The 111,154-nt window shown below is 44.6% G+C and overlaps 1 protein-coding gene and 2 long non-coding RNA genes across 6 annotated transcripts; 1 reads left to right on the forward strand and 2 right to left on the reverse strand.

The window, feature by feature from the left end:
• Positions 1–9,051: 9,051 nt before the first annotated feature.
• Positions 9,052–14,417, reverse strand: LOC308571497. The gene is made up of 2 exons (XR_014001492.1): positions 10,370–14,417; positions 9,052–9,214 (listed from the first exon to the last, which is right to left on the reverse strand). It is a non-coding gene; the product is annotated as an uncharacterized lncRNA (long non-coding RNA).
• A 425-nt stretch (positions 14,418–14,842) lies between these two features.
• On the forward strand, positions 14,843–106,774 carry GRB10 (growth factor receptor bound protein 10). 4 transcript variants are annotated; one of them, XM_081166434.1, is made up of 17 exons: positions 14,843–14,976; positions 41,476–41,574; positions 59,581–59,677; positions 64,931–65,132; positions 65,643–65,781; positions 77,427–77,583; positions 83,090–83,205; positions 85,673–85,747; positions 87,319–87,456; positions 88,710–88,820; positions 90,723–90,821; positions 92,717–92,794; positions 94,625–94,741; positions 96,969–97,035; positions 97,472–97,559; positions 98,709–98,802; positions 102,369–106,774. In XM_081166434.1, exons 2-17 carry the CDS (start codon positions 41,524–41,526, stop codon positions 102,513–102,515), a joined length of 1,776 nt encoding a protein of 591 aa, XP_081022560.1. In that variant the 5' UTR covers positions 14,843–14,976; positions 41,476–41,523; the 3' UTR covers positions 102,516–106,774. The 4 variants fall into 4 exon arrangements, with proteins under 4 accessions (XP_081022560.1, XP_081022563.1, XP_081022562.1 ...); XM_081166437.1 differs by lacking the exon at positions 14,843–14,976 and adding an exon at positions 15,125–15,233; XM_081166436.1 differs by lacking the exon at positions 14,843–14,976 and adding an exon at positions 15,777–15,925.
• Positions 75,211–81,320, reverse strand: LOC308571420. Its single transcript, XR_014001410.1, has 2 exons — positions 78,452–81,320; positions 75,211–76,270 (listed from the first exon to the last, which is right to left on the reverse strand). It is a non-coding gene; the product is annotated as an uncharacterized lncRNA (long non-coding RNA).
• Positions 106,775–111,154: the final 4,380 nt, after the last annotated feature.

The raw sequence follows: 111,154 nt of genomic DNA on the forward strand, positions 1-111,154 counted from the left end.
TTGAAATAAAGCTATATCAAGTACAATACATGAAAATGATGAATCAGGAGATAGAATGGAAAATTAAACAAATGAGACAAAAGACATTTGAGTCGGCTAATAAATGTGGGAAATTGTTGGCCTGGCAAATGAAAAAAAGACAAAAACTAAATACTATTATAAATTTAGAAGTGGAAGGAAAGAACATACAGAACCCAGTCGAGATTAGAAATTGTTTCCAGAGGTTACTTTAAACAACTATATACACAAGGGCCACAGAAAGAAATTGACCTTGACCAATTTTTGAAAATAAATGGATTACAAAAAATCTCTCAAGAAAATAAATTAATGCTGAACTATAAAATAACTGAACAGGAAGTAGAAGGTGCCATTCAGAATATGCAATTAGGTAAATCTCCAGGACCGGATGGACTGACTTCTAGATATTACAGATCCTTAAGAGAATGGTTAGTACAACCTTTAAAGGAAGTCTGTAATGAAATAATGGATGGGAAAAGGGCACCAGAGTCGTGGAAGGAAGCGTATATCACACTTATACCGAAAACAGAGACTGAAAAGACGCAGCTTAAGAACTACCACCCCATATCACTGCTTAATGTGGATTATAAAATTTTTGCAGACATTTTGGCTAAAAGACTAAAAAAAAGTGTTCGTGGAAGAGATTCATAAAGATCAAGCAGGCTTTCTCCCGGGTAGACACTTGTCTGACAATATGAGAAACATAATCAATATTTTAGAAAAATTACAAGTGAATATTAATACCAAGGCAGTTTTGATATTTGTGGACGCGGAGAAAGCTTTTGACAATATTTCTTGGAGTTTTATGAAGAAGAATTTACAGGGGATGGGGGTAGGTCAAGGCTTTGGAAATGGTATAAGTGCAATTTATTCAGAACAAAATGCTAAATTAATTGTGAATAACGTGGTGACGGAGGAATTTAAGATAGAAAAAGGGACATGACAAGGTTGCCCAATCTCCCCACTGCTTTTTATATCGGTCCTGGAGGTCCTGTTGAATATGATTAGAAGGGACCAATTGGTTAAAGGTATACAAGTCGGAGCTAAACAGTACAAATTGAGAGCATTTGCAGATGACTTAGTATTGACGTTACAGGAGCCAGAATCTAGTACCAAAAGAGTTTTGGAACTGATTCAAGAATTTGGTCAGGTTGCAGGATTTAAACTAAATAAGTTAAAAACAAAGGTCTTAGAGAAAAATTTAACAGAGATTGAGAGAGAGAGGTTTCAGAATGAGACAGGTTTAACAGTGGTTAAGAAAGTGAAATACCTGGGGATTAATATGACAGCTAAAAATGGGAATTTATTTAAAGACAATTATGAAAAATGCTGGAATGAAGTGAAAAAAGATCTAGAAATCTGGTCAAATTTGAAGCTCTCACTGCTAGGCCGTATTGCTGCGATAAAAATGAATGTATTGCCTAGAATGTTATTTCTGTTTCAAACATTGCAAATTTTGGACAAAATGGATTGCTTCAAGAAGTGACAGAGAGATATTTCTAGATTTGTCTGGCAGGGCAAGAAGCCTAGAATAAAATTTAAAATACTAACAGATGCAAAGGAAAAGAGGTGGATTTGCCCTGCCAGACCTTAAACTTTATTATGAATCAGCAGCTTTTTGCTGGCTGAAAGAATCGCTGCTTCTTGAAAACACAGACATTTTGGATTTAGAAGGCTTTAATAATGTATTTGGATGGCATGCATATTTATGGTATGATAAGGTCAAAGCACATAAAGCATTTAAAAATCATATTGTCAGGAAAGCATTGTTTAATGTCTGGATAAGATACAAGGACCTACTTGAAAATAAAACCCCAAGGTGGTTGTCACCGATGGAAGCGAAGTCACAGAAAAAGCTCAACATGGAGGCCAAATGGCCGAAATATTGGGAAATTTTGGAACAAGAGGGAGACAGATTGAAATTGCAGAGTTTTGCAAAACTAAAAAAATAAAGTGCGAGATTGGCTTCATTATTATCAGATAATGGAGGCATATAATTTGGACAAGAAAATTGGCTTCCAGGTGGAAAAATCAAAATTGGAAACAGAACTGTTAGAACCCAAAACCAAGATTCTGTCAAAGATGTATAACTTGCTGTTGAAATGGAATACTCAGGATGAAACGGTGAAATCTGCTATAATTGGGCACAAGATGTTGGACATAACATAATGATGGCTGACTGGGAACAGTTATGGACCACAGGTATGAAGTTTACGTCATGTAATGCCTTAAGAGAGAATATTATGAAAATGATATACAGGTGGTACATGACCCCAGTCAAGCTTGCAAAAATCTATCATTTGCCCAATAATAAATGTTGGAAATGTAAAGAAAACGAAGGTTCATTCTTTCACCTTTGGTGGACGTGCCCAAAGATTAAGGCTTTCTGGGAAATGATATATAATGAACTGAAAAAGGTATTTAAATATACTTTCCCGAAGAAACCAGAGGCCTTCCTCCTGGGCATAGTGGACCAATTGGTGCTAAAGAAGGATAGAACTTTCTTTATGTATGCAACAACAGCAGCAAGAATACTTATCGCAAAGTATTGGAAGGCACAAGATCTACCCACTCTGGAAGAATGGCAGATGAAGGTGATGGACTACATGGAATTGGCGGAAATGACTGGCAGAATCCGAGACCAGGGAGAAGAGTCGGTGGAAGAAGACTGGAAGAAATTTAAAGACTATTTACAGAAATACTGCAAAATTAATGAATGTTAGAATGATGTCGGAATGAAGTTAAGTGGTTTTAGCAGCAATGTTACAAAGGTGTATGTAAAAATGGATTATTAACAGGTGAGAATCCAAAGTTATAACATATAAAATTAAAGGATTAAGATAAAAACAAAGAGGGAAAGGATTTGCTGAATTAACTCATTGAACTGGAATACAAAAAAGGGAGGTGTGAGGAGGTCAGGGAAACAAGTAAATGAAAGAAAAGACATGGAAAGATTGATTTGTTTTTAAGTGTTTTTATTTTTCTGTATTTTGTATTTTTTTCCTTTCTTTCCTTTCTCTTATTTTTGTAACCTTTTTTTAAACTTTAATAAATATCATTTAAAAAAGAAGAAGAAATTGAGCTGAGGCCATTCAAATGCAGTGGCTCTGAGGAGTTTTCTCAGCAGCCTTCTGCCTGGTTTTCCAGCCAAGGGCAGGGTAACGTTCTTGGCCCGGGGGAACATTGCAAAGTCATTTGTGCTCGGGTTCAACAGTATCCACCTCCTGAAATTGGACTATGTACTATATAATCAAACCAACATTTTCATTGTTCAGGCCAATGCGTTACATCATCACAAAACCCCACTCAAATGCCTGAACAAAAACAAAGTAGCATTGCTGCTCATTACTTTTAAAAATATTAATATTATTAGCATTAGTCTTGTGTCTTTACTTTCGTTTAACAAAATTCCCATGAAAAGGTGGTGGTAGGGACACGGGAGACATCTTAGCCCCACTTTGAGCCTCTTGGATGGACAAGCTAGACCTCTTAATAATAAAATAATAATAATAATAATAATAATAATAATAATAATAATAATAATAATAATAAATTTTATTTATATCCCGCCCTCCCCAGCCGAAGCCGGGCTCAGGGCGGCTAACAACAATCAAAATAGTCCAACATTCTAAAACATTCATTATAAAATTAATTAAATCAAATTAAAATCAAATTAATGGCAACCATTAATAAATAGTTTTTAAAATTACCTTAATATTGTTACCCTAAGTGAGGCAATGGGGAAACTGCTCCACTCATAAATCTTTCTATTTCTTTGCCATAGTTCAATAGGAAAATGTACAGTTAAAGCCTATTCATGTTTACTCAGAATTAAAGCCTGCAGTGTCATGTTATAAACATCCATTCTCTCCATGCCATGCATAATTTTGTAAATATCTATCACATCACCTCTTATTTGCTTTCTTTCTAACTTAAAAAGTCCCAAAGGCCTTTCCTCATAGGCAGCTATCTTGGGTGCAGACCTCAGAGGGACACAGAACTGACCTCTGAGGGGAAGCTTGATTCAGATTAGTTTTTCTAATAACTTAAAAATTGCTGGTAAGATTTTACTTTAATTTTATGTTTTGTCAAATTTTATCATTTTTAAGTAATTCATATATTCAGCAATATTTTTATAGAAAAAGAGGTACAACGCTTCCTTGTTCTCATATAACGGCAATGGCACCAACGTGAAAGGTGCCGAAACTGAGTTCTTGCAAGTTCCAGCTGAAAAAAGCCCTTCATCTATTAGAATTAGGATTTATATATATATATGAAGTAGAGAAGACCATAGAATTGGTTGGAGGCTATTATTATTAATTTTTATTATTATTTATTAAAATTGTATAACACTGTCCATCTGTAGATATCAGGGTGGTTCACAGCATAAAAATACAAGATAAAAACACAAATAATAGAAACAAGAACAGAAACAAAACAAAACAATAAACCTCCTCCCACAAACACATTTAAAAGGGTATAGGATGTTAATCAGCCCAAGGCCTGGTTGAAGAGGAACGTTTTCGCCTGGCACCTAAAGGTGTGTAATGAAGGCGCCAGGCAAACTTCCCCAGGGAGAGAGCATTCACCAAATGAGGGGCCACTGCAGAAAAGGCCCCGTTCTCGTGTTGCCACCCTCTGGACCTCTTGTGGAGGAGGCACACGAAGAAGGGCCTCAGAAGATGTTCTCAGGGTTCAGGTCGGTTCACATGGAGAGAGGCGGTCCTTGAGGTATGGTGGTCCTGAGCCATTTAAGGCTTTATAGGTCAAAACAAGCACATTGAATTAGGCCTGGAAGTTAATTGGCAGCCAGTGCAGTCAGACCAGAATCAGGTTAGTATGCTCAAACCATCTTGTCCTGCTGAGCAACCTGGCCACTGAATTCTGGACTAGAGTCCTCGCTCCTACCTTTGTCCATTGTCATCCTCCGTAGCATCAGGAGACACTGTGCCAGCTGTCGGGAGATGCCACAGGTACCAGCCTCTGTCTCCTCCTTCGCTGTCGCAGGCATACTTCCAGAAGTGCTGTGATGGAAGGAGAAAGAAGAGTGGCGACACACAGGGTTTCCCTTCCATTTTTTGGTCCCACACTCCGGTTTGAGCCAACTGACTTGTGCCGCAGCACAGAACCAAAAAGCGCCCGTCTTTTGGTCCTCTGCTCTGGTGCAGAGAGAGCACGGGACTCAAAATGGGACATCCAGAATTGGGATCAGAAGGCGTCTGTCAATCCAGGATGTCCAGCTTAAAATGGGGCACCTGACATTGCTACCTCTGTCCCCCTCAGTAGGGAGTCACCACCTCATGTCTCCTCCTCCTCTGGGGAGTTGTAGAAATCATTTTGTACACTGTACCTTCCACAGCCAGCTCGGTGTGTTCTGCAACTGCTTTACTTGCTCCTCTGGCCCAGAATAAGAAAACAGATTGCCAGCAGGGTAGGAGGTTTGCACCTCTGACCCCGGCATATTTTCCCTCAGTCCCTGCATTTGGGCCAATATATGGAATCTTCCCCTCATGTCTCTTGGAGCATATCTGGATATTATTAAGCTAGGTTACAAAGCAAGAGTCTTATGGCTCAAGAACTTCCTACTCCTTCCTCTCAACTTGCCTTCTCTAGACTGCAATTCCCTTTCTCCGATATCATTTGCTTTGAAGGTAGTAAGTGGGTTATCAGCAGACGCGTCAACTATCAGTAGTCTTGGATCTGACGGGTATATGACAAGAATGGAAAACGACTGCTCCAAGCCCATCTCCTGTGTTTATTTGTTTTTGCTGCAAGTTGTTCAGCTAAAAAATGTTTAACCAGCCCTAGAAGAAACAGGTTCAAAAGACTGAAAGAAGCATCGCCACTTGACCTGAAGGAACTGGTGATAAACTTTGCAAAGCAAAAGGCACACAAAGAGAAGTTATGATGTGCCTGAAATTGAAACTTTTATGAGACTTAAATTTTAACATCACAATTCACAATATTATTCAGAGTTATTTGTGTGCTAAAACACTTTAATTTGTATTTGATAAAGATAACCAAAGATTGCTGTATTACCTAGTCTTGCAATTTGAGATAAATTTAGCAGTTTCAGGTTTTGTGCATTTTTTCTACAAGAAATCCATTTTTTAAAAAAATTGAAGTTAGCCATTTTGAGGGGTGGCGGGTGCAAGTAGTTAGCCTTGCCTAAGGTGCAAAATAGCCTGGCACCAGCACAACTCCTGGGGAAGTTGCTTCATCATGTCAATGAGGGAAAGTAAATCCTTTATAAAAATAAATGGTGCAATATATTACATCCATCTCTGCATGCTGGGTTACAGGTTGCTCTTAACAGATCAAATGCCAAGAGCAGCAGACCTTTCATGCTCTAAAGCTGCGTAACGCATGCCTCCAAACCCACAATACTGTCCAAAGGCAGCTCGGGAGCCATGATGCCAACAATTAAGAGTACATCCCCCATAATGGTCTATATTTTTAATTAATTTTTTGCTTTTTACTTGTTTTTACAATGTTATTGTTTGGTTTTATATTGCTGTAAATCACTGTGATGTATTTTTTCTGAAAAGGTATATCAGGTGCCCCATGATATTCTTGTAAAGAAGCTGGTAGTTTAGATGTATTCAAGTCTCCAGGGCCAGATCTACTGCATCCAAGAGTATTAAAAGAACTGGCAGATGTGATCTCAGAACCACTGGCAGTCATCTTTGAGAATTCCTGGAGAACAGGCGAAGTCCCGGCAGACTGGAGGAGGGCAAATGTTGTCCCTATTTTCAAAATGGGGAAAAGAGAGGACCCAAATAATTACCGCCCAGTCAGTCTGACATCAATACCAGGGAAGATTCTGGAGCAGATCATTAAGCAAACAGTCTGTGAGCACCTAGAAAGGAATGCGGTGATCACCAATAGTCAGCATGGATTTCTGAAAAATAAGTCATGTCAGACTAACCTGATCTCGTTTTTTGATAGAATTACAAGCCTGGTAGATGAAGGGAACGCAGTGGATGTAGCCTACCTTGATTTCAGCAAGGCATTCGACAAGGTGCCCCATGATATTCTTGTAAAGAAGCTGGTAAAATGCGGCCTTGACTATGCTACCACTCAGTGGATTTGTAACTGGCTGACTGATCGAACCCAAAGGGTGCTCATCAATGGTTCCTCTTCATCCTGGAGAAGAGTGACTAGTGGGGTGCCACAGGGTTCTGTCTTGGGCCCGGTCTTATTCAACATCTTTATCAACGACTTGGATGATGGACTCAAGGGCATCCTGATCAAATTTGCAGATGACACCAAACTGGGAGGGGTGGCTAACACCCCAGAGGACAGGATCACACTTCAAAACGACCTTGACAGATTAGAGAACTGGGCCAAAACAAACAAGATGAATTTTAACAGGGAGAAATGTAAAGTATTGCACTTGGGCAAAAAAAAATGAGAGGCACAAATACAAGATGGGGGACACCTGGCTTGAGAGCAGTACATGTGAAAAGGATCTAGGAATTTTGGTTGACCACAAACTTGACATGAGCCAACAGTGTGACGCGGCAGCTAAAAAAGCCAATGCAATTCTGGGCTGCATCAATAGGAGTATAGCATCTAGGTCAAGAGAAGTAATAGTGCCACTGTATTCTGCTCTGGTCAGACCTCACCTGGAGTACTGTGTCCAGTTCTGGGCACCACAGTTCAAGAAGGACACTGACAAACTGGAACGGGTCCAGAGGAGGGCAACCAAAATGGTCAAAGGCCTGGAAACGATGCCTTATGAGGAACGGCTAAGGGAGCTGGGCATGTTTAGCCTGGAGAAGAGGAGGTTAAGGGGTGATATGATAGCCATGTTCAAATATATAAAAGGATGTCACATAGAGGAGGGAGAAAGGTTGTTTTCTGCTGCTCCAGAGAAGTGAACACGGAGCAGTGGATCCAAACTACAAGAAAGAAGATTCCACCTAAACATTAGGAAGAACTTCCTGACAGTAAGAGCTGTTCGACAGTGGAATTTGCTGCCAAGGAGTGTGGTGGAGTCTCCTACTTTGGAGGTCTTTAAGCAGAGGCTTGACAACCATATGTCAGGAGTGCTCTGATGGTGTTTCCTGCTTGGCAGGGGGTTGGACTCCATGGCCCTTGTGGTCTCTTCCAACTCTATGGTTCTATATAAACTTAAAAAACAACAACTAACAATGTCAAAGCATATGATATGATGAGAGGAACCTTTCCTTCCATAGTTACTTTCTGGTTCAGGAACCCTGTCAAATTTGATTATTAGATGTTCCACCTGTTTTTGGTATATGTCATAGTGGAAACCCACAACATTAATCCTTTTCCAACACATAGATTTCTCCCGAGTACAACACAAGCATTTACACACACTTCCAACAGTTCTAAAAACGTGTTCCAGTTCACATATCTTGTTCAGTTTCCCCAAACATATACTGTGGAATATTATCTGCAGCCCTTGTTGCTGTTTCAGTTATGTTTTCCTTTTCTCATATTAACATTTGAACTGGCAAGCTTCTTTCTAAGTTGCCATACAAAGAAAAAATATTCATTTATTAATGAGACAAATATGTCTCCTGCTTTAGTCATATGTTGGCTGACTACAGAAAACCAGTATCTTCTCCAATGTTATTTAAGGGTTGCTATATTTTGAAGAGCAAAAAAGAGGACACATTTGCCGACTTCTGCTTTTAACTATGGCTCTCTCTGGCCACTCTCATCATAAGAAGGAGGACCTGTCCTGGAAAAAGAGGACATGTGGCAACCCTTGTTATTTTCTCTTCTGCAGTTGGTTTACCTACCTTCAAGTTATTTAGCAACTTGGCATACCCTTTATCTTCACTGACATTTGTGGTTAATTCTTCATACTTGAAACAAAGCTGCAGATTTAAGTGCGCGATACTGCCCATTATGCTTTTGTGTCTCTGCTTGTTAATATTTGAAAGACAAAATTGGCCTTTTACATGAGTCAGGTTGCATCTGGTCTCCAAGTGCCACATCGTTCCATCATTCCATCTTTACCATTTTTTAAAAACATCATGGATAAAAGGAAGCATGATGCTGGATATCATAGTAATCTAATCTATGACTGGAAGTAAAGGTTTAATAAGTTTGCACAGAAGCAGAGCAGGTTCTTCACTCAGGTTTCAATACTCCCGTCTTCTACCTATGCCCCACTAGGAGCACAAGTAACCAGGGGGTGGTCAGACCTCCCATATTTATCCTGTAGGAACAACAATGCAACAAGACTCAGCACAACCTGTTCTATTGAACACAAAAGCTCTAATTGCATGGATCAGGAGGTCTTTACCTGTGCTTTCACATCCATCCAACCAACAAGCAAGAGTCACTGTTGAGCATTACTGCGCGTGACCAGTTATTTCTGCTTGATCACAGCACTAAGGATTTGATACACAGATTTCTTTTCAGGATTGATTTAATAAAGCATCCTCATTTGGCCTTTGTTCCGCTTGGACTTGCAGAGCACTAGTGAGCAATTGCAAACCACCCGGCGCAGCTGGCTACAGCAGGGCAGCCCAACCTCTCAGACCGTGTGGGCCGCAAGAGCACTTCCCCACAGAAACAGCGAGCCAGCCACACACCAAAATAAATCCCTGTATCATGAATTAAAGTGTTCACAATGCAGTCAATACCATTTCATGTACAGAACTGAATATATATGATTAAACATATACAATTAGGAGGTAAAAATAAAAATATTTGAGGCTTCTAGTCAAAATGATTCGAGACTCTTGTGAAGCCAGTAAATAAACACAGAAGACAAGTGTACAGTGGGGGTGGGGGAGGTGGCTAATGGCCACTTCGGCCTCCTCACCACCTCTATCCCCCCCCCATACACAAGGGCCCCTTAGGGCTGGTCATTAACTAAGAGCAGGGAGAGATCTGTGGAGTTGGAAGGGGCAGTGGCGTAGCGTGGGGGGTGCAGGGGGGGCCGGCCGCACCGGGCGCAACATCTGAGGGTTAGGGGGCGCAAATCCACGGGTTAGGGGGCGCAAATTACTTGCCTTGCCCCGGGTGCTGACAACCCATGCTACGCCACTGGGAAGGGGACCCAATAGGGTAATCTAGCCCAACCCACTGCACTCACTGACAGGTAGCTGCCACCCCCAAGTCCACCTACTGGGGGTGCCAACTTAAATAAAATATTGGAGGGGGGCAGGTAAGACCCACCACATATAATTGATCACATGATGCGGTGCATGCACACCATTTGAATGGCAATGCCCATCAACTTTGAGGGGGCCTGGTCCCTCAAATGTTTTATGGGGGGTCAAAGACCCCTCAGGCCCTAGGAGTTGGCTCCCATGCCATCTGCTGAACAGGGCAGCCCACCAAGTCCCTCCCCCCGCCTGCCTACCATGTACCATGTCTCTGCTGGGGGCCAGCCTGCACTTGCGAGAACTGATGGCCTTCCCACTGCTCTCTAAGGCTTCTCCTCTCTAGGGCGTTTCCCAGTCGCCAACTGCTTCTGTGCACAACCATTCTCTGCTCTGCTCTTTTCATTTCTCTCTGTGTCCTGGGAAACCAGGGGAGAAGGGAACTGGTTGCAGTACAAGGGGGAGACCCCCTGGCTTCTTCACCAGCCTCTGGTTCCACCCCTCCTCTCCAACTTTTGCTTCAGCCCTGGAGTCTGAACTGCTCTCTGCCACAGCTTCTTCCTGCTCACTAAACCTTACCTCTTCTTCTTCCGACACCTCCTCCTCCCAGTCTGTTCCCTCTCATGAGCACCTTTTAATGTGCTTAATGAGAGCTTCTTCTTTTTCCAGAATCTCCTAGTGCTTCGTGAAAATAGAACCGTCAATTGTTTCCTCACTTGCTTTGTAACTCTCTTTGTAAAATTTATGACGTCCAGCAGATCTCTCTTATCTCTCCAGGGCTGAAACAGCAAGAGTGAAGGGGGATGGGGAACAGTTCTTTCTTATCACTGGTTTTAAATCTTAAACAAGGATGATTTATCAGGGAAGCTTTTTGTCTCTTCATTGAGCACCCTGGCATGCCATGTACATAATCTTCTTGAACCCAAGAGTGTCTGTCGGTCATGCCACCAAGCAACCTCATACAGCTACAAATTATCCAAAAGAGAAGTGTGTTTGGGACACGCTCGGTTTGAGAATATCAGTCCTCTCTGGGTCCATTAGTGCCAGAGCATCATATTATTTTGTCTCCCTGCCCCACCCAGTTCTCCCTCAAAATAGTTTCTTTTGCAGGGAGGGGGAGGGATTTCAAAGCTATCCAGCCCAATGCTGCCAGACCTATTTATCTGGACTTTAGCAGGCTTTGTCCACACAGAAGGGCTGCAATGCCTCACAATTTCATCCACTTCTGTAAAGGGATGGGTAAGTTATAAGTATTGAAAATAATCCCATAACAGTGAATGGGGAAGCACAAAGTTTCAGTTTTTTTAACTGGGATTTAGATTCAGACCTCGAGTTGAATCAGATAGCCTTTAACTTGGTTCAGAATGAATCAAACTCTTTTTTGAAGCGGCAAATCAGAATCCGAACCAAATATTGTATTCAGTTTTTGTCTCTCTCTCTCATGACACTCAATCTTGTGGACATCCAATGAAGCTGAAGATTACGGACAGACAAAAGAATGTACATCATATATTTCAGGACTCTCTTTTTCTTTCTTCTTTTGTTTATTATTAAGAACACTTATTGTTTTAGTTCTCCTGGCTGTTAGTATGATAAATGTATTATTTTACTGTATGTGCTTTGATTTTATGTATGCTGCTTTAGGACTGTTCTTACAATGAAGAGTGAATAATAAATATTTTAAGTTAAATAATTAAAAAATACAGATGGAAATTAATTGCTTCCTTTCCTTACCACACTGTACTTAAAACTTCAACAAGGCTGCTGGGTTCTAGAGCAGTCGCCTTGAATGGCAGCCCAGATGAATAGGCAGCCCCCTTCTGCATCACCAAAAAAGATCAACCCCTTGAACTGGGTTTCATCTATATCAATATATGTCTCTCTCTTTATACATGACAGTGGCAATCTTCCTTCCAATACGCTGCAGCTTATTTTCCAATTAAGTGTTGTTTTCCTGAAGTATTCTGCCCTTATTCACTCAGACACTGGTAAGATCTTCGTAGGCTGCTGGTACAAGGCTCCTTTGCTACGGCTATATATAACCAGTTTTGCGGTGAACCTTCTAAGTTTTTAAAATCACGGAACAGTTTTGTGTCAAACAATGCAGCTGTTGCACACAAAAACTAAATAGATCTACAGGCCCAGTTCAGGGTGCCCAAGAAATATCCCTCATACACTTTTTATCAATGGCTGAATCACACAAAGCATTTGTACTCCCAAATATTAGTGTATCCTTTCAGAACAGGCTTTTAAAATTACAAGGAAATGTACACACAGACACCTTTAACAGTTGTTCAGATAGAGCCTGTTTTTCATTGTTACAAGCAACTGTCCAAAAATCCACCAGCTATCCCGATTCCAGTTCAAGTGATTTTATTTTCTATAAAATGTATGCCATTAACTGTACACAATTTAGCCTGCAATCCCAATCCCATTTACCTGGGAGTAAGTCCTATTGACTCATGAATATTGGCAAACAGGCATCTCTTTAGACTTTAATAACCTGAAAGCCAATTTTAGATGCCAGTGCAAGGTCAGCTGTTTTCCAGGAATGGAATGGAGATACTTACCCTTGGAAATGAGCCACAGTGGAGCTCAAGTCTGATGAGTCAAGGAAGACCCCAGCTTCTTGTTGCTCAATTGCTTTTAATTCTCCAGTGGCAGTGTCAAAAAGCTTTTTTGAACTACAGGGAATAAAGATCTACATTTGGATCTGCTACCCTGTGGATCCTGCCACCTGAGGCAGTTGCCTCACTTTGCCTCATGGGGGCCGGCCCTGGCCTTAACATTTTCATCCTCAAAAAGAGAGGCTGATCACTTTTACCACATCTTGATTCCAGAGGGGTGGGGCAACAAGTTCCATAGAAGACCCACGCTGCCTGCGGTGTCTTTCTGCACGTCAGATATTTAAAATTGAAATTCATTTCCAGGGTCCCTTTGAGGAATGCGCTGGGGTCTCTCTCTCCCACCCCCATATGGAGCACAAAACCCCAGCAAAGACCCCTTTAGCTGTGGCCCTTCTGCTCATGCCAAAAGCCTTGTGACTCTGGCAAGGCCCGAACTTTCAAGGCTCCCTGGAGAGGAGGAGCATGGGCACCTCAACAAGTTCCAAGTGGAAACACACCTTGGCCCATGCCCCAGCCGGCCCTCACCCCACCCCTGGGGGCAGAGTCCAAATATACTTTCCCCATGCAGCTTGTAGAGAAACGCTGTGCAGCAGAACAAATGCTTCTTTTATTCCATGCGCCCAGGCTGCAATCCTGCAAAAGTACCTGGTACTTGTGTTTGGCAGAAGTGCCAACGGCCGTAGGGGAGTGCCTGGTCTCGGTTGGCAGAGAACTTGCCTGCAAGTGTCTCCAGGGTGTCTGGGACATCGCTCTGTGCTGCTGAGGGTGGGGGGAAGGGCGCCAGAGCACTGCACTTTAGACATGGTCTTCACGTACGACAAAAGGTGGTGTTGGGCAACATACAGAATCACAGGTTGCCCACGCCTGGGTCAAAACAGTGTTGTGTGGTCTTAATAAAAACTGTGATCCACTAGACCACTCCCTCTCTCTCTACACACACCACGAAAAGATTCAGGGGCAGCACTTTCATGGGGGTTTGGCTTCTTTTGAAGGGAATGGTCATTGGAGACATTTGGTGGCTTTGCAACGTTTAGGTTGATTTATAGTCCTACAAATTTGAGCACAGATGGACACAAACAGCAGAGCACTCCTGTAAGCCACAACTTTGTTGCCTTGCACCAGATCTCTCAAGACACCCCCAGGATCCTTTCAGTTCACTCCCTCCCCCCCTTTCTCTTCTCCATTTCTGTTCCAAATCTGGCCTTCCCCCTTTGCTGCTTTTCCCCGCACGACCTCAGTACCTGCCCTGTGCTGTGCGGCAGGAGATGGGGGTAGGGATGGAGGAATGCCTTATCGGAAATGGTCCTTCCAGCCCAGGGGCTTCTCCAGCTATTCCAAAGCCTTTGGGGACCCTTTACCTTTACCTGTCATTTCCCCTTTTTTAAAAAAGGGATCTGAGCGACATGTTTGGCCTTACGTTGCCTCTCAAATACTATAATCTAATAATAAAATGCTGTCACAATTCAGAAGCAACTATCACGGTAGGTCAAATCCAGCGACCATCTATGGAGAGCAACCGGCGGAGAGGCGACCTGAAGCTGTGCAGAGAGGGCTCGGGAGCAGACCTGTTTCCCCCCTCTCTCTCCTGTTATCCTGGGGTTTCGGGGCCCGGCCCTCCCGGGCAGATGCCGGCGCAGGGAGCGGGCCTGCCCTCGCCTCGCCTCGCCGGCCGCCAGGCGTCCGCTGCGCCCCGGAGCGAGGGCCCTTCGCCGCGCGCAGCCCGGCCGCCCAGAACATGGCTGCCCGGAGGGGGAAGGGGCTGGCGTCGCCTTGCGGAGCGGCCCCTCGGCGCCCACCACCCAGGCGCCAACGCCCCGCCAAGAAAGTCCGCCAAGAAAGTCCGGCCCGCGCCGGGTCCCCGAGGCGGAAGGCTCGCCCCGCCAGCTAGCCGCGCCTGGACCGGGAGCCCCATCGGCGGCGACCCGGGCCCTCCCCGCGCGCCTCCTGCCCGCTCGGCCGCCGGCTTGCCCGGTGCCTGCTCCCCGCGCGCCCAGGGCGCCGTCGGATGCGGCTGCGCGCAACAAGCGGCGGGAGGGGACGGCGGCGGCGGCGGCGGGGGAGGGTTTAAAGCCCGGCGGAGGCGGAGGCGATGCCTGGGAGCGGGGAAGGCGAGTCAGCTGAGGAGCGAGGCGAGCGCGGGCAGCAGCGGCAGCAGCAGCAGGAGAAGGCGGCGGCGGCGCGCAGCCCGGAGTTGCCGGAGGACGGACGCCTGGAGGGCAGCTCGCCGGCCTCGGCCGCAGGTTGGCTGCCCTTCTCCCGCCCCGGGGGGGGGGCGCTTAATTCCAGGGCGGCGTTGCCCCCACCCGCTTTCCGTGCATCCCCCTCCCCTTCCTCCCGGAGGAAGAGCTGCCCCTTCCCGTCTCGGCGGGTCCCTCCCTCTCCCTCTTGCCCGGCCGGTCCGAAACTTGCTCGGAGAGCCGCGCCAGGAAGGCGAGCGGGAGCCACGCGGGCGCGCCGAGGGCTGCCGGGGACAGAGCCCGGACCCGGGTCCTTGCTGGTGAGCGGGCGGGCGGCGGGCGGCGGGCACAGCCGCGGAAGGGGCCGCGCGGTGGCGGTGGCGGCGGCGGCGGAGAGGCGGGCGCGCAGCGGCCCCTCTGCCTAAGAAAGGCGAGGAAGTTTCTGCCCGTCCCGGGAGCGGAGAAGTCCTCCTCGCCCCTCCGCCGCCGCAGCAGCTGCCGATCCGGGCCGCGCGGGCTCGGAAGGAGGCGCTGCCGACTTTCCGGCGAGTTGGCGAAGCGCGCGCAGGATGGCTCGCCAGCCGCGTCCCTCCGGGCAACTTTGCGCGCGCGGCCCCGCCGCCCGAGGGGGACCTGCGCGCGGGGGGAGAAGCGGCGCCCCAAGCGCGCGGCCGGGGGATGCGGCGCCCGGGTTTTCGGGTCGCTTTCGCCTTCTTTTCCCCTTTCTTTCTTTCTTTTCTCCTTTCAAGGCGGGCGAGACTTCTCCGGAGCCTCGGTGCCCTTTCCACATTGCATCATAAAACCAGGGTGGAGCCAGCCCGCCTCCTCCTCCTCCTCCGCCGCCGCCTCCCGAGCGGAGGGGCTTGCCCGGCTCTCCCAATCGCCGCCGCCGCTCCGGCGCGCGCTGCCCTTGGTGCGGGACGGGGGCCGCGCTTGTCCCGGGAAAGTGCCCGAGGGGAGGCTGCTTTGGCCCGAGGCGGAGGCGGAAGAGAGCTCGGGCTCTCCTCGTCCGGTAAGAAACGAGGCTCCCGGCTGAGCTGGGAAGGCGCCGGCTTCGGGGCTGCGCCGGCGGAGTTTGCCAGCCACGTTGTGGCCGCTGTGTTGCGACGACTGTCTGTTGGCGACGATGGCGCGTGTGGCACGGGATATTTTGGGCAAAAAGGATTCCCCAAACTTTTTGTTTCCCTTCGCCGCCTTTTCCGAAGGGTGGATAACCAGAGCAGTGGTGGAGGTCGCAGAATTATGGTGCATCTTTTTAGAAAAAGCCTTCCCCCCCCTCCCACCCCCAGGGAGCTTCTTGGCATGAATGCAAGGGTGAAAAGTGCTTGGTTTCCTTGCACAATGCAGGGCCACCAACTGGCCTTAAATTATGTAAGGCACTTCTGAAGGTTACTGCTGCTTATTACTGTTTTGTAGGCACTGCTTGCAGAAAGATATCCCAGTCCTTTGGCAGCTGTTGCTTCCCTCTTCATCTGTTTTGATGATGGTATCCATGGGGGTGTACTCGGAGCATCATCTTACAAATCTCCCCCCCCCCCACTTGTCTATTTGTTGAACATTACCTGCTTTGGCAGAGGGAAAACGTTGCTTCTTTTTGCGCCCTTGCATTGGTGTGTTGGTAAAGTTGGTACAGCAACTGTTTTACATTAGCACAGTTTCCAAACTCATTTTATGAACCCCTTTCTTGGCATCTTATTGGACTACTTAAACTTCTCATTCTACTAATCAAAAGTACCTTTGCAACTCATTATATTAATTGTGATCTTGTTGTCCGGTGTGGTGGGTGCAAATGTTTTCTGAGCGAACGTCAGGCGTAATCTTTGTAAGCTTTAGCCTTGGGTTGGGTTCAGCAGTCATCTTATTTTTGTATTTGGATTTGAGGGTGGCAAGTGATGAAAATCCCATCTTGTAGAGGGATGTGAAAAGCAAAGCATTCTTTCCCATTGCCATCAAAACCAGCGCTGAATTATGAGAACCATGGAGCCTGGCCTAGGGGCTTGTTAACCTTTGGATAATTTAGTCCTCCATTATCACGCTGAGGAAAATAAGTGCAGCCTTTGCACAGGCCACAGTTTAGAAACCTCTGCCATAGTTGATGCCATTTCTATTTCCATTGTATGTGTTTCTCTTTCTTGCATACTGGGGCAAGTGACTTGCTGTAAGAGCAAGCTGCAGTAAAGAAGTGCAGTTGAGATCATAGGATCGTAGCATTGTAGTGTTCGAAGGGACCCCGAGGGTCATCCAGTCCAACCCCCGGCAATGCATGAATCACAGCTAAGGCATCCCTGACAGATCCATCCAGCCTCTGCTTAAATACCTCCAAGGTAGCATCTAGCCAAAGTGAAGGTGGCAAATCTACATATTAAACTTGTGTAGATCATTTAGAAGCAGTTGTTTCTGAATAAACTATTAGGTTAAATGGAGCTTTCTCCACGAATGTGTACATAGCCTTAGGTGACTTCTTACTAATTTCAGCAGAGCTTAACAAATCATAGAATCATAGAGTTGGAAGAGACCACAAGGGCTATCGAGTCCAACCCCCCATGCTTAACTCCTTTCCCTCCTTTCTTGCACAAAATCATTAGGACTTGAAAATATTTTTCTGTGGTTGGATTGTCCTCTTGCCTGTCTTTCTGATGTTGAATCATTGGCGGATTTGGAGCTTTACATGATGTTTTAAGGCATAATAATATCAGAATGCTGATGCAGCAGTTGGAAGTGCTTGCCCATCCAACTTCAGGATGGTCTGTTTCTTGATTGCTTAGGTTGGGAAATGTCAGTTGGTGTCTAACTGCAGCAGTGAGTAAAGACTGGTAGTACCAGTTTCCAAACTTTCTAACTTCAAAGAAGGTTTTCTGGTCTGCTATGGAATCCCCGGGTGTTGCAGAGGATTCTGGGAAGTAATCTAGGGATATCCTATTCATGGAGATGATCCGGTAGACATTGTTTAAACATTTGATGCCACACTAGATGTTGTACAAACACCCCACAGATTCCCAATTCCCTTAATTTCTTACGGTTGGAGTGCCACTGAGAAGGAAGAAGGAACTCTGCATAATTAAGAAAGTCTCTGAGGCTCCCTTGCGCTGTGCATCAGTGGTCCCAGTCCTGAAAAATGGGAAAATAGGGATCTGTGTACATATTTAAAGCAGTTGGAGAAAAACATGTACTCCCAAAACTAGAGAGTTTCTTTCCAAAAGTGACAGGATTCCAAATTTTAGTTTTCCAAATTGCCACAAACAGTTATTGAGAAACTCAATTGACTGTAGTCTCCTTTTGGAAGATTCTTTTTTCAGCTTTTGGATGCTTGGAATTATGAGTGTTTATAAGATGTTCTAAAGGAAGAAGACAAAACAATTTAAACACAAAAGGAACCTCTGCCTTCATGGACTACATTCAAATGCATATCCCATTATAGCAAAGTACTGGCCGTCATCTTCAATAGGATCCATGAATCTGGACTTGAGAATAGATGCCGTTTGCGTTCTGCTCCAGAACTTCTACTGAAGCAGAAAACCTCCATACACATATCTGAAAGGAATATTTTGTTAGTCTTTAGACAAGCAGAAAGAACGCTGTTCAAATAGCTGCCTAGCCTACCTGCCTTCTAAAGGGAAACGGTTTGGACCAACTATCATCATGACAGCAAGTATTCTAATGAAAGTGGCCTCAGATCAGGATGGTGTAACTTAGCAGTGCGCTGGAGATTACTACTAAGTCCTTTGCTGACAGCAGACTGTGAGTGAACTGGAAAATCTAATAACAAAAAGCAACTTCATTGTTGTACCATGGGGCAGAGGAAGTGATGGAAAAACTGGCCTTCCAGACATTAGACTACAGCTCCCATTGTCCCTGACCATTCGCCATGGGAGCTGGAGCTGTGACAACCTCTGAGGGGCTGCAGATTCCTTAGGCCTCGTTCATGTACAATATATATTGGTTTTTTCTGCTACACCCTTATTACACAGTGGTCTGTCTGATTCCTGCAGGACAGAAACCACTGTCCCTGACCTTAACTTATCATGGTTCAGAGTGAAGCAAACCACAATTCCTGGTTCGTGTGCAATGCTAAACCAGGGTTTGTGGCTTCTTAGCTCCCAAATGGAGTGAGCAGGAGTGAAGCAAGTGTGACTGATTTGTGCACATTAATCCATGTTGCATGGCATAACCTGGCATGTGAATGAGACCACTCTAATGGGGAGCTGGATTTGCCACTTGCTCATGTTTATACCTTGATAAACAGATTTCTTGACGCAGATGGTGGCAACTGAATGAGAGTGTCTTATAAGAGAGGATATGGTTGCACTTCAAAGACAATGAGATATGGCTTATCTCCACATTTACATAAACAGCATAAAAACTGAGGATATGCGAATGACAGTAGTTTTGGTTTGGAAAAAGATGAATTTATTAGTTGCTTTTTGGAGTGACTTACAAAAAAATGAACATTGAAAGCAATGATAAAACAACGTAAAATACACAAGTAATATTTAGAATAAGGTTACCAGATTTTTTTCAATGAATCCGGGGACACTTTTCAACTTCAATTGATTTTGTATGGGGACTGATTTGTAAATCTGGGGACCGTCCCCGGGAAACGGGGATGTCTGGTAACCTTAATTTAAAAATGTGGGTGGCGCTGTGGTCTAAACCACAGAGCCTAGGGCTTGCTGATCGGAAGGTCGGCGGTTCGATTCCCCATGACGGGGTAAGCTCCTGTTGCTCACTCCCAGCTCCTGCCCACCTAGCAGTTCGAAAGCACGTCAAAGTGCAAGTAGATAAATAGGTACCACTCCAGCGGGAAGGTAAACGACGTTTCCGTGCGCTGCTCTGGTTTCGCCAGAAGCGGCTTAGTCATGCTGGCCACATGACCCGGAAGCTGGACGCCGGCTCCCTCGGCCAGTAAAGCGAGATGAGCGCCACAACCCCAGAGTTGTTTGTGACTGGACTTAATTGCCAGGGGTCCTTTACCTTTACCAACTGTGCCCACCCTGTGAAAAGATTATTTTTTAAAATGTAATAAGCAAAAAGATATTATTTATTGGCTGTGATTTTTAAAATGTATTTTTTCTCAAAGGGGAATCCCGAAGCTATCAGAATTGCTTCAGATTGAATAAATAGAGCAGTGCTTAATAAATGCCCTCCTTTCCTCCCAACTGCTTACTTTGGTTCATATCTCGATCTCTATCTGTAGCTCAGAGCTTAACTGTGCAAGTGGCAAAACCATAGTTCTATTCAGGAGAGAGTTCTAGGTTGAGTATTGAGGTCTTAAATGACAATGAGGTGTCTAGCAGAGGCAAGGAGCCTCTGGAACGCGGGCCTGGTGAGGTGCGCCTGCCCCACCCAATAGGCCCACAAGGTCAAGCCAGCCCCACCTGGCTTCCACCTGATGTCCTATAGAGGATGTCAGCTGTGGGGCAGGTAAAGGCGGAGCTTGGGCAAAAGGACTCTGGAGGCACTGCCAATCCTGCCCTGCTCCCAAGTTGGGAACTGGGCCGGATTTAGGTTTGATGAGCTACTGAAGGTGATGGGGCCCTTTATATAACAGGCGGGGGCCATTACTTACATCATAGGAGCCTACACAACACAAAACACTGTTGTTGTTGTATGTAGATTTTGTTTTTGTTTTTTATCTTAAATTTTCAAAATGTACATCCAGTTTTTTCCCTTTTAAATTTTTTGGGGGCCCCCAAGAGAGTGGGGCCCTAAGCTATAGCTTGTTTAGCTTATAAATCAGGCACTGGTTGGGAAGCAGCCTCAAAGGCTTCCTTGTTTCTGATGGCTGCCCTCCAACTTAGACTGGGAGATAGGGGTTGGAGTGCCCCATCTTGTATTTTACATTTCCTGGTTTCTAGGACACTTCAATAGGACTAATATGTTCCACCTAATATCAGCGGAATTGGGAAAGGCTGTCAAAAAGCTCTGCCCCTTGGAGCCCATCAGCCTTTTTCAGAAGCCTATTCTAGAGTCTTGTATTGAAAATGAAAGGAATCATTGCTGTGGCTCAGGGAAAGTATTTTGTGGCATTTCCCCCCCTTCTCCGCACCCCCCCGGTAGGCTCTTCATCAACCTGTATGGGCGGTCCATCCTTTCTTTTACCCTCCCTCCCATATTTATGTTGTTATTTTAAGGGCAGAACTAAAAACAATATCTGAAAGCCCAAGACATCCGGTCAAGATGTCTTGCATGTGTACTTGTTTTTAATATTGAATTTTTCCTCCTGGAATGAGAAAGTGACATATGTCAGCCTTTTGCTGCACAGGCTGTAGTTGAGATACTTAAGTACCTTGCTAAAAATAGTGCATCTATTTTAGACAAGTGCCCAGTTAGGAGAGGATAACTTGTGGCTCGCCAGCCTGTAATCTGAAGGCACAGGCTGGTATTAAACAGAATGGAAACAAACATTTTATTGTAATTATGCCTCTGCCGGTTTTAACAATTAGCTCTGATATAAATCAGCTCGCATCTCTTAGAAGTTGCTTTAGCGATCCAGGATTCCTATGCTGCCTCTTTTTAAAAGGGAGTCTTTTTGTATCAGTGCTTCAGTCCATACTTGCTTGCTTTCAGTTTTTAAAAGAAATTAATTTATAGTTTTGCAATCTGTTCCCCAACCAATAACAAAAGAGGAATTAAAACAGAGCAAAACAGGGGTCCAGAAACAGTTCATGTAGAGGCAGGAAGCTCATAATGAAGATAAATCAATAGAGCAGAGCCTTGCCTCAGAGATATCTCTACAAGTCCCTCTACAGGTGAGCATATGTTTGAGGTGATCCTCTTACCTTTTTGGTTCTGTTGGAGGCCAAGCAATGGGGAACCCAGTTCAGTAATGTGGAACTAAAAAACCTGCTTTTTTTTAAAAAAAAAAGGTTCTCCATCAATTAATAAGAAAATAAATTGCATTCAAAAGTTATCAAAGGGCAGAGAGAATTTTGATGAAATTCTTATGGGTGGTTGAGCTTTTTCTTCCTCCTCCTCCTCCTCTTCTTCTTCTTCTTCTTCTTCTTCTTCTTCTTCTTGCACTAACCTTATTTTTAAGGTGACCAAGGGAGGCGTGATGGTGAATTTCCTTACTTTAATTCTGCAGATCATCTGACCAGTGGCCTGAACACTGCAGCCTTCCTGAGTCCTTGTGTTTCAATTTGAAGCCATGTGGAAAGTATCATGAGCTCCCCTCATGGGGCTTTTTCAGATTGGGAAATATGGGCAGCCCAGAAAAGGCTGCACAGAGCTGGCGTAAAGTTTATCTGAAAGAAAAACTCTGCAATGTTCAGGAAAGCTCAAGCCCCACACTCATCAAATTCTACTGAAATTCTTAAGCGCACTGAGAATGAGGGAGAAAAACCAGAAGCCTCTTTCACAAGGGAATAAAACATTTGAGAAATTGGGAGCACGCATTTTGACAGGGCACAAATGTTCAGTAGCATTATAGTTTCTGATTTGTTCAGCAGCAGTTGACAAAGTTGGTGCCAGGTGTGTTTTCTGGCACCTGCAGGCCCCGCCTCCCAAAATTAGAGTTGAGATAAGCCAATAGAATTGTAGCAAATAGACTCGATTGTGGTGTGTTTTTGCGGTGCCCACAACAGTTTCTGTAGTTCACAAATGTGCCCACGGGCCCAAAAAGGTTGGCAACCGCTGCACAACCATTTGATTGTTCTCTCTGGAATAAGTTCTGACTAGCTCAGAGTTGGCGGGAGTTCTGATGCTTGGCTCAAAGAGGAATAAAGAGATCTACTTATTTCTTAATGTTTGTGGTACCTGGTGGACTAATCTCATTCTCTCCTTGAATTAGGCGAGGAATGCTAGTGCCCAGCTGTAGCCAGTGGCGTAGCGTGGGGGGTGCAGGGGGGGGCGGCCGCACCGGGTGCAACATCTGGGGGTTAGGGTTAGGGGGCGCAAATCCACGGGTTAGGGGGCGCAAATTACTTGCCTTGCCCCGGGTGCTGACAACCCACGCTACGCCACTGGCTGTAGCATCTTCAGTGTTCTATACTGAATACAAAACTTGTTATGTTCTGTTTATGGTGAAAGGCAAATTTGAACATTAATTTGCCCTGCTTTGGGATGCCATAGATTTGCCCCCAGGAACATGATTTATGTGAACCTGAACCAATTTAATATGGGAATAAGTTGAAGTGTCAGTTGGTTCCAGATTTGGTGGCATGAACAAAATCTGTGTAGAAATGCCAGGTGTGTGTGCATTTGTGATATGTACTCTCTCTATCCAAGTGATCTACCCTGCAGCTCGTGTGATTGGAGAGATTGGAGATCAGGCTTGACATTTGATTTGTCAAATGGTACTCAAATTATCTGAAGCACTCATTTTTATTAGAACACAGTACCTATATTAATTACAAAATCTACTCAGAAGCAATGATTCCTGTTCATCCCAGAAGCTCCATGCCAAATCACACGAAGACTCTTAATTTTTCTTCCCACAGTAAATTATCTCGGGAGCTCAGTCCTGATTTCCTAGTCAGTTGTGATCTGTATTCTGCCTCTTCATAACAAACGTTCTGGGACCTTCAGGGCTGAGAACCAACCCTGAGCACGTGCAGAATACAGCTGGGCAATATATCGATATATCATCCAAAACCAGTTTGAAGTCTATACCGTGATATCAGCTTCATAATTTTTGACCTGGGAATATATTGTGAATATATATATCTGTGTGTGTGTGTCTATGTGCGTGCGGTATGCAAAAATCACAATGTGAGAAAAACTGAAGCCAGCCAATTCTTCTATATTGCTTCATCCTTATTTCAGACATAGTGATCTATCAGTAAGGTGGTACCTCGGGTTACATACGCTTCAGGTTACATACGCTTCAGGTTACAGACTCCGCTAACCCAGAAATAGTGCTTCATGATGAGAACAGAAATTGTGCTCCGGTGGCGCGGCAGCAGCAGGAGGCCCCATTAGTTAAAGTGGTGCTTCAGGTTAAGAACAGTTTCAGGTTAAGTACAGACCTCTAGAATGAATTAAGTACTTAACCTGAGGTACTGCTGTATATTGCAGTGTTTAGCTGGTGATATATCACAATGCTGAAAACCAGCTATCTCTCAGTCCCAGTGCAGAATGTTCCCTTTGAAGCAAGTGACTGCATTTTCTGTGCCTTGCCCTCCCCTTGGCCTCGGTCTGTCTGTCTGTCTGTCTGTCTGTCTGTCTGTCTATCTATCTATCTATCTATCTATCTATCTATCTATCTATTTAAGGTGTAAGTGCCCTGCACAGGTTTTCCTGCTGGGCCGATAAGTTAAGAGCTTGCAGGCTGAATGAGAGATGTGTGGATTTCATTTGAAGCTTGTTGCCACATCAGCATGTCTGCAGGAAATCAACGCACATGCCTCACAAGTTCTGCATCCTGCAAAATGATGCCACCATCCTACATGTTTTTTGTATATATATCGTGCAGCTATATGGAGTAGCACTGTTTGCATTCTCAGCAGAAAGATTTTCCATCCCGCACCTGTGTTGCATGACTAAGTCTCCCACCACTTCCTTAGGCTTAGGGTGACCTTGTGTGCATGTTAACACCAAACCCAGCTCTGTTGGAACATTTATTTCTTTGACTTGGTTCCCTAATTCTGACAACTGGCCCAAGAGGAAAGGTTTGTATCCAGGGCATTTCTTACTCAGAGTAGACCCATGATGGTTGATGGACTTGGCTAACTTAGGTTCATTGATTTCTACTTGGGATAGAACAACGCAATATTGTGACTGGTTGGCAACTCCAGCTAACTGTGATAAATACTTTGTGTGTTTCTTCCAGAGGCGTGTCCTCTTAAGATTTTCCTTCAGAAATGGATGTAGTTACCGTCCATATATGTTTTAAATTATGGTTGCAAACCCTCTAGTTATAATTTCATTGTTTTACCTTTTTTCGTAAACCACTTTGAAGTATTTTCCTGCAATCCAGTGGTGCACGAAATTTATGAAATAAAAAAGGGCCAGTTAGGGAGAGTTTAGGGCACCTGGCCTACCCGGCAGCGAAGCCGGGAGCTTTCTTGGCAGAGCGTAGCAGGGATGCCTCCTTCTGACCCTGCAGGGCTGTGGAGCAGAGGGACCTTACTCCTCCCCTTGCCGCAAGAGAGCACCGTGATTCGTTGTAAAGATGGGTCGCCCCTTGAGGGTGCTCCAGTTCCTTTCTGGCCAGATGGGCAGCCATCTTGGCAGGCGCCCCAGTGATGGCAGGGAGTGAAGATGGAGGTGGCCTAAGCTTAACTTTTTAAAACGAAGGGCGAAACATTTCACGTGTAGGCGGTTGTCAGAATGCATCGGGCTCCAGGCAGGGTTGCAGAGCCACGTGAAAGTGTTCCCTTGCCAGGAGCTGCCAGGGCTGGGGGCAGAAGCCCACAGGCCTGTATCCTGCTTCCATGTGGACGAACCTGTGAGGCTATGCTAGTCAGCGTGTTCCCTGAGGTTTTGCCAGGCTCTGGAGAGATGCCACCACTTAGATTTGCTGGGGCTGATGGGCATTTGTTACAGGGAGCAGACGGTTTCCCTTGCTAGAACATCTCCTCTGACTGACTGTTTCCAGGGGAAATTCAGGCACTGGTTGTGACCCACAAAGCTCTACAAGGCTTAGGTCCAAGCTCTCTGGAGGACTGCGTTCCTCTGTAGGCACCTGCTCAGCTTTTGAGATCTTCAGGGGAGGTCCGTCTCTCGGTCCCCGTCCCCCCATCCACACTTGGTGGGGATGCAGGACAGGGCCTTCTCGGAGGCTGCTCCCAGACTCCCTCTCTAGAGAAGCCAGACTGGCTCCTTCCTTGTTGTCCTTGTTCCAACAGGCTTTGGGGAACTGACTGCTTCGAATGGGGGGCTGGTACCATGCTGTTTTTATTGTATTTATGTTTTTAATATATCTTTTATATTTATAGAGAGAGAATCATAGAATAGTATATTTGGAAGGGATTGTACAATACAATAGGTTATTGTACTTTAGTGTTCTGTTGGCTGGGGAAACCCAGCCAGATAGGCAGGGTATAAACAATAAATTATTATTATTATCCATGAGGGTCATCTTGTCCCAACTACCTGCAATGCAGGAAATAATAATAATAATAATAATAATAATAATAATAATAATAATAATGTATTATTTATACCCTGTCCATCTGGCTGCATCTCCCCAGCCACTCTGGGTGGCTTCCAACAAAGTATTAAAATACAGTGGTCTGTTAAACCTTAAAAGCTTCCCTAAACAGGGCTGCCTTCACATCTTCTAAAAGTCTTTTGCCCAATGTGGGGCTCGAATGCACGGCCCTAAGATTAAGACTCTCACGCTTTACCAAGGGAGCTACATGCAGTTTAATCCTATTAATATTTACTTGTTTTACAGTTATTGTCGTCCCCCCCCAATGTTTTTAACAGTTCCTGTTTTATCTGTGAACCATCTTAAGTATTTTTCGCTCTATAACACGCACCCGACCATAACACGCACATAGTTTTTAGAGGAAAAGAAGAAGAAAAAAATATTCTAAACGAAACAGTGGATGTATGATTTTTGTGGTTCATGCTGTGGCCACAGACATGTGATCTGACAGTGAGTTTGGGGTAGCCCAATGCAAAAATCCTGAGGATCCATGTGGATCCATGCTTTGTAACCACGTTTTTGCACCACTGCGGCCCAGGCAACAGTGGGTGCATGATTTTTTTGGTGCAAGCTGTAGCCATGGACATGCTATGTGATCTGATGGTGAATTTGGGGTGACCCAGTGCAAAAATCCTGAGGATCTATGTGGATCTGTGCTTTGTAACCAGGCTCTCTGTCCCTCTCTTCTCCCCACTCAGTGGCTCTTCTCCCGCTTTGCTGTTTCAAAGCGAGCAAAGCGAGCCACGGAGGAGGGAAGGAAGGGGAACCATGGATCCTCTGCTCACGACTGCAGCAGATCCCCCCTGCCACCTGTAGGCATTCCCTCCATAACACGCACAGACATTTCCCCTTACTTTCTAGGAGGAAAAAAGTGAGTGTTATGGAGCAAAAAATACGGTAGATAGATATATAGAGGCACTGATTTTTCCCATTGCATCTGTTACCCTGCTTACAGAAAGTAGGCAGAGACCGTGGAACTCTTTGTGCACAACCATTCAGTAGCTGTTCTGAGAAGGTGTGGGCAACACTGTTAGCTGCAGTCCCCTCTAGTGCTCCCCTTGGCTGTATCTTGGACCCAGTGGGTGCTGCGCCTAGTTCTGCCGTGCTGGTGAAACGAATAATAATAATAATAATAATAATAATAATAATAATAATAATAATAATAATTTATTATTATTTGTACCCCACCCATCAAAACATAATTCAAAATCCTTTTGAATTATGGTGCTGGAGGAGACTCTTGAGAGTCCCATGGACTGCAAGAAGATCAAACGCATCCATTCTGAAGGAAATCAGCCCTGCGTGCTCACTGGAAGGACAGATCGTGATGCTGAGGCTCCAAGACTTTGGCCACCTCATGAGAAGAGAAGACTCCCTGGAAAAGACCCTGATGTTGGGAAAGATGGAGGGCACAAGGAGAAAGGGATGACAGAGGATGAGATGGTTGGACAGTGTTCTTGAAGCTACCAACATGAGTTTGACCAAACTGCGGGAGGCAGTGGAAGACAGGAGTGCCTGGCGTGCTCTGGTCCAGGGGGTCACAAAGAGTCGGACACGACTAAACAACAACAACCCCGCCCATCTGGCTGGGTTTCCCCAGCCACTCTGGGTGGCTTCCAACAAAGATTAAAAATACATTAAAATGTCACACATTGAAAACTTCCCAGAACAGGGCTGCCTTCAGGTGTCTTCTGAATGTCAGGTAGTTGTTTATCTCTTTGACATCTGGTGGGAGGGCGTTCCACAGGACGGGCGCCACTACCGAGAAGGCCCTCTGCCTGGTTCCCTGTAGCTTTGCTTCTCGCAATGAGGGAACTGCCAGAAGGAACTCGGCGCTGGACCTCAGTGTCCGGGTAGAACGATGGGGGTGGAGACGCTCCTTCAGGTATACTGGGCCGAGGCCGTTTAGGGCTTTAAAGGTCAGCACCAACACTTTGAATTGAGCTCGGAAATGTACTGGGAGCCAGTGTAGGTCTTTCAAGACCGGTGTTATGTAGTCTTGGTGACGAGTCTAGCTGCCGCATTCTGGATTAGTTGTAGTTTCCAGGTCACCTTCAAAGGTAGCCCCACGTAGAGCGCATTGCAGTGGTCCAAGCGGGAGATAACTAGAGCATGCACCACGAAGGAGTTGTGGGCCTGATTGGCGTTTTGGCAGTGGGAGATGGGGAAGGTTGAGTTCCGCTGCATCAAAGGCCCGGCAACCAGTGGCTAACCAGATGCCCACGGGAAGCCCACGCAGCCCTCCTGCTATTGTTCCCTAGCACCTGGCTTTCAGAAGTCTGCCTCCTCTGATGCTGGAGGTTGCCTGCAGTTGTCATAACTGCAAGCAAGCCACGATGGTCCCCTATCATCCATTGATATATCTAGGTCTCTTGGAAAGCAGTCCATTTTGGTGACCATCTCTGCATCTTTGTGAGAATGAATTCCATAGCTCTGTGTATATTCCACCATTTGCTTTCAGTGCATGACTCCAGGTCCTGGTATTAAAAGACATCTGAAGGGAAGTTTTTAATATTTAATGCTGTACTGTTTTTAACATTTGATTGGGAGCCGCCCAGAGTGGCTGGGGAGACTCAGCCAGATGGGCGGGGTATAAATAATAAATTATTATTATTATTTATTATTACGAAAGAGGAAAAAACTTATCTGTATGCACTTTCTCCACAACATGCATTATTGTATACACTTCTCACCGGTGCTAGAAACGGGGGCTGGATACTAGACACATCAAAGAAGCGTTTCAGTTTAAAGCAATGTAAGTTTAAATAGGGAAAACAGTTAGAGAAAAATGGGACTCCACTTCGCAATCTGGTGGCACAGTGTTGTATCGCACATACGGTGCATATAAATCGCTTTTTTTTTACCAGTCTAGCTGAGTCCCAAGATAGAAAAGCTAGGAACCAAATGGCTCCTGGGACCTGGGTTGTGGGCGCTAAAACAATTGTCTAGTCGCCATTGGGGTGTGTGCAGGCTCGGCAACACTTTTTATATATTATTTTGATAAGCATGAAGTAATACAAAATTCTCATAAGTGACACGTTGTTAATATCACATTTTTAACAGAAATTGTTAATACAGTGGTACCTTGGGTTACAGACGCTTCAGGTTACAGACTCCGCTAACCCAGAAATAGTACCTCAGGTTAAGAACTTTGCATCAGGATGAGAACAGAAATCGTGCGGTGGCGGCGGGAGGCCCCATTAGCTAAAGTGGTGCTTCAGGTTAAGAACAGTTTTAGGTTAAGAACAGACCTCCAGAACAAATTAAGTTCTTAACCCGAGGTACCACTGTACATGTTTAATTTGGTGTTTATAATAAAAATATTGGTACCATACTTCAGTTTTCAAAACACTCTACAGTGGTGCCTCTCAAGACGAAATTAATCCGTTCCGCGAGTCTCTTCGTCTTGCGGTTTTTTCGTTTTGCGAAGCACGACTATTAGCGGCTATTAGCGGCTTAGCAGCTATTAACGGCTTAGCGGCTTTAAGAAAAAGGAAACAAACCTGCAAGAACTCGCAAGACATTTCGTCTTGCGAAGCAAGCCCATAGGGAAATTCGTCTTGCGGAACGACTCAAAAAACGGAAAACTCTTTCGTCTTGCGCGTTTTTCGTCTTGCGAGGTACCACTGTACTCTTTATTGTTAAACTCCTTAACATATTGTCTCTCTTTTTCAGCCGGGGGCCAGTCCACTGTCCCTCAGACCTTGTGGGGGACCGGACTATATTTTGAAGAAAAAAATGAACGAATTCCTATGCCCCACAAATAACTCAGAGATGCATTTTAAATAAAAGGACACTTTCTACTCATGTAAAAACACGCTGATTCCCAGACCATTGGCGGGCTGAATCTAGTCCCCGGGCCTTAGTTTGCCTACCCATGCCTTAGCATATACTTTGAGTCTTCAAAGCACATACATTTCAGTTAATCCTTGAATATCAGCCAAGCACAAAAAATGACACCCAGACTTTTTGAGGTGCTCGCAAGTGGAAAACCTTTAGGCTCAAAATGCCCCTGGCGCCCTGCTAATTTTGAACCCTGCCCCTCACCATAGCTAATGATGAACCCTAGCAGGGACCACAGCGTTACTTCTTTCTTTCTTTCTTTAGTTCTTACGCCATTAAATTACATGGAGCAGTAATCACCGTATTTTTCGCTCTATAAGACGCACCAGACCACAAGACGCACCTAGTTTTTGGAGGAGGAAAACAAGAAAAAAAATATTCTGAATCTCAGAAGCCAGAACAGCAAGAGGGATCGCTGCGCAGTGAAAGCAGCAATCCCTCTTGCTGTTCTGGCTTCTGGGATAGCTGCGCAGCCTGCATTCGCTCCATAAGGCGCACACACATTTCCCCTTACTTTTTAGGAGGGTAATTTCTTTTGAGCAGTAAGGTTTAGACAAGTAGCGTAGCTGTTGCAGTAAAGTGATTTTTCCGGGGGGAGGGTGCCAGTGGGACGCATGGGACCCTAAATATTCCTCTGTCTGTGTTGCATGCCTGCTCTCCTTCCAGCAGAACTCTTGGCCCTGGATCTGCGGATTTGCCTTGCCCTGAGTTGAGAGCATTGGTGGAACAGCCAAGTACGGCCTCCTTTGGCAGCAACAACACTCCAGAGTCTTTGAGCACAGGCTGTTCTGCAACGTGAGATCTTTAACAGGAAACGTCAGGGATTGAACCTGGGATTTTCTGTTGACAAAACTTGTGCTTTATCGTTGCGCCATGGGCCTTTCCCTCAACCACGCGTGGCAAATGGCCTTGCCTTCTCCACAGTCACTGGGAAATATCGGCTACTTTCTCCCCCTTTTGGCCAGTGACATGGGGTGGTTTATCTGCAGCCCTAAATAGATCTGATCCAGCATGTTGGACATAATGACTCGTAAAAGTTTTGTTTAATAAACACGAACCATTACTTGCTGTATAAATATCTCAGAAGTTTTCTGGTAGCCCAAAGTAGGAGGAATGAAACATTTGGTAAAGGGGAAACACTCAAAATGTACTTAGCAGGGTTTAAATGTTTAGATTCAAATTCAAAGCTGTACTTGGAAATTATTTTGATTGGCTTACCTGTATTGACATACAGTATAAGTCTACAATAGTTGCGCATATGCAATAACAGACAGATCTCTGCTCCTAGGAATTTTTGATCTGTAGTTGTCAGTCAGGGAAGTGTAGTGAAGGAGGGAAAGGCATGCCTAGCAAAGGGCATGAATAAGAGCAAAGGGTCTTAAATTTGGTTATCGTTGGAAATGGGAATTAAGCATCGAAAAAGGAGTGGAGAGACTTGAATTGCATTCACATGCTCAGTAGCATATACCGTATTTTTCGCTCTATAAGACGCACCAGACCACAAGACGCACCTAGTTTTTGGAGGAGGAAGACAAGAAAAAATATATTCTGAATCTCAGAAGCCAGAACAGCAAGAGGGATCACTGCGCAGTGAAAGCAACAATCCCTCTTGCTGCTCTGGCTTCTGGGATAGCTGCGCAGCCTGCATTCGCTCCATAAGACGCACACACATTTCCCCTTACTTTTTAGGAGGGAAAAAGTGAGTCTTATAGAGCAAAAAATACGGTAATTCCTTTACACTTAAGGGTGGGTAATGAAGGTTTTGCAAATGTGTAGCATGCTACTTTTAGTACACCTGAAGAGCAGTGTACATAAAAAATTATATGTGCTTCCAAGTCACCAGAAAACTTAATAACCACGTTGCATTCTTTAGTATTCATCCTCGTAGTACAATCTGAGTACTATTGTGTTTTGATTTGCATGAAAACAATCTATTTCTGAATTTTCTCAGAAAAATAATAATAGTGGAAAGATTTCCAGCACACATTGCTTTGTGTTGGACGGGCGAAGGCGTTAGAAGAGCAGTATTATCTGACGTTTGACCATACCTCTTGGTCAGCGTTCGAAATTCACCCATCGCCATTGGCTCTCTGCGACTCGGGAGCGCCCCCTGGTGACCAAGTCAGGATTTCCAGTCATGTGGTTTGCGACCAAAATCTCCTTTCCCTGGGCAGAGGGAACATTTTTCATTGTTGTACAATTTGCATAAGTAAGCAAACTCTGAAGAAGGGGTAGGGGGCACTGGGCAGAAAGGGAGATCTGGCAGATTTTCATCCCTCCCCTTAAATCTCACACTTTGCAGATAGAAACACATTGCGGTTTGCAAACCAATAGATTGCTTCTCTCTTGCAGGGTGGGGACGGGGAGCAAGAAGAGATCTTGCAGATTTTCACCCCTCCAGTTTTTCTGTGAGACACGTTGAAGTTTGCAAACAAACACAAGCTCCAAACTGTTAAATCAGTTTATTGCTTGTGGGGCTTCTTCTCAAAAGCGAAATGGCTCTGGCAGTAAAGAAGTCCCACTTTTTTTGCTTTCCCTCTCATTTCTTCTCATAATAATATGTTTGCTGGCTTGCTTGGAAGAATAAAGGTTTGTCCCCTTTATTTGAATTTTGCTGTATCGTTTTTTCTAGGAATGGAGGTTGTGTGAGTGAGATGTACTGGGTGTGTGTGGTCTGTTTTTTTAACCCAGTCTGCAGCACGAGACACGGCATCTTTCTAGACCTTTTTGGAGATGAGTTAGCAAAGTCTGCTGATGACACCAAATTGTTCAGGGTAGTTTTTAACTAAAAGAGGCTGTGATCTCTCCAAACCAAAAGGATCTCTCCAAACTGAGTGAATGAGCCGGACAAACGCCAGCTCCCTCGGCTTGAAAGCCAGATGAGCTCTGTACCCGATAGTCACCTTTTACTGGACCTAACCTTTGCCTTAGTGGTTGGAGTGTCTGTAGGACTAGAACCTGGGAGACCTGGGTTCAAATCCCCTCTCAGCCATGAAGTTCATTGGCTGTTATTGTCCTATACATATCTAAATTCAAGTCCCATTGTGCTCTCTGTATGACGTGTTTTGTTATGGCTGGCTCAAACTCTCCAAATTGCAAAAAAAATATAAAAAATAACCAAATAAGTTTTCTACGCAAAGTTGTTCACAAATTTATAAAGATACAGGTTTTGGCAAACTACCCCTCTAATTGGGTACAAGAGGTTTTTTAGTTTTGCTAGAATGAAACTGCAGTCACATCTCTTATAGACTGCTTTTCCACTTGATTGCTTCTGTATTTTAAAAGAGCTTTTGTTTTGCGCACAGCATTTATTCCATCTTCAGCTAGAACCCCCACCTTGTCTTCATTTGCTTTGTAATCTTGTTTTTAAAAACTGCGCCTAGACATATAGTTGTGGCCACCATAATTTAGGTTTAAGGTGCCATTTGGCTCCTTGCTTTTATATCTCTGTTTCTAAGGCTGCTCTTTTGTGTTGGCCTTGAGACGGGGAGAGCAGGATGTCCTCATTGCCTGGCTCAGGGCACCAAGCAGTAGTAATCATATTGTGGCAGTGACGTAATGAGAGAAGCTTGCCAAGTCTAAACAATTTCAAGAATCCCCAAATGTAAATACTGTGCCGTCAAAGATAGTTCAACAGAAATTCCAAGCAAATCGTACTTTGGCACGTCTGGAACCCTAAAGAATATTTTTGCAAGGCGAAGAATTCACTGGGGCTGTTTCGCTAAAAGGCTTTTGATCCTATAGATAGGCAAAGTGAACCAACACCTTTAGTTGTATGCAGGCATCTTGGGTGTGGTTTTGGCTCTGAATTTAGGGGTGCAAAGTTAATGAACTTAATTAAGTCTGTGTGCTTTAATCAGCAGATTAATTGGCTAAAGTATTAGTTGGAGGGGAATGAGTGTTGGTGGGGCTGGGGTTTAAGGTCCCTTGAGATTATTTTAGTCTTTGCCCCCTTACTTCAATGGGAAAGGAAAAAGGAAAATGTTAAAGACCATTGCAGAGTCTGCGAGGGTTTGATGAACTAGGATTTTTAACATCCTTCCAAATAGTGCAAACCTGTTGTGTTGCAGGCCTTGGTGAATAAATTCCTGCTCACCTGTCCCTGAACTTCAGCAGGACAATGCTATAGCGCAGTTGCCTTCTTGTCCCGAATGTTGTGGGTTAGGGCCAGGTATTCAGGAAGGTATTCATCTGGCACCAAATTTGAATGGTACAATGCAAGGAAGGGAAGGAAGGCAATATACATTCAGGTTGAGGCCACCAATATATTGGTAAATTGTCTGAAACTGTGTTGAAATTGTGTTGGGGTTCAGATGGCAATGCCGGTTTCAGACAATTTGAGCTGGTGATACGTCATGCCAGGCATGCAGATGGCAAAGCTGCAGGCAGGAAGATGGAGTCTGAGAAGGTTCTGGCACCTTCTCAGGCTCCTTCTGCCTGCCTGCACCTTTGAGGAATTCCCCATACCTCCTGCTCACATGAGCCAGAGCGATATGGGGGCTCATTCAGCTGAGGTGCAGGAGTCTTCTCTTAAACAATTCTCTCCCCCCCCCCACATTTCCTCTGGAAGAAGTGCCCTCTGTTTTTGGCTCCTGGGGGCAGTGAGCACGCTAAGTCCTTGTCAGGCTCTCTTGGGTTGTCTTTCTCTTTATTAGTTTGTGAAATTAAGACTTTTGCATACCTGGGGAGTTCCTATCTGTGGTTGGCTATGCTGTGGGAAATTGATCAGGTTCAATATTAGAATAAGTGGGGACCTGTAACAAAACGCTCATGGGTGTCTACAGACAATATGTCTGCAGAAACTATTAGTCAGTCTGCCCCATGCAGACCAATGTAAGTCAACAGCATGAGAGGAGAAGAGAAGGAGACAACTCTCGCTCTGTTTACAGAATCTTCCCTGAAGATTTACTTGGAGGCAACTCCTACACAAGGTTGGCAAATGGCTATTTAAAAGTCTGGATTGGGCAACTTAAACAAGAGTTCTAGCAACTGCCTTTATAATCACTATATAGTAATCACTATGTTATAATCACTATACAGAGGTCACTTTCAGACATTGAGAATTACAGTTGCGGTGTGTGTGTGTGTGTTTGCATGTCACCTTGCACAGTTACGGCTCAAGAAGAAAATGGCAGGATGGTTGTGTTGCACTCACAGGCCACCCCAAACTAGCATAGGCTTAGGGTTACATATGGGTGCTGCTCCCATGGTGCTAAGAAAGCTCGGCCACTTGTTTTCATGTCCGCTCATCATACGCCTGCCTGATGGGTTTGTTACTGAAGCTACAGAAGATGTATCTTGGTCACAGTCGGAGGTCCTTGGCTTGTGCTGTAGACATAAGCCATGGTGGGTCTCCCCAGGCTTAAGTCCCTTGAGCAAACTCTGGGGCCTGTTTTGCCCACAACCTTTCTGCTTTATTGTGTACTCGTTATTTGGGTTGGTAGAGGTTTTGCTCAAAGGAAGGTGAGGCAAGCCCCCCCCCCCCCAAGTTCATTGTGGGTTGTCTGTTGCATCATATTGTGCATCATATTTAATCTGCAGGAACCATGAATGACGTGCAAATTAGATACCCAGAGCCTTTGCATAGGCCACTGTGAGTGCTATTTAAAGGAACAGCCTCTACTTGCTAAGTGCCTTCAATTGTAAAAGAAAATCTGCAGCAATTGGTGATTTATGGCTGGCTTATTGTTTTCAAAACTTATTCACCCTTAGAAACTGCCTTGACTAAATTTTCATTCTGCTGCTTGGTCATGATTTCCATTTGAAGAGTTCAGTGCCTCTTTTTTTTTTTTAAGGAAAAGCACAACCCTGATTAATGGAATTGTCACCTTTCAATCTTGGGGTACAAAAATTGACGACAGTCCTGCGTTGTGGATTACTCAATAGTGACATTTGAGCTCTTTCTTGGCAATATTCTGTCAGTGTGGTAACTGAGAACTGTTGCTGCAACCGGGTCCCTCATTATTTCCTAACTATTATGCCTCCCCTGCCAAATCCTTTCCACAGTTCTCATAGATGCCCTACATCCCCTCACCTTCGGCAATACAGTGGTGTCTTTTTGGCCACATGTCTCCTTTTGAGTGTCAGGGATGCGGGTGGCGCTGTGGGTTAAACCACAGAGCCTAGGGCTTGCTGATCAGAAGGTCGGCGGTTCAAATTCCCGCAATGGGGTGAGCTCCCGTTGCTCTGTCCCAGCTCCTGCCAATCTAGCAGTTCAAAAGCACACCAGAGCAAGTAGATAAATGGGTACCACTCCGGCAGGAAGGTAAACGGCATTTCCATGCGCTGCTCTGGTTTGCCAGAAGTGGCTTAGTCATGCTGGCCACATGACCTGGAAACTGTCTGCGGACAAACGCTGGCTCCCTCGGCCCATAGAGCAAGATGAGCGCTGCAACCCCAGAGTCGTCCACAACTGGACCTAACGGTCAGGGGTACCTTTACCTCCTTTTGAGTAGTCCTGATGGAGGCACATTAGGCAATTTCAACTTGGAATCCGATTGTGTCTCTCCCACGCTGCTCTCCTCCTTGCCAGATCCATGCTACGTAACTGGAGTGCAAGACCTAGATGATGCTTCCTTTAGTAAATCTGCCTCTAGGACTAGCCATTGCCCCTTGGCTTTTTTGTCTGAAGGACAACCATATTTTTAGTCTTAACACATTCATGCAGAAAAGCCCTTATCTTGTGGGGGGAGACCCTCACTTTAGCATAGAGGTGGGAATTCTGTCATCTTTCCCACGGAAATGATCACAGTTTATTTTTGTGCCTGTCCGATTCAGGACACTTGGCTAGGAAAGGTCAGGGGGCAGATTCACGGGACAAACATCCCTGTTTTTTGTTTTTGTTTTACAGTGGCATAACTGTCACGGCTTTCTTCAAAGCATTCTGGGAATCGTAGTTGCTGATAATTCACTTTAATCCCCAGAACCTTTTCATTCTGCAGTGTAAATAGGCCCAGTTCATCTCTCTCTCTCTCTTTTTTGAAAGATTAGTAAAGTACCTTTGGGGAATTTCCATTGTGTTTTATCTTTTTTGAGATAATTTAAGTGTAGTAATGCTGAAGGACATGATGTGTTATCTTCAACATAACAGCAGTAAATAAGGCCACGCAACACAGATGCCAAATTAGGGGTGTGAGTCTCTGGCCATGTTGTTTGAGAAGGATAGAAGTTGCAAACAGTAATAGCACATATGAATGGTCATATTCATTTTCTCATATCCAAGGCAAAATGATGGTAGGCAGGTACCTGTCTTAGATTTTTAGGAATACCCAAGGCCAGATTTGGAGATGAAACTAAATAAAGCGATCTGTATGAAAGCAGCCACAACTGGCATTGGGAACCTTAAATACAGTGGTGCCTCGCAAGACGAAATTAATCCGTTCCGCGAGTCTCTTCGTCTTGCGGTTTTTCCGTCTTGCGAAGCACGGCTATTAGCGGTTTAGCGGCTATTAACGGCTTAGCGGCTTAGGGGCTTTAAGAAAAAGGAAACAAACTCGCAAGAACTCGCAAGACGTTTCGTCTTGCGAAGCAAGCCCATAGGGAAATTCGTCTTGCGGAACGACTCAAAAAACGGAAAACTCTTTCGTCTTGCGAGGCATTCGTCTTGCGAGGCATTCGTCTTGCGAGGTACCACTGTATGGGAAAGGGCCACCATAGCTTGGGAGCGGAAAGTCACAGGTTCAATCCTTGGTGGCCACTCCAGGCAGGCCTGGGAGAGTCACGTGCCTGGAACCCTGGAGAACCTTTACCTGCCTGAGCAGACAGTACTGAGCTGGGTGGACCAATGGCCTGACTCTGTGAGGCTGCTCCCTGTCTTGCTAATTTCCTGACACTTCCTCTCAGAAGGTTGCCCTATGACAATAAACGCTTGCAATTGCACAATGTGGGCATAGCATCGTGTTCTATTGGAATGTACTCGCATTATCTTTTGGTGTGCATTTTTATTTCTTTATTATGTCTATCTCCCGGCTTTTCCTTGGAGGAGCTCAGTGTGATCTCATAGGTTAGTCATTTCCATTTCGTTTCAAGAAATGGAAGAGTCCCGAGCTGCAAGAGGTTGGGCAGAAAGGGAGCATGGGCGGACGCGCCTTGACTTTCCCGTGGTCATTGCGAACCGGAGGTTAGAGCCAAGGCCTCGCCTTGTGACCGAATGGTGGACTTGGACCAGGAAGCGTGTGATATAACAATGAAATGGGTTACTGAAGGAATAGGCTAGGTTCTGTTTGAACTTGGGTTAATCGTTGCCTGATTTCTGTAATTTTAGAAAGCTGTATGAGGCGTTAATGTTCATTTCCTCATGCATATTCCCCTCTGGAAGCTGAAGCGTTCATCCACCAGATCTGTAGCCTCTGCCAGAGAAAGTGGTCTCTGACTGACGATGTCAGTGGCTTCCAGCTCCTGTCCCTGGATCTGACTTGGAACCAAGGGGCACTGATGGATCCGTGTCAGGAGGGTCTTGCTGGTGACACTACCTTGGGTCAAGCAACCCTGAACCTTGCAGGCCCCTGTTCAGTTGTGTCTTCAAATAGATAGATGTTTGGAGTGTAGATGGTTGTCACATGGCACAGCTGCTTCCCAAGGATTCCTCCTGCCAGATCCTTTCCGAAGGGACCAGTTGTTCTGAGCACTTTTGCACCAGAGGACCCTGTCCAACTGTGATCCTGCACAGCTCACCTTGGAAGAAGAAGAGAATTGTCAGCAGCAGTCTGTCCTGTGCATGCATTGTAGAAAGGCCTGGCATGATGCGCTTAAGTCATGTGCTCTCCTGTCTCTTCCTGACATTTTACTACCGCTTATTTTGATCTTTCCCATGTTTTTCAAATGTATTTATTTATTTTTCAGTTGCCTGCATAAGGTCGTGTAAGAAAACATGAGCGTAACTTGTGGGCTTAATGCAGGCACAGGCAAACTTGGCCCTCCAGATGTTTTGGGACTACAACTCCCATGATCCCTAGCTAGCAGGACCAGTGGTCAGGGATGATGGGAATTGACTGGCAGAGGTTCTCCGGGGTTTCAGTCAGGCACCTCCTGCTAGTCCTGCCTGGAGATCCTGGGGCTTTAGCCTTTGCCCTTCTGCATGCAAAAAGCAGATAGCCTACCACTGAGCTGCTACCACTGGCCATTTTCTGCAGCCCCGTTGCCTAAGATCCCTTGACTGGAGATGCGAAAGAATTGTAGCTGGCACATTCTGAATGCAAATCCTGTGCGGTGCCACTGAGTTATGGCTCTGTCTCCTTTGACTGTTCCTTGCTTCATCTGAGTTTGTGAGGAGATGGGTGCTTAGGAACAGTCTGTGCTGGAGGAGAGGTCCCCTGAAAACGGTAGTTCTCTCAGTTATTTGTTGTCAGAGGCTACAGGCCTCTTGTCTAGACCTTGAGATGAAGGCATCGGCTCCCCTTTTAACTGTGTCAGCTTAACCAGAAGAATGGGTTGCAAGTACAGTACTTCAGAGGCACATGCTGCCTTCTAGAACATTTTGTTCTGAAACTGCGCATTCAGGTGGCCTAGGAAAGGGCCTTCTTCGCATACAGTGGTGCCTCGCAAGACGAAATTAATCCGTTCCGCGAGTCTCTTCGTCTAGCGGTTTTTTGTCTTGCGAAGCAACCCTATTAGCGGCTTAGCGGATTAGCGCTATTAGCGGCTATTAGCGGTTTAGCGGCTATTAAAGGCTTAGTGGATTAGCGGCTAAAAGGCTATTAGTGGCTTAGCAGCTTAGAAAAAGGGGGGGGGGAGCGGAAAAAAAACCGGAACACTTGCAAGACGTTTTCGTCTTGCAAAGCAAGCCCATAGGGAAATTCGTCTTGCGAAGCAGCTCAAAAACGGAAAACCCTTTCGTCTAGCGGGCTTTCCATCTTGTGAGGCATTCGTCTTGCGGGGCACCACTGTACTCTTATTGTTTTGGTGGGAATACTCATATGTGACCCAGTGGGGCTGGCACTGAAGATGGCAGTTCGTCTCTTCCTCTAATGTTTTGGCACTCTTACCATTGCATGACACCCTTGCACGAATGGGGATACTTTCAGAAATAGTCCTCATTGCATGTACAGTGGTACCTCGGGTTACATACGCTTCAGGTTACAGACTCTGCTAACCCAGAAATAGTGCTTCAGGTTAAGAACTTTGCTTCAGGATGAGAACAGAAATCGTGCTCCGGCGGCGTGGCAGCAGCAGGAGTCCCCATTAGCTAAAGTGGTGCTTCAGGTTAAGAACAGTTTCAGGTTAAGTACGGACCTCCGGAACGAATTAAGTACTTAACCCGAGGTACCACTGTAATGTGTAGTTGCTCACTGATATTTTTTAAGGGTGGGAAGGTGCCTGTCCCCTCCTTTTTTTACTAGGCAATCAACCCTATGCATGCTTGCTTCTGTCCCCACTGCATTTAGTGGAGCTTATGCCAAGGTTAGGATGCGGGTGGCGCTGTGGTCTAAACCACAGAGCCTAGGGCTTGCTGATCGGAAGGTCGGCGGTTCGATTCCCTGTGACGGGGTAAGCTCCTGTTGCTCAGTCCCAGCTCCTGCCAACCTAGCAGTTCGAAAGCATGCCAAAAAGTGCAAGGAGATAAATAGGTACCGCTCCGGTGAGAAGGTAAGCGGCGTCTCCATGTGCTGCTCTGGTTTTGCCAGAAATGTGTTAGTCATGCAGGCCACATGACCTGGAAGCTGTACGCCGGCTCCCTCGGCCAGTAAAGCGAGATGAGCTTTACCGCAACTCCAGAGTCATTCGTGACTGGACTTAACTGTCAGGGGTCCTTTACTTTTACCTCCTTTGTATGCCAAGGTTAGGATGTGTAGGATTGCAGACAAAATCTGCTTATAATTATAAGAAATGTGAGAATAATTGCATTCATAAGCCTTTTTCTGCATGACTTTATAGAAGTTTCTTTCCTAGCAGAATTGTGAAAAGCAGTTGACCAAGAAGTGTACTCCTAAATGGAGCTCTTTCGAGGTGATTGTCAGCTAAACAGAGAAGCTGTGTGTTTAGTTATTGAATCCAGGCATCCAGCAGACTAGGTGATGTGCTTTATATTGCGCATATGCCTGCGTTTACTGTGAACGATATCAGTGCAAAAGCTTTGCTGCCTATTGCTTCTAAGCGGATTACACTGTTGCACATGCAGATCATAGGAATTTGTAGGCAAAGAGCACCTCTACCTACAGTGGTAGGACTCAGTAGTTTAAAAATAAAATAAATTTCTACCTTTCGAATGTTTCGTAGGTTTATAAGTAGTCGTTTGTCAGATCTCTTGTGGTAAGTCAGAAGACTCTCCAAGTGATTAGGCAGGGAATCCTTGTTGTAATTTTTTTTTTTTGGGGGGGGTTCTTTTGTATGCAGAATTTGTTGTGCTCTGCATGACTTACAGAAGTATGTAGGTGTTTGGGCAAGTCAGGTATGCTAGTAAAATTTTATGTGGGCTAGCAGCTGTTATGGGCTTTATTCCAGTCCTTCTGTTATGCAATAAAATAACCTGACTGCTGGGCTCCCAATATTACTTCCATACTGTGATTGGCAGAAAGGCGCAGGCCTTTCTCTTCGCCTCTCTGTCCCTCCATCTCCAAGTTGTTTGCCATATTAACAATTTGTCAACACCTCCAGCACAGTTTTCTCACCATCTTGTTTTTATACTGCAGGTGCCGCAAAGCAGTAGATGTAATTTTGAAGATATTCTGAAGGCACAAATGGCTTTAGCTGGCTGCCCAGACTCCTTTTTGCACCATCCTTACCGAATAGTAAGTTATAACTTAAATATATTTAAAATGCATGGAATCCAGCTGTAGTGGTGGAGTAAAGCCTGTTTACTGAGCTGAGTAACTCACTAGTTAGCCTTAATTACGTCAGTGGCCTGGATCAGATTTAAAGGGAACCCAGGCTTTCCTGCTATATCAGCGATTCATTGTGAGCCTTGGGCTCATGCGCTCATGCGCTCTTACTCTCAGCCTCATTTGCATGCCAGAGGAGATTGGAAGATTTCCCTTCCAATTTTAAGCAGACTGCAAACCAGGATCCAAAACCAGCTGCCAAACTAGAGCTTAAACAAACCATACTTCTCTGCGTTTGGACCTTGACACGGAACTGCAATTTGTTTAAAATGGGGAGCGAGATCCTCTAAACTCATTCTCCTGGCATTCAGAGGAGGAGAGATGGTAGCATTGGAACCCGAGGTGTGCACTGACTCATGTACAGATTGGGAAACCATAGTTTCGCACTATGGTAGACCCACAACTTACGCAGGATTTATTTACGTGATTGCAGCTTTGCATGGGTGGTGGGCGAATAAATAAATAGATGGAGAGCCGGGGGATGGGACAATCAGAAGGGGCTGTCCAAGATCTCAAGAGGGGCATGGCGGATGGCTCTTTCTGTGCCGGGTTTTCTTGACACTGAAAGTTTTTAAGCCCTCCATCTTTCTTACCGGGCTCTGGTAAGGTTACACAAGGCCTCTGGAAGGCTGTGGATTTACTATTCGCCAGCTAATATTTTTACTGGGCAAAGTGTATTATGTTTCAGACCTGCACAAGTTGTGACCCATTGAGCTGTGCATTGTGGCTCCGCTAGGCAGCAGAAGAATATCTTTGGTTTCCCCGGTCGGCCACCATGCGTGGCAGGAGGACTGTGCCTGGCTTTATGGGCTAACTTTAGCTGCTTTTTGTGCCCTGATGGCTAACCTGTACTACTAGGCCACTAAGTATTCAAAGACTGCTTTGGAAAATGAGTGGCTGGTCTTGGTGTTTTAAAAGCAAGCAGCCATTCCAGATCCGTTGTACATAGGATGACTCAGAAAGCGAGGGTGACTGAAGCCCTCAAAATTTACTTTGAAGGTCCTTCTCAAGGTGCTTTATTATGACATATTATGGTTTAGGCTATTTTCAGGGGAAATCATCACAGCTCTGTAAATAGTGAACCAATTTTGGGACACCCAGATCAGAGGCAAAGAGCAGTGCTACCAAAGGGGTATTCCTGCAACAGCAATATGGGTTGGTGGCTCCTGCTAGCTGTATCAAAACCAACAAAGGACTACCATGTAGGAGAGGCTACTTCAATCTTCACGGAAGCCATGAGGAGGCTGGCGCAAGACCGATGTTTCATGCTGGGGAGGAAGTTGAAAAAAGGTTATGGAGAAATGATAGTAATCTCAACCAGATACAAATGTTATGCTTCTGCTGGTGCTCTTGCTAACCACGAAAGCAACTGAAACATAGCCTGTAAAGCAGTGATGAGGAACTTGCAGGTCTGTTTAGGCCCAGTCTATGAGGCAGCTCCCTGCCAACCACACCTGATGTAATATGTGATTTGTAGTTTGTGGTAGCCAGGGACATGGCTGCAAAGGAACAAGCAGGGACTTAAAAGTTGCCACTTGTTTCTGTGCAAGCAGGGCTTCCCATCAGTGCTGGTAAGCAGGGGTCAGGAACTCCCTAGTCCTGCTTTCTGTTTTGAAAGATGGATAAAATTCAAACCATTTCCTCAAAATGGACTTTGAGGAGTCCATTTTGTAACCATGTAAACAAAATGGAAGGTGCACTCCCAGTGCCTATCAGCTGATTGGCACTGAAAGCGCATCTTCAGACAAGGTTGCTCTAACCACTAGTCAGCTGATCAGTAGTTATAGCAGCTTCCTTTAGACGTGGGACACGTATTAGGCATCCTTCAATTTGCAGCACTCGTGTCACCTTTCAGGGGTGAGATGAATGTTACTCAGATGCTGAGAGATTTGAGTGGCCCTATGTGTGGTATCTTAGGTACCAAAACGCTAATCATGCAAGGCTACGTGTGTTTACCAAAGACAAGAAGGATCTGCCCATCAAAAAGTGCTTTTGAGTTCTGTGTTGCACATGCTAATTAATCTCCAGGCTACAACTGGAACATATAAACACTGTTCTCTTGAACATACTTCCGCCTGGAAAGAGAAGTCTTTCTTACCAGTAATCTGGACAAGGTTGGTTGGTTGGTTGGCATCCGTCTGCCTTGGGAGACAATGGAAGACGGCTCCCAACCCCCCTGTAAATCGTGCCACACTCTGAAGTGAAGTTCCATGGCAGAGTAATAAACAAACACAATCAGACTTAATGAGACCTCTGAACACTTCTGAATTTGCCGAATCTTCTGTTTTCTCAGGATCACAATACAGTCGTATCTTGGATCCCGAATGCCCTGGAACTCAGACGTTTTGGTTCCTGAACGCTGCAAACCCGGAAATGATTGTTCCAGTCTGCAGACGTTCTTTTGGAACCTGAATGTCCCATGAGCTTCCTGCAGCCAATCAGAAGCCGTGATTTGGTTTTCGAACGTTTTAGAAGTTGAACAGACTTCTGGAATGGATTCTGTTCATCTTCCAAGGTACGACTGTACACTCAGTCAGTGATCTTCAAAAATATGTACCTGTTCTTTACTTCCTGGATGTGCTTGGTAGGAACTTGAGGCTCTGAGTTGGTTCATTGTTGATAGCTGATAGCAGCAGTTCTTGTGAGTCCTGGATGTCTCGTGCACCTGTCTTGGTGAGATGCTTCAGGTCCCCGATTCAGCAAGCATGGGAAACAGAACAATGTGTCTTTTGTAGAGCACCCACATAGCCATGTCTTCCTTGCTGGTTCTTGCATGTCCACTCCTATTTCTTTAATTCTGACCTTGTCCCACATGAGCAGCATGGAGAAAATGGTTTTACTGGTGGGGTTCTACTGTATCCCTCTTATGTGATGTCAGAAACATCATCACATTCGCAATATGCCAGGAACAGTGTGCAAAGCAACAGTCTGTGTGCTCATTTGTGTAACAGTAAGTACAACTTGGGCACAATTGCTAATAATCAGGCAAGATGTTCTCTGTTCAGAAGTGTTGCTGCAGCAGTCCTACAGTATGCTAAAGAAAGGTTGCAAGTGAGGAATGTTCTCTAGAATCTACACAGTAAAAGTAATCATTGTCATCGTCATGTGATTTGAATGCCACCTTTCCATAGTTCAAAGCATGCACAAGGCGGCTTGCAATATGAGATGATTTACATAATTGCAAACATAAGAAAAGTAGTTGTAAACGATAAATAAAGCACATCAAAAAAGTGCATGACCAAATCACACAATGTCCACATAATTCATAAAAAGATTTAAAAACAGCAACAAAAAGAGGCTGTTCAACGGCCTCAGCTTTTGTAGCTGGAGTCAGTCCAGGCCCCGCCCTGCCAGGTCAGGTGAAAAAATACCTTTAGGGCAGGGAGCAGGTGTTTCAGGACTCCCAGGCAAGATGGTTGCTGGTCTCAGCTTTTGCTGGAGGTAGCTGGAGTCTCTTTGCTCACTCACATTGGAGGATAAATGGCTCAGGCATACCTGCTCAGAGGTAGTAATGAGGTGAGAGAAGATGTTCAGACCTTTCTAGCAATCATTTAGTATAATAGACATCACAAAGTGAGCAGTTGCTGCAGTTATTACGGCGAACCACTAAAACAAATGTCACTTTTGTCGGATTATTTTCTCGTTAGGACCAACGTTGCAAGAAATCCTGTCCTGTGTGCACTTACTTGTAAATAAGTCACATTAAACCTGCTGTCCTAACCATTTAAGGCTGCAGAAGCTATACTAATAACAGGCACTGCTTATAGGGACTGGCGGTGGATTCCTGCCACAATAGCTGCACGTTGCACAGAGTGAGTCCCACTGGTTTGCATGCTCCCTGGGAAGTGTTTATGGGACTCCAGCCTGAATTCATTACTCTTGAAAAGTGCCACACAGGCCTTCGAACAAGGGCTCCCAGGTACTTTCAGAATCCTGGGGAAATGTTAATATCCCACTCCGCACTTAATGCAATTCTACACGTTTTTTCTAGAATGTGGAATACTAAGCCGACGAGGACCTGGAGGGCAGGATCTGAAATGTCCATTTGGCCGCTGTGTGGCCTTTCCCTGGTCACCATCCCTTAGGCCAGGCATAGGCAACCTCGGCCCTCCAAATGTTTTGGGACTACTACTCCCATGATCCCAAGCTAACAGAACCAGTGGTCAGGGATGATGGGAATTGTAGTCTCCAAACATCTGGAGGGCCGAGGTTGCCTATGCTTGCCTTAGGCTAACCTCTCTCATGGGCCTGTTGTGAGGAGAACACGGGGAAAATGAGAACCAGGAGTGTTACCTTGAGTTCTTTTGAGGAGAAAAGAGAGAGATAAATGCCATACTGATGGACGTACGATCTTTATTATTGTTTTTCTCCAGCCTGTCTGCCCTGATTTTGAATAGGGAGAGGGTTGGGGGGGGCAGATTTGAAGCCATGGGGTGGAGGGAAACCTAAAAATGAAGCAAAAAAATAACGTACCCAGTCAGACCCTGCGCATGCAAGTTCTGACTTGGAATCATTCCCTGCGCTATCCTACATTTTGTAATAGTATTTTAAATTTCCAAAGTGTGTTTGTCCTCACAACAACCACCCTGTAAAGTAGATCACAGTTGCAATTTTAGCAAAGCAATGAAAAGAGTAGCACTTGTGAGTTCAGGCAGAAGCGTATGTGGGAGACAACCAGAGGAAGTGTGGCTTTGAGATTTTTGAGAAAGTTTAATAATTTTTTTCTTGCAGTTCTTCTCAGGTGGTCTGCATCTTGCTTGCCCTAGGAAATTAGCAACCATTCCTCCTCCTCCTCTCAGTGGGACTTGGGCTCTGGTTCCTAACCAGTGCTTTTCTTCTAGAAAATCATATCCTTGAGTACAGTGGTGCCCCGCAAGACGAATGCCTTGCAAGACGGAAAACTCGCTAGACGAAAGAGTTTTCCGTTTTGGAGGAGCTTCGCAAAATGAATCTCCTATGGGCTTGCTTCGCAAGACGACAATGTCTTGCGAGTTCCTGCTGGTTTTTTCCCCTCCCCCCCTTTTTCTAAGCCGCTAAGCCGCTTATCAGCTGATCCGATCAGCAGATAAGCCTCTAATAGCGCTAGGCCGCTTATCAGCTGATCCGATCAACAGATAAGCCGCTAAAAGCCTCTGATAGCGCTAATCCGCTAATCCATCAATGGGCTTGCTTCGCAAGACGAAAAAACCGCTAGACGAAGAGAATCACAGAACGGATTCTTTTCGTCTTGCGAGGCACCACTGTACTCCCAGAAAAACAACAACACTGTCCCTAACATAGATTTCCCTTCTGAGATTGGTGGATCTTTTTTCTTCCTCTGCACATTTTGTTTGTGGAGCTTGTTTTGTCATACACAACTTGTACAAGTTTTGATTGTCTTGCATTTAGGTGAAGGGTTTAGGGCCAAACCTGGCCTAAAATGAGAAATATGCTCCTGCGGGGTTAGGAGCACCTTTGTGTGGTGCAAGAGATTATTTAACCTTTTCCTGCCTCCATTGTCCGAGACAGATTCTCCTCCCCACTCCCCATGCTTAAAGGAACAAAGCATTGGGGGGGGGGGGCAGGATTTCAGCCCGAGATTGCAGGAGAACCAAAGGGGTTAAAGCCTGCTTTGTTGCAGTCCTGATCTGGCTCAGAAGCACACTGGCTAGCTATTCGTTTTTAAAAAGCCCGAAAACTCAGCTATGCAAGGGAAAAACTATGTGACAAGTATTGCATTTAGCTTGGCCCTCCAGTTAGGAGCTAGAAGTTGTGTTTAGGAGGCTGATGCTGCTTCTAGGTTCCTTGCTAAGTTCTGTGTGCCGTTTATGTACCTCCTCATAAAAGCTGTGCTTGCTGATCCAGGAACTTTCCTTTAATCCATTTGCTGTTCAAACTCATTCCCTTGGAAACTATCTCTAATCTTGTGGGGATTAAACAAAAAACAAAAACCGCCGCCACCCTCTCCTCTTTGCCGTGTTCAGGAGGTCTTTCCAAAACTCTGTCTCTTTGGTTTAGAAAATAATGCAGCAGTGAGAATTGGCAGCACTTCGCTTGTGTTCCTGGAAGTTCAGATTGGAGTTCCAGAATTTCTCAGAAAACAGGGATGACTTACGGTGTGTGCATTCCTATTCTTATGCAATTGGGAGTCGCAACAGTAATCGAGCACAGTCACTTGAACTCTTTATTCAATTAAGGAGGAAATGAACGCTATAACATAGTGATTTAATCAGTGACTCTTATTCCAGTATAGGGATTCATCATGAAGTGACTAAAAGAAGCTTGAGGGGAAGTTCAGAGTTCAGTTCCTCTGCTCCTCCCTCCCTCTCCATCCCACCCCTCCGCTCACGTAAGCACCAGAAGTAAAGGCATTAAATTATCTCTTGTTTCCCGCAAGCTGGAACAAACATATTCAGTCTTTCCAGACCTAGGACCCCCTTTTAACCTAAGCCTGTGTTGGGGACCCAGTGCTGCTGTTGTGACGCACCTTGGATCAGGCCACAGCTGACCAGCTGAAGACCAGGGAGCTAGAAGATACGCCTTGATGTGAATAACACATAATTTTGTGGAAGAGGGAGGCGAAGTTACAAAGTGAAAGAGAGAGACTTCTAATTCAAATACAGTCTCTGTGTAGACATGAACCTAGAATACCAGTTGCCATATTTCAAAAAGTGACAAAGGGGTGGGTGTGGGTGTGTGTTTTTTTTTGGGGGGGGGGGAGGTGCTGACCTTTTTTTTTGCAAAATCTCAAAAAAATGAAGTTTTTGAGCTTTTATTTGCATTAGCCATAGCAATAAAATAAAATGTACCGAAGATAGAGGTAAATAACTTAACTATGCAAAATACATTCTGGAGGTTTACATCAATCATCAGATAATAAATCTTATTCTAAGTGCCCCTGCTAAAATCTTTGCAGTCACCTGATTATCCTCTTCTGCTAGAAGAAGGACACAGTGGCCTTGGTTGAGCAACCCGGCACAGACAATAATAGAGGGGCAATAACCTCACGCCTTAAATCTTTATAAAGAGAGCAAGCTCCTGATTCAATACTGCCATCTCCACATGGACATAACCGTTTTCCCAGCGGAATTTTTTGAAATCGACCCTCAAGTACAACTGAAGGCAGTATATTTAATCTCGCGTAAGTGAAAGCATGTCTGTATTTTGGAATTCTTAAACTTTGCAAATAGGGTGCCAACATATCAAAATGACTAGGCAGAAAATAATCATACCATGGACAAAATTTCCATATTGTGTCCAAATTATTCTGTTGCTCGATATCATATAGGCGCTGTCAAATTAAATTAAGTTCTTGAGCTATTTTTAAGGAAATTTGCCAAAATACAGACTTCCGACATGGGTTGTCATACAACCCGGACACCTTAGAAATTTCCGCCTAGACACTGTATCCAACTGCCATATTCCAGCTACATTTAGGAAATTCCAGATGTGTGACAGCCCTATGCAAGACCTGCCGTTGGGAAGCTTTCCTGATAGGAGATTTCCTCCAGCCCTCAATCGTTTTAGTGGTTCTGTTTTTCACCTTTTTGGCTCTCCAGTATCCTTTTTGAGGTGTGGCAACCAGAATGGGATGGGAACCTCCATCCCATGGTCCTAATTTGGTGTGGTGTATTCTCAGTGTGGCCCGTGAGGCAGTTTCCCTGAAACCCACTTGCCCGCATACCGAATGCCATATGGGGAGGTGCAGCTGCCGCCAGGGCACCCTCAAGAAGCTGGGGTCAGCTGTGCTGCTGAGTTCTCCATGGGGAGAACAAGTGGAGTTCAACTCAGCTGATAGCAGTGTTGATGGATGGTTTCTGGACCTGGCAGAGCTGCTAGGGGGCATGGATGCCCAACCATGTTGGTCCCCCCCCCCAATTTTTTTTATTGGTTTTCCAAAATTTTAAACATACATACATACATACATACATACATACATCTTAACTGTACTTGATCCAATCTTAGTAACATTGTTAAGTGACTTCCTCAAATCCCCCTGGCTGCATTTCAGTGTATATCATTGTAACAGTTTCCCAAAACCCATTTTCTCATAAAATTAACTTAATCACTTAACCTCTTACTTTGACTTTAAACATATTATTCTCTAAAAGCACACAATTAAATATTAAGCCTATCTGGAATTTGCAAGCTTTTCCAATTAAACTATCTTAGCATATTTAACTAAATAGTCTTTGAATTTCATCCATTCCTCCTGGTACTCCTCCTCCTTCTGGTCGCGGACTCCAACCATGGTTTTTTGGGTTTTCTCTGCCAACCTTTTCCCTTGCAAAGATAACTATGGACACAAAAGTCCATTACAGATGACCTATGTAGTCAGTATGTTGGACGGCAGCCACAATCCTATTGGTTTTCTGTCTGTCTTTATTCATTGAGTTTGTATGGCCCATGAATCTTAAGTTACTGTGGGGCGAGTCAGGGAGGCTCCCTGGCCCTAGCTTCCTTGTACCTTGATGTTTGCTGCTGCAGCTGAGCTACATTGTCAACTAGGGTTCTCTTTGTGTCCCTTTAAGGCAGAAATCTTACAGATCAGTGTGCACACCTAAAGTGACAATTTGGCTTTGTGATTTGTACTAAACTACCACACGGTTTTGGGACGCGGGTGGTGCTGTGGGTAAAACCTCAGCGCCTAGGGCTTGCCGATCGCATGGCCGGCGGTTTGAATCCCCGCGGCGGGGTGAGCTCCCGTCTTTCGGTCCCAGCTCCTGCCCACCTAGCAGTTCGAAAGCACCCCCGGGTGCAAGTAGATAAATAGGTACCGCTTTATAGCGGGAAGGTAAACGGCGTTTCCGTGTGCTGCGCTGGTGCCGGCTCGCCAGAGCAGCTTCGTCACGTTGGCCACGTGACCCGGAAGTGTCTCCGGACAGCGCTGGCCCCCGGCCTCTTAAGTGAGATGGGCGCACAACCCTAGAGTCGGACACGACTGGCCTGTACGGGCAAGGGTACCTTTACCTTTACCACATGGTTTGGACACAGAAATGTGTGTGCTTGTATGTTAATATTATTATTAAAAATTGTTATTATTCATAATATATGTAACACATGTTTAATTAAAAAACAACCAATTATATGCGTATATGCTTTTAAAGCAACAGCAGCAAATTTATAAAATCAATTCAAATCCAGTACAGATACCAACCGGGAATCGGAGCTTGCTGAAAGAAGAATGTGTTTATTGGGTGCTGAAAAGAAAATGGAGAAGGCAGCTTTCTGATATATAAAGGGAAGGAGCTATATTGGGGGGGGGGGCATGTTTGACACTTGTAGGTCCCAAGCTGCACAGATATAAACACCTTGCACTTTGCTTGGTAGCTAACTGCCAAGCAGTGCATCCCCCCCCCCCCATGGCATGATATGGTGGTGGTATTCCACCCCAGTGAGCAGTTGAGCCACCACATTTTGCACCTGCAGGGCAGCCCCACATAGAGCACATTGCAGTAACGAGCCTGGAGGTTGCCCGTACATGGGTGACAGTGCTCAGGCTATCGTGTTCCAGAAACGGCCATCACTGTCTTGCCAACTGAAGCTGGTAAAAGGCTCTCGGAGCCAAGGAGGTCGCCTGGGCCTCCAGCAAGAGACATGGATCCAAGGGCACCCCCAGACTGCACAGGGAGTACAGCTCCATCCAAAGCAGGCAGTTGACCAATTATCCTGACTCAAGAACTGCCCGCCCACGATGCCTGTGTCGTGCCAGGATTCAGAGTCCGTTTAGTGGCACTTGTCCATCCTACCGCTGAGTCCAGGCAGCAGTCCAGGGCTTTGCATGGCCTCTCCTGATTCAGATGCGACTGAGAAATAGAGCTGGGTATTGCACCAACGACAGATGGATCAACTTTTATGTGTAAACCGTCATGCTCAATGTTTGTCCCATGGATATCTGCTTCTGTTCCTCGAGTTTTGTGCAGTCCAGTCCAGTAGTACCTTGGGTTACAGACGCTTCAGGTTACAGACGCTTCAGGTTACAGACTCCACTAACCCAGAAATAGTACCTCGGGTTAAGAACTTTGCTTCAGGATGAGAACAGAAATTGCGCGGCGTTGGCAGCAGGAGGCCCCATTAGCTAAAGTGGTGCTTCAGGATAAGAACAGTTTCAGGTTAAGAACAGACCTCCAGAACAAATTAAGTTCTTAACCCGAGGTACCACTGTAACAGCAGTCCCAACAGTCTCCAGCTTTTGTTTCAGATCACTTGGAAGTGTTTTGTCCACTTTGTAAATTGCTGGCCTACTGAAATTCGAACGGGCAGAGAACAAGCTGACCCTGTTCCTGTCACGAGGGCCCCACTTTCCCAAATGGTTTACCCTGGGAATATTTTCATGGAGGGTCATTTGGGTACTGCAAGCTTACTTAACGTACTTGATACATCCCTCATTAGATATTGTTATTGGTGATACAGTGGTGCCTCGCAAGACGAAATTAATTCGTTCCGCGAGTTTTTTCGTCTTGCGGTTTTTTCGTCTTGCGAAGCACGGTGTCGGGAAAGTTTTGGAAAAGCTTCAAAAATCACCAAAAACCTCAAAAAAGGCTACCACACCGCGTTCTATGAGTTGCTCCTCGAAGTCAAGTCGCAACTGTATTAACGCTGTTAAGAAAAAGGAAACAAACTTGCAAGACGTTTTCGTCTTGCGAAGCAAGCCCATAGGGAAAATCATCTTGCGAAGCAGCTCAAAAACCGCAAACCCTTTTGTCTAGCGAGTTTTTCGTCTTGCGAGGCATTCGTCTTGCGGGGCACCACTGTATATATATTAAGTAAATATATAAGTGGTAGTGATATCTCACAATTTTCCTCATTTTTCTTCTTGAGGCACTGAATTTGATAGCTGCGACAGTACAGCATTGCTCCATGTATAGATAACGTCAAATGGCATAACAAATGCTTTAACTAGCCTTTGTCAGGAAAGTTGGGGAGGGTTGAAATCGATTAGCTTTCCCTCGTTTCGTGTGTGCAGGGGCACGTTAGTAACAGCACACAAGGAAACGTCTCTCCCCAAAACCACACTGGTAATTGCGGGAGCCTCGTGAACTCGGAGGAAAGTTAAGGCAGCAGTTTCAGTGTGTTCACGGAGTATTAAAAGAGCCATTGTAGTTGCTTCTGCAGAAGTGCTGGAATGTATTTCTTTCCAGAGCATAGCAGTAATTTCCTTTTGTTTCAAGTGTGTCAATAGCCCAAATTGAGGGGGGAGGGAACAGAAGAACAAAATGAGCTGTTGCAGAGGAGTAGAAAATGAAGTACTCCCTGCGAATTTTGGAGGCAACTGGCAGTGTGAAGGGCTCGCCTGCCAAGAGGAGAATAGTGCCAGTTCATGATAACTGCTGTTCCTTGTTGGTGCGTGCTCTCTCAGTCTTTCCCCTCTATACATGTAGCTTGCATTTAATTTGGTTCTTATTTTAGATGGATAGCTTTGATTAGTTTTGGATTCAGAAGGCAACAGAAAATTACTGTAAAAGTACTTATTCAGTGTGTGCAATGTCTGCTTAGAACTTTTATCCACATTTATTTGCTTTCCTTCAATGAGCTTTTTCTTTGAATATGAAAAATAGCCCTTTCCTGAAGATTAGCTCTTTGTGGCAGTGCAAGTCATAAAGACTGTTGGGAGGGCTGTTCAGATTTGCCTGTACAGTGGTGCCTTGCAAGACGAAATTGACGGATTAGCGCTATTAGTGGCTTTTAGCGGCTTATCTGCTGATCGGATCAGCTGATAAGCGGCTTAGCGGCTTAGAAAAAGGGGGGAAGGGAAAAAAACCAGCAGGAACTCGCAAGACATTGTCGTCTTGCGAAGCAAGCCCATAGGAAATTTGTTTTGCGAAGCACCTCCAAAACGGAAAACTCTTTCGTCTAGCGAATTTTCCGCCTTGCGAGGCATTCGTCTTGCGGGGCACCACTGTACTTTGCTTCTCTCCCTCCCTCTCTCACATTCTCCCCTTCTTTTTGCCTAATTATGGGGCCTGGTAGTCTTTTGCTTCTGCACTGGTCTTTTTCCTAGCCAGCATGGCTTTTGCCAGTCCACAGAAGCTGCAGACTTTGCAGTTTGGAGCAAACAAGGGTTTGCAGGCACTGGTGTAGAAGTAATGCACAGTCTCACGGTCAACTGAAAAATGAAACCATGTGTGCAAAGAATTTGCACCCAGAAGCTGAAGGGAGGATGTAGGTCTACAAGCCTCTTCCTCTCTATAACCATGGTTTAGAGATCAGGCAGTATTGTTGTAGAATCATAAGAGTTGGAGGCTGCATCTATCCCAGCCCCCTTGCAATACAGGAGATACATGGCTACACTATTCTTGATAAGTGACCTTCCAATCGTTGCTTTAAAGTTCCTCAGGAAAGACAGCCCACCTCCCCAAGAACACTGTTCCACTGCCTAGATGTTTGCAGGGTCAATAACCTCTTCCTAATGTCTAGTTTAGGGACACGGGTGGCGCTGTGGTCTAAACCACTAAGCCTTGGGCTTGCCGATCAGAAGGTCAGCAGTTCGAGTCCCCACAACGGGGTGAGCTCCCGTTGCTCGGTCCCTGCTCCTGCCCACCTAGCAGTTCGAAAGCACGTCAGAGTGCAAGTAGATAAACAGCTACCGCTCTGGCAGGAAGGTAAATGACATTTCCGTGCGCTGCTCTGGTTTCGGTGTTCCATTGTGCCAGAAGTGGCTTAGTCATGCTGGCCACATGACCCAGAAGAACTGTCTGCGGACAAACGCTGGCTCCCTGTAAAGCGAGATGAACGCCACAACCCCAGAGTTGTCTGCAACTGGACTTAACTGTCAGAGGTCCTTTACCTTTTAATGTTTAGTTTAAACCCCTTTTCTTGTAAGTTGAACCTGTTGGTTAGGGTCCTGTCCTCTGGAGCAGCATAAACAACCACTCCATCAATGTGACAGCGCTTCAGGTATTTGAGTACAGTACTGCTATCATATTAAGTATATCCCCTAGGCTTTTTCACATGTGTGGTTGTGTCAGGCCAGATGTAAGTCACCCTCTTATTTCTTGATGCAGTGGAGCTACCATTTCCCAGTTCTTCCTCCTGCTCTGAACAAAGCTTCAAAATACCTTTTTGTTATTTTTAACATCTCTTCTAAGCCTAAGCTCATTCTGACCTTCAGCTGGTTTCCTGACACTCTCCCTACAAGCTTTGGCTACTGATTGGTACTGCCTTTCCTTCCTATTCTATCCTTGCAAGATTTTTGGGAAAAGATGCACAGGTTCTGATCTTAACCCTGGGTTCAGGCTGAAGTGAAGCAAGAACAAAATGCTTTAAGAACAGACACAAAGGCTGGGAGAATTGAGAAGCAGACGGAAGGCTTTGATGGCTGGTGGTTTTGGAGACCTAAATGGTGGGTTCGAGGCAGGTAGCAGAAATTGTGTTGTTGATGTTTTTGTAGACTGTCTTTGGGTTTTTTAGTCCACAAGTCATATAGGACAACTGTAGGTGAATTTTACTATAAAACGGTCTAATGGCAGATTCCATCTTTTTAAGAAAACCTTTTGAAAGCTTGTTGATGAATGGAAACAATAGCTTTGTGTAATTTCGAGGGCATATACTGAAGGGTGAGTTTCATGTTCAGCTTTGAGTTTATTCTCAAGCTAATATACATCTCTCATGCAGTTGAAATTTCAATTTTTTTCCTATTACAACATTTTAATTAAAATTAATATCTCCTCTTCTTCAGTACCATCTCTGTCATTCGGCATTAGTTAGAAATGCAGCTGTTTCTCTATTCCCTAAACAAGGCAAATAAGAAGTTACCTTTTTGGAATTCCAGTACCTTATTCCTTCTTTAAATAAATATTTGGTGTGGGTTTTGAGTAGAGTGACTGTAGACTTTTAGCAATGCATTCCATGTTCTTGATAGACCATTTTCCTTTCCCAAACGGAGTAATTGCTTCTGTATAAGTAAAGCAGTACAGTGGTACCTCGGGTTACAGACGCTTCAGGTTACAGACTCCACTAACCCAGAAATAGTGCTTCAGGTTAAGAACTTTGCTTCAGGATGAGAACAGAAATCGTGCTCCGGCTGCGTGGTGGCAGCAGGAGGCCCCATTAGCTAAAGTAGTGCTTCAGGTTAAGAACAGTTTCAGGTTAAGAACGGACCTCCAGAACGAATTAAGTTCTTAACCCGAGGTACCACTGTACTTTAAAACCAGACATACACAATTGTGGAGAAAGCACAGTGACAACTGTTGCTGTTTGCCACCTCATCAAAATGATTCAAAACCACTTTCTGCATCTCATTTACAAATTGCAACAAATCGAGTCACATTGGTCAATTGGAATTGGTACTAGCCAAATAAAAGAAAACTCAAGCTGTATTCCCACCCCCCTCGATGACTAGCCCTAGGAAGCACGTATATTTTTGACCACAGAACATGCCTTCATTTTTAAAAGTCTAAACCAGAGGTGAGGCGCCATTTTTTGGTTTAAGCTGGTGGCTGCATCCTTTCAGGGGAAAGTCATCAGGAGCGTGGGTTCTTCAGGACCATGCTTTGCAAAGGTGCTCTGCAGAGCATAGCTGTCAACAGATTTGAAAATAAGGGGCCAGCAGCCTTGAAAATAAGGGACCAGCAGCCAAAATAAGGGACCTGCAGCCTCACCTGTTCCAGGCACTCCAGTCTTCCTGTCCTCCTGCAGTCTGGTCAAACTCATGCTGGTAGCTTCGAGAACACTGTCCAACCAACTTTGTAACCAGAGGTTCAACTGAACAGAATCTGAATCACATGCACCACAAGGCCTATGCAGCCTCAACTTAAGATGGCTCCCCGGCCTGGCCCTGCAAAGTTTGCAGCAGCACGTGTAACAAAATGGCGTCCAGCATTCAAAAAACCCCTCAGCTTGCATTAACTAGCCACACACAAGGGATGCAAGCTCCACCCCCCAGTCGTTCTTAGACTTCTTATTGGGTGAGCAACACAGCCAAGCAACACAGTTGGAGCCTCCCTCCTCCCTGGCCGGCAGGGAGGGAGGGAGAGGAGCTGCTTCCTTTGAAATTTAAGGGACATCATTTAAGGGACATCCATCAATAAGGGACAGCAGTGGGGCATGGCGCTGGAATAAGGGACTGTCCCTTCAAATAAGGGACACTTGACACCTATGCTGCAGAGTAGTGCAACAAACCCTCACCTTAAAGCTGAAATATCTGGAAGCCGCTACTGGTCACTTGGTCTAAAACAGGGGTCAGCAAACTTTTTCAGCAGGGGGCCAGTCCACTGTCCCTCAGACCTTGTGATTGGCCGGACTATCTATCTATCTATCTATCTATCTATCTATCTATCTATCTATCTATCTATCTATCTATCTATCTATTGGGGGGGATGAACGAATTCCTATGCCCCTCGAATTCCTATGCATTTTAAATAAAAGGACACATTCTACTCATGTAAAAACACGCTGGTTCCCGGACTGTCCGCAGGCTGGATTGAGAAGGCGATTGGGCTGGATCTGGCCCCCGGGCCATAGTTTGCCTACCCATGGTCTAAAACCTCCTGTTTCCCTTCTGTCAGATATTTTCTTGAAGGTGTATGGTATAATTGGATCAAATGGGCAATGTGAATTTATTTTATAGTGGGTAATGTTTTAAAGGGACGCGGGTGGTGCTGTGGGTAAAACCACAGTGCCTAGGACTTGCCGATCGCATGGTCGACGGTTCGAATCCCCGCGGCGGGGTGAGCTCCCGTCTTTCGGTCCCAGCTGCTGCCCACCTAGCAGTTTGAAAGCACCCCTAAAAGTGCAAGTAGATAAATAGGTACCGCTTTATAGCGGGAAGGTAAACGGCGTTTCCGTGTGCTGCGCTGGTGCCGGCTCGCCAGAGCAGCTTCGTCACGCTGGCCACGGGACCCGGAAGTGTCTCCGGACAGCGCTGGCCCCCGGCCTCTTAAGTGAGATGAGCGCACAACCCTAGAGTCGGACACGACTGGCCCGTACGGGCAGGGGTACCTTTACTTTTACCTTTACTAATGTTTTAAAAGTAGGGTCTGAAATAGCGTTTAACTCACTGCAGCAGTGAAGTCAAATGCCGGCATCCCTTGAGTTTTGACTAAAAATCTTTATTGCTAGAAGGAAGACAGTATTCATTTCCCCAAGTATAAATATATGGCGAGATATTGCAAGCCTGGTCTCTCTGCGCACAGAATATTCGCAGCCTCGGCAGGGATTGGGCACGACACAGAACACTTTCTAATCTTCTGACCTTGCTCCTATGTCCACCTAGATTGCTGTTGCAGTTGGCAACCTGCTGTTATTTGTCTTTAAACACCTTGTATAAATAGACGGTGAAATGATACGTAGGTGAATGTGTGAGCACAGTACAAAACCTCCTCAGGCAAAATAAACTGCATTTTCTGAGGACAAAATTAAGGCGCATTTCAGTGTACAACTGAAATCTGGATTTAGGGGGTGAGCCTCTGGGATAATGAGTGTCCTGCTTCTCTGTGGAGGTTTAGTGTTGCCTGTGACCAACCCAGACTCAAATGAAACTGAGCACACTTCTAAACTTGCATTGAGCAGCTCACTGTGGTATTTTTTATTTTTTTTTAGTGTGCCAGGTTTAATTTTAACCTAGGTTGTGAAAGGTCACATGCAATGCCCAATGGTTGTGGGTAGTGATGCTAAATGATGGAGAATAATCTTTTGGAGAATATTCTCGATTAATGAGAATATTAGAAAATTTTCATTTAAAATAGATTATCCACTGGTGATGGCACCAATAATTGTCATGTTAAGGTTTGGTATGAGGAAACTCAGTACAGTGGTACCTCGGTCTAAGAACAGCCCGGTTTAAGAACGATTTGGTTTACAAACTCTGCAAAACAAAAATAGTGTCCCAGTTGAAGAATTTTACCTCGGTTTAAAAATGGAATCTGAATGGTGGAAGGGCACCAGCGGCGGGAGGTCTCATCAAAGAAAGCACACCTCGGTTTAAGAACGATTTTGGTTTAAGAACGGACTTCTGGAACGGATTAAGTTCATAAACCAAGGCACCACTGTAGTTGAAATACATATGAATTCAAATGTTCATCAAATTAAATGAATAGCATTTTTTAAAATGTTTTTTGTAGCTCACATTTCAGAACTGCCAATGGTGAATGACACAATGCCCAGTAATGTTACTGGATAAAAAAAAAAAATCATTATTCATTACTTACACTGGCAATATCACAGCTTGACTTACTATTTACTAGATTTTTTAAATGTGGGTTGTAAAACTGGTTCTTTCATTGGAATTTACAGTTTGTGGAGAATATTCTCCGGAGAATTTTCTAGCTGAGAATATTCTTGAGAATATTCTTACCTCACATCACTAGTTGTGGATCAGGAAAACTTACAAAGATGAAGGGAATAGCGCAGGAGGACACACATTTGGGTTCCACTTCAGGCAGCAAGATGTTTGGGGAAAGTACTGCACATCATGCCTCAGCCATTTCATTTCTGGAGCTTAGCTGTGTGCTCAGAGTGCCTCAGTCCCCTTTGATTGCCTCATATCTTCCAGGATATGGCCCTGGCATTCCAGACAGATTCAAGGGACTGTTAGTTGTTAGGAAAGATCCCTTTAGCTTATGGTCCACAGTGTAGGCCTGATGACAGCACTTGACCTGCACAGATTTGTAGGGTGTGTGAACTGTAACTGAAATTCTGCCAAGGCTTGCTCTTGCTTTTCTGTTAATTTATGAATAAAACAAGTAGAAAACAAGCTTGTTCCCTCTTCTATGCGATAGCCCTTGAGATATTTGAAGATGGCTTTCATATCTCCTCTCATTCTCCTTTTTTCCAGGCTAAACATTCCCAGCTCCTTCAACCGTTCCTCATCAGGCTTGGTTTCCAGACCCTGCTTGCTGCTTTATTTTCCATAAGAGACCAGTTCTCTTTATATTCTGAGAGGCAGAGGTTGTTCATCTCATTTCTGAACGAGATCTCCCGCTTTTTTCCTTTTGCTAGGACAGTGTAGATCAGACATCAGCACACACTCGACGTGATCTAGTGGAACCCGGATTCCAAGAACAGTCAAGCCGCCTCTCATTAAATCATCAAGGAGGTAAGAGGAACAGAGTTTAGCTGGCTGTGTTTCTCCATACGGGGGAGGGGGGAAAAATCAAATTCAACAATAGCACAATATTTTCATTGGGAGAAACTGCAAATCTGCAAAGTAGCAAGCGCTTCTCCAGGTTGGCTACTAAGTAGGGAGAAGAGAGTGGGAATCTTCATGCAGTTGGTGCCTGATACTAAGCATGAACTCATGTTCAAAGAAGATTCCTTCAGCCCTACTCTGTGCAATGTGGCGAAGGTTGGGAAGTGTGGTGTGTGTTTGGGGTCAGCGGGCGTGCTATGATATGTGGGCTTGCACATACATACATTATCTGCCCCCACCCACCCTTCAAGAATTCACATGTTGGGGAAATGCTTCTGTCTCCTAACCTTGGCTAATGGGAGAAGCATCACAGCCCATTTTGCATGTAGCACCACGATAAACCCTGGCTAAGTGAAAATGCCTGTGGGTATTCACAGGGGAAACTGTGACTCCTCTGCTCCTTCGCTGGCCATGCAGCTGCAATGCTACTGAGAACTAAGCTCTGGGTTGGCTTAGCAAGACATGCAAACTCAGGCTAATGGTTTTTCTCCCCCAGACCGCAAGCAGTAAGCCAAGAATGAATTTTGACTACAGCCTGTGCTTTATCGGAACATTTCTCCACAAGCTGATTGTTGAAATTCATGTTCTCCTGGATCTTTTGTGTTGTGGTACAAAAACAGGATGGGATGCGGGTGTAAACCACTGTGGTGTAAACCACTGAGCTTTGGGCTTGCCGATCGGAAGGTCGGCGGTTCAAATCCCCGCGATGGGGTGAGCTCCCGTTGCTCGGTCCCGGCTCCTGCCAATCTAGCAGTACGAAAGCACACCAAAAAATAAATAGGTGGGAAGGTAAATGGCGTTTCCGTGTGCTACTCTGGTTTTGCCAGAAGCGGCTTAGTCATGCTGGCCACATGACCCAGGAAAACTGTCTGCGGACAAACGTCGGCTCCCTCGGCCAGTAAAGCGAGATGAGCACCACAACCCCAGAGTCGTTTGTGACTGGATTTAACTGTCAGGGGTCCTTTACCCCCCCCTTTTTTTAAATACAAAAACAGGAGTGTCTATCAATAGTTGTCTCACTCACAGTAGCTGCCTTTTAGGGAAGAAAACCTGCTGATCTGTGAGAAATTCAGAATGTTTGGGACTAATTCAGTGTGATTTTAGGATAATCTGTTACAAGTGGTTTTGGGAAGTGGAGCTTAATTTTGAGACGGTTCGTGTGAGGTTTCATATCAATGAGGAGAGAGATGATGCGTTCCTTATTAGCTTCCGGCACTGAGTCCTGGTTAACATGTCTGCATCACACAGAAGTTCATTCAGTACCTGTTGTACGCATTTATTTCCAAAGTGGCAGTAGGCTGTTGTGCCTTAAGGTCTCCTAAACTACTCTTTGCCCCACGTTTCCAGCAAGGAGAGTTCACCCTCATAGCAGTATGTGTGCTGCTATGTGCAATTTCCTGAACAAAGGCAAAAAACCAACAAAAAACCTGGAAGGGGGAATTCCTTGCTCCTCCTATCAGAGAACAGCGCCTCGTCTTCCTGCTGTGAGCAGTGGCAGCTCCAGACTTGCCTGATAGCAGGGTGTGGCAATGGCTGGATCACGCGGCCCGGTTGCCTGTAGGTGCTCTGGGAATTGGCAGCCATTGCAGATGGCTCCTGAGGCTTCCCTTTCTGGTTTGGACGCAAGAACTGAGACAAAAGGGTTTTCTGAACAGCACAACAATTGCAGCGCGGCTCAGGTGCCTCAATGGTGCCATGTGTTAGCATTTTTAAAGGTATTTTACATGCCACCTTGCACTGTTCCTGCAAATGCTGTTAATGGAAAGACTAAAGTGAAAGGCAACTCTCTCCCAAATGCTTGGGAGTTTTATTTTTTTAAAGAAGCTGCAGTATTAGGATCTCAGCTAGAATGTATACTGCAGATCCAGAAAGGCAGGGCCGGCCTGCCCATGAGGCAAGGTGAGGTGACCGCCTCAGGAAGCAGGGTCCACAGCTACCCTCACCCCTTCTTCCCTGGAAGGGGGGGGAAGGATGGCATTTTGGGGTCCACCTCAGGTGCCCAAATGTCTTGGACCAGCCCTGCATAAAGCAGACTCAAAGAAGCTCTTCGAATCAAGAAGGCTTCGTTTAGAAAATGTCTTGTCCAAATGAGAACAAGGGATGCTAAAAAAGAACTTTGAGGAGCAAATAAAGGAGGATAAGGAGATTGCAGAGAAGCTGAAGGAATTGTTTGCATCTCCCTTCACAGAGGAAGATACAGTGATACCTCAGGTTACATACGCTTCAGGTTACAGACTCCGCTAACCCAGAAATCTTACCTCGGGTTAAGAACTTTGCTTCAGGATGAGAACAGAAATCGTGCTCCGGTGGCGCAGCAGCAGCAGGAGGCCCCATTAGCTAAAGTGGTGCTTCAGGTTAAGAACAGTTTCAGGTTAAGAATGGACCTCCAGAATGAATTATGTACAGTGGTGCCTCGCAAGACGAAAAGAATCCGTTCTGTGATTCTCTTCGTCTAGCGGTTTTTTCGTCTTGCGAAGCAAGCCCATTGAAGGATTAGCGGATTAGCGCTTTTAGCGGCTTTTAGCGGCTTTTAGCGGCTTATCTGCTGATCGGATCAGCTGATAAGCGGCTTAGCGACTTAGAAAAAGGGGGGGGGGGAACCAGCAGGAACTCGCAAGACATTGTCGTCTTGCGAAGCAAGCCCATAGGAAATTCGTTTTGCGAAGCACCTCCAAAACGGAAAACTCTTTCGTCTAGCGAGTTTTCCGTCTTGCGAGGCATTCGTCTTGCGGGGCACCACTGTACTTGACCCGAGGTACCACTGTACAGGGTATTTCTATGTGCTTGAACTTTCACAGGAAGGGACTCTGGGAAACTGAGGCAAATAGTAGGGACAATAGATAAAGTTCTGGGCCATGTTGACAAAATAAAAACTGGAATGTCACCAGATCCAGATGGCATCCACCCAAGAATTCTTAAAGGAATCAAGTATGAAATTGCTGATCTTCTAACAAAAATATCTTAAGACCAGCCTCTCTAATTCAGGATTGCCAAGTGCCCAATGTAACTCCAATTTTTGTTTTTCAAAAAAGATCTGGGGAGAGTCCTGAAACTTAAAGGCTTGATAGCTTAGTGTCTGTTCTGGGTAAAGTAGTGGAAGGCATTGTTAGTAGAATTGCTAAGCGTATAGAACAGGGATGAGAAACTCCCATCTCCTAGCAGGGCGACTAAAGAGCCATTGGCTCCCTATCCCTCATGCCAAAGGGCAGAACCGGCTCAGTAACCTATTAGAGTTCTTTGAGAGGGCCAACAAGCCTGTTAGAGGTGATCCAGTTGACACTGTGCCTTTAGACATTTAAAAAGTTGTCGACAATGCACCTCACCACCAAGGAGCCCTGAATAAGCTTGGGAATCATGGAGTAAGAGGAGAGGGCTCTCTTGTGGATCAGTAACTGGCCGAGAAACAGGAAGCAGAGAGCGGGAATCAATGGATGATTCTTCTCGTGGAGGGATGTACAAAGTGGAGTTCCCCAAAGACTGGTATTAGTGCTATTAAATAAAATCATGGGTAAAGTAGTGCAAAAAACCCCCTAATTTCATATGTGGCATTTGTAACTAATAGGAACCCCCCAAGTTTCTTTTCCTACATATTTTGCTTCTTAAATGCTATGGGGGCACCTCGCATGGCCATGTCCCGCACCCCAAAGAAGCATTGGTGTGAATGCAGTTCAATGCCGCATCACATTTCCCCAAAGGTATGGCTGTATCGTGAATTAGAAGACCGAGCTGTTCTTACTCTGCCCAGACAGACGCTCAGCCTCGGATTCGCTTAAGCCTGGTTTTCAACTCTGGGAATCCTTAGTCCTTTGTATGCCTTCTCAATTTCCAGTTCTAAACACAGGCTTGGTGAACAAACTTGAGTGTTTCAAGTACTAGCATATTATGAAATGTTTCAGTAATTTTTACTGGCATTCTAATTTAGTTGCTCTTATTTTCCTCAGTCATATCAGCTAGTTTGGCTTAAAATGTGCAAACAATCACTTATTTATTTATTTATTTATTTATTTATGAAGTCCTGGATTACAAATACTTGGTTCCTGAGAGTAAGTGCAAGTATTGTCTCTGCACTTTTCAAAGGAAGCACTGCCACCTGCTGGTTACCTGCTTAAAATCCACCAGCTACCTTTTACTTGGTGCTGCTCTCCATCTCTGACAACTCTGCTTAATCCTGGTTGTAAAGATTCTAAGCAGAGCGCTACGAAAAACACACGCGACCCATATTTATTTTAAAAAAGTATTTATATACCGCTAAACCACAAAACATATCAAAGCAGTTTATAACAGTAGAAAGATAAAAGCCAAAACAAATTAAAAGCATTAAAAACGGATTAAAAGCAAAAATGTTAAAAGCAAGCACCAGTAAACCATTGTGGGAGGTTTACTCTTAATTGCCTGCGTAGACCAAGTGGAATAAAAGCTTTCAGCAGGCATTTAGAAGCTGGCACAGCAGATGCCCCCTGAATCTATTGGGAGAGAGTTCCACAGGACTGGGCCAACGACTATTTTAGACTAATGGCTAAATTTCTTGTTGTCGCCAAACGATCCTCACCAACTTGGGGAACGACCAGAGATACTCCTGCAGATGTTCTCAGTGAACAAGCTGGAATATAAAGGTTCATGTGATCCCTGAGGTTTCCTGGGCCCAAGTTGTTCGGGGCTTTGTAAATCAATGGGAGAATAGCTCCAGAGGTCTGTCCTCTTGAGTCAGGAGTAACCAACCTTCAGACAACACGGAACAGTTTTCCCAGGGGGCTCCCCAAGGTTGCAGTGGAATGTCTCTTTGCTTTCTACGCTGTGATCTGGTAGGCTCCTAAGCGACACTCCAGCCCTCTTGCAGTCTATTGACCTTAGAAATCGCCTTATTGCTTCGACCCATATTAAAAATTAACCCAAGTTCAATGACAGCACAAGCTGTGGTCAATGTAAAACAGAAGCGAAAGGAGTGCTGTTGAAGGGGTGGGGTGCGTAGAAAGAGGAGCGCTTTCTCAAAATGCTAAATCCTGGTTTAGCATTGCAACTGAATCAGTCCAGTATGTGTTCCACCTTCCTGGGCAAACCTGTCCCTTACATTCTTTCTCCAATATTCACCAGTAGTGCCAGCTCTGCCCCTGTTTTGTTGCTTCTGACTGTCAGTGTGTCTGTTTTCTTGTTTCTTTTCAGATGATGATGTGGACTTGGAAGCGTTAGTTAATGATATGAACTCCTCATTTGAAAGTTTGTACACCCCCTACAACGTGCATTCAGAAAGCACCCCACTCCTTCACAATGGCCAGCTGCCAGCCTCAGGAACAAATTCACTGCAGCCTGTATCTCCAAAGCAGAAAGTCCAGAGGTCTCAGCCAGTACGCATCATGGCAGTCAGGTATGGAAGCAATGGAGCAATGCCTTCCTCTTAAGAGTTCTGGAGCAAACCAACATGGCGAGCCAGCGTAGCTCAATAGAAAAAAACATAGTCCTGGATTCTGATAATAGAACTAAGCGAACGACATTTCCCCTCTGCTTCAGTTGCTATCTGTGTTCAATGGGACGAGTACTGTCTTATTTTAGTGGTTTTGTACAGGAATAATCGAACCAGTCCTTGGCCTTAGAAGCCGTAGTATATAAATTAAATAATATTTTGCACAGCATTTCCTGAGTTTCAGATAGATGTCCGTGTGCTTCCCTGCCCTCCCACCTGAAACATGATTTTCCCTCCCTACCCCCTGCCATGGCATCTTTAACCAAAACTTAAGGTTACATCTGCACCAACTTTAACTGAGGCTAATACTGACAGGGGGTGGCAGGGGGTTGGACTCGATGGCCCTTGTGGTCTCTTCCAACTCTATGATTCTATGACCAGGTACCGACCTGAAAGCCTTCTTTTGTTCTGCAGACGCCTTCAAGAGGAGGAACAGTTCAGAACATCCTCTTTGCCTGCCATACCGAACCCTTTTCCTGAGCTTTGCAGCCCCACAAGCTCACCTGTCTTGGCCCCTGGATCTCTACCTCAGAATCAGCCTGCAAATAAACAGGTGAGATTTGTCTTTTCTGTTGCATTTTTTAGAATGGTTGACTGTTTTTATCATAGTTACAGATAGGTAGCCGTGTTGGTCTGCCATAGTCAAAATAAAAAAATTCCTTCCAGTAGCACCTTAAAGACCAACTAAGTTAGTTCTTGCTATGAGCTTTCGTGTGCATGCACACTTCTTCAGATACACAGTTTTTATCATACTGAGTTTTTGATTTTGGTGTTTTGGAACTGGCACCTTAATCACATCAAGAAGAGGAGAAATGTAATGTTTTACTAAAAATACAACTTATTTCCCACGAGTAGTGTAAAGACTTGTAAGTAACACGGTCTACAGACTTCAGAGCTTTTTTTTTTAAAAAAAGTCTTGTCCGTACAAAGCACATCAAAATCCTTCTGCATACAGGAGGCTGTTCTAGTGAATGAAGAAATCCAAGTTTGTTCTTTGACTTTTAGTACTGTAGGCAATGACTCATTTATTTTGGAATACCAAAAAGTTGCTTGGAGTTATCGGTGACTGGATTTATATGGCATATCCAGAGCTCTTACCTGCCATCTTGCTGACTTAATGTTGTTTCTACAGTAGCTGCATTACTTTTTAAAAAGCATTTAATACAGCCATGCAATTAAATTAGAAGGGATTTTTTTGGTCTTTCCTTGTCATAGAAATTAAAGAAGAAAAGGGTAGCATCAGGAGGAAGGGAGCTGTGAGGCATTCTAGCCAGTGAGAAATATCTTCAGCATAAAAACCTCCAATATAATTGTGAACTAATTGGGTTTTTATTGAACAGTGTCGGATAAATAACGTCTTTCACGTTTCCCCCCCCATACAAATTGGTAAATTTTAAAACAAATCAGCCCCAGCTCATGGGTTATGATGCTAACTTTTAAAACTACCCAATGTTCGTTTTAAACCAGAACCCTTGTTTGAATGTAAATCTTCCTTGGATGGGATTCTTTAAAAATGAAACTACCGTATTTTTCGTCCTATAGGACACACTTTTCCCCCTCCAAAAATGGAGGGGAAATGTGTGTGCGTCCTATGGGGCGAATGCAGGCTTTCGCTGAAGCCTGGAGAGCCCCACCGCCAGCCCCACAAGCTCAGGGGACAACGCGGAGGCGCAGCGCGCCCAGGCTGAGCTACGCGCATCTCTCTGCAAGCTGTGGGTGCCCGGCGCTGGGCTCCTATGCTTGCGGAGAGCTGCATGTTCTGGGGGCTGGGGTCGGGGGAAGCTCGGGCTTCCCCAGCCCCGCGCCTGGGGGGGAAATAATTTTTTCCCCTTTATTCCCCCCCCCCAAAAAAATTAGGTGCGTCCTATGGGCCGGTGCGTCCTATAGGGCGAAAAATACGGTAAATTCTTACAAACTTCTCCCGGCCACACAATAGGATGAGGGGGGTGGGAGCGCATGACCCTGACCCCTCGCTCAGGCTTATTTAGGCCTATGTCCACGCAGCATGAAATCGCGGCTCCGTTTTGTGTCCAAATGCCACTCTTACTACCAAGGCCATTTCTGGTGATCCCATCAGATTGCTTTTTGAAGACCCCTTTGCTTGTTACCGATTTCCTACACGGAAGTCGCTTTCATGTGGGAAACAGCATGGTTTTTACATGAAGTTGGTAATGGGCTTTGCAGCTGGGAGGAACCTGCAGTTGGCTTTGGCTTCTGAGCAAACATGCACACAGCATATGAGTCGGGTCACTGTGCCCTGTGATGAATGTATTGAAAATGTACTGTTCCTTGGAGAGAAAAATAATAATGGCGGAAAGCAGTTGTAATTTATCTTTTCTAATGGTACAATATTGAAGATATGAGTACAGTGGTACCTCTGGAAACGCACACCTCCAGTTGCGTATCCTTCAGGATGCGAACGCGGCAAACATGGAAGTATTTTTCTGGGTTTCATCCCACGCGCATGCGCAGAAGTGCTCTACCATGCCGCGTGAATGTGTAGAAGCGCTCTACCACCCTGCGCACATGCGCAGAAGCAGTCCCTCCGGTTGCGGAAACCTCAGGATCCAACCGGAGCTCCGGGACGGATCCTATCCGCAGCCGGAGGTACCATTGTACAAAGTTATTTAACTGCCTTAGTCCTTCTCTACGAGTTCACAACCATTTTAAAAATCTCCAATTTGAAAGCCATATAATATGAATTTGATTTCACCCAAACGTTCCCTTATTTGGCTTATGGATCTTTTTTTTCTTCTGGTTTCCAATCCAGTTAGCAAATCAACCCGCTTTTCCAGCTCTCCTCCATCCCAGTTAGCAAATCACCCTATATTCCCATTTTTGTTAAAATGGATGACATATTACAGGAGATGGGACTGATGGGCACAGTTTGGTTTCTCCCATATCCTCCTAAAGTTAGAAAAACACTGTTGGGACTCTTCCTCCAGTTTTCTAACCTTTGTGTCAATGACGACGACAACAACAACCACCCCCACGGCCCCCAATACAACCCCCGCTGCCGGGGGAAGAGGCCTCACCCCACCCCCAGCTGGCAGCCCATTGTCTTGCCAAGATGGGGGTAGAGTGACGGCCACCCTGTAGCCAGGTGAGTGGCACCTGGCCAGGTAACCCCGCACGGTGTCGCAAACCCTGCCGCCTCTTGGGAGGGGTGAGTGGACATTGTCACAGAATGTGTTTGGGGGGGGGATTCCACAGAGCATTTCTCTAGTTTTTTTCTCCCCTTACCTGGTTGATAATACCATTCAGCAATTCAAACCAGACAGTTTGCCCGACAATAACTCTCAAATCAGGAAACGACAACCCTCCTTCATTTTAGTTGGTTTAAATTATTTTGGCTTCTATTACTGAATTTTTAATATTCCATATAAAGTTATTATTAATCACTGCCAAATCACCAGCTTAGGCTCTGTAAAGTTTATTTTCAGAAGAATACACATTTTAACCACAGATATTCTACTTGCAAAATATAACTTGGAAATAATAACTTTTTATTTTCCATTCTAAAGCTCTAATTGATGTTATTAACTCATTAGTAATCTACTTGTTTATACCTTTTAGTTTTCTTTCTGGATTAAAATGATGGTCCCACAATCAAAATGTGTTTAAAATACTGGCTATAAACTTATTGTCTGACTAAAGTAAGTTTTTCCTAAACCATTGTGTTAACTGAAAAACTCATTGTTTTATGCATTGACAGCTAATGAAAGTAATGTGAAATAATTAACTGTCTGGGTGCTCTGTCTTCACAGAGTATGTTTCTTAAAATAGGACTTCAGTTTAGTTGCAAGAGTAACATTTAATTATTTAAACTCAACTATCCAAATAAAAACAGAGCGTGTTAGAGCTGTGCAATATGTATATAAGAGCAGCTCTTTAGGGTGGGTCCTGTAAAAAGTGATCTGTATGCACAAGAAATCTAGCTCTTGAAGAATGTGTAAGCTGCTGGAAAGCTTGATCTGCAGCTTGAGGGATCGTTTTGTGGCAGCAGACAAAGCTGTGAATGTGAACCTCCTAAAACAAAGCTCTCCTCTGTTGTGGAATTTGCAGGGCTGGAAAGGAAGCCAGCTGAGGGCAGCCTGAAAAACTGGTAGACATTGTAGAAGGAGACCCGAGTAAGGTCAGGCAGGACAACAACTGGGGTGGTCAAATATTTGATGCGTCGGGAAAGAGCAGGACTCACTGGTAATTGGACTGACATGGCTCCATGGAGAGTTTTTCGTAGTGATGTAATGTTGGTGCTCTCTGTGCTGGGTGGGAGGCAGCAGGCAGCTTCCTTTGAGGTGAGTGAAATGGAGAAAGGTCCTTCATGTAATGGAGGGGTTTTTTTATATAACAGTTTAGCACAACAAAGAGTTTGGTGAAGAACTCGAGTCATGAAGCTTGGGTGGAGTTGAAAAGCTGCTTCCTGTACCTTCCAAGCAGGGATGGCTAATCCATGCCCTTCCAGGTGGTGTTGGGTTTCCGCTGCCATTACCTTGGCTGGTGGAACTTAGGAACCCCATAACATCTGCAGGGCCGGGGATTACCCATCCGACATACAGAAACACATAGCCTATATTTGAGATTCCTGCTTTCTGAGCTCAGGGCCTTTACTCCTGCCCTCAAAATTTGAGGGTGGCGGTGGCGATGAATGGTAAAATGGGACAGACAGCTACACAATTTGTCCACAAAATGTGTCAATGACAACTGCAAATAATAATAATAATAATAATAATACAGTGGTGCCTCGCAAGACGAAAAGAATCCGTTCTGTGATTCTCTTCGTCTAGCGGTTTTTTCGTCTTGCGAAGCAAGCCCATTGACGGATTAGCGCTATTAGCGGCTTTTAGCGGCTTATCTGCTGATCGGATCAGCTGATAAGCGGCTTAGCGGCTTAGAAAAAGGGGGGGAAGGAAAAAAAACCAGCAGGAACTTGCAAGACATTGTCGTCTTGCGAAGCAAGCCCATAGGAGATTCGTTTTGCGAAGCACCTCCAAAACGGAAAACTCTTTCGTCTAGCGAGTTTTCCGTCTTGCGAGGCATTCGTCTTGCGGGGCACCACTGTAATAATAATAATAATAATAAATAAGCTATTTATACCCTGCCCATCTGGCTGGGTTTCCCCAGCCACACTGGGCGGCTCCCAGCAGAATATTAAAAACATGGTAAAACATCAAACATTAAAACATTCCCTAAACAGGACTGCCTTCAGGTGTCTTCTAAAAGTAAGATAGTTGTTTATTTCCTTGACATCTGATGGGAGGGCATTCCACAGGGTGGGCGCCACTACTGAGAAGGCCCCCTGTCTGGTTCCCTGTAACCTCACTTCTCGCAGGGAGGGAACTGCCAGAAGGCCCTCGGTGCTGGACCTCAGTGTCCGGGCTGATGGGGGGTGGAGACGCTCCTTCAGGTATACTGGGCCGAAGATAAATCTTGTTTCCACAGTAGGCAGCTGTGATACCATAACCTAAGTTTGATTTTCTCTTATGAATGAATGAATGAATTTATTATTTCGGTCACAGACCAGTTCCAGCTCACATATAATATCAAGAAAGTCATAAAACACGATAGGGATACATTTGCGCTTGTCTCCTATGGGTATAAACTAAAATCTAACCCGTAATGTAAGCTGTAATTTCTAGTTGTGTACAAATACTTTGGATGCAAAATTTCCAGCAGTTACATGTAGGTGCCTGCTGTGCCAAAGGATATTAGTTGAAAGCATCTTGTGTGAGTCAACGAAGGTTCCAGCTGTAAAAATAGAAAAGGTCTTGCAATTGCTCTTTATACACCTCTGGAAAATGTGCAGATAGTTGTTTCACGTACCAAACCCTCCTCAAAGCTAAAATAAAAAAATTCTTTCCAGTAGCACCTTAAAGACCAACTAAGTTAGTTCTTGGTATGAGCTTTCGTGTGCATGCACACTTCTTCAGATACACCTCCTCAAAGCTGTTTGTGCTAATGTTTGTGCCCTTGTTCCTTGGATCAACTCTTGTAAAGCAATTCTCCGTTTCAGTCTGCTGAATACAAAGCCGATCAGGGCTTCCTTTGTTTCATGTTTGTTTGTTTGTTTGTTTGTTTGTTTGACTTATTAGTCGCTTGTCACCCAAGTGACTTACAGCTGTACACAGACTACCATAAGCGAAGAAAAAAGGGGAGAGCGAAACAAACACAACCCACCCTCCATATAAATAATAACAAATAATATTATACTCAGATAATAAATAATACTTCCACCCACTAATTAGCAAACAATAAATAAATAAATAAATAACCTCCCCCCTTTTAACCTCCCCAACCCACCCAAAAGTCTGGTATCAGGCCAGCTGTTGCAAATCTGCAGAGGGCTGGTGGATCCCATGTCCTCCTCCAGGGATGGTCTAGATTCCCTCCTCCTTTGGGGGTGGGAAGGGGGGCAGTATCAAGGAAAGGAGAAAGATGGCAGCAAACGTTTTACCTACTTTGCCGTTGACCAAGCTACTGTACATCTCCTGCTGCCGGTGGTGTTACTGGATGCTGTAACTGTTCTGAAATACAGTCAAACCTTGGTTTTCGAACGTCTCGGCTGCTGAACGTCTCGGAAGCCGAACACAGAAAACCCGGAAGTGAATGCTTCTGTTTTTTGAACGCACCTTGGAAGTCGAATGGTTTCTGAGGCACGTTTTTCCATTTTTCTCGATGGAACTTGCTGACAGCCCTTTGATCCTTGTTTTTCAAACGTTTCGGAAGTCCAAACACACATCGGGAACGGATTATGTTCAAAAACCGAGGTTCCACTGTACTTCAAGTAGAAGATGAAGCTTGCATGCCTATTATGTTCACAATTGCATGTTGAGCCAGTCTGCTGAAGTGGGCAGAGTGTTGAGGTCTGGTTTCAACTTGGCTATGAAACTCATTGGTTGCCATTGGCTGTTACTGTCATTTTTAAGTCCCAGCTCCTGCCAACCTAGCAGTTCAAAAGCACGTCGAAGTGCAAGTAGATAAATAGGTACTGCTCCGGCGCTGCTCTGGTTTTTGCCAGAAAGCAGCTTAGTCATGCTGGCCACATGACCCGGAAGCTGTACGCTGGCTCCCTCGGCCAATAAAGCGAGATGAGCGCCGCAACCCCAGAGTCGGTGACGACTGGACCTAACGGTCAGGGGTCCCTTTACCTTTTACAGTTCTTGAGAGCTAACTGCAGCAGTTGAAGGACAAGCAACCACTGGAAATTGGGGACCTAAAAAGTGAGTTGTTACTGAGATCTCTTCTTCTGGACCTGTTGCCTCTTGGCACTTTGCTGCCCCTTAACTTGATCACCTTGCTCCCCAGAAGGTGTATTGGTTATGAGCAGCAGTTGGCATAATCTTCTGGGTACAGGGCTTTTTCTGATCCCCCTTATCATGGGAATTGGGGTTGCTTGTGTGTAAACCTCCAGCCGTTCCCAACTGTTTGGGGTGGTTGCATCTTTCCCCGGCAGAGCAGCCTTTCTGCGCTGCTGCTCGGTCGCTAGCAGAATCCGTCAGCGGGTGTCTCCTAAATTTCCTCCAGCATAAGAATTCCTTAACGGACAACCTTCGCCTCGCCTCTCTGCGCGGAAGCCTTCTGCGCAGAGTGGGCGTGCCAAGCGGTGGTCCTCCACTCTCCTCACTGACTTCACTGGAAGAGTCTCGGAGCCTCCCCTCCGAAGTGCTCTCTGCCTCTCCCTTCTTCCTGGTGTCACCTGGACTTCCTTCCCCAGAGGACGTCCTCTCTCTTCCCTTACTCGTTCCCTCTCCTGCAGAATCTGGGAGCCTCGCCTCTCCACTCTGCTCCGATGTCAGTTCCCTGACACTCCTGGTTGCCCTTTTCTGAACGGTTTCCTTCTCCCAAATGTCCCTTTTGAGGTGACGTGACCAGAACGGTACTGCAAGTGCTGTCTTGGCATAGATTTGCATAATGGCCTTGCGATTCCAGCACCAAGCCTGGACATGGTATCAGACTTGCCATTTTTAATAATCCATTAAATTGGGCACCTAAGCATGGATGAATTTATTAAGTAGGTGAGTATTCACAACTTTATAACTTAAAACTGGTGACATGAAACCATTGTACTAAATGTCATTTTAAGTCTCTCTTCAAAATAATAAAATAGCAAATTCCTACCCTGCCAACGGAGCAGTGTTATCGGGTCCTTTTTGTGTGCTGGAGTACTGAATGTTCAGCCAATCTGGTGCTCTGATTGGCTGAACATTCTCACCCTTAATGTTGAATAGAGGGTGCCTCGTGCGGCTGATGTAACTTGGAAAACTTTTTGAGTCATTGTTAAAAGCAATTGGCTCCTGCACCTGTGTCTCGTTTATCGAGAGGTCCTTTAAATATGATTTCTGGAATAAATTTGTGATTAATTCTTAAACTCGCTCCCCTTTCCTTTCCACTTGAAGCGTGTTCTTGAGAAAACTTCCTGCAATCAATGTTTATTCGAGATAAATTTGTTTTTTCTGAGGTTTTCTTAGCAGAGGCTTTTGGCTCCCGTCATCCACTGTGCCGTTAAGTCACAGTTTCAGCTCTGGCAGAATTAAACTGAAATATATGTTGTTGTAGCTGTTGCTGCTGCTGTAGCCTCTAGCAAAACTAAACTGAAATTGTTGTTGTTGTTATAGGATTCCTTACTAGCCTGGAAAAACTTCTGTCTTGTTATTCTGCTGTTAACAGCAGTTTGTTCTGCGGGAAATGGCAGGTGAAGCTTTGTTGCAACACAACAAAATAAGAGTATCCCTTGCTGATACAGTGGTGCCTCGCAAGACGAAAAGAATCCGTTCTGTGATTCTCTTCGTCTAGTGGTTTTTTTGTCTTGCGAAGCAAGCCCATTGAAGGATTAGCGGATTAGCGCTATTAGCGGCTTTTAGCGGCTTATCTGCTGATCGGATCAGCTGATAAGCGGCTTAGCGGCATAGAAAAAGGGGGGGGAGGGAAAAAAACCAGCAGGAACTCGCAAGACATTGTCGTCTTGCGAAGCAAGCCCATAGGAAATTCGTTTTGCGAAGCACCTCCAAAACGGAAAACTCTTTCGTCTAGCGAGTTTTCCGTCTTGCGAGGCATTTGTCTTGCGGGGCACCACTGTACCTTCAGATGTAGCCACACTTAGACTTGACCTATAACAGCTACAACTGCACACTCAAACAGCTACAGAAGTTGGTTGAAAAGTTGGCAACCCTATTTTTTAAAGTTAGGTATTGCACATTGCCAATGCAGTCGCAGGCAGTGCTTTTGTGTTGAAAAAATCTGTTGCTTAGAAACAAGTCAAATTGAGAAAAAAGGCTTAAGTTGCCTTGGAGCTTCTCACAGGTACCATATTTTTCGATCTATGGGACGCACCGGACCATAGGAGGGGGAGAACAGGGTGGGGAATTCTCCCCCTCTCTGCTCAGTGCCCCTTCAGTACCTCTTCCATTTTCCTCCCGCTTCGCTGAAGGGGCGCTGCACAGAGAGGGAAAACTGTGCACCAATCCCTCTCGCCCTCCAGGCTTCAGGCGGCTATCCACAAGCCTTCAGAGCACGGCGGGAACTCCTGCAAAAATTGGCCCGGCGGGGGTGACGTGGCTGGGATTCAATCTCCCGCCCCTGAACCGGGTCAGCAAGAGAGTGCAGATGCCCTTGAAGGTGAGCGGACTTGTATGCCAAGGCCCCGTGCCCTGTAGTTCCTCATTGATTAATAAACACACCATGATAATTGATTAATAAATTAATTGATTAATAAACACACCACTGTACTGAGTAAAGTGGTACCTCTGGTTGCAAACGGGATCCGTTCTGGAGCCCCATTCGCAACATGAGCAGAATGCAACCCACATCTGCGCGCGGGTCGCAATTCGTGGCTTCTGCGCATGCGTGTGATGTCATTTTGAGCGTCTGCGCATGCGCGAGCAGTGAAACCCAGAAGTAACCCTTTCCGGTACTTCCGGGTCGCCGCGGGACGCAACCTGAAAAGATTTAACCTGAAGCAAACGTAACAAGAGGTATGACTGTATTTTGGATTATGGGCTAAAAGAGGCCACAACTTTATTGGTTACAGATGTGAGGGTTTGGCTTAGGCACTGGGTGAAACCAGGCTATATCTTGACTCCCGCCCACCTGCAGGGAGTCAAAATAAGGGTAAGCCACCAGAAGGGGGAGCCCTATGACTTACATCAAATAGAGGCAACCTGAGGGGTCCCCGTTGGGCTCGTGGCATGGCCCTAGCCCACACCCAGGCTTCGGACAGGACACCCCCAGATCCCTTTAACAGGATACCCTTATCAAGGAGGGGCAGGTGAAGGTTACAACCTCCCCTCCTTTAAACAGAGGGGCCGGCCGGCTCAACCGTAGCACAGACCTGGCCCTGTTCAGGTGACGTTCCCACCTGCTTTATTGGCTGCCTGTTTTACAAAAGCTCCTTGAGAGAGACTTTGCATGTACCTTCGCTATCCATGAAAATCTTTCAGTAAAAACAGTAATAGCAAAAGCTCCTCGAGCCCTCAGAGGCCGGCGCTGGGCTTAAAGGGTGCAATGGGGGGAAGGGGGGGGGGAGACTGCAAGCGGGAGAGAAGGGGTCGCTGCTGCAGCAGCCAGCTTTGGGGAAGTTCAAGTGCTTTCTTCCTGCTAGCTGAGCTGTTGCAAATGATTCGGCAAAGGAACTGCCAGTCCACGGAGCAGGCTCGGTTTGGGCTTTAGAACGGCTCTTTTCCCCTTGTGAACTTTTGTAGTAACGGAAAGTGGCTTCTGGGTTCCTGCGTGATGTTCTGGCACCTCTTTTTTTAATGCATGTGGGTGGGGGCACAAAAGCAATATCTTTTTCTTTTTAAATTTTTTCTGGGGAGCATAATTTGGAAGTCTATGGGTTGCGAGGGCCAGGATCACATCAGTCTCAGGAAGGGCTGGGATTGGTCTCTCCAGGGTGGTTTGATTCCGTACCTTAAAAGATGGTGCGTCACCCTTTGAATGACGCTCTGGGAGAGTTGCCTGCCTTCCTCCAGGAAAGGGTGCACATTTTGACGGAGGAACTCTGTGACCGACTCGGGTACAGTGATCTGCTGAAATTGCAAAGCAACCTGTTGGAGTGGCAACAGGTTGCAGGAGAGGTAAAGGGCAAACTCTTTCCGAAAGAGATTACCTATATTTTAAATATGCCATCTTGTTCTTCTGACTACTGCCTTTTTCATGCTGTTGAGGTAAGATTATTTCTCTCTCCCACCATCTCATTACCTCATTCCATCCCCCCCTCCCCAAAAAGAAATTATTTTGTTTTCCTGGGAACTAGAATGTGCCTCTTAAACGTTAGGTTAACACAGGGTTAAATCTTGGTGCTCTGCATTTGGGAAACACTTTTTTTGCAGAGTTAATGCTATTGAAGTAATATAAAGCTGTAATAAGGAATCGTCCGTCTAACTGTGAGGGTCATAGAGAGCTTGCTAACTATATTATTTCCTTATTAATACTTAGAGCCTATACAGTGTGTCTATATTTAGTTGCAAAAGAATACTGGAATCCGGGGAAGGGGGTTGAGGGAAGTGTGTGTGAATAATGCTCATAATGAATCTTTTGATTTTAAACGCCCACGAGATAACCATATTTTCAAAGGACAGATTTTCCGCTGAGTTTTACTGCACACTAAAAGAAGGACCTATCCTGGACGCTGTGAGATTAGCACCTCTCTCACCCCTCCGAGAAACCAAAACGAAACAAAATTGTTTCTGAAGCCCTGGTGTAGGATATATATTAATTTTTTAATTAGTACTACTATGATGTATTTTTGCTGGCGTAGTGCGTTATCTATCTGTGTCCCCTCTGTCCAACCTTCCTGGAGAAGACCAACAATATTGCAAAATAAATTGTGTTTCCGGAGCCTGGGAATTCAAGAAGCATCAAGTACAGATTGTGATTTTGTGGGAGCACAGAAGCGCAGAATATGTGTTTTTTCTCTATCTAGTTGATATGGGTAGAGATGCACTTAAACGAACACACTGTTCGTGTGTCTGCATGTGCACACGAATAAGGTTCCAGTGTCCTTCAAAACTCCTTGCCTCTTCCCAGAGTAAAAATCTTTCAGATTATGCTTAGTTGGCAGAATTTGGGTTGCACCTTGGCACAGAACTTTACTACTGTAGTGCAGAATATAAACAGTACTGACCACGTAGAAGTCATCAGTTTCTTTTTAAAAATGTTTTTATTGCTATTTTAAAGGCATATATATTTTTTGTATTGCAGGATATAAAAGTCTTTACAGAAGACGGAACATGCAAAGTGGTCGAGATCCTAGCGGATATGACAGCCCGGGACCTCTGCCAGTTGCTCGTTTACAAAAGTCATTGTGTGGATGATAACAGCTGGACCCTAGTGGAACATCACCCTCTCCTAGGATTAGGTAGGGAAGGAAGTTATCTTAAAGTGTAATATCCAGCACTGAGCAATAAATCGGCCCACTTTTTCCAGGTGATCTGCTTTAAATATTACGAATGGATTTCTGTCTGTTATAGGTGAACACTTGGTGCAACAATTAAGATGCAATATATTTGAGCTTGGGTTTATGTTGATTTTAATTTATCTGTAATAGAGGGTAACAAATACCTGGCAGATATTGACATTCACATGTAAATTTTGAGGATCCCAGATAATTGTTATGAATGCCACCTAAATATAGAGCGTGAACAGAGTGACATTAGGTGACAATATTCACTGATTGTGTATGTAACTCTTGTGGAGGGAGACATGCACAAAATGTATCTGGGCATTCTTTGTAATACTGTACACTGATGGTTTTGTGTGTGACTTTGGCAAATGAACAGTTTATGCAAATATAGATGGACTCCCAGAAGAGAATTTGATGTCCTAGACCATAGGTAGGCAAACTAAGGCCCACGGGCCGGATCAGGCCCAATTGCCTTCTGGATCCGGCCCGTGGACAGTCCGGGAATCGCTGCGTGGATTGCCAGCGCGCACGTTCTTTCCCTCTCCCTCACACGGCGGCAGCGGTGCCTTCTCCTCCCTCCCTCCTCCTGGCTTCTCCCTGCCCTGCCTAGAGGAGGAAGGGGGCTGGGCTTCGTTGGTGCCAGCAGCAGCGCTTGAGCAGCCACCATTTTAAGCAGTCCCTCTCCGGAGCCCTTTCGCTCGCCCTTCATCGTCCCGCAGCCACTGGGGCTTGTGGTGCTCTTGCATCATTCCCTCCCCAAAATATAGTCTGGCCCCCCACTGAGGGACAGTGGACTGGCCTCCTGCTGAAAAAGTTTGCTTACCCCTGTCCTAGACAGCTCAGCCGGTCCCCAGGCTTGGGTCTCGAGCACCCTGCCATGGCTGTCTACTTAAGAAAGCCCCACACAGGGAGAGATGCTTCCTTGGACTTTGTTTCAGGAAGGTGGAAATGGCAGCAGCACATCATGCTGCAGCATGGAAGTTCTTGCATAAGCCTTGACACTCTCCCTTCCAGGCAGCAACTCTTGCTGGAATTAAGAAGCCATGGTTACACAGTTGGTGCGGGAGAACTATGTGGAACTGGTTTAATGGTATATACCTGGAAACTGGACGCTGCCTCTCTGTCTCTCTCTTCCTGTATCCTTTCTTTCAGATTTGTTAGTGGTGTGTTGCGCTGTATAATCCTCTCCACTCCAAAAAGGTTCCTGAGTAATGTGCCCATGTAGTAAGGCATTAACAGCGAATTTCATTTTGATGGATGTTGTTCAGAGGCAGTAAAAGAAGGCATGGTGTTGGTGGGAGTTATGAGTGTCAGCAATCTAAAAACATATTTTTAAATAACAAGAGTCCCTTTGATCAGAGATATTTTATGGGCGGCATTTATCATATTTGTGAAGTCTTAAATGTCAATGTGATTTCACTTTAAAAAGTTAACTTTTTCTTGCAAAGTAGTACATTTTTGAAAGAGACTTGTAGACTTGCCAAAGACATATGGAAGAAAACAGAAAAACATTTTGAACGATGTTCTTTTAACCGATTCTCACTTTAAAATTCTAGGTCCTCATTTTATAGGGCCTTTCCCATCCAAGATTACCAAGGTGCTGTGTAAACAGAGGCTTTTGTCCTTTGTGTCCAATATCCTCCTTCTGCCAGATTCTTTCAATGATGCCACAATTCAGTGTCTGTGACATCACAATAGCTTCCATGGTGACTAATTGTGCTGTCAAACTCTGCAGTGTGACATCGCTGAATGAATTAGGCAGCAGGCTGATGAGGAAATCAAAAGCTTCTGTTTACATACACAAATAACTTGGTAATTCACAATGATGGGAAAGGAACATTATGCTTATCAGTCAGTATTTTGCTTCAGCTGCATTCTGAATTTAGTTGAAATCCATTTTGTTGTAGATCCAGGATTTGCACAACATGTAAATGAGAGCACTCTCTCTCTCCACTTTTCCCACAACATGTGCAATTTTATACACTTCTGATCATGTCCCTTTTTACTTGCCTTTTTTCTAAATCAAAGAGCCCCAAATGCTGCAGCCATTCCTCATGGGGTATTGCTCTGAGCCCTTGATGGTTTTGGTTGCCCCTTTCTGAACCTTTTCCAGCTCCACAACATCTTTTTTTAGATGAGGCAAGCAGAAAAGTAGGGAGAATTCCAAATGGGAATACTTTCCGAATTTTATTGAACAAGGTGCAGCTCTTACGATCCTCCCTCTGGGAACTTGCGCATTTGTTCGTTCACACTAAGCCTTGCTTTATCTTAGCATTGCATTTAAACTGGGACATTGATTCCTTTAGAATCAGAAGTACTAGGGCCCTGGGAAGTTCTAATGGCAATTATTTAGCTGTATTTTTTAGTAGGGCTCCCACCAACAATTTTGAAGCTTCATTCCCATACCCTGTTTGCAACGCAACACCATCGCAAGGTGCTCAGGTTATCTCCTCTGCTCAAGTTGTCCATGAGATGGTGGACAGTGGAATTCAGTCTTCAGAAGGGAACTCCTTTTCATGATCCTCAATGAACTTTGATCACAACAGATGCCAGTTTGCAGGGTTGGGGATGCACATTGCCAAGGGTACTTCGTACAGAGGCGCTGGACACCAGCAGAGCTGGCACACTCCATATCATTCATTCATTCATTCATTCATTCATTCATTCATTCATTGTATTTGATAGACTGGGATTTTAATGTGTTTTCTAGCTCCATTCTCATTCATTTCTTTACATTTAGCTTCTGGGGTTTCCTTTTATATGAGTGGGAAATAAGTCCATCTATGTTTATGTTCCAGCTCTGTTTTCTTTTCATTGTTTTTTAAATGCATTTTTCTTTTAATTTATAATTTTAATATAATTTATATTTCTTCAGACCTAGGGTGTTCTCTGAATGTGTAGAAACAACCCTTATTTTATGTGGCCCCATTTTCCTTTCAAATTGGTAGATCTCTACAACTTAAGTTGACTGTTGGAGGGAATGCTGGCCACACTTGCAATATTGTGGTATTTCAAGAAGTATACATTGGTACCTCGGTTTAAGAACAGCCCTGTTTATGAACGATTCGGTTTACAAACTCCGCAAAACCGGAAGTAGTGTCCCAGTTTGCAAACTTTACCTCGGTCTAAGAATGGAAGCTGAACTGAGGAAGGGCACCAGCGGCAGGAGGCCTCATTAGGGAATGCACATCTCAGTTTAAGAACGGTTTTGGTTTAAGAACGGACTTTTGGAACGGATTAAGTTCATAAACCGAGGTACCACTGTATTGTTGCTGAACATGCAGAATAAAGCAGAAAAAGCAATCAGGAAGCTGGAGGTCCTTCACTACAGAAGGGTTTTTCTTACTTTGAGAAGAGAATGCGGGGCTAAAAGGATATGATGGATTCATGCACGATATAGAGAAAGTTGATAGAAGTTTTTTGCCCTCCCTTATTATGCTAGATCTTGGGTTAACTGTCAGCCAGTTAAACTGAATGGCAGGAGAAGATGGTCAGACAAAAAATACATCATACAATGCTTAATATATTTCATGAAGTTTGCTACTACTAGATGTGGCAATGGCCATTTATAAAGAGAACTAGACATCTGTAAAGGGACCCCTGACCATTAGGTCCAGACGCAGATGACACTGGAGTTGCGGCGCTCATCTCACTTTATTCACCGAGGGAGTCGGTGTACAACTTCCGGGTCATGTGGCCAGCATGACTAAGCCGCTTCTGGCGAACCAGAGCACCGCACGGAAACGCCATTTACCTTCCCGCTGGAGCAGTACCTATTTATCTGCTTGCACTTTGATGTGCTTTTGAACTGCTAGGTGGGCAGGAGCTGGGACCAAACAACGGGAGCTCACCCCGTCACGGGGATTCAAACCGCCGACCTGCTGATCTGCAAGCCCTAGGCTCTGTGATTTAACCCACAGCGCCACCCGCGTCCCATAGACATCTTTAAGTAAGGGAAATCTGTCAGCTGCTAGTCATGATTCCTATTAGAAATCCCCAGAGTTCTGAAGCAGAAGCTAGGGAGCATTGCGGTGGAGGGCTGCTCTGCTCATGGGTTTTGCAGAGACATCTGGCTGGTCAATGTAGGAAACAGAATGCTGGATGTGATGTCTGCACCTGGCCTTATCCAGATCCTGCCCCACCCGGCCCCCAGCTGACATACACCTCTTAACTGTGGTTAGAAGAGTAACCCCATTTACTCGCACATTGACTACCAAACTTGGCTATTTCTTCTGCAATATTAAATAATATGTAACAGCACTCATAACCCCATTGTTATGCAGAAGTTTTTGGGCCTTCCTGAATTACTGTATTTTTTGCTCTATAGGACGCACTTTTCCCCCTCCAAAAATTAAGGGGAAATGTGTGTGCGTCCTATGGGGCGAATGCAGGCTCCTTGGCTTCAGTGATAGCAACGCAAAGCCTCCGAAGCGTAGAGGGAGCGCTCCCTCCGTGCTCCACGTTGCTATCGCTGAAGCCTGGAGAGTGAGAGGGGTCAGTGCGCACCAACCCCTCTCGCTCTCCAGGCTTCAGGGATAGCCGCCTGAAACCTTCGGAGCGCAGCGTGAGTTCCCACTGCGTTCTGGAGGCTTCAGGTTCCTTTCGCTGAAGCCGGGAGAGTCTTGCTCTCCCGGCTTCAGCAAAAGGAACCCGAAGCCTGTGGAGCACAGCGGGAACTCTCGCTGCGCTCCGAAGGCTTCAGGGATCTTTGAGGCTGGCGGTGGGGGAAAGCAGCGTTTCCCCCCACCGCCAGCCCCACATGCTTGGGGGGCAGAGGGAAGGTGGCGCGCCGCCTTTGTGCTGCTCCCCGACCTGGTCTTTGAGGCCCACAAGCTCAGGGGGCAGTACAGTTGAACTCACAGAACGCACTTGAACGCACAGGACGCACCTTGTTTTAGAGGGGGACAACAAGAAAAAAAAATCTCCCCCTCTTTGCGCAGCGCCCCTTCAGCAAAGCAGGAGGAGAAATGGAAGGGGCTCCGTTTCTCCTGCCGCTTCGCTGATGGGGCGCTGAGCAGAGAGGGGGAGATTTATTTATTTTTCTTGTTCTCCCCCTCTAAAACAAGGTACGTCCTATGGTCCGGTGCGTCCTATAGAGCAAAAAATACGGTAATACTTTCCTTGGAAGGAGAGACGGGGAGGACCACTTGTGTGATATTGGATGGCTCCTAACATTTGAGGTAGTGGCCTGTTTTAGAACAGTGGTTTCCCCAGTATATTCTGGGAAACCTTGGCATTTCTTAGAAATTTATCAGCAACTACTCAGTGGAAAGATCAGTAATGGACATACCAATCTTCTTTAGTTTACAGCCGGAAGGGAATGTTTGCTGCATTCTTGGGCACACAGTCCATGTCCTTTATTTATATGTGCTGGGTTTGCATGTGCGCGCAGACACAGGAGCACAAACCTGCTTCCACTGTTTACTAATTCGAAATATTATATTTTATTTTCTGTTCTTAGAGAGGTGCTTAGAAGATCATGAACCTGTTGTTCAAGTTGAGTCTACAATGGGAAGTGAAAGTAAATTTTTGTTCAGGAAGAACTATGCAAAATATGAATTTTTTAAGAATCCTGTGGTGAGTATCCTGTTGTTTTTTCATAATGTCTGTGGTCTGGGGGGATGTCTTCTCCATGTGCCTTCTACACTGTATAATTTGGATTGGGTTTTAAAACACTAGATGGTATCATAGCAATAATATGAAAGATTCTTACAACATACAGTGGTACCTCAGGTTAAGTACTTAATTCGTTCCGGAGGTCCGTTCTTAACCTGAAGCACCACTTTAGCTAATGGGGCCTCCCGCTGCCGCCGCGCTGCCAGAGCACGATTTCTGTTCTCATCCTGAAGCAAAGTTCTTAACCCGAGGTACTATTTCTGGGTTAGCAGAGTCTGTAACCTGAAGCATGTGTAACCTGAAGCGTATGTAACCCGAGGTACCACTGTATATGTAGAATAAATGCCAGCAGAAAAAATAGTAGTAATAAGGAATGCTAACTCCCTGTGGATTCCCACGCCCTCTGAAGATACCTGCAGAAGATAGTCTCGTGAAGAGGCACCCACCCATTTCTTCCGGCATTGCTCATTTGTTAAGTACCTTCTTTGAACACAAGAGGTTCTCAGTTTGATCCTTGGCTCTCCATTTAGCAGGATCTCAGGAGGGCTGGGAAAGACCCTAGAGAGCTACTGCCAGTCAAAGCAGAGAATACGGAATTACATGCTCTAACCCTGTATAAGGCAATTTCATAAATTCACTGTGTCATCATCCATCATTGTATACCTCAAAACAAGCTGCATGGTTTTACTGACAACGGCAGTAAATGATGATTGCTCTGAATATCATAAAGCTTGTTCCTCATTTGTGAAGCAAATAATACCATTTGAGGCAAATGGACTATCTGTTTCTCAGCTCATTCTTCCACAAATGTTAAGCCTAGTTAAATTAAACCTTTGAATCGCTTAAGATGTACCTTTGAGTATTTATGGGATCATTACAAGCCTTGCACAAATGCCCTTGCATGGCAAAAGCACAGGAGTCAAACATTGTTTGCATACTGCAGGCTTCCTCAACCTTGGCCCTCCAGATGTTTTGAGACTACAGTTCCCATCATCCCTGACCACTGGTCCTGCTAGCTAGGGATCATGGGAGTTGTAGGCCAAAAACATCTGAAGGGCCAAGGTTGAGGAAGCCTGGCATACTGGTTCTGGGACTTTTGGACTTCTCAAATTAGAAGGGTCTCCAAAAGCCCTCCAGTGTAATCCTCTGCAGTGCCGGAAACACAACTAGAGATGGCCTCTGACAGAGGGCCACCCGGCCTCTGTTGGAAACCTGCCTTGAAGGAGAGCCCACCACCTTCTGAGGTAGTCCATTCCACAGCTGAACAGCTCTTACTGTCAGAAAGGTCTTCCTAATGTTTAGTCACAGTCTCTTTCCTTGTAACTTGAATCCATTGCTTTGGGACCTGTCCTCTGGAGCAGCAGAAAACAAGCTTGTTCCATCTTTCATGACAGCCCTTCAGATATTTGAGGATGGCTATTATATCATCTCTCAGCCTTTTCTTCTCCAAGTGAAACATACACAGCTCCCTCGACCATTCCTCATAAGGCTTGGTTTCCAGATCCTTGATCATTCTCCTCTGCACATGATCCAGATTTGATGCAGTCCTGTGAGGTGCTGTGCCAGAAAAGGGGAGGCAGCGCATTGGACTTGAAAACATTGAGCACTGGCGCTTACCCTCTTAAAATGGATTTATACCTTTGCAAAAGTTGTGTTCTCTGACCTGGAAGCCCTAATCCCAGATATGTGAGGGCTAGCTAGTTATGATTAAGGGAGGCACCCTACACTTTATCTTAAGACGTCTTTAATTGTAGCTTCCAGACATTAAGACTTCCAGAGCTGAACACTTGGGGAAGTTTGGTTTACACTAATCTTTGTTTTAAGGGACACGGGTGGCGCTGTGGTCTAAACCACTGAGCCTAGGGCTTGCTGATCAGAAGGTCGGTGGTTCGAATCCCCTTGGTGGGGTGAGCTCCTGCTGCTCGGTCCCTGCTCCTGCCAACCTAGCAGTTCGAAAGCACCTCAAAGTGCAAGTAGATAAATAGGTACCACTCCGGCGGGAAGGTAAACGGCGTTTCCATGCACTGCTCTGGTTCGCCAGAAGCGGCTTAGTCATGCAGGCCACATGACCCGGAAGCTGTACGCTGGCTCCCTCGGCCAATAAAGCGAGATGAGTGCTGCAACCCCAGAGTCGGTCACGACTGGACCTAATGGCCAGGGGTCCCTTTACCTAATATTGTCTTGTTATATTTTTCCATAATTCTATCAATATATTAACCAGTGAGTGACATAGTTTATTCAGCTAGGTCTCCAGATTTTGGTGAACTCTGTGATCAGCCCTCTCCAGAATGACCAGTGGGCAGGGACAATAGGAGGTGTCTACCCTGCTTCAGAGGAAGTTCATTCTGTGTACAAAAGAGGTTTGAAGCATCCTGATGCCGTAATGTTACCCTGTCTCTTTTCTCTCTCTCTTCCTCACACTCCCCAGAACTTTTTTCCGGAACAAATGGTTGCTTGGTGTCAGCAGTCAAACGGCTGTATTCCACAGTCACAACTTTTACAGGTAGGCTGAAGTAGAGTTGGGAGTAGTTTTCCATGTTAAGAAACTGAATATATCATTGATGAGTTTGGGTTTGCAGATGCATACTTCAAGGCTAGTTGAATAGATACTGTATTATCGTTTCAATAAATCTCAGCATTTATGTTTAAAATATTCTAGGCCTATTCAGAGGTTACCATTTTTACTTCCATTATGGGGGGGGAAGGGTAACAGAAACAGGATATGATAAAGCCGCTGATTCTTTTGGAGGGTGGCAAACTCACAGAACCCGGTTGTTTAACTAGGGCTGCAAAATCTCTTGAGGCTCAGGCTGGGAGCCAGAGTCAGCCCACTCCTTAAGCAGAGTGCAGTGGCTTTCTCAAGCATTATGGACGTCACCAAAGAACAGAAAGGTCCCTACACAAAGGAATCCATGCAGGCAGCATGGTTCACTATGAGAGGCAAGATGGGAACTGAGGATGGAGCATGCCTGGTCTATATCCTGGTGGCAGTTGTGCTCGTTGGACTTGCGCTGTATCCAGAGAGCATCGTCAGCCAGTGTGGGTGTGACCGGCAGGTTTTGAGGACTGGGTCCTTCTTACTGATGTCTGTGGAGAAGTGTAAGTGTAAGTGTAAGTTACACCGCGCTTTAGATGGGTTAACTTAGTCCAGTTTGGTTCTGGTGTTATCTGCTCCTGCCATGCACCTCGTTTCTTGTGTCGGACATCTCTCTCTCTGGCAGACATATCTTACATGGGAGTAGGAGGGTTTTGCTGAATCCAGCCCCCGTTCCAGCCAGGTGTATCTAAGGGTTGGATTGCAACCAAAGTTTCCAATTCTCATTTCTATTTTACTATGCTGGGTTTGGCATGATCAGCTACAAATCTCTGTCCAATTTAAATTCTTATTAAGTTTTAGTAATAATTTAGGAGTATCTTCTCTGCTTTTTTAAAAAAATCCCATCTATTTTTCTATTGGAAGTTTCTCACGCAAAGTTCATTACTATTTCTTCTGAAGTATAATAAGAGAAAGAGACTATTTATTTTAAATCCATATTTGTTTTTTTCCTTGATTTGCTTTCATTTTAAAAAATCTATTCACTTTATTTTTATCTGCTTTTGTTATTTCAGCTTAAATATTCATTCTTTTTAAAAAGAACCGACATTTTTACATTTATTTTTAAACATCTTTTTCATAGCCTCCACAGCATCTATATCTACATCTAATGTTGTTTTATGCTTATTTAAAATGATTTAAATAGCACTCTTATTAACCTGTATAAGCCTCTGCTATTTAGGCATGTTGATATATACTGCAAACTCCTACCCCCACAGAGGTCTCTCAAGTCAGTAAATTAATGTCTTATATCTTTCAGTTATTTTGCATAATCCCCAATTGTTTTCATTAAATTCTGCTTTTCCATATATCATAGTAATTATCTCCTATATTAGTCCATAGTTAGCCTGTCAATGAATTATACTGAAATACCAAATATATCTATTGAAGTACTGGGCTATCAATTTAAGGTGGTCCTTTTCCAACAAGTCCTGAATTTCCAATTAGTGTCTCATGCATTTTCATTTAATCTCCAACAGAATTTTTTAAACTCAAATAGCTGTCCTGAAATCCAAGGATTTTTGCATGTGAAAGAACAGGGGAGGAAGTCTTGGAAGAAGCAGTACGCTTGCCTGAGGAGATCTGGACTTTACTGCTCTACGAAAGGGTCTTCAAAGGTAATTTCACTTAGGTTAGTTTAACAAAGGTAGGCTTTATGCTTTGAGGGTGCCTCTTCTGAAAAAAAAAGTGGTACACTCCTTGATGATCTCAATTCGAGTTAAAGTGTTAAGTTAAAAATCTATATTTTATTCATTGCTCATAACTGTTATTTTAAAGTGATAAGAGTTTATAACATATTTTCAATTCACCTTTGGACTCACAGGCATGTCCAAAGTCTGTTTTGGGGGCCTAATCCAGTCCTCTGGTTGGTTTAATCTGGCCCCTGTGCTGTGGCAGTTTGTTTCCTGGGGGGGGGGGGGAATCCTAAAAAAACCTTAACAACTTAAATCCTAAAAAGGTCAACAACTTTGCTTGGTTCTTTGGTCGGCCTTCACAGCCCTTCACTTCATTAAATCTGGCCCTCTTTGAAAAAAGTTTGGACACACTGCGCAAACTCACAGTGTAAAGAAGATGACATAAAATGATGATTTTAAAAGACTGTTTTATTTTTGTACATTTTGTTTTTTGTTCTCTTTTTTTTCTCTGTTGATGAAAAATTAATAAAAAGCATTTTTAAAAAAAGAAGAAAAAAGAAGTTTGGACACCACTGCTGGCATCTGACAACAATTTAAAATATACAGTAGTTTGAGAAGCAAACCAGTTTGTTTAAAATGACAGAATTGTTATACTTGTCAAATAGAATAACAAAACTGCAGCTGCTCGTGGTATACAATTTGTCAGTTTAATAATATAACAACAAAAAAGCTAATGCTAGAGAAGAACTTCCAAGGCAAAAGGGTCTTCAGAGCTTTTCCTAAAAGCGGAGGTGTGCATTCCATGACAGAGCAGGTCCTGTTTTGCAGTATCACTGGCTTGAATTTCTGAACTTCGAGGTCTTTGCTCTTCATCAGATATTCTAAGTTGTATGTGCTTCATATGGGGAAGGCGATGTGCAATACAACGTAAAAAGAGGCGGACTGACTACAGTTTATGAAGCACCCAATACTGTGCTTTAGTATATTGATTGTCAGTGAAATGCCACAGGTATTTAGACCAGTTCACTGCAGAAAGAAACAGATTTTTAAATCATTGTATCTCTTGTTGGATGTGGAATGGTTCGTGGTCTTGCACAATTGCATTTTGACTTTCGTATCAATAACCCTTTAGAGTGTCTTCACTGCCCTCGTATGGCTGTACTTTTACTTTCAGGGAATGGGCCAGTTGAAGTGCCTTAAAACTGTATCTTTAACCTTTGCAACCCTTCCCATAGGAACCAAGGCACCTGCAGTTGTTAGCAGACCTTGAAGATAGCAACGTTTTCTCACTGGTAGCAGGCAAGAAGCTCCACAATGCTCCTACAGATTATGGATTTTGTATAAAGGTAATCCCTCCTACTGGACTTAACTGTCAGGGGTCCTTTACCTTTAGAGCATCGGTTCTCAACCTGTGGGTCCCCAGATGTTATTGGACTACAACTCCCATCATCCCTAGCTAGCAAGGCCAGAGCTCAGGGATGATGGGCGTTGTAGTCCAACAACATCTGGGGACCCTCAGGTTGAGAACCGCTACTTTAGAGGGATGCTGGTGGCACTGTGGTCTAAACCACTGAGCCTAGGGCTTGCCGATCGGAAGGTCAGCAGTTTGAATCCCTGCGACGGGGTGAGCTCCCGTTGCTTGGTCCCAGCTCCTGCCAACCTAGCAGTTCGAAAGCACACCAAAAAGTGCAAGTAGATAAATAGGTACCGCTCTGGCGGGAAGGTAAACAGTGTTTCCATGCGCTGCTCTGGTTCGCCAGAAGTGGCTCAGTCATGCTGGCCACATGACCTGGAAAAACTGTCTGCGGACAAACGTTGGCTCCCTCGGCCAGTAAAGCGAGATGAGTGCCGCAACCCCAGAGTCATTCATGACTGGACTTAACTGCCTGGTGTCCTTTCCCTTTTTAATCCCTCCGGTTATAGTAAAAAAGGTGAAGGTACCCCTGCCGGTACGGGCCAGTCTTGACAGACTCTAGGGTTGTGCGCTCATCTCACTCTAGAGGCCGGGAGCCAGCGCTGTCCAAAGACACTTCCGGGTCATGTGGCCAGCGTGACGAAGCTGCTCTGGCGAGCCAGCGCAGCACACGGAAACGCCGTTTACCTTCCCGCTTGTAAGCAGTCCCTATTTATCTACTTGCACTTTGATGTGCTTTCGAACTGCTAGGTTGGCAGGCGCTGGGACCGAGCAACGGGAGCACACCCCGCCGCGGGGATTCGAACCGCCGACCATGCGATCGGCAAGTCCTAGTCGCTGAGGTTTTACCCACAGCGCCACCCGCGTCCCTCTCCGGTTATAGTAGATAGTTTTATTTGTAATTAGAAATATTAAAACCCCTACGTGGCTGTGGACTCTCCTTCCTTGGAGGCTTTTCAGCAGAGGTTGGGTGGCCCTCTGCCATGGATGCTTTAGCTGAGATTCCTGCCTTGCTGGGGGTTGGACCACAGAGGCCCTTCGAACTCTACAATTCTATTATTCCATATCATGTAGTTTTAAAAATAACATTACAGTTTCAGTTATCTTGCGGATTTTCTCTTCGTCAGGACCTACTAGGAAAGAAGATCCAAGATCAGGTTTATCGCGTTTAAGCCCAGATTCCTTTTTTGATCTGAGTGGTTTGCTAAATGTTTGTGCCGTGACAGCTGCTGCTCTTAAAATAGACTGAGATACATCAGAGGAATGAGCTCCCCAGTGCTGTCTCTTATATTGCCCTGGTTGTCATGACAAAGTAAGCTAAACAATGGCTTACTGGGACCACACAAATGTGCAGGAGCTGGGAGCTGCTCAGTGTTCCCTACTTGCTCCCTTGCCATGCTGAGCTAAGCCAAGGATTGACTTACGATGGCGTCACAGGAATGACTCAGAAAAAGGTAGTTCCATGGATACAGGACATGGTTGGTGAGGAAAGAGCTTAACCACAAGCAAATCTCAAATCACACCTGAACTCTAAACCTATTAAGTGATGTGTATCTGAAGAAGTGTGCATGCACACGAAAGCTTATACCAAGAACTAACTTAGTTGGTCTTTAAGGTGCTACAGGAAGGAATTTTTTTATTTTGACTATGGCAGACCAACACGGCTACCTATCTGTAACTGGAACCTATTAAGTGATGTCAGCAAGCCAGCACTCTTGGCCTCTGCTCCTACATCTGCGAAAAGGGGATAATAGCCCTTACTTGCCTTCTAGGATGGATCATGGTTGCTTGCCTTTGCTATGAGAATAAGTTCTGTTTTGTCTTTGTTTTGTAGCCCAACCGAATGAGAAGTGAAACAAAAGAATTGAGGTTTCTGTGTGCGGATGACGAGCAGAGCAGGACGTGCTGGATGACCGCCTTTCGGCTCCTCAAGGTACCTTAGTCTTGGGGCCAGTTTACATTTATGGTGGCCTTCAGGTGAAGGTCAGCGCAAGACTTGTGGTTGGGCCCCCACACCCACGGAGGTGGGTGTTTGAGAGAACTAATGCTGCCATACGAGTTCTAAACAGGCGGATGGTGCAATCACAGTGGCCCCCAAATGGTCTGCAAATCGTGTATGTGGTCCCTGCCTGGAAGTCCATTTTCTCTCAAATCAACAACCATTATAAAAGCATGAACTTGGAATCATTCAGATGGGTATGATGAGTCTTGCTCTTCCTTCCACCCCAGGGGGCAATAACCCGCAGGCTATAGCCAGCAGTATGATTTTGTCACTCCCAGGACTCTCCAAAATGTTTCATTCTTTAAATTAAAAAAAAAACACAGTTAAACAAAATTATTACTATTGTAGCAGGGTCCCCGCTGTGATACTATGATGCCCCACTGTTTTTTGTGGAGCCCCAACTCCACAATATTTGTTCATATTATATTTATACACACACACACACACAATTTAATAAGGAATGAAAAGAAAATGTAAAATAGTGTAGAATAGCTGATGGGAAAGTCTTTTGAAAGATAACTGTGGTTCATCATGCCCACTTTCAACATTTGGACATGCCCAATTTGAGATGTGGACCTCGTAGAGTTGGCCTTGGGTCACTGTGGCCCTCAGCCTGAAGGAGATTGGCCAGCTCAGCTCTGCCCCATGCGGACCCCCCAACAGACTTGAATGGGAATCTGTCTGCTGCTGGTAAGAACTTGGTGGTTCCCAAATTATTAATTAACAAGTAACTTTACCACTTGAAGGGGCAGCCCAATAAGCTACACCCTGTAGTGCTATGTTGATTCCAATATGCATTTTGACGGCATAATAAACAAATATTAGTGACCTTCTGTTCTTGCCTCTCTGTGGTGACTGACTTCCAGTCACAGACCCAGAGATGTACCTAGACTCCCTGGCACCCTTGGCAAGGAGATGTATTCCCTGTACCCTTGTACCCTTCCAGATTCCTTCCCTGAGGCGCCTCACTGGGAGAGCCAGTGTGGTGTAGTGGTTAAGAGCGGTAGTCTCGTAATCTGGGGAACCGGGTTCGCGTCTCCGCTCCTCCACATGCAGCTGCTGGGTGACCTTGGGCCAGTCACACTTCTCTGAAGTCTCTCAGCCTCACCTCACAGAGTGTTTGTTGTGGGGGAGGAAGGGAAAGGAGAATGTTAGCCGCTTTGAGACTCCTTCGGGTAGTGATAAAGCGGGATATCAAATCCAAACTCTTCTTTTTCTTCTTCTTCTTCACCTGGAGGAGTGGCCTGGGGGGAAGAACACAGTTAGGCAGGATCTTAGCCGCTCTGAGCCAGAGTGCAGAGGCTTGCTTTTTGCACCACCCTGGTCCTGCAAGCTTGGCAAGGGCCAAGCTGGTCAGCCCCTAGGTGCACCCCTGCACAGACTCCAAGAGGAAAGTTTATCCCTCAGACCCATTTTGACAACCTGGAACTGATCACCCTGCCATCATCATTACTACAGAGCTATTTCAGCAAGAGGTGCAAGAGGGCATTTTCTGTGGTGGCCCCCTCCCCACTTTGAAACTCACTGCCTTTTAGAGGTGGCTCCAGCTCTGGGTGTACTGTGTACAGGAGACATAAAACACTGCACCTTTTAATCACAGCTTTCAGAAATAGGTGGCTGTTTACCTTACTTGTAAGTGACTTTTTTGGTCATGTTCTGTGTGTTTTAGTGGTTTGATTGTTTTCCATTGTGCTTTATGGTTTTATTATTATGCCACCTGCCCTGGGACCTATTGGTGAAGGGTGGTTAATTAAAGAATTGAATAAACAAACATACATAAAGAAAATAAATACCTGTCTATTCTCCCCCCACACTACAATCTGCAGTATGGGATGTTGCTGTACCAGAACTACAGAATTCCGCAACAGAGAAAAGCTGCGCTTCCGCATTTCACCACTCCTATAGTAAGTTTATAATTTTAAGCTCTGTTATAGTCAACTCAGAGTTTAAACGAGAAGCTTCTTGCCCGCAAGTAGTGACTTTGGAGTTGCCTGGAAAGGGCTAAGTTGTGTCTGGCACCATGGTTTCATCAGCACCGCTGTCTGAAGCATAGCAGCTTATAGCCTAATTCAGGTTGCTCCTCAGGTTCAAGGCTTGGATTCCCAGTTGTTGGTTGGATCACCGCTCCCATCATCCCTGACTGCTACCTCTGCTGGCTGTGGATGATGGGAGTTGCAGTCCCAACATCATCTGAGAACTCAAGGTTGAGAAAGGCTGGTAATAAGCGCACACTCCCCCACAATAGTGGGTAAAAGCACATTAATAACAATAATAATAATTTTTATTTATACCCCACCCTCCCCGGCCAAAACTGGCTAACATCAAATGTATAACACATTAACATAAAATCAGACAATCAGTTAAAATACATTAAAATGTTTTATCATTTTACTGTTGTTAGCCGCTCTGAGCCCGGCTTCGGCTGGGGAGGGTTGGATATAAATAAAAATTATTATTATTATTATTATTATTATTATTATTATTATTATCCTAAAATCAGATCAGGATCAGAACAAAATCCAGTCAGATGGCAACCCGCAGATTAGGGTTGGGGACCTTAAATGCTCACCAGACCCGACTGTTTGTGCTGAACTTATATGGGGCTGTGAGAGAAATTGGGAGGCCATTTTCATGCAAGTTCTTCTAATTTCTGGGGAATATTAGACAATGGACTCTGCTGTTGCTAGGCAACAGTTTCTGGTCAATCTTAGCCCTGGAAGTATAGAAACTTGCTCTTGCTAGGCTAGATTCTTATAGGCCAGGCCTTGAAGATTTTCTTGTTCAGAGAGGCCAAGAAGTTTAGAAATTAGGTGTGAAAGGATAACAGTGAGAAGCAGTTGGAGTAAAAAGAGTTCAAAAGTCATAGAAGGAACAGAATAGATATCTGAAGTGTCCAGCAGCCAGTCTCCCCCCCCCCCAATTTTTTTAATGGAATTTTAATAATGACAATCAGGTTACAGAAAAAAGAAACAAAGGGGGTGGGGGGAATAGCTTAGAGAAAGGAAGGAAACAAAGATAAGTTGTCACATTTGCCAATAAAGAAATATGGGATACAGCAATGCAATTTTCTGAGTAAATAATAAAGCATGCCAAGGGGAGAATGATGTATGATCTTATCATTACAAAGGGTTCCGTGGTCTTAAGTCAGAATGATTTTTTAAAAATAATTTCAAGAAAGGAAATAGAAAGTAACCTTGAACTGTAGTAAATCCATACACTTGCAGAGACTGGTTAACACCTGGGCTAATCCTGGGCTACTGTGTATGTATATAAAATAAAATTGGACCGAATGGCAGAGAAGCGCCCTCATAGCCTCCCTGTGCGTACAAAACTGGTTGTGTTGAACTAGCTTTGTATATATTGGATTATAGAAAACCAATAAAAATTGAATGAAAAGAAATGAAGCTAGCTGTACTGTTTTGTGGATCCCAGCCTATAAATGTTAAATGTGAAGCCAGATTCAAAAGGCTTCTCCATGAAGAAGAGCTCTTGGTCACATGAAAACTTATCCACACTTATGCCAACAAAAGCTTTGTGCAGTGAAAACCCATCACCAAAACCATGTTTACGTTTCTTATTCTCTTGGCCCAGCAGAGCAATATTTGCCTATGGCAAGCTAAAAATTTTTTTTAAACTGATAATCTGGAGAAGGGTTGGAGGAGCATGCAAAAATAATAAAAGCAACCAGTAGTTACGTTTTCTAGATAATGCCATTAAAACAATTTTCCTTTCAGAGAAGTGTGTCTGAAAATTCCTTAGTAGCAATGGATTTTTCCGGACAAATAGGAAGAGTTATTGAAAACCCAGCAGAAGCACAGAGTGCCGCCCTGGAGGAAGGCTATGCTTGGAGGGTAAGGGGGCTTCCGTCTTCGCAGTTGCTGACTGATAACCTCCCGTGGCCATGGCAGCGTAGTGGTCACGACCACCGACGGGAAATTTATTTATGAACAAAGGTCTAAGAAAAGAGCAACTGACTTAACATTGTCAGAAGTGGCATGGGAGCCGCTGTGGTGTGGCTGGTGGCGGGAGCGTCTGAAGGAATTTGATCATGTGAGTGGAGACTGGAAGCACCGCGAATTTCCATGTCAGAGCTCCTGGTTCTCCAAGTTGCTGGTGAGGTGGCAGCTATATTTGCCAGCCAGAATCCACACGCTTTGAATTCCTTGTGACATTACCAGAAGCAGTGCGGGGGCAGTACTATGTTGCAGAAACTCAAATTTTGGTAGACCTTGCAATAGCTTCCTGTCATGTTTTCCATTCTGCAATACAGTGGTTCCTCGGGTTAAGTATTTAATTCATTCTGGAGGTCTGTTCTTAACCTGAAACTGTTCTTAACCTGAAGCACCACTTTAGCTAATGGGGGCCTCCCGCTGCCGCCGTGCCGCCAGAGCACGATTTCTGTTCTCTTCCTGAAGCAAAGTTCTTAACCCGAGGTACTATTTCTGGGTTAGTGGAGTCTGTAACCTGAAGCATATGTAACCTAAAGCGTATGTAACCTGAGGTACCACTGTATTCACAGTAAAATGAGCATGGGTGTGTGCCAAGTGCTGTTCCAGAGGGGTAGCAAGGTTACGCGCATACGCAAGACGTACGTCTTGGACACGCCCATCACATTAAGAGGTCATATATGTCTTCCTCAGGAGAGCTGAGGTTCTGTCCCCTCTGACTGAAATATTTATCTCTCTCTTTATCTTGGATCTCTGGGTGGGTGACAGTAATTTGGAAGCAGAACCATAGTATCAGAGGGCAGGGCATTCTAAAACTGGGGTGGCACCATGAGAATGCCAATCACTGTAAGGAATACAATTCCCACAGGTTGGACACCGAAGACAGCCTCCTTTTATGATCTTAATTCCTGGGCAGGACTATATCTGGAGAGACGCTGTGCCATTTGGGCTCCAATTTGTTCAGGGCTTTGTAAGTCATCTGTAGAACCTTGAACTCAGACTAAAAACATATCGACAGCCAGTGCAGATCTTTGAGAATCAACACAATATGGCGCATGATTCCAGTCAAATTCAAAAAACTAGTTAACTGCATTTTGGTCTAGAAGCAGCCTTTGAGTTGTTTTCAAGGGCAGCCCCATATAGAGTGAATTACAGTAGTCCAAATTGTTGTTGTTAGTTGCTATTACTATTCCTGCCATTAAATATAATTTAAATGGGATTTAAATTGCATATACAATATAAAGTTAAATGGGCCTGCAGACAATAAGGTGATAGTCTGTGCTGTGTTGGATAATATTGTTATAACAATTGCTCCTAAATGAACTGAAATTTTTGTTTTTACCTCTAATATGCTGTAGGATTTTCATGAATTTTGCACCTTGCCTCCAATAGAAATCTCAGATCTCTCTCTCTTTCTCTCTTTCTCTCTCTCTCTCTCTCTCTCTCTCTCTCTCTCTCTCTCTGTGTGTGTGTGTGTGTAAAGTGATTTGCATTCCACAAAAATAATTCAAACTTTAAAAAAAAAATTCCTCCAAAGATCTCAGAATTGTATAAATGATACTTCTTCTCCCACAACCTCAAATCCCTGTGATTGATTAGAACTAAGTCACAATAAGTGGTCCAAAATCATCCAGGAAGCTTTGTGGTTTAGCAGAGCTTTGAACCCAGGGCTGAAGAAGATACTTGATGGCCTTGATTGACATAGGGCTAATGGCGTGTTGTTGGCTTATCAATGGAGTACTAAGCAGCCTCCCCGTATGCTTAAAAGAGACTTAATTTGATTATTGCTCCATGTGGACAAAAAACCTCTCTCTCACACACACAACCACACTTTTCATCCAAAGAGCATTTTGTAATAGTTGTATAACAATAAAATTGGATTGGAGAAATTTGCTTCAACTTTTCCCCCAATGAGCTTCTTGGCTGATTTGGAAGCCAAATCAAAATTCAACTTTTAATTTTTTAATTTTATTTTTAAGGTACAGAAACTTCACATAATCTCAATGCATTGCAATACATTTCCTGTCATGGCATGAAGAAACTGAAACTGGGTTAAACGTTTTTATATGTTGTTTTTGCATATAGTAATATTAATAATTTGAGGTTTTGTGCTTGCTTCTTTGTTCTACAGAAACGCAGCACAAGAATGAATATCCTTGGCAGCCAAAGTCCTCTTCATCCTTCCATGCTGAACACAGGTATGAAAAATTGAAACTGACAAGTATTTGGAGAGGTAGATGATCTCGTATAATTTCTGTGGGAAAGCTGAGACTGTAATTAATTTTCCCTGATTCCGCTGAATTCCGTCAAACTTCAGTGCTCATCTGTGGTTGGATGGTGCCCATGTTGATTAAAATTTAACTTAAATTATATTAAGCCATATTTGCTCTTCTTGTGCCAGAAAGCTAGAGTTTATTCTTTGTCCTTTTAAAAGGGAACGTTGATGTTTAGTTTGAGCCCCGTTCGTGTTAAACATTTCGTGCAATGGCTTGTATGTTTGGTTCATTTTTTGTGGGAAACCCAGCCAGATGGGTGGTGTATAAATATTAATATATTGATATATTAATTAATTAATTATAGAAGAATTGGGCTACAGTGCTGAATACTAGCAATGACCAGTTATTTCTCCTTCAGTTATTCATAGGACACAAAACTGGTTTCACGGCAGAATCTCTAGAGAAGAATCGCACAGGATTATTAAACAGCAGGGTCTTGTGGATGGGTACGTTTTTCCTCCCAGCACGTGATACTTGCCGCTGTGCCGAGAGTCCCAGATACAACCATGATCCAAATTTTCATGTAAAAGTACCTAGTTTACCTAGTCTGAAAAGACCACGGCATACAATCCTTGGCGAGGGATGGGGGTGAGGAGGAAATGGGGTGGCATATTATTTTACTGAAGGTTTGTAGGATCACAGGATGTAGCTCAAAATGTTGTCTACTGGCATCACCTTTCCAGGGTCTGAGCAGATCTTCTCAGGCTGCCTGGCGATGCCAGGGTTTTAATTTGGGACTTACGTTACACTTCCCTATGAATGCTCAAATGTTCTGCATAAATTCTCCTCGCTCTGGCCTGCAACCCTGATGGTGGGTAATTAAAAAGACTTATATTGATCTGACTGTTCACGAGCATTTCCAAGGTTGCGAGGTTTGTCAAAATTTCATCAGCCAAATTTCAAATTAGAGTTAGACTCTAGTGTGTGCTGGTGTCACAGACTGGTTGGGCACAGAGGAATGGTGGGAGGAACCAGATGGGGAACCGCAAGGGAGGAAGGCTCAGAGCCCAGGGATTGGTGGTGGGGCAATGATGAGAGGTCAGAGGGAGAAGACTGGGGAAAGGAGGTGTTGGAAGAGGCAGCAGGGCTTAGGGAGCAGAACCTGGGGAGCTGGGAGAGTCTGTGGCAGAGATAAGTCCAGAATTCGAGGCAGAAGCAGGAGAGGAGGGAAGTCAAGAGCCATAGAGGAGCCCTGTTGGTGAAGAAGCATGTGACAAGCTCCCCGCCCCCCGGTCTCCCAGAACCAGAAGAGGGATGAAAAGGGCAGAGGAGAGGGTGGCGGCATGAAGGCACAGTCTCAGACAGCTTGTGAAAAACACTGGAGAAGAGGGGACTTAGGTAGCTGTGAGGAGGACCTTCAGTCTTAACAACTGCTTCATGGCTGCAGGACCTGCCAGAGAAAAGTTCCTGTGCTTATTAGGCCTGATACACCTATGCAGATCCTGTTTTTGCTAACAAATAGAGTTAACTCCAACTAGCTTGGTGTGATTTACTGCCGGATTGCTCCTGTCAGCTGGTAAAATAATGAAACAGAGATGTTCATTTATTTCCAAATAGTAGTCCATTTAATAATAAAGTATAATATTGCTTCCCAGGTTATTTCTTCTCCGGGACAGCCAGAGTAACCCAAAGGCATTTGTACTTACACTGTGTCACCATCAAAAAATTAAGCATTTCCAGATTTTGCCGGTAAGTACGGCACTTTTAAAAAATGTGGTGCAGAATTCACAATGGGTTTTATTGTTGAAGATTTCTGAAAGGCTTTTCAGTTCAACCAATGATAGCATTCAGAAACTAGATTTTTTTCTCATTTCCTCTCTGTACTTTTCATAGAATATGTTAAGTTGGGCAAGACCTCTTCCCTGATCTGGTCCATCAGTCAGAAGAGGGCAGTTGCTTATCTCCACCCCCCCCCCAATGCAGCAATGGAGCATTTGAATGTATGTGCATGTATAATCCAATGTTCAAAAGCCTAAAAGCCACAGGATGATATACAGAAACTGACACTGCAACTTTGACTGACTTCTGCATAAGTCTGTTCAGGTGTTCTGTCACAGCATAGGCGGCAGAGCTGCACACTGGGGAAAAGGCACACGGTCTCCTCTTCATACAATGGACCAGATCAATCCAGATGTCGTCGTCATTATTATTTCAGAAAACAGGGCTGAATTTAGAAACCCTTATCTGATATGCACACTCATCTTCCATGTGTAATACTCAGTGAAAGACCTCTAGCCATAGTATTTTCAACATGGACAATACAAATGCCTTTATTTCTCAGAGAATAACATCCTGAAATGCCAGATTATCTCCAGTGACAGCCAATCTTTAAAATTCATATAGGGTAATTTATTTTGGGCTACAATGTTTGTGATATTTCAGATATATTAGTCTTAACTTATTTTTGTGAAGAAGTTGTTTATATCGTTATGGGACAAAATTGTGAACAAAGCATAATTTTTAATTTTGGCTCTCTTTTTTTATTAGCCAAAAATTAACAAGTGGAAATCCACAATTCAAATTTCAAAATCGCCCCCCCCCCCAGTAGCACAAATAATATCATTGTTACAGAAAATGGAAAAGTTCACCCATTTTTTGTGTCCGTTGTGTTTGTAAGGGCTGTTGGTTGTCAGAGGTATCTCACAACAGGTTAATGCCCTTGCCCAGGACCGAGAGCAATGCTCCCTAACCATGTCAAACTGCTGGCTTTTCCCATCAGCCTCCATGAGCATGGATCATACCGTAATGATCATTCCCAACTCACAGAAGATGGTCTAGGACACTGATGGCCAAACTTGGCTCTCCAGCTGGTTTGGGACTACAATTCCCATCATCCCTGACCACTGGTCCTGTTAGCTAGGGATGATGGGAGTTGTAGTCCCAAACCAGCTGGAGAGCCAGGTTTGGCCATCACTGGTCTAGGAGGACACTGTGGTCAACAGTATCAAAAGCCACTGAGAGATTAAGCAACAGCAACAAGGTTTCACTTCCCCGTCCCTCTCCCAAAGGTCAGGGCAACCAAGGTCAGTTCTGTCCCCAAAGCAGACATGAACCCAGTCCGAAATGGGTCAAGAGAATCATTTTCTTCCAATAGTGTCTGTAGCTATACCACCACCCTCTCAAGCACCTTCCTGCCAAAGGACAGTATTTGTGACCAGGTGATAATTGTCAAGCTCTGCAACTTTCAGGGAGGACTTTCTTTAAAGAGTGCCCACCTGTTTCAGGACATCAGGCACATACTCCTCTTGTAAATATGTGTTAACCACAGCCTGGACCTCCTCCTAAAGCTATGATATGGGCAAGAGTCAGGAAGGCATATTGTGGGCCAAACCACTGCAAGCACTTCTCCCATGTGACAGCATTCAAGTCAGCACTGAAGGACAATGCAGAGGGATGCAAAACATGACTGTAGACTATCTCAGCTGCAGCTACCTGGACGTAGGAGGAATAATCCTCAACAGGGAGGTGTTTGCAGCTTGGACACCCACTGATAGACCTCTTTGCCTTCTCCAGGAACCGCCGCTTCCCAAGCTACATGATTAGATTTCAGATAGCCTGGGCAGAGGCGCAGATACATGGAGTGCCAAAAGGACCACCCTCTTGACTTCTGCTGCTGCAGGAGGATACAAGAGATATAGGTGGAGCAGGCCCCTTTCTAGCCTTGGTTCTCTGAGACCCTCAACCTAGAGACTTCCCTACCCTGGTTCCTGCCGAACAAGGGGGACCTGCTAATTCAATGTGCTCCCCACTTCCTGGCTCAGCCACATGCCCTAATTAGAATGTAATGTAACTTTTTAGCTGTTGGATACCTCTTAACGTCAACTGGAAGATTCATTTTGGTTTGGTGTGCAGAGGCATCCAAGATAACATCTTGTTTCTCAGTGGCTAACATAACCCAAAACTTTGTTCCATCCTTGTGCCTAGCCTGATGTTGTCCATATCCTCTCAGCATCACCTTGCACCGTATAGTTTGGCCTGCCCAGACTCCTCCTCCCTAGTTCTCCTTCCCTAATTATTTTCAAGATGCATTCTATTTAAACCTTTTTGAGGGACAAAAGTGAGGAAAGAGAACCAGGCTTGGTGGAAAAAAATAGTTTCATTTCCGGCCTTCCTGGGCAAGTCAAAGATATTAACCCATTGTTGGATACCTTCATGGTGAGCAACCAATGTTATGTTCTATACCAGTAATACTAATTTGGTGGGAAGTGGGGTGGAGACAATATAAGAAGGGAAGGGAAGGATAAAATGGTAAAAGGATTGCGGGCAAATGTCCCGCAGTCCTTGCGCCCTGACCTAGCCACTGTGATCCATGCGACGGTCACCTCCAGACTGGATTATTGTAACTCGCTCTACGTGGGGCTGCCCTTGAGACTGACCCAGAAACTCCAGCGGGTGCAGAATGCCGCGGCGAGACTCCTTACGGGGTCTTCGCTGCGAGATCACATTCACCCGGTGCTATACCAGCTGCACTGGCTCCCGGTAGAGTACAGGTTCAGGTTTGAGGTGCTGGTTTTAACCTTTAAAGCCCTATACGGCCTAGGACCCTCGTACCTACGGGACCGCCTCTCCTGGTATGTCCCACGGAGGACCTTACGGTCTTCAAACAAAAACATCTTGAAGGTCACAGGCCACAGGCCTCAACCAGAGCCAGGGCTTTTTGGGCTGTGGCTCCAGTCTGGTGGAACGCTCTGTCACAAGAGACTAGGGCCCTGAGGGACTTGACATCTTTCCGCAGGGCCTGCAAGACAGAGCTGTTCCACCAGGCCTTTGGCCAAGGCACAGCCTGACCCCCTCCTTTGGTAATCCTCAGAGAACTCTAGCCCAATGGTTGCCATCAATTTGATTTGAACTGATTTTATAATGAATTGATTTTAGAATGCTGTATTATTTTACTTCGTTAGCCGCTCTGAGCCTGGAATTGGCTGGGGAGGGCAGGATATAAATAAAATGTTATTTATTTATTATATTTATTATTGTTGGGACTATGGGCTAAGGGTTAAGTCAAAAGATGGAGCTTTGCTGTGCCCAAAATTTGAAATGGTGAAATTTATATTTTGAATATCCGAATTGTGGATGAGGTAAAACCAACTTTAAACAAGTCTGAAGTATTAGCTCAATTGATAGATGAGCTTCTGTCAGTTGACACCCTTTGTTGATGTGCATCCATCCATTAGTTAGCACCCTAATTTGGTTATATTGCTGTTTAACTTGACATGGTTTTAGTATTTTAATATTTTTTTATTAATTTTTTCAAGTGTGAAGATGACGGACAGATATTTTTCAGTCTGGATGATGGGAGCACCAAATTCACTGACCTAATACAGCTTGTTGAGTTCTACCAACTAAACAAGGGAGTTTTGCCGTGTAAGCTCAAACACCACTGCATACGTGTGGCCTTATGACCTCTATTTGGATCCATGTTGAAGACCGACTTTGCTCAGTGATGGAAGTTGCTAGAGAAATATTATAAAAGGAAGGTTGACACTGGGGAATTAGCAGAATAGTTGTTCACAAGAATTACGCACCTTGGGGATTTGGAAAAGGATGAATTGAGCAACAGACTGAGATTTTGCTGGTTTGTATAACACCTAAACACGCTTGGTGCTGAGTGTCCTAGCAACCCCTAAAATCAGGAAAGGGTGTGTAAAATCATTAAACAAAACTGGAAACTGTCCCTTGTGGCTGGTCCATTTAACAGAATCAAGTTTGTGAAGCAAAATTATTGAAAAGAACTCTTGCCCTGGAATAATCTTGAGAATTTAAGACTTAGTGTGTTTACTTTTTGTATGGATCACACTCTACTATTTTTTGTTTTTTGCACTCCTACTTTTTGGATATTGCATATGGCCTATATTAGGAGCTGATAAAGCTTTTACACTTATGCAGGATTTGGGTATTAATCTAAATCCTGTATTTCATGAGTTGCTTCAGCCTAACAAGGATCTAGAAGACAAAAATATGACTTGATGGCTCTGAAAATCAGCAGCTATGTTATGTACCGATGCTCTTGAAGAAACAGTGTGGATATAACTATGGCAATATACACATACCAACATATGTACTCTTTAGAATGATTGGGTTTTTAAAAAATATATAATGGCTGTAGCTTGTGTGCAGGACACTAATAATAGCTAGTCATGCAAAGGATTTTGATTCTATGCATAAATGTGTTTTAACCCATTTTAATCTGAATGTGTTTTCTCTTCCCCCACATTCTCAGCCTACTTGAGCCCTCTGGTCTGCATGATCCTTTGGGAAAATCCACTGACAAAGGCTAGAGTGACAATATGTATTTGGAACCAGCTTTGGGAGGTGGGGCTTCACTTGTTTAGTCTACCTAGTAGGACACAAGTTCAGTGTTTCCTTGCTTCTGACCATGTCACAGGGCCTTTCGTGCAGGTGTATCACTGTCCAATCTCCTAACCATGGTTGAGAGTTCCAGAGGGCCCCGTGTGTTTGCATTATCCTTCCCTCCAGCCTCTGAACCCACATTTTCAGTAACCAAAACACAGATTGCAAATAAGTCTTTAACCTTGTTTGCAAATGACTTGGGTCTACAGTTACTTGAAAATGCCAGTAAAGATGTAAGCATAACTATAATTAGCTCCGAAACTGAAAGAAAGAGGGAAATGGCCATGGAGTATCCTGGTCTCCTAATTATGGTTAGACTGTTGGATATGGCCGAACTGGCACAGACATAGGGTTGTTTCCAACTAAGTTCTACTCAGAGTAGGTCCATAGAGAATATTAAGGACTTTCGTTACTAATGTCCATTAATTTCAATGGATCTACTCATGAGTGTGACTAACATTGGCTAAAACTTATAGAGTTGTTTTCCTAAGTCAGGCATAGGCAAACTCAGCCCTCCAGATGTTTTGGGACTACAGCTCCCATCATCCCTGACCACTAGTCCTGTTAGCTAGGGATGATGGTCCCAAAACATCTGGAGGGCCGAGTTTGCCTATGCCTGTCCTAAGTGTTGGCAAGGCAACAGTGATGCCCAGTCAGGTAAATTTGAATAATTTCTTCTTCAGTTGAACTGTGTCTTGCTTGTATTGTGCAGGATTGCCAAAACTTCTGTACAAAACTGTGGGCAAAATCCATTGACTGCTCTCCATCCATTTCAGACCTGCGCAAAGAAAAGTTATGCAAGTGCCACCAGAATGATTGGGTGATAATATGCAGTAGTGCTGGATTAATGGCTTGTTTTATTGCTAATAGAAATTGGATATTCAACCCTTCATGCCACTGCTGAATTTACCATTGACAATTCAGTAACCTAATACTTGGGGGTATATGCACTAAAGTATTTATATTAGTTGGTCAAACTAGTTTGTGGCAAACTGGTTTGGTCTTGCTTCATTCGTGGTTCATCATTTAAATAAGGCCCTGGTTCACGCACAATGGTAAGCCATGGTTTATTAAACTATGGCTTATTAAGACCGTGGTGTAGCATTACATATGAGCCTGCCCAGTGGTTTTAACTTCTCATTTCTTTACTGCCAACAAATCATTATGTGAAGCCATTGTTTGTTGTAGGCTTATGAAGCTTGACTTGTTTTAGCTATAGTTTGGCATTGCAAGTGAACCAAGCACCCTTCCTTAACCATGATTTGTTTGGCCACTCCAACCAAAGTGTTCAGCAAGCTACAGAAGTCCGAGGAGAGTGCAGCTGGAAAGCAAAACAAACTCTTGAGAAACAAGCCATATATTATTTGATCCTTTGTTGAGCAATTCGTCGTTAACTTGTGATTTGTTGAACAAACTCTGGCTTATCATTATATGCAAAGCAGATATTTTCAAGGCCTGTTTTAGGCTCTCTAAAGCCTTCCAGGTGGGCATTGGCTGTAGGAGCAAATAATACCTGACCCAGCTTTAATCCAAATTGATAAATGGAAATTTGGGCACATATGGTAAGTAAAATGCAGGCGGCATAGTTAGGTTGGCTCAGATGCTACCAGCTGCCTTCATGGGGAGACACATTTTGGAGGGCTTTATAATATCTGAACCAGGACAATCTCTTGTTAAATGTTTCATTTGTTCCATGTTTACATTGCTGTGCTTTTCCTTCTGGCGGTAGCTAGGATTAGAGGAAGGTCAGTGCTGGTTTGATTTCCCATTGGATTGCCATACGGTTTATGACTGTCAGACTTTGAATATCATGGACAATACACACATGATGTGCTTTGTGTACTTTGCACGGTTTATAAAGCAAGAAGTGTATTCACCCTAGGAATGTTCAGAATTACTGTTGCAAAATCAATTTTAGCTCTACCGATTATCTCATGTAACTAATAAATAGCCCATCCTGCTGGCTGAAGTTGGAAAAGCAGTTCTTTATTCACAAGGTATTCTTATAGCGGTGAGAGTAGCTTAAGAAAAAATAACCAGCTTGAGTCACATATACCAGCTGAATTATCAATGGTATAGAAACACTGTATCTTAGTTTACAGAACACATTCTAGTAGCTTTGCCCCCATGAAATGTCTACATATAAAATGAAGAAACTTGACTTAGTTTTTATTAGAAACTTGCTGGTTTTATATGTGCATATTATTATTTTTGTCAATGTTCTTTAGACATCATATTAAGCTAAATTTTATCTTTGATTTCACTCTGCATTTTCTGTTTCACCCCTCCTATATATATTAAAAATGATTTAACATGCTCATTCTCTAGTTTCAATAAGACCATTTAGACTTTTGAGATAAATTTGTGTCTTAACTTAGTTTTCAGCAAATTTAAAAAATCGTTTTGCATTGTTTCATGTTTATAAAACTTGCATTCTTTGACTATCATAATTTTCTATGTAGATAGCGGACTATTTTGTACACCCAACTTTAAAATGAGCTATTTTAAAGAAATGAGCCACATCAGAGTGGTAGCTACTTTACTAGAGCACACCATTATTGCTCCTCCCTTTTTTTTGGTTTTGCTGGAAATGAAATTGTTAAAATCCCACCTTAAACATTTGCAGCAGATACAGCTGGTTGGCTGCTTCAAAACCAAGGACTGAAGGACATTTGACTTCTTTTGTATTTAAATGACATGAATGTAAAGAGGGACGCTCAGGGTTGTTTCTGGAGCCTGTTGAATTTTTATCATTTGTTTTTGTTTGCCTGTGATCTTTATTTTCTAAAATAAAATACTTCATGTAGCAATCTTGGAATATGTTGAGAAGGAAAATGTCAAACCACCTGGTAAAAAATAAAATAAAATTAAAAAACCAGTAGGTAAGTTATAGAACAGTAGGTGTTTGAAAATGAACAGCTTTTTTATTTGTTGAATTAATCTTGAAGAAACACGTGCCTCAGTTTTTAGATGTTTTGTCTTCTCTTTTCTGCACTAAGTACCTGACCGTTTTGACCAATCAATGCACCTTTCCAGTGGCAAGACTTGCTTATTGTAAATTATATTGTCACAATGCAAGACTTTTTAGTGACTGTAATATGGAATAAAAGTTAAGTTTTCAGGGAATGCAAAAGGTATTAATTTAAGAGACAAAACCTCTTACTCAATATGCATTGCTTCATAACTGTAAATAGCTTTGTGGGGGGGGGGGTTGTGAAGCTAATTGTAATCTTTCAGGTATTTTTGTACAATTGAGGGACTGATTCTGTTTCTTGTAACTAGAAATAAACATTCATACAATTGTATTCAATTTATATTATTAGTAATGATTTGTTTCTGATGTTGGTAGAGGGTACATTGGCCAGACTAATCGAAACTACTCATCAGCTACAGTAAATTACCTATTTATGTGGGCCAATGACCATTGATGCTGCTACCACTAGTGAGGTTCTCTCAGATCCTTCCATGCATTGAGAAGATGCCCGAGGGGGTTGTGTTGGGTGGTCCTGCTCTGCACATTGGCAATGCGTCTCATATTAAGGGTTTCTGTATACATGTGCCAACAACATAAGCACATGTCTTCCACGCAAGATGCAATCTTCATTTGCCCTGGATCTCTCTTGAAGGAGATACATTCATACGTACATTCATAGCCATTGAGAGGCAGTGTGGTGTAGTGGTTAAGAGTGATAGACTCGTAATCTGGTGAACCGGGTTCGCGTCTCCGCTCCTCCACATGCAGCTGCTGGGTGACCTTGGGCCAATCACACTTCTCTGAAGTCTCTCAGCTTCACTCACCTCACAGAGTGCTTGTTGTGGGGGAGAAAGGGAAAGGAGAATGTTAGCTGCTTTGAGACTCCTTCGGGGAGTGATAAAGCGGGATATCAAATCCAAACTCCTCCTCCTCTTCTTCTTCTTCATAGGACCCCTTCAAATAAGCACCAGCACATGGCTGGCAGGGTGTATGTCTGTTAGCTGCATCCACAGGCCAGAGCTGATGGGCACAGCCCCATTCTCCCGCTCAATATGTGAGGGATATATGCTGGAGCACTTAGTTTCATTGACACATTGGTTTCCTAAGGCCAAAGAATTCCATATTATGACATGCCCTATTTACTGGAAGGAGATGAGCTTCATGGACTTCCCAGTGTTTCATCAGCGCCCAATCTGTTTTGAAATGCAATGCTGTACTACAACAAGTGCACATGACTTCTCAATAGCTAATTTGACCAGTGGTCTTTGGGATGACATGTGAGGTTGAGGAAATTGCATTCATCCAACAATAGCTTCCCTAATTGGGGGTGTGACTGAACTACCTTGGAAACCATTATGTGAAAAAGATAAACTTAATTCATTTCAAAGCACAAGTCTGAACTTTCTGATTACAGGCCAGCAACAGGTATATGAGAAAGAGATTTCATATCTGACCTGTCACATCTTCAAGCGTGAGCAGAAGCTATGCCAGTTAGGCCGGGTGATGTTAACTGATATTCTGAAAGTTGAGGGAACAACTCAAAAACAGAAGGATGGTGGAGGGTGGCATAGCAAAACATTTCACAACTGATTTCGTGAGAGATAACAGGTTTAGCAATCTGTGGCCTTGCTGTTGCACCTCTGTTTCTGTTTGCCCTTGGGACAGTAAAAACACTTGCAGTCCCAGGGGAAAATGATCACATAATACACATCCAGTCAATATAACATCTAGGCAAAAGATCCTACTGCTAACACTCAGTGGCTTCCCCAGGACACAGTTGCTCCTCACTCTCCCCACTTTCCAAACAACAGAATAGCATTTTAGGAACGTGTGTCAAAATTGGGGGACAACAGGATTAAGTTCTCCACAGCTGTAATGTCTCAAGAAGGAAGTACCTCAAGGAGACACAAGGAAAACTCTTATTAGAAATCCACTAGATTTCTAGAAGTGAGCTGTACGTCATCTGAATGATACATAAAACACAAAAAATTACCTGGTAAGGAAATGTCAAGAAAAACTGAATAAAGTGCTGCCTGAATGCAGTGACATGTAACACTGGAGATGTACCTGTAAGACAGTGTAAATTAATAAAACTATCCTAGATGGCTCATGTAAGCTTCCAAGCATTGAGCAAGTCTGCATGGTAACAATGGGCGGTTAAACTATTTAGTTAATGTGCTAAATAACGCCATCTATATAGAAATATTTACTGAACAGACAACATCTGGTTAGCTGTAGTGAAGATTTCACAGGAAATGTGAATTTGTGGGCAGAGTATTAATGGTTTCTGACACAAGTATTTTAACTGGTAATGGATGTGGTGGATTGGAGATAAAACTGCACCTTAGGTTACCAACCAGGACTATGTGTTGACCTATGTGTGTGCACATAACACCATGGCATGCTCATGCCCCTCTTGCTTATGGATTTACAATTGAAGGGCCAACTATTCATATTCAGGGTGGTGTAGGATTTGGCCAAGGCCTCCAGTTGCTGATCCCTGTCCGTTTTTGTCTTTTTTTGCTGGAATTATTAATGGCTGTTAATGCACGCTAAATATTTCCCATGCAAACATTTATAGTAGGTTGATTCCAGGAATCATAGTGATGCAAGTTACAAGTGCTTGTATATCTGTACCTTGTAACTGACACAAATATACAATACCAGCATGGTTCAAAATTGGTTTTGCAGCATCTTGATCAAAGGGCCTTAATGTCTGTTTTGTTAAGGCTAGCCGTGTACAACCGACAGCACTTATATAGGTGTTCTGTCAAACACATCTAGGCAACTAATGGAGCTAATGACAAAACAAGCAAGATGATCTCCCAGTTTCTCTCCAGCAATGCAAAATTCATTTATTTCAGTAAGAAGCAACCTCTATTTTAAAATTTCCTTTCGAGACTGATGAGCGAGGCTTTAACAAAGTTAGGTTGAAACCTTATGCATGGATGTCTGGGAGGAAGGGATGTCATGGATGTCAAGGGAAGTAATAGTGCCACTGTATTCTGCTCTGGTCAGACCTCACCTGGAGTACTGTGTCCAGTTCTGGGCACCACAATTCAAGAAGGACACTGACAAACTGGAACGTGTCCAGAGGAGGGCAACCAAAATGGTCAAAGGCCTGGAAACGATGCCTTATGAGGAACGGCTAAGGGAGCTGGGCATGTTTAGCCTGGAGAAGAGGAGGTTAAGGGGCGATATGATAGCCATGTTCAAATATATAAAAGGATGTCACATAGAGGAGGGAGAAAGGTTGTTTTCTGCTGCTCCAGAGAAGCGGACACGGAGCAATGGATCCAAACTACAAGAAAGAAGATTCCACCTAAACATTAGGAAGAACTTCCTGACAGTAAGAGCTGTTCGACAGTGGAATTTGCTGCCAAGGAGTGTGGTGGAGTCTCCTACTTTGGAGGTCTTTAAGCAGAGGCTTGACAACCATATGTCAGGAGTGCTCTGATGGTGTTTCCTGCTTGGCAGGGGGTTGGACTCGATGGCCCTTGTGGTCTCTTCCAACTCTATGGTTCTATGATGTCCTATTGAACTCAGGAGGTCTTTTGAGTCAACAGGTATTAAATTGCACTTACAGTACTTGGGGGGGGGGGGAGAGATTCCTTTTTTTCAAATGAGAGATCAAATAATGTTGAGAGTGAAGCAAAAGAAGTCAAAACCCAGGCACATTCCACACCAGCCTACTACCTCAACTGGCATGAGTTGTTTTATTATAGCAGTTTTTTTGTGCAGGGTCGCATAGCAGAATCAGTCTTTTGTGCTTTATTGTCCGGGTACTACCTTGTTTCTTTGGCCTTTAACACTTTGGCCTCCCTGAATAAAAATCTAATTTTGCAGGTGCCCCGTGAGCAAATCGTTTTCTCCTGGCACTGCTTTACTGCTGATACTCTACTATTAATGCTATACTAAGGCAATTTTAAGGGAGCAGTTACCCTATTAAAACTCTTTAACCAAATTGCCCTTTTATTCCCACAATCCCAGTTAAGTCTCACCAACAGGAGGAGATGGCTATCAGTGTCCACCAGCCATGTTGGCTATGCGCTACCTTGACAGAGGAAGCATCGCTTCTGAGTACCAGTTGCTGGAAAACATAGGAAGGGAGATTACTGTTGCGCTCAGGTACTGCTTGTGGGTTTTCCGCAGGCATCTGGCTGGACACTGTGAGAACAGGAAGCTGGACTATATGGGCCAACGGTCAGATGCAGCAGTCTATTTTTGTGGAAGCCTCTTTTTGTTCCCCTTTACAGACCTTCTGAACACAGGTATGCCTTGCTATGCCATCCTGGAAATCTTCCCTTTGGTCTCCTCCTACTCACCAGGGCTTCATAGTCCAAGCTGTTCCTACTTTTGCCCTCAGCACAGCAAATTGGCTCTCCCCTTGTCTCTCCAGCTGAAGCCAAGTGACTCAGCTCCCCTCACAAAGGGAATAACTTTCTAAGAGCAAGAGCTGTTTGACAGTGGAACAGACTCCTCGGGAGGTGGTGGGTGCTCCTTCACTGGAGGTTATTAGGTTGGATGGCTACCTTTAGTTGAGATTCCTGCATTGCAGGAGTTTGGGCTGGTTGACCCTCAAGGTCCCTTCTAACTCTACAGTTCTGTTTCCATGATTCACCTACCTTTCAGGTCTTCCTTCTTCTTCCTTGATCCTCTTACTCTGCTGCTTTCTTCTGGCTAACTCCACAAACACCAAGCCCCCAACAACTCGTC

Source organism: Podarcis bocagei (genome assembly GCF_964188305.1).
Source record: "Podarcis bocagei genome assembly, chromosome: 13".
In the NCBI taxonomy this organism is placed as follows: domain Eukaryota; kingdom Metazoa; phylum Chordata; class Lepidosauria; order Squamata; family Lacertidae; genus Podarcis; species Podarcis bocagei.

Coding starts and splice junctions, on each gene's coding strand:
- GRB10 (XM_081166434.1), top strand. CDS start 41,524: ATGGCTTTAGCTGGCTGCCCAGACTCCTTTTTGCACCATCCTTACCGA. Junction 88,821..90,722: donor ATTATGGATTTTGTATAAAG/GTAATCCCTCCT, acceptor TTTGTTTTGTAG/CCCAACCGAATGAGAAGTGA. Junction 94,742..96,968: donor AGGAAGGCTATGCTTGGAGG/GTAAGGGGGCTT, acceptor TTTGTTCTACAG/AAACGCAGCACAAGAATGAA.